The sequence below is a fragment of the Aquila chrysaetos genome, chromosome 17 (genome assembly GCF_900496995.4).
Source record: "Aquila chrysaetos chrysaetos chromosome 17, bAquChr1.4, whole genome shotgun sequence".
NCBI classification, from domain to species: Eukaryota; Metazoa; Chordata; class Aves; order Accipitriformes; family Accipitridae; genus Aquila; species Aquila chrysaetos.
The window spans coordinates 19,325,924-19,444,419 of NC_044020.1; the positions used below are offsets into that span (position 1 = coordinate 19,325,924).

At 41.1% G+C, this 118,496-nt stretch overlaps 2 protein-coding genes and 1 long non-coding RNA gene across 18 annotated transcripts; 2 read left to right on the forward strand and 1 right to left on the reverse strand.

The window, feature by feature from the left end:
* Positions 1–14,699: 14,699 nt before the first annotated feature.
* ABCC9 (ATP binding cassette subfamily C member 9) lies at positions 14,700–91,454 on the forward strand. Of its 13 annotated transcripts, none has more exons than XM_030041108.2 (41): positions 14,700–15,165; positions 23,485–23,650; positions 26,550–26,691; positions 27,053–27,174; positions 28,157–28,323; positions 29,004–29,246; positions 35,423–35,617; positions 38,392–38,556; positions 40,104–40,259; positions 43,035–43,169; positions 45,057–45,219; positions 45,858–45,898; positions 46,823–46,965; positions 49,737–49,845; positions 51,158–51,268; positions 52,224–52,296; positions 53,564–53,669; positions 55,243–55,281; positions 58,717–58,755; positions 60,299–60,400; positions 61,795–61,879; positions 62,372–62,452; positions 63,453–63,590; positions 63,890–64,015; positions 64,589–64,685; positions 66,787–67,031; positions 67,972–68,120; positions 68,911–68,980; positions 69,808–69,965; positions 72,760–72,852; positions 75,545–75,647; positions 78,029–78,130; positions 80,898–81,018; positions 82,004–82,134; positions 82,728–82,806; positions 85,806–85,914; positions 86,150–86,253; positions 86,969–87,102; positions 87,456–87,518; positions 88,700–88,879; positions 89,707–89,820. In XM_030041108.2, exons 2-40 carry the CDS (start codon positions 23,506–23,508, stop codon positions 88,835–88,837), a joined length of 4,722 nt encoding a protein of 1,573 aa, XP_029896968.1. In that variant the 5' UTR covers positions 14,700–15,165; positions 23,485–23,505; the 3' UTR covers positions 88,838–88,879; positions 89,707–89,820. The 13 variants fall into 13 exon arrangements, with proteins under 13 accessions (XP_029896968.1, XP_029896969.1, XP_029896975.1 ...); XM_030041106.2 differs by lacking the exon at positions 88,700–88,879 and adding an exon at positions 21,815–21,889 and having other exon boundaries at positions 14,701–15,165; positions 89,707–91,454; XM_041129669.1 differs by lacking the exons at positions 14,700–15,165; positions 88,700–88,879 and adding exons at positions 16,572–16,589; positions 21,815–21,889 and having other exon boundaries at positions 89,707–91,454.
* Positions 74,649–76,876, reverse strand: LOC115352634. The gene is made up of 2 exons (XR_003927208.2): positions 76,468–76,876; positions 74,649–76,314 (listed from the first exon to the last, which is right to left on the reverse strand). It is a non-coding gene; the product is annotated as an uncharacterized LOC115352634 (long non-coding RNA).
* A 12,158-nt stretch (positions 91,455–103,612) lies between the features above and the next one.
* On the forward strand, positions 103,613–111,406 carry KCNJ8 (potassium inwardly rectifying channel subfamily J member 8). 4 transcript variants are annotated; one of them, XM_030041392.2, is made up of 3 exons: positions 103,613–103,685; positions 104,347–104,793; positions 108,523–111,406. In XM_030041392.2, the coding sequence occupies exons 2-3, from the start codon at positions 104,429–104,431 to the stop codon at positions 109,421–109,423; spliced, it is 1,266 nt and encodes a 421-aa protein (XP_029897252.1). In that variant the 5' UTR covers positions 103,613–103,685; positions 104,347–104,428; the 3' UTR covers positions 109,424–111,406. The 4 variants fall into 4 exon arrangements, with proteins under 4 accessions (XP_029897252.1, XP_029897251.1, XP_029897250.1 ...); XM_030041391.2 differs by lacking the exon at positions 103,613–103,685 and adding an exon at positions 103,708–104,264; XM_030041390.2 differs by lacking the exon at positions 103,613–103,685 and adding an exon at positions 103,708–104,258.
* The last annotated feature ends 7,090 nt before the right edge of the window (positions 111,407–118,496 follow it).

Genomic DNA, 118,496 nt, shown 5'->3' on the forward strand with positions numbered 1-118,496 from the left:
CACCCTCTGAATTGCCCTTTCATCTTCCGAATTGCCCATCTTGAGAGCTGTTCTGCCCTTTCTGACATTCACACTGCTCACAACACTCTTTGTAGGCTTTAAGACAGCAAAAGTATGTAATAGTCATTCTCTGAAGCTCACATTGGAGCTTCATGAGCAGAGCCTTGTGGTGTGTTAGTCAAAGCCAAACACCTTGAAAAACAATGGTAAAACTGCTGTTGACCTAAATGGGGCCAGGATTTAATTTTGTGTGCATGGAGTCTAATTCAGTTTACTTTAGTAGAGCTCCATAAGTGACGGTGCAAATGGGTGCAGTTGCAGGGTCCTGTCTTTTTCTAGCACATACCTAACAATGAATACTACAGAAACAGATAAGAAAGACTTAATGGAAGCATATAGTGGAAACTTCAGAGATACACTACATCTGGGTAAAATGGGAGTTACTCTTTCTAGGCCTCTCTGCAGCAACGGGAAAGTTCAGAGATCCAGATCTCCTTTCCTGGCCCTAAACCATGGATAGCTCCAGTGAAATCCATGGAGTTCTGCCAGACTCAAACCAGCGTAAAGGAAATAAGGAATGGGTCTGGGAAAGTCTAGCAAATTACCTGTTCCTGTTATTGGAAGCTTCATGCAAGTCTTGGGCTAATATAGTCTGTCCATACATGAGAGTTAGGTGAATAAAGGTTAATATATGTTTTTAAAAAAGTCCAAGGAAATGTTCAAGGGTCAGAGATTTCTTAAAAGCAGACAGGAAGGAATATGATTACTTAGAGCTTACACTTGACCTGGTGTATTACTTGGACTTTCTGCAGAAATAAAACGGGGCAAACTACTTTGCTGCAGCATACTGAAATGCAGTGTGTTTAATTCAATGCCTGCTGGATGGATTGTGTTCCCTTTGGCAATCTCATGTACACAGAAGAAATCAGAGAGAACTGAAATATGTATATTTAAGAGTACTTTCAAACTTCTGAAGCGAAGTCTTTATTATTATTACCAAGACTATTACATTATTTGACAAATGGTGTTGACATTACCTGTCTGGCTATAAAATAATTGTTAATTCTTGTAATATTTATATTACAAGATTTATATTTAATTTTTACTGTAAAAGAAATCAAGTCGATGTTGCAGATGTTTACACTTATACATCATTTTTGATACCATGACTTAGATTCATCCTACCTAAATCCAGGCAATAAGCTGGAAGCCTGAATACCTCAGGTTCTTTGTATAGCCAAAGTATATAGTTCAAGTATCCTTCAGAAGGTACCTTTAGAGAAGAGATGAAGGCACCTAAACTTTGGATTGCACTCAGAGAGGGTACATCAGCAGCTTTCCCCAGCTGGAAAATGAGTTTTAGCGGTGCTAGTTATCCCACAATACTCAGCTTTTTCAGATGCCAGGTTAGTGAGTCCTGATTACATTGACAAATTTAAGCTTTTAGCCGGATGTGCAAGCAGAAAGAAATTTTTTCCTGGTTCAGACTTGCAAAGACCTTTGTTACCTTGATTGTTGTTTTTTAAATTTTCTTCTGTAGTGTGATTTAGTTGTGATCCTCCCTAAAATCTTCCTCAAAAGTTCCCTGCTACTCAAGGGACTTAGTACATGAATGATATTTTCTTCCTGTAGTTGATGGCTTTTCACTCTTTTTATTCCAACTTGTATGTCTTGTTACAGTGTCAGGAAATGTCATGGTTTGGCATTTTGCAATTTTTTTTTTACTAATCCTCTGTCACACTCATGACCAGGTGGTTTTTTTCTATCCTGTTGTTCTTACATCTTCCCTCCATCAACTAGCCTCTGGGAGGCTAGCTGAACCCCAAAAATATGAGATAGTTTTTGCCAGCTGGTAAAGCAAGGGACCAAAAATCCTGCCTGATTTTCCTTCTTAGGCTGAAACTGTGAAGAAGTGTTGAGGGAAATTGAGCTCTTTAATCAAAAGGAGAAACTGAGAGAGGACATGATAGTAATCATCACACAAGTAAAAGATTGCTGCAAGAAAAAAAAAAAATCTTTGTCATGTCAGTGTGCTTAGGACAAGAAGTTACAAGCTTGAGTTAATCACAGGATATTCGGGCAGCTATTAGAAATGGTAATCGGAAGGGTGGTTACTCCTGCATTGCTTAGGGAGGATGTGACATCTCCCTCATTGGCAGCTGACACTGACACTATGTTAGGATTTGTTCTAGGTACCATTGGGTGACCTAAAGGATCCCTTTAAGTCCCTTCCATCTCCCTTTCTTTTATTTTATTAAAATTATGATTTGCAAGGAAGACAATCTAATGAAGAAAACAGAGAGAGAAGAACCCCAAACCCACTATCATACACAAGTCTCAGAGAAGATTACAGTAGAGAAGAGGTAAAAGAGGCGAAGGAGTCAAGGGACATGGGAATATAAGTTTAAAGAAAAAAGGAAAATTCATCATAACAAAACCTAGTGCTAGATCTTAGAGAAAGAGACTTTTTTATCTATTTACAAAATCTCTATGTAAGTTGATGTTATGCACTAACATTCCCTCAAATACTTCACTCGCTCACAGTCCCATATCACAGTTACAAGCACCTACATATGTCTCCCTGGCAAGGATCACCTGCGTGCAACATAGGTAGCAAAGGACACTGTCTGTCACGTGTTCAAAATTTCTCTGGAGTTCTTCTTGATCGACATGTTTTTTTGACTTGTTTTTTGACAGATCTTTGATACCCTTTAGGAATCAATGTTTGTTATAGGGCAGTCCTTTGTTTCAGGCTCTTGCTTACTTTAGCCTCCATAAATCTTAGGCAAAGTTGCTGGATTTGCCCATTTTTTCTTGTTTGTTTGAAATGTATGTCTGTTTTTCTAACAGGCCAATGGCAAAAGAAATGCTGTATGTCACATGCTGCAGCCTTGTTGCCATCCTCCTGTTGTGAGGATGCAGCATCTTCTGCTGACAAGTCATCTTGTCCTGTGGTCTCAGAGTGCAGGCCTTGTGGGCTTGACCTAAACATCACATTACTCAATTTTACTGCTGAGAACAATGTTTTGGGAACAGTTTCAAGGGAATGGTGTTCTTCATTATCAGTACAGGCTATTCTTTTACCCCTTGTTCTGCTGTCTCATCTGGTGCTTTCACACACATATGTTTCTGTTCATACTGTGTTCATAACACTCTTAATATTTTTTTGTTACAAATCTCTACAACTTTAGCAGCCAGCTCACTCATTTTATCTGTGCAGTGAGACATTAAGCAGTTTATCTACCTAAGTCCATAAACATCCTCAATCTGCTGCCGCTGCTTGCCCACAGTATGTGTCAAAACTATTTGTGAAATGCATGTTTATTTTACACATTAACAAATTCTTTCACTTGAAGTACAGGAATGTGTATATAGTGCCTCCTTTTCGCCTGACACTGAACATCCCTTACTGCTGCTAATGGTTTTGGTCTGCCAAGTGCAAGGCTTTGCATGTTGCTTCTCAGTAGAAGAGAAATCCACAATTTGAAATTGTGGCCTAATCAGAACAGAGCTTGCTTTATTTGTACCTAGTCTAAAGCAATTTATACCTTCCTCTTTCTAACGCAGTAGATTTAATTATAGATTCATACAGCTCATAGTCTGCTATGTCTTCTGAAACTGCTCCTGTAACATAGCCTGGTATAACCCCGCGTAACTCAGAATTAGCAACCCAAAGCAGTAGTTGCATGCTCTTTTGGCAGCTGGTGGGAGCAGTGCCATCTAGTGCCATTGTTACAGCAGCCTTAACACCATGGGGTACAGAAGCAAGTAATAATCAACTGAGGAAATCATCATCAGAGGTGCAATAAGAACTCTGCTTAAATTACCCTTCTTACTCTAACAATGATGTTGAAATGCGTCCATGGAGAACTCAGTAAAATCACCAGCTATTTTTACTGTAGACAGATTGCCAGACAGTTATCTATGATTATTGCACATGAAATAGCTTCTGCAGATGCCATTATGCTATTACTGCTTGCAATTTCTAATTACTGTATTTTTTGCTTCTTTTATCGTTATGTTGAATTGGAACTCCTATCCTTCACAGAGCAAGACTTACAGGTGTACAACAGATGATAGTTTCCCTTTAAGTGAAATGAATCCCTTGTGCACACATGTTGCTCCTCTTCCTTTCAATGTAAATACCCTCCCTCCGTCTAGGTCTCAAGCTGGATGGGAAAGAAGTACAGTAAAGTGTTGTTGTTTGGATTGGTTCCTATTTCCAATCTCATTGCTGGCTGATGACCCACGGAGCAAGCTCTAGATAGAAAGCACATGCGCAGCCTGAACATAATCTTGTGGGGTCAGATAAATAGTCCTCTTAATAATTTCTCTATGAGCATGTGAATCGCAGAAGACTGTACAAAAGATCAGGCAGAGATCAGGGTGTCCTGATACTACCTTTGTAATTCATGCTATTAGGAAATCTGCTTCCCACTCCTCATTGCTTGCGCAATGGCCAAGAGTCAGAAAGTTCTTGTTGCTCTCGTGCCCTCGTGTTTAGCTCACTGTCTTCTCAGACTCAGAGATATTTTGCGTCACATTTCTGTAGGGTCACTTGCCTCAACGCAGCTGCTGAGAGTATTACAGAGCTCAGGTCTGTGTGTACAATCTTCCTGTTTCACTACAATGGAAATTTTTGGAAGATGGTTCTCACACTCTAACTAATCCGTTAGCAAATGGTCATTTTGGACTACCCGTACAAGCGCATGAGCCACATTTCACTCGTAATTGCTGCTGGGAAGGCAGGTCATTGAATACGTATTTGTAGAGATATACAGCCATAGAACATTTGTGATAAATTTTGATTTTTCATTAAGCCTACCCAAAAGTAGTACTGTGCTGATTGTGGAGTAAAGAATTATTTTATTTTGTTAATGAAGACGTAGAATATTCAAAATATCTGTAATATAAAATGATTTTATAGATTTATTTTTTTTATAAAGAGCTTCAGTCATGCAATTTTAACTTATTTAACCCTGCTTTGTAGTGATTAGCTTCAATCATGCAATTTTGATTGAAGTGCTTCCTGAAGGGAAACAGGTAGCTGAGGTGACCAATATGGCTAAGAGGTGACTAAAGGGACATTAGGTGACTCATGTACCCTAGACTCTTTCCTTGCTATGTCTTGGAAAAGAGCTGGACACAGAAACCTCTGCTTTATAGAGACAGACATTGTCTAGTCATCTTATTGTCTTCCATCTTATGATACCCTTACCCTTGCCTTTGCAAGTTTTTTGTCATTTTTCAATAAAATCTCTGAAAACAGTTCAGGAGCTTTTGGTAATGTGGGACTAAAACCTCAATTTGTCCTACCATGTAACCTCAAATCATATCCCAGACTGCAGCCCAAGCATGGTCCAGAGCTGGTCTTCTAAATGTTCTACACTTCAGTACTACACAGTGGTCTACTTTCAACTATTTGGGCTACAACTTGCATGTATTATATGGTATGTGTTGTATACCATGTCTTAAAACAATTCAGGAGATTCACAATTGTTTGTTCTAAGTGATCTGAAACAAAGATCTCTGTTCAAGTGCAGGAACGAGCTTTCCTGGGAAGTCTAAGGCAAATCAGACATCACTCCTGTGCCTTGTCTCTAAGGAAAGGACTCCTGGAAAACATTAGTAACTATTGACAATACAGCACCTGTCCAGTGAATTGTGCCAATTAGATCTCTTACCTGTTACAGTATTTGAAATGCATTACATCTCCTTCAGCTGTCACTAACTGTGAAAACTACCTAAAAATATATCTTTGACATGGAAATAAGTATTTTTCTTAGGCTAGATTAATTGTGCTCAGGCAGAAAGTGGAGAGAGAGCTGCAAGGGGATACCATTCTGGAGCCAGAGCTCCTCCCGGTGCTGACCACGGCCACACTGACCACAAGCACCCAACTGTTCTGTCAACCATTTTTGTCTTCAGGCTAAATTGCTCACGTAAATATCATTGCAGGCTAATTTTTCTCCTGTCTGTCTTCCCATTTTCCCTAATCAAGTGCTCTGTTAGCTCAAGCCAAGAACTTTTTGTCTTCATTAATGTCTTCCTTAGAGCTCAGAGGGAATGACACCTCTTGGTCCGATAGCAAGCACTGTTGATAAGGAAGAGGAACTTTCCCCACTATCACTCTCCTTTCTTCCACAGGTCCATACATAGATGGAAGATGCCTGAGTACTGGTACACTTTGTTTCGGTACCAGTGTTGAATGCTTCAAACTATGTATGAAAAGGAGGCTGTTTTAAAATTATAGCAGGATCTTCATTAACAGTTACAGGCCAGGAACTTGCAGGAAGGTACAGCAGCAGTAGACAAACTCACCTTCCTTGGGAGACTTCACCAGCTTCTGTCTGTGCAAGATAAAGTTAATAAATTTGAGACTGTTAATGCTTTTGTATTTTATTTATTGAATGAACATAATGTCTTAGCTTCTAAGATTCCAACAACCTCAAAACTTGCTTCAAAAGGACTACAGGAGAATGTTGTTGTGGATATCTACATAATATGATGGATGCTGTATTGAACACTTTTATTGGTGATACCTGATAATGAAGGACAGAATGTTTTGTTAAGGGAACTGTTCTGCCACTGTTACAAGCTTTGTAAATTTTCATGCTGAAAGCTGAAATGCATATTTCCAGGAGAGAAAGCTTTCTGAACAAGAATCTTGTTTTCTACTGTTCAAAATGTGTCCACAAACTGTGGTAAATGTAGTAGGAATATTATCTATTATAAAACAGTATTTCAGGGTTTTTTATTTATCAGGATCCCATTTTATTGGGTTCCCCCAGACATAATAAAATGTGTGAGTACATTAAGTAACTACATCATCCCATACATTCCCCATCTTCTTTTACTTCAATTAATATATCTCTCTCTTTTTAGCTCTGGAAATTTCCTCAGAAAATTTGATTCTCAGGAGTATCAGGAATCTACATCTCGTCCCAGCTTCAGTGGGGATGTACTTAACAGTGTTAGCACTGGTTCTTAAGAAGGTAAGTTAAGATTTTCAAAATATGGGGCCTAAAGTTAGCATTTTGCATTTTGAAAGTGCTGAAACAAATGTCATAGGAATCAGAAAGATAAATTTTTCATACATAAGACTTTTCACAATTTTGTCATCATTTTCATCTCAACAAATATGAGATACTAAGGACTCTCAAAATGCCAGAAAAAAGGTTTTCCAACTTTTCCCTCTGTGTTTTGCTACAAAAAAGAGGGAAGAAATAAAAGAGGGAGAAAAATATAGACATAAGAAAAAAAGGCTGTGTTTTTCATAAGAAAAAGTAAAAACATTACAAAAAATACTTTGAACTTTTTTCTTTTTTTTTTTTTAATGAGTAAGACGAAAGCTTCTCAAAGCAAAATTCCAGCCAATTCTACTAGTCGTGGTTTTTCTATCAGCTGGTATTGAACCAGCTTAATTAAACACTAGTTACCTGGGCTGGGTGGTAAGGATTAGGCAGCATACGAATCTGAGAAACTTCAGAACACGGTGGCTCCACAAGGGACCTGCTCACCTCCATCGTTCCTGAAAGTGACCAGATTCCTCTCTCCTTTTTCCTTGGATCTCACCTTTTGAGTTACTTAGCCAATATCCAGTTCAAATGAAGCCACCTTGTCTTACAAGAGGGTCTGCTCGATGAAGGTAAGAAGGATGTGCAGCTGGATTTTTCCTCAAAGACACAAATGTTCCTGGAGACACCGTCTAAAGCATCTCTCCTTTCTCTTCCCCTCATTTTTTCTCACAGTTTCTTTCTCTGTTCTGTGGAACAACACAAATCAGAATAACATTAGCTACTTTTTCCAACAATATAGTATTGCCATAGCAACAGATAAAGTGAGTTTGGGGGGGTTTTAGTCTGAATAAATACGCATCTGAACATACACATCAGCTGCTCAGGACACAATACAATGTATGAAATGCATATTGGACATATTGCATTCCAGTTTAATGAACTCATATTTCTGTCTAGGATTTTCTGAAGAGGGAAATGGTAGTTTGACGTCCTGAAGATATCATTTCATCTGTTCAGACATAACATGTCATATGTATATGATTCTTATCACTAGTGGCTGTTGTCTTATGTTTCGTATCTAAAACCAATTATATTGGACTGGTCTCAGACATCCCTCAGCCACATCTAGCAGTTAGTTGCTGCAAGTTGGCTCACCGAATCTGTCTCACTGTAGATAAAAAAAACACACTTTAGTTTGAGACATCTGCTGGATGATGATACATCTACAGACCAGATTTGGATCTGAGTTGTACAGATGGAGTTCATTTTTAATTGCAGCTGGAGTGATAAGCAATACATTACTTAACACGTAACTCACACTCATGCACATATACTAGCTTGGTCTTCCTATCCCTGAGATAACTGGGAGGAGGGATAAACTAGTTCATCAGAATAGCTGAATGCAGGATCCTGTGCAGTCAATTTACATACCAATTCACAAACTGAAAATTTGGCTAGAGTGATTCTGGTCGTATTTGTTTGATGATCTCAGATTGCCTCAGCATGTCAGCATTTTATATGCAAAGTTATAAAAGAATCCATTGGTCCACCTGAAATGAGATAGTGCTCCCTATCAAGCCCATGACTGCTACAGGGACAAGATCTATGAACACTGATGAAAGTCATTCTCAGACCATTTGCTTTATTACAGCAAATATGATGTAAATCTCCCTGAAGTCATATCAATAAATCTTTTATTGTCTGCCAAGAGTCTGCCTTGAAGCATTATACACTTCAGGGTGGTGTGTTACTACTACTGTTCTACAGGAACTGCTATTTTCACCCCCAAAACTGTTTTATTTTCTATAATTTTTGTACCATGTGGTATTATCTTGTTGGTGTCTTGGAACTGGACCAAGTTGTGTTGTAACAATTTATCCCACTTTTTCTTTACTTATATGAACCCTTTGACCATGCTATCAGACTGCTGTCACAGGCTCATGATGAAGTATTACAGAAGTACCTTAGATATATCCTACCAAGGAGCTTCAGAAAGTGTTTTGGGAGAGTCTGTGGGGGCACCATTCCTTGTGACATAATATTTCTGCAGTGTGCTGATTGCTGGATAATTTAGGAAGTTTTTATTTGTTTTCATTAATGGGATTTTGTGTCTTCTGCTAAGACATTGCCTTCTGCTGCTGTGCCACTGACATGCCCTACTGTAAAGTAGAGTTATTTTAAATTAATCTTAATCCTTTTGACTAACTTTTATTCTATACTTTAATCCATATAAGCATGGAATTTAGTAAAGTTCTGTGTGCTGTGAGATGGACTTTAGACTTACCTTACCATTTCCTGATTTCCAGCAAGGGTTGCAGACAACATCAGCAAGAAGAGATAAGAAAAGATCAGAGATCCAGTACATCTGTATTTAGTACCCACTAAATACAGGGGTAGCTAATAACACAAAGAACAGGGCAGTGCATATTAAATTACAAGATGACATATTATTAACTGAAATACAACATGAAGCGCAACCACAATGATTTTAAATATATTTGGGGTTTGCCTTTTTTATGAAAGTGAATTTTAATATAAGTTCTTTTTTGTTCCTGGAAACTCGAACAGACTTTGTTAAAAAGCTTCCAGCTTTGAGATATGCAACTTCAGAGACTGGAGTATGAGGATTTAGATAAAAGGCAGATGTAGGAACCTTTACAGTTGAATGTTTTTTTGAAAAGCAAGGGAACTGCACTACATATCTTGCCTGAAAAAGAAGATATGGATCTTCTTTAAGGATTGAACGCATCCTCTTATGGTAGTTGCTTTTTGAAGAATGTATTATATATGGTGCAAATAACAAAAAAAGAAAGCTGTATTTTATATACAGAGGATGTCAGATTTCTGGGTTAGTATAGGCAAATGAATTTCATCTTTTCCTATAAAACAGATTTCTTATAGTTTTGATAATTCATCTTTCCTTATGCTGTACATTTATCCCAGCATAGGACACAGCAGTGCTTAAGTATGACAGCTTCTGGAATTACAATCAGAGACAGTAAGGGCTGTGGGTGAAGGGCTGTGGGGGTTCTACCAGGTCTAGTAAAAATGGTGGGGATGGTTTCTACAAGGTACTTGTCGTGATTATTACCCTTTTATCATATTCTCTTGCTATACATAATAACATAAAGTAGATACATGCAAAAATATCTCAGGCTGAAAATTTATTTCCATACCTTGAAGAAGAAGAAAAGAAAAAGATACAGGGTAAAATTTTCAAAAATGCTCCAGTGATTTAGGTTCATTTCAAAACGTAGCATAGCATGCATAGCAGCAGGAGTCCACTTCCCTAATTCTACCTGTGTGAGAATTACTTAAGCCTATAGCAGTCATATAGACTCTCTCCTTCACCGTGGGGTGAGATAGTCATATCCAAAGGGGAATGAGTTCCCACTATCTTACATACCTGTTTTAGGATGAAAAGAATTATCATCTGAAAATGTATTTTTCTCTCCAAATGCCGTATAGTGAGTCTAGGCAATGGGTGGAGACATAAACAATCAAGTATCTGCCATCTAATCCTGGGTGAGGAGAGTTCTGTGTTTAGTATCTAACTCCCCTTCCAGGCATTCACACTGAAATTAGACACCTAAACATCTTTTTGCTTCTGACTACTATGTATCTAAAAGCCAAAATTTGTAAATGGGACTAAACAATATAGGTGCCTTGTTAAGTTCAATGGAAGAAAATGAACCTGTTCCTAGTTTAGTCCTGTCTTGTTTGCAGAGAGGATGAAATCCGACTGGCTGGCTTAGAGATAAGTGAAGGTTTTCTGGGCAACACACAAGAATAGTCTGAATTGTCCAATGTCAGCCTAGAGGACACAAATTCAATATAGCACAAATAAAAACAAAAAGACAACCCTTTCTTCCAGCTCCACACATACAGACACACAAGCAAAATCCACAATATCATTGTAATTTATAATACAAGTGGGTCTATGGGTTTGGTAGAATTTAAATTATAGTACAAAAAGTCTACTGTATGATACTTAGGATGAAAATCTTCTATGCTTAGAGGATGTAGAAATCTTACATTGTTCTTGACAGCCTTGAAAAGCCCTCCAATATGCAAAGAACAGCTCTCAGTTTTTGTAGGGTTTTTGAAGCAAAAAAAAAAAGAGTGTAATACAAACCATATGTGTTTTTTTTAAAAAAAACAACACCTTTATCAAACACCACAAATAAAACTGGAGATCTGAAAAGTTATACTGTGTGTAGCATCTAAGCTGCAACTTTGCACACAGATTCAGCCAACATTAAGAGCTGCCAAGACAAATCGTAGCATTGCGTTTGGTGCCTCTGTCTCCAGCATTTGCCACTTACACACAGCTGTCCATCAAAGATCAGAAGGTTTGTAAATCCCTGTTCAAGTCCTGTGGCTTTATACACCTTTTATAGTGATGAACTCTGAGGTCTGGGGTTTTCCTCTCGGTCTCTATATAGAGTTCTCCTCTACTTAAGTTGCTCTGTTGAACTTTTGCTGTATATATTTTCCACAACAGTTTTCCCCATAGAAACCAGGAGTAATAACTTTAAAAAAAGCTGTGGAAAATATTTCAAATAATACTAAGCTTCTACTGCCTCCCTCCTCCCAGCTTAATCACAATAAATATTTAAAAGGGACAGAGGAGTTATTCAAAGACCAGGCTGCATTTTCCATTACATTAAAAAAATTAAAATAGAAAATGGAGTCTTTGCTACTTCATTAACATTTTCTTGGTAGATCCAATTTTTTAGAAAAAAAGAGCAATGTTTAATTAAAACCAATACAGCAAACCTTTCTTTTTTTAAATAGGGTTGTAAGCGTAACTAAAACTAATCTCGAAGCTGTGTCAGTCTGATCTTTTTATATGATGGCATGAGTTCTGACACAGCGCTATGGGGATTCTGTCACTGTGACAAATTTAGAAGTAAAATAAAGACTTGATAGACCATAACATATAATTTACTGCAAACATTTGCTATATATTGCTGTATTAGCTTAAAACCCTGGTATAAATGATATATGTAGGTTTAAAATAAGTCAAGGAATTTACCTCCACTTGCTCAGCAAAATATCCATGAGAGGTTTTCTCCAAAACAGCTACTTTAGTGTCAAGAGTTCAAACAACATAGCCTGCACACATGGGTGAAATGATGGTGATTTCAGCTCTTCACCTAAGAAATGGGAGAGACTAGGAGCCTGCATGCAGCTACCTGCGTTTGGCTAATGAGCGGTAGCTTGTTACGGTCCAGTGACTTGGTTGCTAGTGTTGGTGTGCCATAAGGTACACGTAGAGGGAGACCTATGGACCGGTCCGCGATACGGAGGATGGCAGAGAGAGCTGTTGTTAGCTGAAACCAGAATAGTTTGTTATGTGAACACTGCCCGGAGTAGATACCCTTCCTTTCCTGTTTAGTGAGTTAAATAAACCAAGACAATTCAAGTGGAGAGTGCTCAGCTGGGAGCTATGGCAAATGACTGCATACCCGCAGCAGCTGTCGGGTCATTTTCCTCACATTGGTGAGTCCTGATTTATTAAAACCTTTTTCCCACTCCCGCTACTGCTCCACCATTTAGGTTCCTTGGGGTTTAGCCAGTCAAGCTGATGGAAGCCCACCACAGGGTGGAAATCACGGCCAGCTGGGCCCTGGATTCCGCCCGCCTTGGAGCCAAAACTCGGCGGTTTCGTTAAGATCCGCTTAGAATTTTTGGCACCGCCCCCCCACCCTCGCCCCCCGCAAAGCCGTCAGCTTCTGTCTTTACCCTGCCCAGCCCCTGCGGTCACCTACGCCCGCTCCCCCATCCCCGGGGGCAGGCGGGGGCCGGGGCCGGAGCCCGCGGCGGGGAGGCGGCTGCCGCATCCCTCCCTCCCCGCTGCCGGCCGCCGAGCATCGGCTCCGAGCAGCCGTCCCCGGGCGGGGGCCGCCGAGCATCGGCTCCGAGCAGCCGCCCCCGGGCCGGGGCCGGCGGCCGGTTGCTGGCGATGCTGGTACCCGGGGCGGTTCCGTCCGCCCGAGGTAGCTCCGGCTGCGGGAGATGTCGGTACCAGAGCGCTCGTCTGCTGGAGGCTGGCGTGGGAAAATTGGTGACGGGCGGCACGTGGGGATACCTGAGAAGCGGCCTGTGGTGTTTTCCATTCCCTTACAGGTCCAAACATACCCTGAAACATTTCGAATTCCCGTTATTGCCCCCCCCCCTTTTTTTTTTTGTTCCCCTCCTGGCAAATTGAAAAGCTGAGCTATTAAAAAGCACTTCAGATCAGAGCAGAATGTGTGTTCTGACATTTAAAAGCTTTTCGTTTTTCTTAATCCTTTTAAAATGCATTTCAAAACATTTTAGCTTGTCATTTAGAGGCATGAAAGCGCTTCCTTTAGAAACAGCAAAATGACACACGCCAGTTGCTTCTACACTCATTTTACCTTCTTTTTTTCCTTCCTGTTTAAACAATTTTGTAGACATGACAGAGCTGAATGACAATGAACCAAATTTTCATGTTTTGGTAAAGAAAATTGTGACCACAAATGCTACTCACTTCTGTCTGAAATAATATGTATTTTCAGAAATATCACATGACAATGCTATTTTAAATGATGATGAGATGGGTTAAAGATTTTATTTTTTGTCTTCTTTAATGAAACATAGATACATAGCAGAAGTCAGAAGCTTTCAAACCACAATCTTTTTTTCTAAAGCATTGGAGTTTAATACATGAAAGGGAAGGGAAAAAAAGGAGAAAAAAAAAAAAGTAAAAGCAAGTAAAAGTGTTCAAGTGCCGCGGAGGACTGTTGAGCACTGAGTTGCTCAGTGTAATGCTGTATTGATGTTTCAAGTCAATGGAAGATAACAAAAGGTGCTAATTTTCTCTAGATCTGAGGTTTCCGCTTTCTTACGCCTACAATTATAATGTAAGAAACATCAGAGAAAAAGGAGCAAGCTTTGTTTGCCAAGATTTTGATGAGTCCTGCCAGTGTTTGGCCTCAGCCATCCAACTACATTCTCAACTCAGAGCTCACTGTAAACCCTTTCATGGCATGAAACCATCTTTGACCTCAATCCATCGGAAACTGTTTGCTCTCTAGTGATGTAGATGCAACTCCTGGGTTCTGCAAAGTGTAAGCAAATTCTGTCCCAGGGCTCTCCAGCTCTGGTACCTGATGACTGAACAGCTCTGCTCAAAACCACCCTGCGCTACCATGTGTCCTGTGATGCACCACCAAGTCCCGGGTCCTTCCTGTTTGTGGCCTCAAGTTGTAGGGCTCAAGTGAAACTATCATGATGGAAAATCTGAACCTTGGTATATCTTGGTTCAATGGCACTGAAAGAAAATGAACAAACAAGCTGACTGACTGCACGGAGGCTCTCTCGGGACTTTTTCTCTCTAAGTAAACATATACAATGTATTTTGCAGCCAAAAAATATTATCCCTTGAAAATAAGGGCTATTGTATTGAAAATGATATTCCTGGTATAAGCATCAAATTAATTTTGAATTTTAATTCAAGTTCTAAAAAATCTGTTTCAAAAGAAACAGATCTGTGTGATCAGAAAGTAGGATTTGGTCTGCATTTTAAGCAGAAGTGTCTGGAGGTATCTAGAGTAAAGTGAAATATCCGAGTAGACTTCTCTTTTCTCTTCTGCTCAAGATGATGGAAGACATGCAAAATTATGTTGTCAAATTCAAATTATCCAAGATTAATTCAAAAGAAATCAAAAGCTGAATCTCCGCAAGCCTGCCAAAAGTTAGACTACCTTGTCTAAATCAATTACTTCAGAATAACCATCTGCTAAGAGTCCATGCGCTGTAATGCAGCCTCTTGGAATCTTACTACTCCAGTGAGGGAAAAATGAAAATAAAAGCAAGCAGAAGAAATCCCAGGGGACTGTAGCTTCAGGAGGCGAAAAATTGGTGCTTTTTGTTTGCCTGTCTCTTCCCAGTTTCCTGCCCCCTTCAGCGTATGAGAAAGACAAGAAGAGTTTGTGCACTTTGGAAACTCGATAGGAGGCAGCAGCTGATCTTCCCATCACCAGCCTAAAAATAATCCACTCCAGGGCTTGGAGCGGCTTCACTAAGTGGAGGAAAATCCTGCCATCGGGATGATATTGATCACATAGCACAACCGAGTGACAATTTGGGTTGGTATTTTGGTTTTGTGTTTACAAAGGTAAGCTACAGAGTTTGATCTAACATTCAGCAACCAAACGGGGCATGCGATGACCCTCCCCCATTATCTCCCACTAACCACCTCCTCCTCCTTCCCTTTATATCTGTGGGACAGGGCTGCTCCTCGTTCTTTCCTGGGATTACAACTCCAATCTCTTTTTCCTTTTCCTTTTCCATTCGCAGGCGTTCTCAGCCTTTACCGTCCCCTCCTGCTGATGCTTTCTTTGCTGCTGTTCACAGGGTTACGTTTCTTTTTTTAAACTGTCCTGCCTTGGCATGTGAAGTCGAAGGTTTTACAGCAGGCAGTGTAGCATGCTGATGTTGGAAATCGCATTGTGTTAAGAAGCTTACCAAAAAAGAAAAAAGCAATATATTAGATGTGTGAGACCACTGCAGATGTTTGTGTGAAATGCTTTTCAGTGCCAATAGCCTGTTTAGCACCACTGCTGTTGTGATTTTCTCTGTGTTCGGAGCCTGATCCAAAAACCTACCGAAGTCAATGAGATTCCTTGCATTGACTTCAGTAACGTTTGGATCGGGCTGCTGGTGTATGGCAGTTAGCAATGAGAATGCTGACAAGTGTCAGAGGTAATTCATCACCTTAAGGCCCAAGGTAACTGGGACAGTGCTTAGCAAGGAAGCAGGGTCTATCTAGAATAGGTGGTCACAGCTGAAATAGGAGTAAAAAGGAAAATGATATTTTGTACAGGATCATTTTTGATAAAATAGGTTTTAAAGGGGCTGCACTTTTTGCCATTACCTTAGCAGAACTCTTTGCAAATAATGCATAGACTGTAGATCACACAGATTGTGCTAGGTCCAGTGCTTTTAGGAGGGGAAGAAGAGCAAACTGTTAGGTTTATACCTAGAAAGGAAAAAGATGCAGAGCACTAACCTAAAATCTGTGGCAAAACTCAGAGTTAGGCCTTCCATTGTGCTTATCCAAACCTATAAATTCATAATTTGTCCTTAGTTAAAATTTTCTGTGTGAAATTCAAGAAGGAAAGAAAAATTCTTGCTTTTGTAATGACTTAATTATTAAGAAGATAAGAACTAACTGCTTTTGTAAACTCTGAGTACTTTCTCCATCCTGTGTCTGTATGCATACACATATCTATCTATCTATCTATCTATCTACATGTATATATGCATATATGGGCATATAATGCCCATTTTATGTAAGACCAAAAAAAAAAAATCTGAACTGAGACCCAAGTATGCTCTGTAAGCTGACATATTTTAATTAGGAAGTGCAGCTATTAATTTTATTCTTTTTTAAATATAGGCAACAGAACTACTGAAATAAATGTTTTTCAGAACAGTCTTATTTCCCCCAAACAAGGTCTACGTGAGGAGTGTATTTATACTCTTTTCTTTATAGTCATAAGTATCTTGCAGAGCATGCTGAACAGAGTGATAATCCAGGTAAGATGAAACTCTTGAATATGAAGACTTTTAAGCCCACTTTAAAAGACCCTAAGGTAATTAAAATGTCTTTAACTAGAAATCTTACAGTTTTGCATTTGGTGAGGATGTTCTCATAATTTTTATGGAAATTTAAATTATCTACCATTTTCCCGTCGTCGTCCTAACAATTGCTTGTGGAAAATATATCTCAGGAACTGGCTTATTGCCCTGAGAATCCCCATTTATGCTTGTTAAAACGAGATTTGTAAGTGTTTAGGTTCAATGCTACATCATATTCATTTTTGCAACTTTGTCCTATTTTTTTTCTTCCCCAAACCTTTTTCTTCCTCACAGTGAATATTTATTCCTGAATCTCTTTTGTACTGGTTTCTGTTTATTATATTATGACTATGTCTGTACACCTTAGCCCAAAACCAGAAAGTCTCAACTTGCCAGTGATGGGGATTTTAGCATGCAAATTTAAATGCTTAAAGGACATAAGTTTTTTTAGCTATTTCATTGCAGTGTAAACTGCTGTTCAGATAGTTCACATCCTCATTAAAGTAAACCAACAGGGAATCAGATTCCCCAATGGTGTAAAGGAGAGCTGAATCTTGCCTTCCACTGGCATCATCATGGGCCTGTCCTCCTGATTGTTCTTTCCATTCCCCTCCTCTGTTCTGCTCATGGCTTTAGCTTGTAGCTGACTGCTCAGCAAATGCCATTTTCAAAGGGAGAAAGAAAAAACACCTCTGAAAATTTCTGACCGGTTCAAGACTTTGTAAAGACTGAAGTTAAAGTGAGCAATTTGTCAATAACTTTGAAGGACAAAGGCCTTCCAGCCTTTAAGTGTTAAAACAAAAAATTACCTGGTACTTGGAACTCCTATTGGGGTGCTGAATGTAGCTGGTACCTTCAGGTAAACTTTATCACATCACTGCATTTCCCCTGACTGAAATGCTAGGTTAAACCTAGTACGGTTGTCAACGTTATTATGAAGTATAACATTCCTGCTATAATTAGCAGTGAAGTGAATATATTGCAATGTACTCTCTTTGGTGTAATCACCCCAGCATAATTTGGTGGCCTACTATATTCAACAGAAAGGGAAATTATCTCTGGGAAAGCCATTTTGTGTAGCAAGTATGAATAACGTTGTCTTCTTAAATGAGGATCTCATCAGTTATTCTGAAAGGCTGCTACTACCTGATGAGAAATAGTGGTCAGTAACTTCAGCTGACCAATAAATTTCAAAACAACTTGCTACCCTTTTGTCTGTTCTCTCCCAAATATTTGTGTTTGGGTTATGCATTTTATTGTTTTAATGTGGCAGTCGGACTGCTCCCATTTTTTGCAGACATTGCTGTTTGCTAGACAAAGCCCTCTGCCTGTAAAGAAGCCTTCAGCTCCAAAGATTACGACCTGAACATGAGCTTAGAGAAAAGGTCTTGGCAATCCATATGAGAAGAAGAGTCCTTTGCTTTCCAGTGACTATCCCTGCCTTTGGGACCCGTAGATAAAGATTTGCTAAGAAACTAGCAGATATTTCTCTGCTGTTATGCCCTATGGCTCGTGGGTGCTTGAGATAGCCCTGCATGAGCCAACTTTGGAACTGAAGTATGGCAACTGCAACAACGAAGCACCGATGTCAAGCTTGCCGTGAGCAGGGCTTCTTATCTTGGGAACAGCACCATGGTGATTAAGACCATTAATTCTGAGGCTGAACTAGTATTTGCATGGCTCTCTACTAGTCTGTGTAGCCTACAGCAAAGCAGGTAGCTGCCTACAGCAGCAGAGAGTGATAAAACTGCTGAGAGTGATAAAACCATCTGGCTTTGCTGCTTAATTCACCGATGTACAGTTCCGGGAAGCCCAGCTTTGGGCTGCTGCCAGTGTTACCAAGCAAGGGGTCTTAGCAGCTGTAGGAGGGCAATTGCTGCCATGGAAAGTGATAACCTCTCTTGAATTGCAGCAATAACTGCTTTTCCATCCCTTCACAACAGAAGTCTCTTCAACTACTTTCTCCTCGTGTGGCTCTGCAGCCCAGTTTTTTCCTCTTTGATCTCTCCCTGCATACTTACTGCAGCCTAAAAAGTCTCTCTCCTCATCTTTGGTAGGGAGAAAATCACCTTTGGCTACACTGTGGGAAACCTTGAGTCAGTTCTGTGTTCTGACTTGCTTAGTGTTAATTCAAAGATCTTCAGCATGGCTATTTGTTACAGGGTTAGACTGTTGTTCAGTGTGGTCAGCATTCTGTCTTTGGCAATGATCAACAACTGGTGCTCAGGAAAAATAGAAAAAGTATTCAGTGTATTTAATTATGTACTTGCACAATGCTCAGCACTGACTGAAACAAACAGCATTTCCTTGCATAGGCAAGATACCTCTATTCACCTCTCTACAGATCTAGTTCTGACTGAAGCCCATCATTGGCTTACTAGAATAGTTAAAGCCAATGGAAGAATGGTTTCATTATTATTAAGGGAACAAAATTTGGTCAGTGATCAGTCATAAAAGTGTTCCATCTTCCTTTCTAACTCCAGCTGCAGTTTTTGATGAGTTACAACAGTAAGCATAACTGCAATTCTTCATGATTTTTCTGAATTTGTTCTTCCATTTCGCATTTTCATTTCATGAAGTGAAATCTTATGGTTTTACACAAGAGGAGGGAATAGTGCCTTTTCACTCTGCCTTTCATTGGTTATCTGCAGTCAAGATCTTCCAAACTGTTGTCATTTCCAGGCTTGTTTTTTTGAGTGAAAAGTCAGTATAGCTGAGGCCTTTTAAAACTCTAAAATTTTTAGAATTATTAAGGATCTCTTTAGCCTTAACTCCCAATACTGAAATACTGTTTGAAAATGCAGCTTAGACTCTCAAATTGGTCTGAAGCTTTTGAACATGCTACTTGCACTGTTTGCAGCCCTAAGAATGTGTTCATCTGTAGCTACGCGGAGCTTTGCAAGCATGGGATCTGAGTGTTGGCAAGAAAAATTTTGCCATTATATTATCAAATTTTCCTTTGAAGAAGACTGAAGGTTACACTGTTTCCTTGGATGAGCAATTGCATTGTGAAACCTGTCATGGTCCAACTCCTGTTAACTTTTAGTGGAGCTGCACAAGCACTGTTGTAAATTGCCCCATGCTGTCTAGAGAAGTCAAGGACTTGTTCTTCTGCCTTAGGGGCTTTTCTTTCTGTCCTTCTTTGGAAATGAACACAGCTTGTTAAACCTTGAGGCCAATGAAAATGAGCTTCTGGAGGCATGCCCTGATGCAGCGGAAAGTAATGGCTAATTTCAGCTTCGAACAAAATGGGAGTCTCGCTCGCATTGACTGTAAACGCAAAGCATCCTCCCTTACATGTCAGAAAAATTTCATCCAATATATTTCCCCTATCTGTGAAACTTGTGCAAAGAAATAGAAATTACATTACATGCTTTATGCTTGGGGTGATGAGCCTGTGCATCAGTGCATCTCCAGAGCCCCATATGTATGTAAGTTTTCCAAAAAACAGAGCAAGGTCCAGTGGTTTGAGTCACGTGGGCAAAACTTTGGAGGGTATATCGGATCTGCCTTCTGCACCAGAAATGGATAGGAAGGGAATGATGGGGTGGTTACTTGCTCCCTGTGAGGCACACCGGAGATAAAATTATTTCTTAGAGCTCTAATGTACTGCAGTCTTTTCATACGCTGCTCTTGAAGATACAGAGAACTACTAGCTGCCTGTCTGTGTAAACACCAGAAAGTGTCTATGAAAGGTGGCGTACACCAACAGATGCAGAACGTGAGTCCTCCGCTTCCAGTCAGAGTTCATTCCTAGCACAGTGTTGATGGACAGATGGATGGAAGAAAGGAAGGAAGGGGGCAAGGAAGGATCACTGGGCTATTAATGCTTCTACAGTTCTTACCTCTTCTATTCCCTATCAGTACCATACTGTACTAGATGTGTGTCTTGAAGTGGGTGCTGCTAAAAAGGGAAGTTGTAGCTGGTGAGTGTTTTATGAGGCCAAATCATAAGTTGCATTGGGTCAACACAGCATCATGAGACTGATCAGAATGTTTTGATAGATTTTAAGTGTGTGGAGGTTTAATGAACATGGTCACTGGATGTGCTGATTAATGAAGTGTATTCTGATTTAAAAACTTGGGAATTTATTGTCAATTACCCTATCTCATTTCATTGGCAATGCAACCTTTTTGATTTTCTGTTGGTTTTTTTTACAAACTGACCAACGTAGGCTCTTTGATTTTCTCTCTCATTTTAAGAGAAGACAATTAAATTCTACCTCTTATTTGAAATGAACCTGTAACAAAAGTATTGTGAATAGACTGCTTATACCTACTCTTGAGAATTATCATCAGTATGATGGGCACTGTCTCTATACATCAGTATTAACAATAGGGCGAGATTCTTTCCTCAGCCCTGCCAACGTGCAAAGGACGGTTGGTTTTAAGAGTGTGTTATTGGACATACTCCATCACAAAACTAGGCACAGCACAGATTCTTGTGAAGATTCAAATGTGACTCTTGAAAGATGCATCTTTCTTGAGAGCTTTTAGGGACCATTGTTCGAGGTGTAATATGAAACCTCTACAACCTGATGGTAGGTCCTAGCTAGCAGATAGCACTCTCCGTGCGGTTAATAGTCCTTTCTTCCCCAGGAACATCTACTACCTATATTCCATTTCCCTTCCATAAAAAATGGAAGAAAAACAACACTTCCCTTAGCTTCTCTTGGAGATGGCTTTAATCCTTTCTCCCAGATCTATTTTTGACTAAAAGCCAAAAGCTACACTGGAAGTCAATGATTCAATGCTCATTTGAACCCAGAATCCTCCTGCCTTTCGGTACCAATCCAACCACTAGACCACAATAGCATCTTACACTGTCTCAGAAAAGAGTCTTCTTTGTGGGAAAGGGAGGAAAATTCCCAGCAGAACTCCCTTGGACTTCTGACCTTCGATAAAAATGAGGAAACGACTCTCCTGATTTTCAAGAGATTATCATTACCATTATGTTTCTCTTAAAGGAGACATGTGAGCTTTTACAAATTAAAAACAAACAATCTCTGTGTAGTTTTTTTAAAAATTCTCTATTTGTTTTGGTAATAACTCCTCAGTCTATTCAGACGGAATTCATATGAACATAATGTTTCTTTTGTGTTACTAATCATATGCATTTATGAATATATTTTTATATAAAAATGAAATGATAGGATGATAGTGGTCATATCACTCCATTATAGAGAATGGGCCAAACTCTCCACCTAATTGTGTTCTACTGAAGATTGAGTGGGTTGCCCATCAGCTTTTGCACCACAGTAAGTACATGCATGCATTTTTGCAGGATGTGGTCCACCATATGACTCTGAGTTACGCTTAACTTCTGGCAAATCTCAGACCATAAACTGCTGATATGTTTGGAAAAGGGACTGCATTTATCACATTCTTTTCAATGAAACGCCTTTACAAATTTCACTGATGTATTTCAATATGGATTATGCTTTTCAGATCCAGCAAAAAGTTAGTTAAAAGCAAAAAGGGGGTTTAGCAGAGGTTCAAAGTGTGTCTTTGAACTCTGTATTCTTTTGAAGATCTGTATGTTTCTGCTCTCTCTAAGGGAGTACTTGAGTAGTTTATGCTTACCTTGTTATGCTTACCTTGTTTAAACAACTAGGCTCATAGAACTAACCTGAACTATTTCAGGAAACAAGGAAAGCCTTTTTATCCCGATTCAACTAACTTTTTTTTCAACTGTGTTCATGCATTTTTTGCATGTCTATATTGTTCTGATTCTGCAAAATTCATTAATGCCAATGTTGTTGCAGAAAGATGCATTCACCAAAGTATACATATACTTTGCTGAATTAAAGATATTCTTTCCATTTTAGTATGTAAAATTTGGAAAAAAAGATGTGAGCAAATGAGTTTACACAACCTATTCTATAGCACTATGTTGCTGTGTATAAGTCTCAGGCAAAGAAATCAGCAAGGAAACATTCTGGTTGCAATCTTGTTTCATCTTCTTATAAAGAAGAATGAAAAAATAAACGATGCATAAGTTGATAAAAGCCAGAAGCTGGCCATAACTCTGGGTCATACTATGGCCCACACTCTGCAAGCACGAACGCATGAGCTTATCTTGGTGTACAAAAATAATCTCATAAGAAATCATGGAAGTCAGAGAACTGCTTAGATGAGGCTAAGCACATGCATAAGGATTTGCAAGATCAACCATAAATGCTGATTTACTGTCTATGCAATCTTCAATATAACCTTCTTTGATCAAGAGTTTGGCAGTTATCTGTAATGACTAGTGTATGTGACCATTGTTCTAAGGGACAATGAAGAAATACAAAATATCAGTGAATGCAAAGCTGCCAAATCACAAATACCAAAGGTTCAGAGCTTGCACTGAGAACGTAGTGCAACAAATTGTATGAACAGAGATGTTGCACAGAGAATATTAGCTCATCAAGGAAGCACTAACACACAGGAGTCAGCTTATGTGCATTTGAGTTTTCTTATGAGAAATAGAAATAATTTTTCTTCAAAACTTTCTTGTTCTTTCTCTATATGCTCATAGAGCATTTGCAGCATAACATCTGTGCATATAATGAACACTAGAAGACATAGCATAGTGTATTTAATAAATAGTACTTATAATAAATCATAAATATAAATACATATAAATATTATTAACTAAATATAAATAATATTATTTTAACATAAACACAGCCTTCATTCTAATGTGCTTATACTTGATGGAGCCCAAAAGAATTTTCAAAATAGAACTGAATTATTCTCTGTGTGTTGTTCGCGCGCTCCTTCTGTATCTCTTTATTGTATTTATTTTGTGTTTAGCTAAAGGGAATGCTAGCAGTCTTAGTAGTCAATTATTCTCTCTTTTTTGTAGTAGTCAGACCTTCTGGAAGCAATGAGGCTCGCATTTTGCGGTAACGACAATGCTTCAGCCTATAACATCAGTGCTGGTGTCCTAAGAAATGTCTGCTTTGTGGATGCCCTCAACTTGGTTCCCCATGTCTTCTTGCTATTTATCACCTTCCCAATTTTGTTCATTGGTGAGTTATTCAATGGAGCTGTGCAATCCTACAAACACTTGAGCATGTATTTATACTCACTCATGTTTATATGTGCTTGGAGGCCTGTGGTGCAAACCATTGGATGCTTTGTATTTATCAGTTCTAAAAAAGAAGAGAGAAAATGGCTTGATACAGAGGATGTGATGCCAACCGCTTAAAATGCTGGGAATTTTAGATATAAATCTGAACTAAGAAGCATGAAAAGATGGATGAGAACCAGAGAAATCAGATCCAAATGCTTCGAAACTTCTCTCTGGAGAAGTTTTCTTCAGATTTGAAATTGGCAACTTGCAACCTTTGCTATTATTAGATATTAGAAGACTTAGGGCAGTGGGTCTGAATTCCCTTCAAGTGATGTGAATTTCAGAGAATATCCAAAATGTGCAACTTGGATCTAAGGCTAGGAGAAGTGTAGGAAACTTTTAACACAGAGTAATTACTTCTTTTGCCAACATTTGTAAACAGAAGTAGAACAAAAGAGATAATCTTTTTCCACAGGAATGAAAATAAGAAATTATAAATCTCTCTTGAAGATTTTAGGACAGTGGAGTGGCTCTAACTCACATGTTCTTGTAAAAAGCCCCATCTAAACTAGTACTCTAATGATACTTTTTCTCTATATTGTGTCTTTATCCTAGTTATTTGCAGTGATGAAATAAATACAATTTAATACTTTTTCAGAGCTGTCAAACAGATTCTAACTGATCATAGGAGATGAAGAGACTTGAATGACTGTCAAAAGGCAATAAGTATTAATAAAAATAAATATTCTCCTGACAACTGCATGAGAAATGGCATGTCAGTTCTTCCATGTTACCTTCCTGGTGTCACATACATCCATAGCAATACATTCCTTCCATGAGGAAGATTTGAATTTGAGACTATATTCAAACTAGAGATTTAAGGATTTCCATTATGCAAAAAGACTCTGAAGTGATTGAATAATAGGGCCACAGGAACCTGTGGGCTAAGACGCTCAGTACCCAGCAATCAAAGGTGTAACAAGATCCAGTGACTGAAAACTAATTAAGTAATTAGGCAAGGGAATAAGAAACAAGTTCTAACAAAAGAATAACTAAAGACTGGAAAAAACCCAAAGGGTTATGGAGAACTCTCTCTAACAGTGCTGGATCTTTATGTCAGTGCTGGCTTTTTCTTTGAGATGAGATGCAAGTCATCCTTGAATTACAGGGCTTTCTGCAGAAGTGTTTGATGGAAACGTCTGAGGGCAAAGATAATCTTTTACAACATTCTGTGTTATGCATCAAGTGATAGCAGACGGCTTTAATTTTTTTACAGGTATTAGCCATTTAATTTTGAAATAGTGTTGCAGCCACTGAAAATTCCCTCTATTTTCTAACAATGTTAGAAAAAAAAAACCCAAACTTAAATTCTATGGTATGTATGTATGTATGTAATTCTTTGTTTTCTATTTTGTACCTTGGTTATCAGGACAAATAGCTGTTGAACAGAACATTAAAAGCCAACTGGCGTCCACAGTATTGACTGACTCCAAAACCGAAAATTGATGATGAACCGTGTTTGTGCAGATGTATGGGCAAAGAGGAAATAGAAATGAAAAGCAGCTTGGGAGAGACAAAGATAGAAGCAAGGTCAAAGAAAGCCACATTAGATTAGGAAAATCTCAGGAAACTATAGAAAGTGCTTGAGACAGATGTGGAGAAGAGAGAATATTTTGTTCCTGCAGTACTTTGCATATTAAACAAGGATGAAATGGTGAAATCTGGACAGTTTCCAAGAATGAATAAACCCAGGCTCTGGTTTATGTGTTTCTGAGTCACCTGATGAGCCTCTAGGCACTATGAGATGCTGCATCCTTGTGTATCAAAAGCATATCCTGGATTTTAAACTCAGTTGTTTGTGTTTTCTTTTGATTTGTTTCTTTACTTCCCCCAAATGTGCTGTTCTTGGGATTCTCTATGGGCTTCAGGAAGTCTGTCAGGGAATTCCAGGAGTTGCCTTACAGTAAGAGGGACACGTACAGCCATTTGGGCTGACTTAGGACAGCCCTGTACCAGGTGGGACGGGACCGAGGCCAAAGCGACACTCAGGAGAGACTCGCCATGGTGAGGCTAACCTCTGATCAGTCCTCAGCTCCCCGAGCGCTGTCACATCCATCAGGTCCCTGGTGTCCCACTTCTTGCCAGGTTGCTGGGCTCAGAGAGGATCTTGCCTGAAAAGGATAGGTGCCATCTGAGGTGATGACATGGAAATAGGCTTCAAGATTAATTTGTTGATTAAAGCAGCTGAGTCCTGGTGCTGTGCTGAGAGCTTTAATGTGCCAGGGCAAGGAGGCTGGGCTGTGCCGGAGGAGTGGAGATTGGGAAATTGCCGTTCAGCATCCCCTGAGACAGTGCTACCAACCAGGCCTGAAACAAGGATAATACATTTTATTTGTTTGAAGTAAATACATCTCTTTGAGGCCTCTTTGGAGGATGCAATATTTTTATCAGTTGGAAACTTTTCCCACTCTTGTCTATGACTCAGAAAGACATGATGATGCCATCACTTAAGAACTGTCAGTCCCTGTTGTGTGAGGGTGAGACTCTGAGACGTTTCTTCTGGTTTTCTCGTCTTTGTTCTTGCCTGGGGACCTCTTTTCTTTGATTGCGATTGTGGGAAGTTTGTTGTCCCATTGTCTACAGAGTTAGATCAAAATTATGGGGGGGCTACATGGCAACTCAGACACTCCTGGGTCATCTTATTAGTAACAACAGCCCCCGTATTCTTGTAGGGGTTTTGTATTAATTGTGTACTATTAAGTGTGACCTATGGATTAGAATAGGGAATTGATAACCAGATCACTCACTGGCTGGCTGTGTGATAACCTTCCTCTTTCATTACTATTATTTCCCAGGCTGGGGAAGCCAAAGCTCCAAAGTCCAGATTCACCACAATACCTGGCTGCACTTCCCTGGACACAACCTGCGGTGGATCCTGACATTCACCCTCCTGTTTGTACATGTCTGTGAAATAGCAGAGGGCATAGTTTCCGATACGTAAGTGATGGCGTTTGGTGGATAGCCAAGCTAATTACATTCGTTAATGTAAAGTGTTATTGAGTGATGAGCTGGCTAAAAAGGCGTAAGGAGTTTTTCCCCCCAAAAGATGGGGCGTCATTTCATGAACTGTCCCGATTTTAATGGGATGAAGGTGAAACGATTGTTCTTAGCACTTTGTTATTCTCTTATTGTCAATATTTACAATATTGACAAAAGTTAAAGCATTCACATGGAAAAAATCTTTTTGTCTCTAGGAAAGTCATATTTGTCCTCTTAAATAGATTAGCAGAACCCTAGGAATGTAACAGTGGTGAAAAAAGACAGCAAATTCACTAATTTATACCTTATTTATTTTCAGACAAATGAAATCTCGCCATCTGCATCTCTTTCTACCAGCTATAATGGGATTTGTGGCTGCCACTGTATCCATAGTCTATTACCATAATATTGAAACATCTAACTTTCCAAAGTTACTGTTGGGTAAGTCTAAGATTTAGATACTCTTACAAAACCCAGTGAGTTACCCGCAGTCAGCTTGCGTAGATTGAAGAGGATGGTGAAATGTGTGAGAATACTAAAAAAGAGAGAGGAATAATTCTCTGCTCTTTGAACTAGTATTATTGTAGGAGTTATTGCACCTTTTATAAGGTACACCCTGAAAACTTTTTGGAAGTGATCACAAAAGGAAAAGCATTGTATGCCTATTGTATTTCTAGCATGAGCTTTTAGGTATTTTTTAACACTGCTCATTATTTTGAGGCAAAAACTTGTCTTCATTCAAAAGGGCTATTTTAAAAGGCCACTTTTAAAAGTAATCTGATCACAAATCATCCTGTGCAGATGGCTGTTGTTTCACAGCATTCTTTGCAGTTGATTCTGAGGTTACCCAATCTACTGTCTAAGTCAGGAGATGGTCAGAAGAATGTGACTAGTCATTGCAGGATAATGTTTGGTACAGGCATACTGTCCAAATTACATATAACTCAACAACCTGAATGAGCCATTGACAGATACAAGCCAGGATGCAGGATATAATTAAACTATATGAACTCTTTTTCAAAATGAGCATGTTTCCATATGCACCATGCTTTTTCAAATAGGCAATATGATATTTGTCATGTTAAGTGACTTTTGCTTCATTTTAATAACAAAGTTCCCCTGCAGATTACCTTCAGTGGACTTTTCTAATTGTGTGAAGGCCCACCATTGTGGATCTCTTTGAAGGGTGATGGCTCAGGAAAGAAAACAGTGACTTGGGAAAACGAAGTGCAAAGCAAATCTCCAGAACCTGAGTTCCTGGCTTTGGCTGACATCACACATCGCCAGCCTGCAGGCTGGTGATAAAGAGGATCACCGTGCCTGCATTGCACTAAGCCATGGAATAGTTCTGTTTGGGAGAGCTAAAACTTCTGCAGTGCTGGTGTACTTAATTTTTCTTTTTTTAATTATGCATGTTTTACAGCTCTCTTTCTTTACTGGATAATGGCCTTTGTCACCAAAACGATCAAGCTTGTCAGATACTGCCAGGATGGTGTGCCATTTTCTCAGCTGCGTTTCTGCATCACTGGAATTATGGTCATTCTCTATGGGCTGCTGATGGCTGTGGAGATCAATGTCATTCGAGTTAGGGTATGTGGTTTCTTTATCAGGATCTGAAAATTTCAGTAGTATCTTGGGGATGAAGATGGGTCTTTAGTCCCAGTAACTCTGGCTTGTGTCAAGTTTAGGCCCAAGTTTAGCTTAGCCATAAATATCTGGTTAATTCTATAGAAATCAGTGGGACCTGGCACCTCTTTAAAATGTATGTCCTTGATGTGTCCCCTGGACTTGGTATGTATGTGTGCCCGTGTATATGTATACATACAGAGAGTGCATATGTATTTGTATAGATATTCGTGCATATTTGTGCATGTAAGGGTATATGTGTATGTAATCTATACAATATATGCTATGTTAATGCAGATAAACTATATATGTAGTGAATGTATAAGTTAGCATACATTCTTACTGACAATAATTTAAAATATAATTATAACTCAAGAATTCTTTTTTGTTGTTGTTCAGATAGAGATATGTGGTACTGGCAGGCTACAGAGCTGTGTCCACATACCATATTGCTCAATTCCTTGCCAGTTATGCTTTCAAAATGGAAATTATCCTATTTACATGCAAATTTATATTTAAATTCAATGTATAATTACCTTTAAATGCAAATATGACACTGTAGTCGTATTATACATAATTTTTACTAAAAATTACTGTTAATAAGGTAATTCCTGAGCACATGCTGTCTATTTTCTCCTCTCCAGAGGTATGTGTTTTTCATGAACCCTCAGAAAGTAAAGCCACCAGAGGATCTACAGGACCTGGGGGTGAGGTTTCTGCAGCCATTTGTCAATTTGCTGTCAAAGGCAACTTACTGGTGGATGAATACTCTTATTATATCTGCTCACAAGAAACCTGTGGACCTGAAGGCTATCGGAAAGCTTCCAATTGCAATGAGAGCACTGACGAATTACGTTTGTCTCAAAGAAGCATATGAGGAACAAAAGGTAACCGGAGATGTTTGTGTCACTCTTTGGCCTTAGAAACTATAGTGTCACTTTGAATTTTTTCTGCTTCTATGAAATCCTTATTTTAGGAATTTTTAACTTAGGACTGTTTATTCCAAGGTGAAACTTGGCTTAGAATGTTCCAATCCGATGGTTACTCTTTGGTTTTAAGTGATTTTACAGCAGGGGAGGGTTGCCAGATTGAGAGCAACTGGAAACTAAAACCGTAACAGACTGATCACTTGCTAGATTTCATTTTAAAAGTGAAAGCTTTGTTTAAACCTTAGCTACTTGTGACAGCATCTTAAATTAGAAGACATTCTGTCCATAGTTTCAGCTGGAAACACTCACCTTCACTCTTTTCTCCAGTCACGAATCCAAAACACAGCACGATATGGGCTGCAATGACGAAAATTAACTCCATCCCGGCCAGACCCAGCACAAAACCAAGGTTGGGTGAACTCACTGGGTAGGGCAGGAGTTTCCAGAGAGACTTCTGGATACATTTAGGGAACACTGTGGTGTTTCATTTGTGCTTGAAGCTGGTGATTTCTGCCAAAAAAGAAGTATTTTGTTTTGCAGAAAGGAGGGAGAATTTGAGAGCCTGTCTCCCTGATTTGTACATACATATCAATTCTCAAGTGTAAACAGAGAGAATTCAGGCATTAAGAGGCCACTTTGGAAAATGTATCATGTAGGACAAAAGCATATAAATCCCGTTCCTGCTGCACACACCAGATAAATGTGTTTCCAAGCAGTGCACAGTTTAGAACTGCAACGCAAGGGGAAGCCGGGAGGAGCAGCTCTCTGCTCCCAGCAAATGATGGAGCTGCAGGCTCCTTTCTGTGCCCTCTGAAATGAAACCACAATCAGTGCAATTGTTTCTATTTTAATAAATTTAGGTTGCTTCTCTACAAAATAGTCAATGCTTACAGTACTAGAGACCGAGACCCTTCTGCTTTAAGCAGAAAACTAGTGAGTCATTGGAACTGAGCTTTTCACAGCAAAGGAGAAGTGCATCCCTTAGACCATGCTCCTTAAAGAAGCATTTGGTGCCTAAATCTTGCTTAAAGAGACCAAAAAGTCTTAGGCACCTACATGCCCCCGAGGATCTGAGTCTCTGTGCCATTCTTAATGACAGGCATGATGTCTAGGTGCAAGCATTTTTCTGTAGCTCATTTACATCTGCAGATACTGTGTGTGCCTGCACAAATCCGGGGTTCAGATGCCAAAAGGCAAGTTAAATGTGCTATTGCTCATGTGCATGAATGCAAACATTCAGTGTGTAGCTTCCCTTGGCATGTGTCATGCACAAATGAAGACTTGCATAAATGTACCCATACAGTTACATGCGCCTACATTTATAAAGCTGGCTTACATCAGATTTTTTTGGTTTCCGTAATTGTTTAAAGTCTCAAGATTACCACAGCTTCTAACACATTTGTGCTAATATTCAAAAACAGGCTGTAACCCTAAAGTAAACTGATACTTCACAGATAAAGTTAAAGTAAACCAAAGGGCTAAAACCAATCCAAAGAGCCAGGCAGTGGGAACTCGCTGCAGTTCACTCCCACGGAGGAATGTGTTAGTTTGTGCATGGCTGGGTCAGAAAGCAGCCTCAGAATTAGGAAAATTCTTCAGGTTGAAGCATGGTCTGGAATCTGGAAGAGATGATATGTCACTGTCTCTGCTGCCAGGGTGTATTTTGCACTAATCTTCTGCAGCTGGCGAGGGGAGCCCCCCAGCATCCTCTGGATTAAGTGGGGTTACCCCTGCCTGAGCCTGGAGATAGCTGATCTCAGCTGTGCTCCATGGCCCTGCAGAAAGAAGGCTTCTGTTCCTTTCCAAACCTTTCTTATCATGCCTTGATGAACGATGCTGAACATGACCATGAATATTCTGTATTGTAAAATGCCTCTGAGATAGCTCACGTGATGTTGTCTTGCTATCCCTTCTGCATGCTATGAAAATTGAGAGCAGCTGAGGTTCTCTAACAAGTAATAAATAGCATGAGGGAAATGAGTCAGGTTAAATTTTGATGACTGGTTTCTCAAAATCACTGTTTTCCAAACCTGTGTCCCAAGCATATACGAGTGTAAACTAGTTGGTCTGAGATTAACTTTTTATGGCTGCTATCTTCTGATTAAATAGCATATTGCCACTTGCGTAACCATGAAGTCTGTGAACATTGGGTTCAACCTTTTCTTGTTTTCTTTGATGTCAGTGGGTAACTCCTGAAATCTGTATTCAATTATTTTGACAGAATTCTTCTGGGTCCTACCATATGAACGTTTGCCTACTGAAACAAGACCTAAGCTAACACTTCTCAGTAACAAATCTGAATTCACTATTCTGTTCTATATTTTCTTACATCTTCAAATTTTCATCAAGCAGTTCTTAGCATTATGAATACATTCACTACTCAAAATTCTTTTGTTATAAGTAATTTTTTCAAAACATCAAGTAATTTAATTTTAATATCACTTTCATGCTACATGGTGTTTTATAGAACTTTAAAGCCAGTTATAAGTAATTTTATTATAATATTAAGCAATATAAAACAACACAATACAAGGCTAAATAACTGGTGATCAACATTTTAATTGGCTGTTAGTCTGGTAGTCGCTACTGCAAAAGGCATTCCAACTCTTACAGTAAGATATAGGTCATTTGTTACTGGTTTTATAGATAGTTTGTGTTTGGCAACATAGCATAACACAGCATATCATAAGAAAACAACATAGCATATGTTCTTTCAAATTAGAAGATACTATAAAACTAGCTCTTTTGATAATTGAGCTTACTTAAATATGCTGTTTGAGTTTTTTTCCTAAACAAAGTACTGCCAAAAAAATTGCAATTGGCTTTCTTTATCTCATTATTTCCTGCTGTCAGTAAATATTCTAAAAGATGGACATGCTTTATTTTCTTGCTTTTCTGGACAGTCTCCTACAGAAACAGAAATACCTCATCTTACAGTATTTTTATCATACCTTTCTAAGAATCCTGGAGAAATTCTAAATGTGGATAGGAAGGTTGCTTCTGCAGAATAAGCAGTGATGCACATCATACACATAGGGTTAGACCCATGACCTTGAATTCCTATATTCTCTTTAATACACGTTCACAGTTCCTACTATATTAATGGACATTTTGGCTGAAGATAAAGAATTTTTTAATAAGATTGAGAAGAAAAATAAGTCCTTAATAATATGCAATGAAACTCTCACAGCCAAATTTTTGGACCAATGTACTATATGTGGGTAGTACTTATCACATAATCCCCCTCCCAAAAAATTTTATCCTGTTTCTGTTGTTGCTTGGCTTTTGTTTTGGTTTCTGTACAAGTGGTGTGGATGTTTCAAACCACATACTAGTGCATCATACATCACATATCCCAAACGAGATTTAACACATTGATATTACATTTGGTTTACCCCATCAACCAAAATCCTGTGTAATTTGCTCTGACAGTCAATAGAAAGTTTTACTTTTGGGATGGTGTAATAGAAAATGCAATTTTTAAAGTCAAGGACCATCAGAATTTCCTATACTTGCTGTTCATGTGCCACTGTGGATCTTACCTGTTATGGCAAAAACAGGAGGAAAGAAAGTGTGTTAGATAGCTAGAAATCGCAGGGACGGAGCATCGCCCTTCAGCATCAGACTGACACTGTCAGCTCCAGCAGTAAGGGAGCAGTCAGATTTCCGTATTTACTGAGGCGTACCTTACAGGTGGCATGATTTACCAGCAAGTGCTCTCTCACTGTCCTTATTTCAACTGTTGAGTGCCCAAGGTAGGGAAAATTACAGTCATTTAAAAGGGAGGTGACAAGAAAACCTAAGCAAGTGCCACAGGTGAGAACAGCAGTCCAGCCTACTAATTCACACAACAAACGCTACCAACCATACCAACAAAAATAATCCTGGCAAATTTAAACAAACACCGGGATGCATAGTTGTGTGAACTGATTAAGTTCACATTTGTGTTGCTGCAACTCTTCCCTGTCTTTAGTACCGCTCCCCTCCTTTTCTGTAACTGGATCATTTTTAACATTATGTTCTAAGATACTTTTTCTCACCTTCCAAAAGGAAAGTATGTCCTTCCAGCCTCCTGTGCCCAGGAGGAGAAGCTCTTGGCTTCAGGTGGCTTCCCAAGCCACAGCAGTTTAAAGGGACTGGGAAACTGCAGAAAATAATCGTCATGGTAATAAGGTTTTTTCATGCAGAAGGCCCAGACAGAGCTTTTTATTTGTGTGTTAAGACATTGGCCAAACTTTCAACTGTGGATTTACTGAAACATGTCAGTGGTTGTCAGACAGCTATAATGAGTGGTGACTGACAGATCATCCTTCAGCACCTAAATAAAGGATAGGGTTGGCATGTACAACATACTATACTGCAAGCCCATAACACTGGGCCTCAAGAACCATTCTGGAAAAGAGCTTAAGATTAGAAGAAGAATCCACTCTTCTTTCTCTCCCCTGCCCATTAGATACTTCAGTGAATTTGAAATGCTGATTAAAAAGAAGAAACAACAGTGTTTAGCAATAGAGATTATTAGATAATTTAATTTAAATTAATTAATATTTTTTCCAATGAAAAGTAAGTAGATTTCAGGTAGCAATGACAGTTATGTGAATTGTAGTAGTAGTGAAAACAGCTATTGAAATAGCAAAATCTTATTAAAGAAATAAGGATTTACCAATGCCATTTACCAAATTTACCATTAATTGAATCTCCATAATAGGATGTGCAATTTTTTCCAAAAGACAGCAGATGTGTTTTCCTAATAAGTTAGCTTAGCTCATATCAAGCTGTTAAAGTGCAGATCATTTATTTGAGGAGGATGCCAGTAGCTCCTGTAGTGCCGTCTAGCTCAAAACCCATTAGGCAACAGATTCAGAGCCTTTTGTCTGGGAAATTTGCATGAGGCCCTTGTGCGCTTTCCCTCATCTGAAGAAGCAGTTTCATTCTTACCACCTTCGGAAATGTTACCTCCAATTTGTCCCCGTACTGCTTATTTCTCTGTACTAAGCCTCTTGGCATTGGGTATGACCAGCCTGGCCTAATCTCTAGAAGCCAGTAAGCAGCTATCTGGCCCTCCTGTACCCTTGTACATTTTTGGCACCATGCACATATTCTATCTCACTGTTGAAGTGGCATGAAAGGAAAAACAGAGAAAAGAGGAAAAAAGACAAAGGCAGCCAGGCAGGGTACAGGCATGCTTGCTTTTCTTTGGTTAATTTGCCGGGGCAGGGTGTTGTTATTACTGGGCTATACTTAAAATGTCTCTGTGAACACTCAGGAGGGCTTGGCTTGGGTTACAACTTGCAGTCATCCGTGCTACTTGAAAAATGACAGATGTTTTTTTAAAGTGTCAAAAGCTGCTGCCTGAAGCGCAAGGAAGCACTCTGCAGACCATAGATCTGTTAAGTAAAACTCTTTCTTCTTTAGATTGAAAGGACCTCAGAAATGCCAGAACTCCTCTGACTAGATACAGAGATATTTGCTGGTTGGTGTTTTAGGGCAGGAGTTGTCATACTGCATAGATTCACAGAACGGAAAGCTAGAAAGCACCCTTGGTTGATTTAATCTTACCTCCCAACATAGCCTGTTACTTTCATCGTGTTGAGCACAGTAACTGCTGATCGGCTGAAGTGTGTCTTCCTGGAAGGCGTCCAAGAGATGGAAAAAAATCCAGATAAATTAAAGTATATTCTTGCAGGTGTCTGTCCATGTTTTCTCCTTCAATCCCTTTCTCACATCAGAGGCCTTTACTGGATCAAGTGGTTTCACAGCTGCTGTGAAAGCCAAGATCACCCATACGAGCAAGGGCTTGAAAGGTCAGACCTTTTCCTGAGCACACACGTGACAAGGAGCAATGGCTACATGCCAGTATGATTAATCTGTGTTTGCATTCCTGTGTTCACAGGTTCAGAAAAGTGGTAGGATTTAGAGATGAGAAACTACAGTCACCAAGAGGAGGCAGAATTTCAATTTGCTGTGAAGAATGTCTGAAATCTGTTGATATCTACATGTTTGCTACCTCACCCACTCCAAAACACCCTTCAGGAACCATTTGGGCATCCAGACAGGAGCGAGATGGAAGTTGCCGTAATAAAGCCAGGGAGCCCTCTTCTTGGTGCATTGATACCTGTTTCTCTGTTTTCCAGAAAAAGGTAGCAGACCAGCCCAATCGGAGTCCCTCCATATGGTTAGCCATGTATAGTGCTTTTGGACGACCAATTCTCCTCAGCAGCACGTTCCGTTACTTGGCTGACTTGCTGGGTTTTGCTGGGCCATTATGCATTTCTGGCATTGTCCAGGGCTTCCAGAATACAACTAATAATACAAATACAACAGAAAAGGTAACGTGACAATACAGATTGAAAGACTTTGTTTGGTAGTAGTTCTAGAGTCATATCAGGTATTTAATACTTCTGGCTGCATGCTTTTATATGTCTGTGATCATCGTTGTATTATTTCATTGTTTCTTTCAAGCAAATTGAGTAACTTTTTGTGAGAGACAGTCAAGTTATAAACCTCAGTAGTGGAAGTCTTTGGTATGAATGCAACACAGGTAGTGCAGGATTCTCCCAGTTGCCCAGCTGTCTGCCTCTTGGTGGAGTCATCCCTGCAGTTCTGGGGAGAAGGAACAGCTTTTCTGCTCCTCTAACTACGCCTCCTCGTCTCAGGCAGGACACCCGCTGGTGGTGCCTCAGGGAGGCATCCAGCAGGCATGAGTCTGGGAATTCTGCTTAATTTCTATCCATCTGTCCATTGGTAGTTCATTGACTGGTTTGAGCTCTCTGAAATCTGTTTTCCACTGGGAAGCAGAGAGTAGTCACTCCCTGTTTGTGACTGATTGTGCTCTTGTTGCTGTGGTGAAATGCATTGGTGCGTGTGAGAAGAAGGTGATAAGCATCCACTTTATTCAATGGCATTCCTGATACTAGAGATGCACAAAAGATGTTAGTTCACAGCTCATTTGAAGTTTCACGGAGACTGACATTTCAGAGGCCACCTCTAAGCACTGAGCAAGCCTCTGATACAGAACCTTTTCTATCATAGGAAAAAGAATTTATTAGTAACTAGTGAAAAGATACAGGTAAAATTATTTTACTAGCTGCCAGCAGAGAAGACATGATGAAGAAATTTTCCTATGTCTGTCTTCTGAGACAGAAACATCTCCATACACTTTATGCGGAGTGTTTTATATTTGAAGGAGCAGATAGGTATGTAATGGAATAACATTTTCCCCTCCAGATAAAGCATTTGACTATCATCACTGTCCAAACTTCTTCTCCTTGGCTGCTTGCTCTTGACATTCATTTTCTTGATGGTCTGAATTTGGCTTTAGACTCTCATTCAGCCATTGCACTGAAGAATGAGACTTTAATTGTGCAGCTTATCAAATAATGGTCTTTATCATCCTTGAACCTCCACGTGTTGGATTTGAGCCACAGAGTTAAAAGGCAAAGTGCATATTTTGCCTCAAAAATGGGGCTTTTTTGCATGTTGAACAAACAAGGTATTTTAGCTTGAAAATTATCATATCTGGATCTCAGATTTAGGAATCTGTACCTTGTACACTTCCTTCATCTTTTGTACTCTTCAGTGTAGTGGTTTTAGTTGTGGGGTTTTTTTAAGTTTTAATCAACACTGGCTAAAGGGAAGATTAAAATCATTGGAGAACTTGAAACCACTCCAAGAGCCTAGCTTGGTGACAGTCACTATTTCTTTTGGATACATTTCAGAATACATTTGCTTTTAATTTATGGATTTTGATAAACTTTCTCTTGGTTGTTCTTGCTATTATGTGTTTCTCCTTTAAATTTGGTCTAGTTCCAATTAATGTGAATTAATTGAATTTTATGCTTATTCCCCCTTAATACCTGAGAACTCTATGTACATTAATAAAGGTATCTACAAATGTTATGTTATTATTGATATGCCCACTATGTAAACATGGGGAAGTTAGATGCAGCAGCACATTAAGAGAAGAGTTTTCAAATGTATTTATCTGGCCAATCATGAACTTAAACAACCCACATTTCAAGGAGTCTTGGGTTGGTTGAGCCACTTAGCCTATTATTTCAGTGGGATTTAGGTGTCTTACAGACATTGGACCTTTTGAAAACACCGTTGGGTGCATATACACACCTTTTGGGCGTCAGCTGCCCATGGCAGAGGGAGGAGTGTGTGGTGTGGCGAGGCTGGGGTCACTGCAGTGAGGTGAGCCTGGAGGCTTCCAAGCACCTCTCTCCTGCCTGCAGTCTCATGGCAGATGACACTTATCCAGAGTGATGAAAGAATCTCCAAGAGGGTAGCTACGTGGTTTACTTTCCACTATTCCCCAGTCCTTTCATCTCAGAATCAGGCTGGGTAGTTCAGTAGAACAGGCTTTTTATTCTTTTTTTTTTTTTTTTTTTTTTTTTAAGAATTCCAGTACATCCTGCTTCCAGCTGGATCGGAAATACCAAAAGAACAGCCTTCCTTGCAGTATTTTGGTACATTTGTTTCTTTTTCTGCCTGAAACAGAGCAGAACAGTGAACATAAAAACTAGAAAATGAAAACAAATAAAGTGATTTGAACGAGACTTTTTTTTCCCCTGTTTAAAGTTCATTTTGTGGGGAATACTGGCGTATATGTTCTTATTTTATTCAGAATTCACAGGTATCATAGACTATATTTCTGGAAGGAATTGTTTCCATAATATACAAATGCAACATGAGTAACTAATCCCATATAATAAAAAATATTTTCTTGCAGCTTCTTTGTGGTCCAGGTGGAATGAGCTTGATTTTCTACAGAGTAGCATTTCTATCCTACAAGTCATCAGAATTCGATGAAGAAACTAAAGATAAGGCAGCCATGGTGATCTAATTGTCCATTTCCTGCTAAAAACAATTCATTTTAGAACGGCTAAAAGTTAAGTCTTTGGAACATGAGGGGAGTATTTAATTGTATCCAAATGATTTTGCTACGTAGGTACAGTGAGAAATCTGATTTCCATAACTGTCCCATAATACCATCAATATTTTTTATTGTAATGTAATGACTGAATTCCCTTGTTTCCAGTATCTCAAGAACATACAATCCCTCCTATGCCACTTTCATCACTTTTTCCTTTCTTTTCAGGTGAAGGATCCATCAAATTCGTATCTTTCCTCGGAGGAATTCCTCAGGAATGTTTATGTTTTGGCAGTTCTTCTTTTCCTGGCCCTTATCTTGCAGAGGACATTCCTGCAGGCATCCTACTATGTGACTACAGAAACTGGCATCAACCTACGAGGTGCTTTACTGGTGAGCAAAGATGTTTGCATGATCTGCCAAGAAATTCACTAATACTAGCTCCAGCTTTGTACTTTCATTTGTCTTGTTCTTTATCTGAAGACTCAGTTAACAGTTGTTTGAGAGAAGAGATGCACTGTATTTTTATACAGAAAACTGGAGAAGTGCTATCAGTGACACAGCCAAACTGATGGCAGCAATTGCTTTTGCTAAAAACAAAAACCATCATACTAACATACAGAAGTTTAGCACTCACACTGTGCATGTAAGAACATATTTTTGCAGAAGTCGTTAAGTATATGAAGATAAGCAGTGTTGTTCTGACTCTGCCCCTGCTTTGTTCATTTGCCTATGAGGTTAATTCTGCTGACTGTGAGCAGTTATCTGCAGAGTATCTTTGGCCAAGCTATGTTTTATGGGAACATTGTCCGTGTATCGTGTGTGTGATTCTGAATATTTATGCCCTTTTGCACAGAGCCCTGTGGGATGGGACAGGAGTAATTCATCTCCAAAACTGTGTCTCTAAAACTGGCATCCATTAACCCTCTGTGAAAGCCATGTTTATGAACTGGAGCCAGCAGCTCCAGCTCAGAACGTGGGTGAGTTGTAGCAGGGATCTCCGCAGACCACGCTCCATGGACAGCAGTAGCACTGTGTGCAGAACAGAAGCTGGAACTGATGTTTTGCCAGGTGTAACTAACCACAGGAATATCATCTCAGCATGGAAGCTTCTGGGTTTTCTGCACACTATGATTGATGTAGATATTTCAAACATTTTCTGCCTTCTCCCAGGATAGATGGTACAGACATGGTGGAAAAAGCATACCTGATTATTTCCTTGTGCTTTTGCGACTCCCACTTGCCAAAATGGGGACTTTTAGGACCATATGCAGCTGATGTAATTCACCATGTAGGCATTTCTGCTTAATTCTACAGGATTCATGGACAAAACAGGGCAAAGGGCACAAATTGTTTTTAAAAATTTCTCAAAGTTGCAGTGTTTGATATTTGGTCATAGCTGCAAACTGGGCTCACAATATTTGTCTTTAAAATTCTGGTAGATATAAGCCCGGATTAATTTTAAACTCTCTTAAGCTCCTACAAATTTTATGGAAATAGATGGCCAGGTAAAGGAGAGAAACTCAAAGGAATACATAGCCACCCTGATCAAAACTTCATAGCATGAGTTTAACTATCTTATCAGAAACAAGGATCTCTTTGACAGACAGTGTCACAGAAAAGCAGGCTCACCAAATGTTTGTTCAAAGGAGATCTTTGCCCAGTCTCCTAAATGTCGATGTTTTGCTGTCATTTTGTTCTATTTTAGGTCTGTGTTAAGCAACAAACCTTTTAAAAGGATTTGGAGTTTTTTAAAGTCAGTTCTCTCTCTTGTGCTTTCTCTCACTCTGTCTCCATCTCTCTCTCTGTGTCTCAGGTGAGAGACTTGGAGAAGGGCTGTCTTAGGTAAAGACTGATACCGCAGTTTGAAACGTCCTTCTCCTACTGTTGCTTTATAATTATATCATTTTCATATCTTCCATTTTACTCCTTTCCTACAGGCAATGATATATAATAAGATCCTGAGGCTTTCAACGTCCAACTTGTCCATGGGAGAGATGACGCTGGGACAAATCAATAACTTGGTTGCCATAGAAACAAATCAATTAATGTGGTTCTTGTTCCTGTGCCCCAATCTGTGGGCAATGCCTGTTCAGGTAGAGCATCAAAGTAAGGGCCTGATTTCAGAGATCCTCCAACCTGGTTGAAAAGAGTATATGTCTGTGAGACTACTACAAAATCCAGAGGGGAACTTGGACTTTACACTCATTTGCCAGGAAGACTAACAAGCAGAAATGTGGCCCATCATCTCCTCCAAGGGCTGGGAGGCTGTCTCTGCAGTAAAGAGAGGAATTTTTTGAGCAGGATTTCCATGTCATGGATGTGGTCTGTGACTTTAAGAATCACGACCTGTCATCCTTTCCCTGCTCATATTTCTTCCACTACTGACACAAGTCATTGCTTTTATTTCTGCCACATGGCAGCATCACAGGCATCTGACCAGTGCTAAGTGTTGCATTTGCAGCGTCCACTTTTTAACTGCGTTTTGTGGCAGGAGCAAAAAGCAGTTGAATCCTGCTCAGTGACTGACAGCAGCACCAACAGTGTGCTGCACAGAATGCCCAGAGTAGCTCTCATATAAACAAGCTTAGTTACTGTAAACATCTGGTTCTTAACAAGGCTGGGAAAGATCTGTAGGTGGATCTGTAGGAAGGAAAAGTAAAAATTATTAGCCTGAAAGAAATATTCAAAAGTGCTAAATGACTTAATGACCTAAGCCACGCTGATTTTCCATGAAACTTGGACTCCTGTAGCACCTTCAGAATTTTAGCTTGGGGTGGAATTGACATGGCCCTAACCTGTAGATAACCCCACCAACATTAAATAAGTTTAAAAAAGGATAAAAGCCACTCTTATAGTAGATCTGTTTTGCTGAAATTACTTGGACTGCGTCAGTAGTCTATTATAATAGTCAGCAATATTACTACTACTAATGGAAAAAAATACTGGGTTTATGTGTCTATTTTAGAATAGGGTAGGGTTTAGAGAGTCATCAAATAATTATGGAGAAAAGGACAAAAAAAGCTTGCACAGTAACAGAAATTAGAAATAATACAGAGCATTTAATTTTAAGTCACTGTTTCACACCCAGGTTTATTTGGAAGAGTTGCTGTTAATACTTTGAATGTTATTAAATGAACAGGTGGTCTGATTCCTGTGAAGAATTCTATGTAGCCTAAATTCACCACTCATTTGTCTCTTTAATAAAGTCTCTGTCTCAGCCACTGTAGAAATGTAATGGCCTTCCTTACCACTACTGTAAAAGGCTGGTTTGAGGAAACTTCTGATGATTTTGCTGGTTCCTGTAGTTGACCTTCAGGCAATCAGGAGAGAGGGAACACAGGGGAGCTTGACCATAGCTTTGTGCAGGAATGAGCGTAGCATCGCCCATGAATTTACCCTTGCTGAAGAACTTGGTGAGTGAGTACCTGTGGCCTAGGCTACAAAGGGCTCCTTCTGCTCTTTAGCTCTATCAGTCATAGTGATTACCTTACACATCTGCTCCAACAATAAAATTAAAAGGAGAATACTTACTATTTCCTTCTCAAAGTATTATGCAGCTGATATCAATGACACTGGTGTTATGGTACTAAGTCTTTCTGCCTGATTAGCTCAATTGGCTGCTTTTTGCAAAAAAGAAGGAAGAAACTAACCCTTCGTAACTATGAGCTGGATTATAACTATACCACTCTGGAAAAGGTGTTGGGACTATTCTGTCTTGCCTTATGCAAAAGAGTTGAGCTTCAAGGGATGTTTCAAGAAACAGCAATTGTCAGGGCTGCCCCCTCCTCAAGCAGAAAAGCTTGTAGCAAATACTGAACTTATATCCTTCCAGTGTGAGCCAATATAGCCATAGCCTGCTGAAGATTGGGATGAATCTTACAAAATACATTGTGTATCAACAAATTATGGCCTGTTATCAACCACAAAAACTCATTGCAGGATCGGGCCCCTAGTAAGGGCTTCAGTTTACCCCAAGTACAAATTGCTACCTGTAACCTTGTATTATTCTGCTAAGAAAATGGCATTTAGGTTTGTTAATTTACATTACAGAAGCCTGAAGAGCTAAATAATGCTTTCCAAATGTTGAACTCCACTGATTCTTATTTCTGATACTGTATAATAAGAATGCAGATTTAAAGACAGAACTGACTCATTGAAGAGAGAGCAAAAATACAAAGTAAGCAACTAGTTAGTTCTGTATATCCTGTACCATACAGTGGAGCTTTTTATCAAAATACTTATGTAGTAAAGCTTGTATTAACACAGGAAGCAGAATCACGGTAGTTGCATCAGAGACATTCCCAGGTAAACCATTGTGGGAAGTGTTCCCAAACTTTTTGTAGGGCTGAGGTAGCATCTTGGTACTTTCCTACAGACCTACATGGTATTGATGCACAAGGTAAGGTTTGTGTCACTCCCAGCACATATGCTTCAGTGCCTGTCTTAGATGTGCCTCTGTTTGCAGTTGCAAGAGGACCTCTATGACAGAATGCAAATGTGATTCATGACAGTCCTAAGACCTTTGAATACTTCCAGTGATATAAGGAGTTCTAGTGTAAATAAGACTTAAGGCCAGTGATTCTGTAAAATGCCTTGGGGCAAGCACCATCATTTTAGTGCTCCTTTAGTTCTGTGGAAACCTCGTCTGGAATTAGGACTACCAGGCAGTAACACAAACTATGCAGTTAATGTCAAAAATAAGGCTTCTGGGTTCATTTCCCACACTTTCCAAACATGACCTTCTGAAGTAAGGGCTCACTTGATTCCTATGAGCCATTTGTTTATTAGAAGGAAAAATATTTTTTTCTTGCTATCCTTCTGGCATATTGAAATCTCCTTCTTTTTCTATATTGCTTTTTTCTTCATAGATAATAATGGGTGTGATCCTACTCTACAATTTACTTGGAATGAGTGCGTTGGTCGGTGCTGCTGTCATTGTACTGTTAGCTCCAATACAGTACTTCATAGCTACGAAGCTGGCTGAGGCTCAGAAGAGCACTCTCGTAAGTAAATTATTTCAGTGACATTTGTGATCCAGTGTAGTGGTTTAACCCCAGCCGGCAACTAAGCACCACACAGCTGCTCACTTTCTCCCCCGGTGGGACGGGGGAGAGAATTGGAAGAGTAAAAGTGAGAAAACTCGTGGGTTGAGATAAAGACAGTTTAACAGGTAAAGCAAAAGCCAAGCATGCAAGCAAAGCAAAACAAGGAATTCGTTCACCACTTCCCATGGCAGGCAGGTGTTCAGCCATCTCCAGGAAAGCAGGGCTCCATCATGCCTAATGGTGACTTGGGCAGACAAATGCCATCACTCCGAATGTCCCCCCCTTCCTTCTTGTTCCCCCAGCTTTACATGCTAGGCATGACATCGTATGGTCTGGAATATCCCTTGGGACAGTTGGGGTCAGCTGTCCCGGCTGTGTCCCCCCCCCAACTTCTTGTGCCCCCCCAGCCGCCTCGCTGGTGGGGTGGGGTGAGAGCAAGAAAAGCCCTTGGCTCTGTGTGAGCACTGCCCAGCAGTAACGAAAACATCCCTGTGTTATCAACACTGTTTTCAGCACAAATCCAAAACATAGCCCCATACTAGCTACTATGAAAAAAATGAACTCTACCCTAGCCAAAACCAGTACATCCAGAAATGAGAACGAGTAAGCAGGGGTTGTTGTTGTTAGTGAACATTCACTGCAGAGGTTTGGGCAAGCTGTGTCTTAATTCCATCGTCCCTCCCTTTCTGTTTTTCTGTGGCTCAGTATCTCTTCCTTCCTAACATTTGTCAGACAAGAATCTGAAAAAAGTATGTGGGCCTTGACCTGTCTTCTCTGCAGAGAGTATTTTTCACCCAACTAGCATGGTTTCATCTGAATTCAGTTCCATGAAAGGGTGTTATTCCTACATACAGATGTTGTATTTCATGGGATGTTAGCAAACAGTACAAAAGACTGATAAATTACAGGAGGACAGTTTTAAAGAATGTGTACAACCACCCTCTGAAATGGCTAGAGACTTTATGCTCTCACCCCAAGCTTTGGTGTTCTCTAAAAATCAGCTGGCATTGCTGGATTAATATCTATTGTACATTCTTCAGTGCTGTAAGTTTATTTTGCTGTCTAATATAGTTCACCAATTAGAAATGTTTTCTGATACTTTATCTAATTTTTAACTTTATTCTTGTGATCCTTGAACTTTTTTAATCAACCTTTGGTGCTTGAGTTGTCAAATATTTAAAGATCCTTGTTATCTTAATATTCAGTAAGCAAATTATACATACATTAATTTAATCTTCAGCACACTTCAATCCTGTACAATTGTGCCAATTTATACCAACAGAGGATTTATCTTTACATAATTTCAGAAATAGTCTGAATCTTTCTTTTTGCTCTTTTCTGAGTTTGTCTGACTCATAACATCTTTTGGATTATGGTTTTACCAAAACTTAGAATTACTGTTTTCTGGTGAAAGGCAATTAGCTAAATATATGAATAAACATCTTGTTTATTTTGCTGGCCAGTCTGTATGAATCCCAGAATGAATCTTGTATCAGCAATCACACACATGAAGTCTTCTGTTTATTGTTATGGACACAACTGACCTACTAATCCACCTCCCTGAGTTTCACCCTCTATTTGAAGGATTCAGATGTTTTGGGTTATATTTCTTCTCAGAACAGGTCACTTAATTTCCCCTCATGATTGTAAGCATTTTAATATCTCTAAAGAACATGGAATTTTATATTGTTTTACTCAGTATGGCAACTGAAAGCCTGTACAAAAAACCAAACAAAATTATAAATCTTTAATGAATTTTACAACAGAAGTGAAGGGAAAAGAGTATTCTCATTAAAACTACAAACGATTATCAATTTCTTGTCCTTGTTTTCTTTTGAAATGAAGGACTATTCTACTGAAAGATTGAAGAAAACCAATGAGATACTAAAAGGCATTAAGTTATTAAAGCTGTATGCCTGGGAGCACATATTTTGTACTAGCGTGGAAGAAACAAGAATGAAGGAACTCACCAGTCTCAAAACCTTTGCACTTCATACATCTCTTTCCAGTAAGTAACTATGTTTTTAATGCTCAGAAATGGATCCTGTTCTCCATGTCAGCATTCCTCCTGGCTTCAACTAAAGCCAAATACAGCTGTGCCTATGACACTTTTTTATGTGTGTGTGAAATGTGATTCAAATAAAAAGGCATGACAAATATATAACACAGAAACTTGAAAATACAGAGCGTGCTTTGCTGATCTTTTTTTTGTAGGAAGTTTTCTGTCACCTTCATAATGACATTAGAGTTATGAATTGTTTTATAGTAAGGAGGTTCCAGATAACATTAGCGGCTCTGATTACAGGAGAGATAAATTAGTGTCTGAATGAAATTGTATTTTCTGTAATGTAGAAGAGCTGAGAGGGTAATGTTTTTGTTGTGTTGCATAATAATTGTGCACATAAAACTTTTTATCCCAGTTCACTAAAGTATACAAATGAGATAATTACTTGGCTTATTTGTTTGTGTGTTTAAGATGTCTCTCTGTCATGGAAGGAAATTTCTTCCTGCAGAGGAATTTTCCTTTGGGAGTTTTAATTACTTAAATTGAAAATAACTGGATGCTGCTAGTGCCATACAACTAATGGTAAAACTGTTTTTTCTTATTTCATATAATCTGATGCCTATTTTATTTCTCTTTCACAGTTTTTATGAATGCGGCCATACCAATAGCTGCTGTTCTTGCAGTAAGATAATGTTTTTTTCACTTTTCCTTATAAAAGGCAGAGAAAATGAGAGGGGGAGAAAGAAAGAAAAGACACCATTGTTTTTGTAGGACATATTCCTCATAAAACTGGCAGATGAGTTAATGTGCCCCTGCTAACTGTAGAATAGCATGACACTGGAAGTGCCCGTTCCAAGAGCTGGTATTTCACCACCTGTGGCTTGGATTGGTAAAAACAAAAAGAAATATAATTTTTTCCTATAAGAAAGAAAGAAATCATTGCAACTTGAAAGAAGACCCATTTTGAGAAGGTCTCATTTTGAAGGGGTTTTGGGTGGCTTTGCTCTTCTATTGTCTAGCAGTGAAGATCACTCCTGTTTCAAAGTGCATTATAAGCCACCATTTTAGTTTTCAAGAAAGTTTAAGGAGAAATAAATTTTGCTTGTCCTCTGGCCAGGTTTAAATCTCAGCCTAATGCACCGGAGGAACTATGGCATGCCGGCTAGTAAGGAGTCTTCATAGACCAAATGCTGAGGGCATTACTCAGAGTATGCTAACAGGTTGTACCAGAATTGGATGAGATATGACCATAGTTCTGCATCTGTGAAAAAACCCATAAGATTTATTAGGTTCTTACTGATTTTTCTGGCTTGCTTGTTTCCTCTAAACCCTGAAGTCAGTTACAAAACTTTACAAAACTAAATGCTTTGACTTTACAAAGAAAAGTTTTTCATTCTTAAATGTGTAAATCTCTTGAAATCACTGGCAAGTTTTTAAAATCTTTTGCAATTTAATAGAAGACACCTTTCTCTTCAGTTTACTGTGATTCCCAATAAATTGAGCTATGTAGTTACTGGCCCTAGTTGAGCAACATATTTTGCTTGCTGTCCTTGTCCATCTTTTTCAAGAGTCCTTATCCTGACATGCTCTTTTCCTGATGTGACAGACCTTTGTGACTTACGCGTATACCAATGTCAAGCCGCTGCAGCCCGCCCAGGCCTTTGCATCACTCTCATTGTTTCACATCCTGGTCACACCGCTGTTCCTGCTCTCCACCGTGGTTCGTTTTGCAGTCAAGGCTATCGTAAGGTAGGTGGCCCTTCTTGTTTCTCCAACTCTTGAACACCTACATTCAGTAATACAGCAGGGAAGGTGCTGGAGAAAAAGGTGGTTTCTACCTGCTCACATGGAAGAGGATTAAGAGGTGGGACTCAGATGTTCAATAATGTGAGAGAAATCAGAGTGACCATTTCTTTTTACTGCAAGATACAGAGACAAAGAAATGTTCCATTCTTCTGATAATTTCGCCAAGTTTGGCAGGTCAGATTCAGAGCTGGACTGTCCTTCCTTGGGATATGCTCCTCTTCTCACAGTGTGGCCACCCACCGTCGCCCTTACCTTACGCAGAGGGAGATGTGAGGGACTGGCGTGAAGCTATCTAGCAGGACTGGCCCTGCTGATGCAAGGGAGAGCAACTGGCTTAAGTCTACCTCCACAAACGGTGCATTGGGCTTTACGTGAGAATTTGGTACTGACCGGTCTCCCATTGTCTAGCACTAGCATGGACTTTCTTAGGAAAGAGAGTGGATGGAGGAACACTGGACACTGAAGGACTAGTTACCCAAGGGAAACTGAGCCCTACAGCACTTCTCTTATAGAGGAAATGCTGTTCCCCTGAATGGCAGTAAAGAGATGCGGGAGAGGAGGCATGGCAAGGCAGACGTTTGGGAATTTCGTCTGTGAGGGTTAGGGATCTACATGGCAGGACAGTGAGGAAGTTGGCACAAAGTGGAAAAGATTTAAAAAAAAAAGGAAAAGGAACTCATAAAATGTGTTGCTTCATCAGAAACTTATATGTTCCAGGCATTTATTGCTGCAAGTAGCCCAACAAAACAACTTCCTTCGTGCTGGGCTATAGAGCACTTAATCTCAAGGGAGCTGGTTGGTAGTAAGTCAAATTTCAGACTTTTGGCTGTTGCGTCAGTTGTCTGTATGGAAAGAGTCATGGTCATGGGGCAGTTATGTAGACATACACACTGACAAGATGTCCCAAGAGGTGCAAACTGACACCTGACTGGCAGTAATGTGTCAGATGCCAAGCATGAGCAGGATGTAAAGACCGAACTAACCTTCACACCCAGAAACGTAATTCCTTCTTGCCAAGACTGAGGCACATTGGCAAGGTATTGCATTGCTGCTGCCACTGCCTCTTTTTGGTGGGTAACAGTAATAACAAATAGCAGTCAAGGGGACTTCAGGCTCCACAGCTGTCATCTGCCAGCACCACACTCACTTTAAAAAAAAATTAAATAGGGTTTATTTTTGTCAAAGCAGCAGCAGGGCCACATGAGACATTTTCCCTAGGTTGAAAATTATTTCTGACTAGTGGAAAATCTCAAGGCTCCTTTATAAATCATCCCAGCCTCTACATCTCTGCACTATGTTTAGCATAGCCCTAATATCAAAATGGTGTGTACATTTTCCTTAACACTGCTGGCCACCCCTCAGGACACTATTTAGAGACCATATTTGCCAAAACAAACTTTACCCTTTGGCAAACTTACTTCTTAACATCTTTCTCCCATGAACATCATGTCCCCCAAGTGAAGAATGAAGAATGCGCGCTTGGCCACTCCACAGCTCTACCATCAATCAAATACATGTATATGAGTATGCGCTCATTTGTGTTATGATTAAGTGCTCATACTTTGGTCAGATTCTCCATTTTATGTTAAAGAGTACTTCTAGTACCATGAAAACTTTTGAGGGTACCTGTCCTCGTTCAAATGCAAAGTAATGGTTGATGTCTTCTTAGGCAGATGATCAGAACGAGGTCTCTTATCTTCTACAAGAAGATAAATTCTTGTTTGATGCACTTATGTAAGACTTAAACTCTGATATGGGAGTTAGACACATAAATTTTCCTTTCAAAAGAGGAGATAGGAACAGATATACTGGCAGGAGGAAATAATGACAATAGCAGTTCTTTCTTGCTAACCAGTATCTCTGTGGCTTGAACATGTATTGATAATTTCATATGAAATGCTGAGACAGGCCTTGAAACAGGACTACTTTCTCATTTGCAGATTAACATTCAAATCACTGATCTGAAGTCATATGTCCTTCTGCTTTCTCAGTCTCTGGCTCAATGCACCTTGATTTTAGTTTTTGCAAAGTAACATAGCTTCACCATGACCGGTGGGTGCTTTTGTTCATCCCTTCCCCAGAACGATAAAGAGCTAGGTGCTTACAGCACTCTGAAAGGAAGTGGGGCGGAAAGGGGATCAGATCCTTCTGTGATGAAGAATGAATTGAACCTGTGTGCTTTATTTCCCAGTGGACACTTTTAAGAAGTAGGCAAAGAGAGCTCTTGCTGTAATTCTCCAAGGCTGGCCGTGGCTGTCCTGGGTTGTGTAGTCTTCAGTCCCGTTTGCATGCAGTGTATGCAAAAGCTGTGTTCAGGATGCACCTGGTGCATTGGCATTTTCGGAGGATGTAGGTGGGTGAATGACTCATTTATGCATCCTGACTGTGTGTAGGCATAAGAAAAGCACAGAAGAGGTAAGCCTGCCAAGATGGAAACCATTCCCACGGAGCTCTAGTGGCACTCACATGAATAGGTCTCCTCTTCATTCCCAGCTACCAGTACGATGTTTAATTATTTTCATCTGTCCTTCTTCCACGTAAATAAATTTTCACTTGCCATCAGGGTGGCAGACAGTCCAATAGGAAACCAGAAGTATCCCATGAACTTCTTTTGGAACAATTCTGATATATCCTGCTGGCTGGGCTGCATAAAAATGGAAATGTGGTCATGGAAACCTGGGTTTATTTAACTCACTGTCCTGTTTTCTTTCAAGTGTACAGAAGCTGAATGAGTTTCTCCTGAGTGATGAGATTGGAGATGACAGCTGGAGAGGTGGGGACAGCTCTGTAGCTTATGAATCCTGTAAGAAGCACACAGGACTTGTAAGTTCTGTTTTATGACACTGAATTTCAAAGCAGAGAGGCCATATAGACCCATACAAGGCTAGTGGCCTAAATGATAGGGCTCAGGAGTTTTGGCTTCCAGCCTGACTCTAACATTGACCAGTTTTGCCTCTTCTATGTCGGGATCTCTGTGTTTCTACAACATGAAGGGTCCCCAAACACATTTAAGTGTTGCTGAAGGGCCAGTAGTAATAAAACCCCCATAACACACCAACACATTTACACATGGTACAAATTCATCCTTCTCAGTTTTTATAAAAGGCCCAGGTGCATTTCTTGTGGTTATGGGGTTTGTACTGTATATTGCCAGTACAATCCATTATATGTTGGGCATCTTTAGGTAGGACTGATTCCTGCTCTGGGAGATTCAGAATTGGAGGTGGGACAAACACCACCAAACTTTGTGAAATAAGCTACATATTTCAACTGTTTCAAACTGATTATGTCATTTGAAATGTGACTGAAAGTTGAAGACAGCAACAGACAGGAGGAAAAGATCAGCAAAAAATAAGTTTTATTTTGAGCTGAATTAAATTAGTTTGCCAACCCAAAACAACATGTTTCTTGTTTTTCTGGCTTAACAATTATACTAAAGGAAACAAAAATGAAATTGTTTCAGCATTTGTTTTGTTTCTCTTGTCCACCTTTTGCCCAGCCCTACAGAGAGAGACAGACAAAGTCTAGATGATGGGGAGAGGGAAAAATAAAGGTAATATCTGTAAAGGTTAAATCATTCACTGTAGACAGCCCAGCTGTAAGGAATCACTAAGATTATCCTGATTTAGCTCAATACAGTGGTGCTTACAAATACCACAGGTGGCTCTGAATGAGCTAGCTCCACAATCACTCTTAAGCATAAGTGAGGTATTCTGCACAAGCTAATTTGATATGCTTCTTGCTCCTGCAGCTATTCTGCTTCTGAGAACCAAACTGGTAACTCTCCATATCCTTACACTTTTACTGACACAGCTTTGTTTGGAGCTACCTCAGGTAGGGCAGACTTACCTAGTGGTTTGAGGGGGATGACAGAGCTGAAATCTGGGGTTGTTATGAGTAGGAAACCAAAATCAGAAAGATATGCCTCATGCTTCAGTTAAGGGCGTTTGAAACATTACAGTATGTGCATCACAGTAGTGGGTCTTTATTATCACACATACTGAAAAGCACTGGTTTCTTCCCGTGACCTAGAATGATGGTAAGAAAGGGAATGGATTGCTTGTTTTATAAGGAACCAAATATTGTCCCCTCTTGAGAATTCAAACTTTTCTCCTTTCTTCATTTCACTATGTAGCACACCAAGGCCATCAACAGGAGGCAGCCTTTGAGGTATCAGCTTGAAAGCTATGAACAGCCAACAAGGAAGCAAACACGTCCTGTGGAGATAGATGATATCGCAATCAAGGTGGTTTGAAAACCTTTTCTCATTCTTTATGAGGAGCAGGTCCTCCTGCAGCAGTACGGGATAGTGCCCAATTGCTGCTGTTCTTCCAAAGGCAGATTGTCCAACGCAAGAACAAGCCCTTAAATAAATTAGCACCTCAGCCAAAAATAAAGTGAGAAGAATTTGTTACACACCAGCTCTTCATAGTGATTCTCTGTCTTCCCAGGAAACAGAGGCATCATGAGTCTAAAGGAACAAAAACTAGATAATCTGATATGCAGAAATTAATACAGATTTTTTAGACTTTCCCTTCATGCACTTCTCTTTCACTCTTAGAACCAAGATCAAAACTTTTGAATCCCGTTTTGACATTTATTATGACATGACATTTATTATGACATTATTTTAAGTCATGTTGGCCAAATTTTCCCCACATATGTCCTTGCACTCTGTGCAAGGAATGTTTCATGGCCCTGTCAACTCCAAAGGAAGTACAAAAAGGCTAGCGTACACTGGGGAACATTTTTCTTATGTTCAGCACAAACCTTGTGAATATTCAACTTGTACTTTGGGAATCCATTCACAAGGGGCCATGTATCGCAATATACAGGATGATTCATTCCTTGATAAGCTATGCTATTTAGATTGTCACCTGTGAGATCTTGTGGCCGTTATTCTTAGTCTTTAATCTTATACTTGACAGAATTAAAGTGTTTGGTAGAGTTCAACTCAAGATCATCCCTTTATTGCATTTCAATCAGTATATATGTTTGTGTATATAACTTTCCATTTTTACAAACTTTTCTGAGTTTGGCAATCTTTACAAACCTAACTTGCTTTTTTTTTGTGTATGAGCATACCTCTCCATGTCCATTAATCGCAGATTTATTTCAGTAACATTTTAAATCCAAACTAGACATTCTATGTTTTTTCCCTCATGTGTTTATATATCTGACATGCGGTAACTGTTTTGTAGGTGACCAATGGATACTTTTCATGGGGAAGTGGTTTAGCTACGTTGTCCAACATAAACATCAGAATCCCAACAGGTAGGGTAAATGCACACTTTAAACATTAAATATGTAATATCAAATTGCTACTAATTCAATTTCTTGATGTTGTGAAAATCACAAAAACACGAAGGTTAAAAATGTATACAAGGTCATGAACTGCATTGGTCATATAGCTATATCATTAACCAGAAGTACTATAAATAATCAAAAAATTACATGATTTTATATACCTGTACAGTTTATATAGTGTTTATAACAGCAGGAACAAAGTCGAGAGTAAGAATAAATATGAAAAAGATAGTTGCAAAAAAATTCATTATTATTTTTAATAATCCCAAAGTACTATAGGTAATCCCAAAGTCTGTATCATTTGTTTCACTGTAGCATTAGGTGTCTTACACATGGATGAACACTTCTTTGTGCTGGCCCAGTGCCACATACAACACTAGGAGAAGGTCTTTACTCCAAGGAGTTTACAATCTACGGCCATGGGTTTACAAGCTGGGTGAACCAGTCTGACAGTTTACCTCCTTTGGAAGGAATAAGACCATTAACTCCCCAGCTGGCGAGAAGCTTACCTGGCAAATGCACTGGCTAGCACAGTTAGTGAGTTCAGTTAGTTTACGGGAAGATCTGAGAAGCACCATTGCCACTACGGAGTAGGACTAAAGGTAGGAAAGTGGTGGTGGGAGGAGTACAGCAAAGCAGAAAAGAGTAATGAATCTTCTTTCAGTTGCAGTCACTAATTAGATTGGCCCAAATTTTAATGGAATCCCAGACTGAATAATCACTTCCCTCTTCATAGCATTTGACCCTAAATAACTTCCATAAAGTAACAAAGTCCCATACAGTGCATGATAGCATATGTCAAAGCAATAGCCTCATTCCTTTGGAGATTGGTGTTTACTTGTACTGTCCATTAATGTATATTTCCATAGATGAATACTTGCAATATGTATGATGAATACATGCATAATAATTTGCCCAGAGAGGCTGTGGATGCCCCCTCCCTGGAAGTGTTGAAGGCCATGTTGGCTGGGGCTTTGGGCAACCTGATTTAGTAGAAGTTGTCCCTGCCCGTGGTAGGGGATTGGCACTAGATGATCTTTAAGGTCCCTTCCAACCCAAACCATTCTGTGATTCTATGATTCTATGCGTATTGCCCATTTATGCAGTGGATGCTAACAAATGTAACCAACTAGTTCAAGTGCTCTAGAACTGGATCCAGCTGCGCCTTGCGGACTTGAGTAGAACTTTTTTTTTTTCTTTTTTGAAAATGTATTTGTTATTATTATTATCATAGGTCAGATGACAATGATTGTGGGTCAGGTTGGCTGTGGCAAGTCTTCACTTCTCCTTGCTATATTGGGAGAGATGCAGACGCTGGAGGGAAAAGTCCACTGGAGCAAGTATGTTTCATATAGCTATTAATTGCTGTATTCATTTAAGAAGGAGGTAGCTGGGATTTGCTGTGAGGAACGTAAACTTCCTGTCTCAGAACTGCATGTTGAATGATTATCATCACCCAGATCCTCTCTGGAAGGCATCACCTGCAAACTTATGAAGGGTTTTCGTTGATGTTCTGTCATGGTTCAGAGCAGAGTGCCTCAGGGAGGGAAAGAGGCTAGTCTGGTTATTAATAGCTAATATATTAGCCCAAGCAAATGACCTGAATAGAAAGCATATACTATTCCTGTTATCATTAGGCTTCAGTATTCACTATAATTTAAGTCAGCATTGTTATACTGCTACTGTACACACCAGTAAAAGCATGACAGGCTGGAGCTTCTTCAGTCGAGTGGTATGTGTGGGGTACCAGCATAGAGGAAGGGCTGTATTTCCCACCCAGTCATGCCGCTGCTAGCAGAAAAAAAGGTGATATAATAACACCTGAGTAATGCTTTTCCCTTTCCCTGGTATCTGCCCAAGCCTTGCCTAAGGAAGTCAGTGTTACTCTTCACTGTAATACATTCAGAACACAGCCTGAGGACATGGAATACCTAAAGAGTAAAGGCGGTGAAGAAGCTGTTGCTGAAGAGGGAACTGCCAGTGAGGTCTGGCCTCGGGATCCACGTGGATTCAGACCCAGTGAACGAGAACTTCCTACAGAAACTGCGTGGGGCAGCAGCCACTCCTCCCGCCTAGGCAGGGCAGAGGCTGTGGAAGGGATGTGCTGCAGCCCCAAGACTTGTTCTTTGATTTTAAAGATCAGTTCTGTTTCCTTAAAACTACTAAGGCAAACTCTTCTTAATTAGCTTTTTGAGGCGAAAGGGTGAATTTTGTCACAGAGACCAATATTTTGGTGCCCCATCCCTTGACTAGTAACCTCCTTTGTCATCTTTTTCTTACAGCAATGTTGCAAGCTGGATATTTTTCTTTTCCTGTGCTAGTACGCGTGGCATTTTTTGTTCTCTAGCCATATTTCACTGTCTGCTATTCTAAATGTATGATCTCACTGGAGTAGCAGGTACAGTTGGAGCCAAGGCAAGACTAACTTTAGTTTAATTATATATGCGTTTTAAGCTTTGAAGGAAGAAGAATATGTGACTTACCACAGTTAATACCTTTGAGAAATATAATGAAGCTTTTGACATCACAATCAGGCATTTTTTTTCTCAGTAGTTTAAGAAAATACAAGTAGAGTGTACCTTGAAATTATTCTCACATTTGTTTTCAAAGATATATTTGAGAAAGACTCAGATTTGTCCTAAAGAAAGATGTGGAATCTTGGGAAGATTAGAGAAAACAAGAAATCTTAGAAAGATACTAGAGAAAGTTTATGAAATACCATTTAAGATTCACATTGTTCAAGTGAGATTAAGATCATATTGTCAGCTGATTAGCAGTTTGTACATCACCAGGCAACTCAGGTTTTAGCAAGTAACTCAGGCCCTACTGAGTGACTTTTTTTCATTGCAAACTATAATTTGGTACTGTGGTATAGCTGATGTAAACATGGTTATATTTTGCTGATAATTTCAGACTGCCTGACAGACAGATGAATACAGAAGGATGCTTCAGGTATTGAACTAAGTGGATCCTATATTTTACAAAACCATAATAAAGGTCCTATTTACTCCCTTAAATCCCTTTCCATGTGATTTCACATGCATGACTAACGCAGCTACTGATCCAGGGATGAAATGCAGGCGAGGTGAATTCCCCACCAAAGTATAACACCACAGTAACAGTAACGATGGGTAAGATTTCAGCCCCAGTTATATTGGGGTAATCCTGCAACGCATCATTGTGAAAGCCCATCTTGCTTGGGCTGTTGTGGTTGACTGCAGTGAGAGCTGTACGTCCTGCTGCCAGGGTTGTCACTGGTTTGGGATCTTAGGGAAAGCAAGCATGTTAGTGTATCTTTCTGCAAAAGATCTTGGCCAGAGCAAATCTTATGGGCCAGTTCTCAGTTCTTCCCACTTACATGAGGCATGCCTCAGATACATTACAAACTTTAGACGAGGGGACAGCTTTTTGTTTTCCCAGTGAGCAATCAGCTAGAGAGACTTCTTAAACACTGAAGCATGAGGCTATCCTGATGCAGTGATGTAGCTGAGCCTGTTTCAGACCTGAGTTATTAAGTCCATACAGGGACAGATGTGGGGAATATGCAGAGACATGTATTCCCCTCATGCACACCAACCATCTTCTCAGACCGCCAAGCAAAGAAGAGTGGCTAAGTGGAAGCCCTTCACTTGGTATATATTTTCTGTATATTGAACTGGTTTCTGTGCAAACAGGTTGTTGCGTACTAAGTGAAAAGCATGGGAAACACAAAAATTATGAAGTAGATCCTCCCAAATGGCCTGTTCTGCCCTCAAGCTATGGAAGACTTCAAGAAAAATTAGGAAAAGTCAGTGCTCCCCTCAGAAGGATTGCCAAGTGCAACTGCTTACCAAGAGGTTGCAACCTCAGTAGCTCACAGAAAACACTGAAGGGCGTTATGGGCACTGAAGGGAAAACTGATAGGCCAGATAAATGTCAGTAGCCAAAGGCAGCATACCTACATACTAGCGCTGCTGTGCTGCTATGGCTGGTTGCAGGGATAGGAATAAATTCCTCCAAACTGCTGGACAGAATTTTTGTAGATGCTCGGTCCTTGTCTTGCCTCAAATTTCTTGCCTATATTAGCAGAGGAAATGGTTCATTCTGCCGTTACAGTGGTATCCTAGAGATTTTGTATGCCTTTATTCTCCTCCCTTTTCATTTTGTAGGCTGAGGGAATCTGGGCCTGGTTAGAGATGCATTAATCTATTTTAAAACGTCCAGAGTTAGCATAAAAGTTTTCCAAACTTCAACAAGGTCTCTTTTTGAGTTCTCTTTAAAACCTTGATTCAAATTCATTTCTCTATTATTTCAGCTTATATATTCAAAAATCTTATAACAACAACAACGAATCAATCTAATCAGTTTGGTCTTTCTTACCATTTCAGACTTGAACTTATCACACCCCATTTTGGGGAATATATATATTTTACAGTACAGATTAAAAAATCAGTGTAAATAGCCACATTTAAATAAATAAAGAAATTAGAGCAAAGATTACTAACCTCAGCAGGCAAATAAAATACTGGTTTTAGGAGCTTCAGTTTCAGCCCACTCCCATGCCCTCCAATCACATCACTCTTTCAGATTCAGTAGGGTAATAAAGTACAAGACCAAATACTTAATCCCCTTATTTGTGAAGGCCCCAGCTCTGTAAAGGTTTTATATGTGTTTATTCATGAGATTATCAATGAACGTGGGTTGTCACAGAAATCTCACTCATAATTTGGGAGAATTAAAGTGTATTTGTCAAGCTAAGCATGGAATGAAATTTCTAACCAAGGAAGAAGAGTTTAAGAAACTGAGATCCTAAAATTAGTCCTTGCTCATTCAGATAATCTATTTGTTTATAATGGCAAGCATATTGAATCTGGTATGGAATGCAAGGCGTCTTGCAAGGCTTGTGCCCGGTTTTTGTTATATTGTACTTCAGAGGGCACTCCCAAATATATACATGAAAGATTTTTCCCTTTCTCTACTATTGCAATGCTCTGCTGATAAAAGCTTGGTTTTTTTTAATAGAGGAAATTTAGGTTTTCTTCTTTTTTGTTTGGCTTGACCTAATTTCTGACCTCTTTTTAATCTCTCATTAGACTCAATCTTTTGCTTTCTTGTAACTTTTTTCCATTGTAGAGAAGACTGGAAACTTCTGCTGAATAAAGGACCGACTCTGGTGAAGCAATGTCTGTTATGAGCCTCAATTTATGGCTCTCTGACCCTTCTGAGATAACTGACAGGGCTTATTCACCTCCGATGTAATATCTTCTCTGGCGATTGGTGCATGAAGGAAACACACTGATTGTGCACTTTAGGCATGAATTATCAAAATTCTTGAGAGCTGATGTGCAGCACAGAAAGCAACATGTCTCAGTTCTGACTTTTTGGGAAGATGCTTAATACATGAGTCTGGCATTACAAGGGCTCTGCTATTAGAATTTTTATGCCCTTTGCCAGACTTGGATCCTCTGCTTATGAGTGCAGCTGCAATTACTGGTATCCCAGCAGGCAAGCAGACATTTCTGTCTCAGCAGTAAAATATTTCATCTGGAGGATTCATAGGCTTGGGAAGGGAGGATTTGTTTGTTTGGGTTTTTTTTAAGTCAGGCAAATAATACATTAGCATCAGTTTTCTAGTCCCTTCTAATGCCTGTTTCTATTTACCTGGCATAAACTTACTCTTTTAGGTTTTGCACTTTGCAGTGATGTGTCGCTATGCCTGGACAGGAGCACCATCACTGGTCCAGAACTGCTTTGACTGGCATCCCATGCCCTCAACACCGTTAATAAGTCAATTAACAAACAGAGGGAGCTGCAAAATCATTCATGTCATTACTGCCATTGCATGCTCTTCAAAATGTATTTCATGGATATGATCCTGAAGAAGTGGAGGTTGACAAGAAAAACCTAGGTGTTGTGGTGCCGTGCATGGCTTGATGCAGCCTTACTGCTATAAACAGGTTCAAAATCTGTTCTGATTCAAAAGTGTATCTACAAAGCTTATCTTGGATCCAAGGGAAATTTGACATTAGTTACCAACTTTTGCAGGTCATTGGCAGAACTGTGCAGAGAAGCTAACTCATTGCTTGTCAACCTTTTATATGCCTAGGCAATATTAATAATTTAATTTTTAATAGGTTTTACAATACAATTGTCACTTTTAATACATTTTCTAACAACATAACTTGCCTGTCTAGCCACTTTGCACTATAGATATGAAACTGTTGTATTTAGAAAAGTTACGTGCTTTTACTTAGACCTTGTTTATTTTCCCTTTAAGAAAAAAAAACCAAACCAATGTAGAGTTCTTAAAATATGTACTTAACCTCAGTTTCCCTGTATGTAAAACTAGCACAAAATGTTATTCTCTGTATTTCCTGCTTACTAAATATAATTTACCATAACTTACAGTGTAAATGAAACTGAACCTTCTTTTGAAGCATCCAGAAGGTATTATTTCTGTTTTTAGTGTATCATAATACACATTAATCTCTTCAGAATTTCCTCAAACCTTCATCTTTGTACCCTTCAGCCATCTCTGTGTTTTCTTACCACGTCGATAATCATTTACCGTAGGATTAACTGACAGATTGTGTTAAAACCAGTGGATCCCAATCTTCTCCAGCCATTGTACCACTACCTCAGTCTTGTCCAAAAGATGTTCAGTGCTCCCAGCTCCCATCTGACATCACTGGGAGTTTAGCATTCCAATATCTTGCAAGACGGGGCCTCTAGATATAAAACATCGTTACGTGTACCCTCCCGTGTGTTTGCATGTTTTCTGATCAGCACTGGGTTTCGTGTTGCTTGTAACCCAGCTTGACGGCCGTGTGATGGAGCAGGGCACACAGCGCTCGAAGGGAGCTGGCAGTGCTCCAGCTGAAGTCAAGCAGTGACTCCACCCCTGGCTTCAGGGAAAGGACCTGCAGGTTTAAAAGAAGGACAAGCTAAACTAAAAACACGTCATAAATGACAGAGAAGTAGTGGCACACATAGCTGTGGTTGGGAGCCACACCATGATTTGCTACCTAATAATCCTGAGGACGTATTTCATCCTAGTGCAAACTGAACTGCTAAAACTCCTAAAATTTTGGGGATACTACTAACCAGCTATTTCTCATACCCTAGCACCCTCTCTCAATAGCAAATCCTAGATGCTTACATACAAAGCTATATCAAATGTTTGGTTTGAAGCAATACCATCAAAGAGACTGAGAAGGAAGATAGGTGTTCAGATCCACAAGCTGGTACCAGTTCATCCCTCCTTCCTCACACATCTCGGGCATCTCAGAAAAATGTCTGAGATTACATGACCTTTTTTGCCACTGTAAGTAGGCAAAACAACCAGAAGTAAAGAACATTCATACCCCTATTGTACATGTCATTAGGTATTTAGACATGTTTAAAGTATGTCTAGTAAATACTTGGGGGACTGTAGTGATTCCTTCCCAATCTGTATTAAACCGCCCTCTTTTCCAATATCATGTCAGTCCTCTGAGGATCTAATAGACTTAAAGGAAAAAAGCATTCACTGAGAAAAAAGTATTTCATGTGTATGGCCATGTATAATAATCTAAAACTTCAGAAGGAAGCAAGTCAAGTGTACTGATGCCATTTGAACAGCGCCTTTTCACTACCTGTTTTGACGTAAAGTAACTATTCTTGTGAGAATTTAGTAATTTTGATTATTTATAAATTGCCTTCGGGTTGCAACTGCAGTTACTAGATTGAGGTAGGTACCAGCCATTTATAGTAGCATAGAGTACAACCTAGAGTGTAGATTTTGCAATCAGGGGAGAGAGTGGGTGCTGTTCTAACAAAAGCATCTAATTAAAAATTCTTCCGTTCACTTTTGTAACAGTTGCTTTGCCTATGTGTTTCCCTGTACTTTTATGAATGCACATTCATAAATTTAATTTTAAAACCCCTGATTCTCAGACATTTCATAATGTGGATGCTTTGCTTTTTACTAATGCTCTTTATCTGTCTACAGTAGAAACAGATACTCAGTGGCTTATGCAGCTCAGAAGCCGTGGCTGCTGAATGCAACCGTGGAGGAGAACATTATCTTTGGGAGCCCATTTAATAAACAGAGGTAAATATCAAACCCCTTGCAAAAACATGTGGCAGCTTCTCCTTCTGGAGGAAGTTTGTAGATTCTGAAAAATATCAATGCACATTAACCCTGGGGTGGATTTAGCTAACCTGTCTTTAGCCATGTCAAAGGAAGGTTTCTGTTTTAAATTAGTCTTTCAAGGCTCCCGCTCTAACCAGAGTGCATGTCTAAGATGTTTGTAAGAAATCACACAGCGGCAGTGGCTCTCCATGGAACACAGTGGAAGCCACGTGTATTTTTCAAGCAGCTAAAGTTAGGTGAGATGAATCTCATCTTTGGAGACTACTGACATATTTTTGTTTTGTTTAGTGGAGCCTGAGGTTGCCAGAGGACTCTGAAAATAGGGATTCTAGGCATGTTTCCACTGAGTTTAAGTGCTAATCCTGCTGTCATCAGGTTACTGGAGCAGCCACTTCACAAAAACACTGCATGTACGAAAATGGGGTGCTTCAAGGAAATAACCTTAATTCTTCCTTTAGAAATACCGGAGAAGGCAGTGTGAAAGCTGAGGTGCACAGCTGCTGTTATGTCTATGCAGCACTTGCTTCTTGTGTCCTTCTAAAAGGTCAGCTGACAAATGCAGTGGAAAAAGTGACTTAAGGAAAACAAATTACTGATGTTTTCAAAGGCAACACTCTCTTTGTTTTAAGTTATTAAAAATATATCCCATTCCACTTAGTGTGTGCTTTGTTAAGATGTATGACTCCATTCCCACTTAATAAAACTTAGCAATGACCAAATATCTCAAAATCCAGACAAGCACCTAAAATTTCAGGGACCAGATTCTTCAGCTACTGCATCCATCAGCCTAACTTCACTCATACCAAAGGAGCAAGGCTGTATTACACCGCTCAAGTAGTCTGATCCCAGCTGCTTATTAGCAGATTATCTGCAATACCCCACAGACCTAGAAATCTCACAGGAAATTTCAAGTTTTTGCAAGAAGTTTCCTGGTTCTGGCAAGATCAGAAGTACTGTAAGGATCCTTTGTCCTGTAATATCACACTGAAGTAAATGAAGAGGCACTTGAAGGGGGAAGAATAATAACTTATTGGAAAATGGCTTCAAATACTCCAGAGTCCAGCAAAACAGCTCCTTGATAGGGAGGAAGGTACTCAATAATTTACGTAATTGAATCTTTAAAAAGTAGGCTTGCCAATAAAGATTTCTAATAAATATGTCATTTTTTACAATGCTTAGTTTACAGTGCTCCATGATTAGTTGCTGAATAATCATTTTGCCCTACTTTTTCTTGCAATTATCCAGCTATCACAGAGCCATAATAACTTAGCAGAGAATTTGAGCTGGAGGTTTTTGTGTTAGCAAAGTAAGCGGCTGGTTAAATAATTGCAATGACCATATTGTTTGTACAGGTACAAAGCTGTTACAGATGCGTGCTCTCTGCAGCCTGACATTGACTTACTACCATTTGGTGATCAGACGGAAATTGGAGAAAGGGTAAATAATATGAATGCTTTTCTGTCTGCTTAGCCTATGTATTAAGAAGGTGCTCTCTGACATCACTCAGACGGATCTAGTCTGTATTGGGCTGCCAGCCTGGTAAATAATTGTAATTCACCAGGATTACTGCAAAAAAAGTTGAAAACTTTTTTCCTTCTTCAGCTGTTTCTCGAATGGGATTTTTTGATCAGTCTTCGATATTTTGCTTGCAGAATTTGATGCTAGTATTGCTTGCATTTTTCAATCTAAGAAGACTACTGTGCTTAGAGAAGCTCTTCATAATTTACACTTACCCATGATTAGTTGCTGAATAATAATTTTTCTTCTTATATTGTATGAGGATTATGCTTGTTTATCAATAAGATTAGCATTTTAATGAAGCTTTTTATTTTTATTTGGACTCTGTATAAATGTAAAAAATCACATTTCCAAAGTCCTATCATAATGTTTATTCAAAGATGCATATTTCTGATCCATTATACTCATTAGGGGATTAATTTAAGTGGCGGCCAACGACAGAGAATCTGTGTAGCTCGAGCACTCTATCAGAACACCAACATTGTCTTCTTGGTAAGATTTTTCTTTTTCGCATGCAGTATGGAAAGTTAGTAATAAAACTGTCATTCCTTCCATTTAGCTTTAGAAAAATTTATGTTAGATTTAGATAATTATAGGACTTGTATTCAACTCCAAATCCAAATTATAGAGCTAGGAAATAAACATCCACCAGAGGCAGCATCAAAACATACTGGGAGACTGATGAAGGTGGGATTTCTTACCAAGATTAACACTGGAAGAATATAACAGATTGTCTAAATTCTGCTTGCTCTCAGTGATGACCTACTATCAACATAGTTCCACTGAAATCAGCAGGACTTCTGATAAGGAAAAGCACCATAATGCAATTACTTGTGAGCAATGAACAGACTGAGGGTTCAGCACTCTCCTGCAGAGTGCTGTGGATTTGGACAAACTTTCCCTTCCCTGTTACTAATTTCAAGGCATGTGAGGAATTTCAGGAGGCTACTGCTCATGAAGGGGCTGTTTGAGCCTCTTCAAAATTAACCAGGGACTTCTGTTCTTAGAGAAAAAGTGTTTTCTTATTAATATTCTTACCTGAATGTTGTCTTGTTGCTAGTCACACTCACTCAAAGTGAAGACCAAGCACACCTGCAGTTTAGTTTGGAGGAAATTAGAACAGTTCCTAACTCAACTGTCTTGTGCCGGTTTCCCATCAAAATTAGGCCCAAGCTTGGCTCTGGATCCTGACATTTTCAAATTTGGATGGGAAATTTCAGTTCTTGTGTTCCTGATCAGAATTACTCCACACTGTCAGTGTGGCACCAGCACTGTACACATCTAGACACAAAAAAATTAACTGAGTCTATTACTATGAACTGAAGAGCAATGGATTCTAGCTCACTGTTTCGTAGTGCACCCCTCTGACTAGGTCTTAGAGAGGGTTGAAACGTTAGTAATGGCAGATGCTTCCTGTTTTTAAAAAAACTCTTGAGAGAAATAAAAATTTTTGTATCCTGTACTAATATTTTTTAATTTTATTTGATTGCAGGATGACCCATTCTCTGCGCTGGACATTCACTTAAGTGATCATTTAATGCAGGAAGGGATTTTGAAGTTTCTGCAAGAAGACAAAAGGACTCTTGTTCTGGTGACACATAAATTACAATACCTACCACATGCTGACTGGGTAAGAGAAGAGATAGCATGATGCAGATTTGCTAATGATGAACATAGACTTGAAGTCAGCACCATAATGCTTAAGGACATCACTGCTTTTCTCTGTAATAGAGTCCCTCCTTCTTAATTCCATATGTCATGTGGCTAACTGCCAACTTAAGAATTCATTAATAAAATATTGAAAAAAATGAACACAGAAATTTGCTTGATGGTAATCTCACCAATACTGAGACAAATTTTGTAGGATCCAGGTCAGTGATTATGGTATCTGTATCTATAGTCAGGCCTATTGGATGCTTTCTCCCCTAGATCATAGCAATGAAGGATGGAATGGTGCTTAGAGAAGGGACACTAAAGGATATCCAAACCAAGGATATTGAGCTATATGAACACTGGAAAACTTTGATGAATCGCCAAGATCAAGAATTGGAAAAGGTAAATAGGAGCATTTTGGGCAAGGATGACCTTTCAGAAAAGAAATATTTTTCAGTTAATTTCTAAAAAACCCAAACCATGTCAGAAAGCAAATTTTAAACTAGGCATTAGGGAAAAAACACATGAAATGTAAGGAACTTTAAGGACTGGAGTAGATTGTCCAGGAAGCGTGTGGTATATCCGTCATGGGTGGTTTGTAAGGACACGAGGCAAACATCCTTTTGAAATGCGGTGTACAACTAATCCTTTGCTAGGGCAAGGGATGGACTAAGAGACTTCCTAAAGCACCTCTTAGCCTTTTATTCTGTTATTGCCATGAGTATTTAGGATTCTCTAAAGACTATTTTTGAAGTTTTTATCATTCCAGAAGAGAGGGAATGAAAGAATGGAAGAAAGAGAGAGGGAAGGAAGTGGACGAAGCAGGATTTTCTGAAAGATAAATCCTAAAATACTGTGCTTTTGCATTCTGTGAGCTAAATGACCCAAATAAAGTCTCTTTGAGGTTACTGTTGGGGCTACCACGGTGGCAGACAGCTAAGCTCTCAAATTAATAAGCAAGTTTCCTTATTACAGGATATGGAAGCTGACCAGACTACTCTTGAGAGAAAAACCCTTAGAAGGGCCATGTACCCCAGAGAATCCAAATCACAACTGGAAGATGAAGATGAAGGTATGTTTTATCATTTCACTTTATTTACTCTATTACCATGTTTCATTGCCTTTCCACTTGAATAGCTGGCAGCTCTTAGCAACGAAGTATGAAGATGTTGATGACACTTGGTAATAACAGTAGAAAGTCCAATACTTCGACCTGTTTACAAAATGACTTGTTTAAGGGATTCTCCATAGATTTCTCTAAACATTGTGCAGGGATAAGGGTGTACCAAAACAAGTTAATTTCTTTGCTAACTCATACTGTCTGGAGGTATTGAGGGGTGAGATAGAAGTAAAACAACAGTAAGAATTGTAATTAGAGCAAATTGAGGTAGCTCTGCCTAGTCATTGGCACAATAATGTTAGATCAGCTGTAGCCCTGTCCCTCATGACATATCTGTGAATGGTCTGTTCTGGGCTTTTGAAGTATCACCATGGGATCAATCTTGTAGTTATTTTCAATTCCTTTTTGGATATGGAGTTAACCTGCTATTTTTCTAGCTTGGACTATTTATGGGAGAAGCTTTAGGCTTTGTTCTCAAGCTTAGCTTCTTGTTCCCCCCAGGTCTTGATGCTTTTAGAGGTGCAGATTCAGATTCACATCACTTTTAAAGTGGGGCGGGGGGCAGAATGGTTGGATATTGGCAGCTGGCAACAAGACCCGTGAGGAACATCCTTGGGATGCTAGACCAGGCCTACAGGGAGTAGTCAGCCCTGGCAAGCAGTAAGTTTGTGCCAGGGAAGAGAAGAGGTGAACTGCAGGCTTCACCTTAACTCAACAGGAGCACTAATGGCAGGGATTATCATGGCAGATACTGGCTGGAGTGATCACAAAATGCACGCTGGCTATTAAAAGGCTCTTTATTGCTGCCTTATGTTTCATCTGGCAATGCTCATGACAGATTGTCATCTTAAGTCACATGTCTGTAAGTCCTGGATTGCTCCATTTTGAAGAAGTTCCCAATCACTGTACGATAGGCAGAGCTGGACCCCAGAGCCCTTGAGATAGAAATATTATGTTGGCTTCATACTTCTTTGGCAGAGCCGAGCAGAATACCTCTTAATATGTGCAGTCATCAGTGTACTTTATCAGTTAAATTCTTGGAGGAGTTTAAATAGAGGTCATTCCCAAGCTCCTCCTTTTGGTCTGTGCAAGAAAGCCTTGCCAAAAACCTGTATCTTTTTTGTGGGGTAAAATAGAAAACATGGGGAAAAAAGACATGTCTATATAGTCCACAGAATGCCTGCAAAAAGCAGACATCATTCAGATCAAAAAACACGTATCAGTAACTTCAGGACAGAAATATAACCTGACATTGCATTCTAGGTCATCCACACTTATTACGTGGCCTAGGAAATGTACACAAAGTCTCTGTGTGTAGAGAAGTGTAGAATTTCAACTTTCAGGAAATCACTTACTAATTCATTTTTAATGTTCAAAATCAGAAATGAGTAGAAGTGTAGTTAGTACAGGCTGTCAAGAGCAGGTTAACATTTCTCTTCCCCAAGTGTGCCTGCAAGGCTATGATATTTATATTCTTATTATCTGGAAAAAAATAATTTTTAGATGTCATGTTTATGCACCTATGAAATATATATTTCCATAGCAGAAGTCTTCTACCAATTGTATTTCAGTATAATTTGAACAATTGTGATTTTATTAGAGACAAAACTTTAGTACTCTTGAATGAAGGGAAAACTGAACTCTTTCATGCAACAGATGCCAGAGCACCTGGATGGAAAGCTTTGGAGTGCTTTCTAGAATCTTCCATGTGACCCAAAGTGCTCTGTTGACTGTATAATAAAAGCAGCTGAACAGGTTGGGAAAGGCCTAGCCTCTACTATAAATAGTCATTACTGAAGACCTAATTTACAAAAATATTGCATTAACAACACTGTAACAAGTCAAAGACTGACAGTCTATAGAGTTGCTCAAAGAGCACAGGGGAAGTCTTACGAAAATATATCTGAAGTTTTTGCTGTTCTTAAATGACAAATTGAATTTTGCCATTAAAATTAAAATTCAAAACAAAATAAAAGTCAACCAAATCCAATAAAACCAGGTATAATTCTTAGTACTGAATCCAAGCTAACTTGATCAAATGTCTGAGTCACAGAGGAAGAAGAGGAAGAGGATGAAGATGATAATATGTCAACTGTCTTGAGGCTCAGGACAAAGATGCCGTGGAAAACCTGCTGGAGATATCTAACCTCTGGAGGATTTTTCTTGCTCTTTCTGATGATTTTCTCAAAGTTGTTGAAGCACTCAGTTATAGTGGCCATAGATTACTGGCTTGCTACATGGACATCCATGGACAATGCAAATGAAGTCAGGAACTTTGATGATAAGAGCACAAATAAGGTGGGCCATATCTTGGAGCTTGACAGGGAAAAAATAAAAGAAAAAAATGTTCTAAAGTAATTATTTGCCGTTCGTCTAAAAGCCAGCTAGATTGGAAAGACACATATATATAGTAAGTTTGATTATTATATAGGATGGATGAATTGTTCATGCTGAAACATAAGACAATTCAAATTTTATCAATCTTTTCAAACATGCAAAACTGAAACAGAGGCATGTTTAGGGTTAGAAAAATGATTGACCTTTCAAAGGAAGGAATGTCATAGTAAACTTTTCCATCTGGATTTTTTAACACCTAAGTCAATGACCCCATTTTCCTAAGTACTGGCTGTCCAGTCATGTCCTGCCAGAAAAAAAAAAAAAAACTCTTCAAATGTACTACTTAAATACAATCTGCTTAAAGCTGTAAATTTGACTCATATACAAATATCTCACTGGAATCTACTTAGTAAACTTTCAGAAGACTTCAATGTGTTATAGTCCTGGCAGATTAGGATTTGCTCTGGGAATTTTAGTGGTGCTTGAACTTAATAAGGTGGAATTTTCCAACAACTCTCAAATGCCTTAATTCTTGAGAAGTTCTACTTTGGTTGTCTGAGTTTCTTGGCTAACAATTTGCATACTTTTGCATTTGTCCAGTTAGTCTATCTTCACAGTTCTAAGTACTATCGCCTCAAGGTCTTGAAGGGTACTTATCAGTAGGTTGAGGGATCTTAGAACTGCCAGATCTTCTGAAACAAATTACATGTTCTAATGTGAAGTTAATGAACTGCAGTTCCTCCATAGTTCTTCTATTTCCCAAAGATTATATTAATACAATTCAGGTAATATATGTGATACGACATACTAGCCGATTGGTACCAGGTACACTGGGAACTTTCCAGCAGAAAAGAGAAATGGGTGTTTATTTCTAGGATTGACGTATTTGTCATTTTATTAGACTTATCATGTAGCTGTCTTCAGCACCCTCTCTGGAGCAGGGATTGTCCTTTGCCTCATCACATCTCTGACTGTGGAGTGGATGGGCCTCACAGCAGCCAAGAACCTACACCATAATCTCCTCAACAAGATCATCCTTGGACCAATCAGGTACAGCAAAAATAACATTCCTCCTGAACAACTACACGGTCAAAACCTGTCCTCTTTGTAACTGGGAGGGTACTCCTGTGAAAAGCTCTTGTATTTGCCCTCAAGGCCTCAAAAAGTGAAAATAGGAGACGTAATCAGGGAAAAAAGTTCCATGTCAGAACATGTGAAATTCTGACCCCTTTTTTATCTGGCTGAAACGTGTCAGATAGCTAGCACCCCCTTCCAGGCTGGCATGTCAGGGACGGCTTTGAGTGCAGTTCTAGCTCCAGGGCACTCAGCTCCAACTCTGAGCAATGGGCATGCTGTCAAACAAGGTGGACACCAGGCTTCTTCCGAGGGCCGGGGACAGGCTCTGTGCACGATAACCACAGTCTCTCACATGCCGCAGGTTGGCCAAAAGGGTGCCCGCATAACAAATGCAGTTATCACAGTGCTTTCATGAAACAAGTGAGTCCTGGTGCCCAGTACCACGCAGGAGGTTGAGCAGCAGCCAGGGACAGGCTGTGATCTTTGCAAGGGATCTTAAATCTCTAGGGAGCACGGATGAAAAAGCAGCAGGCAAGACGGTAGGTTTTTGGAAGAGGAGACTTAAAAGTTTTTTCAGGAGGAAATGCCAAGAGGTGCATTTAGATAGTCAGAATGCAGGCATTATGATCTGTTAGGTTATTCAAATTTACTGCTTGGTTTTAGAAAATGGCTGGACACAGCTCTGTGTTCTGTCTGACTGGGCTTTCTACCCAAAACTGGAATTTCTTTTCAGGTAACTTTTTGGTTTTAATTTGTTCAACAGGTTCTTCGATATGACTCCATTGGGGCTAATTCTAAATCGCTTCTCTGCTGATACAAATATCATTGATCAGGTAGACATATCAATATATTCTGTTTTATTACATCTTGGCTTTAATTTTCACTTAGCTACTGGATAAGATGATGTACTAAAATATTCAGTAGGGAAAGGCATAGCAAAAACAGGCTCTGGGAATGATGATAGACAAACTCAAAATAGAAGCTACACGCATTTGTAGTAATGAGGGCAGGTAACCATTAGAATAAACATGGTGGGAGATGGTGGCTCTTCATTTCTTCATATGCAGACTGGTTGCTTCTGTTGGAAGATCTGGATTAGCACAACACCAGATTTGGGGCTCAAAACAGGAAATAGGGTAGAATATAATAACTTTAACTATATGGGAGAACACATGACAAATAGATGTTCCATCCTGGCTGTAGCACATGTGAATTTAGAGCATTCGGGGAGAGGAAGGGATGCTTTCACTATGGCTGTGAATTAAAATGTTTAGATAAGCAATAATCCTGAATGTAAGGGTGATGGGAAGATGGAAGGAAAATTAAGAGGCTCTGAGAAAGAGCATGCGGTTTCTCTAAATATTTGGGATATCAAGAACAATTTTCTTTCTTGCCTGTTATATAAATGAGGTGGAAATGGCTCCTATTTCCCCATGATCTTTGAAACACTGACTTTCAAAAAAATCTACTGACTCATTTTTTAACCTCTGCAAATTTGAGTAGTAGACCTGCAGAAACATAAAGGCTCCAGATACAAGGAGAATATCAATGAGTGTACAGTGGTATCATTCCACTTTCCCTATGGTCCTCTATAGGAAAAGGCATATAGTGGTACTACCAGTGATTTTTGCCTTATGTATATTTTTTTGTTTTGCCCTAGCACATTCCTCCTACGCTGGAGTCTCTTACTCGGTCCACCTTACTCTGCCTGTCAGCCATTGGAATGATCTCCTATGCCACTCCATGGTTCCTTGTCGCCCTCGTGCCTCTTGGGATAGCATTTTATTTCATCCAGAAATACTTCAGAGTTGCTTCCAAGTACGTATTAAAAAACTGTCCTGAAAATGTCTTCTAAAAAAATTGTACATAAGAATTATGATGGAATGTGAGGTTATAGGAGCTAGTATAAGGAGGAAATGGCCATGGCATCCTGCTTTTGATCCCGAGGTATGAGTTTGAGACATACATTGGAGGATGTTTCCAGCTGACTGACTACAGATGGGGTATTTGAGGAAGTAACACTAGTTGCAGCACTTCTGTACACTGTTGGCTATAGAGTCAGATGAGCATGAAGTTTGTTAATCAACTGAGCCGGCTCGCATCTGGTCAAAGCTCCTCTTTGACCTTTTGAGGGTTAGTAGAGAATGGAAAATAACTTCCTGGATTAACGTCAGTCATAGCTTTTTCTTCATATTTCTTCATAGCAATTTCTTTCATATTGGGAAAAAAACCTCCACAGTCATTTCCACTCTACTGCAACGTTTCATATTCAGAATGGTTTGGCTGGTTATAAAGAGTACATTCTTTCAGCAAATAGAGTGTCATGATTTCTTAGAGTCATGCTTCTAGTGCTAAATTCATTATATAATTTAGTAAAACATCTTAAGCAAGCCATTTGATGTTTTTTTCTTAAATTCGATCAGTCATGCTTCTTTTTTTAATCAGCCAGATTTCTGGCTGGATTTACTCCACTTTCTGATACTTAAAAATACCCATTAAGGTGCCTGCTGACCTGCAGGGAGGCCAAAACAACCTACCATCATTAGCAACTATCACTTCTGGCCCTGTCTTTGCAGTAGGCACATGGTAAAGCATTAGTTGCTGGTTTGTAGCATCCGGTTAAATGATTTTCAGTGATTTTCAGCTAAGCGTACCAGTACAGTTGGCCTCACAAATGATACTCTTATTTAGGTGGCCTGAGAAATAATTGTGTTAGTTATTCCCCTTAAATCAATGGAGCAGGAGGTGCACAGAGCACCATATCAATAATTTAGCTTCACTTCACCCTACTTCTCATCAGCTTTCCTCAGAATTTCCAAGGAGATTTATTCATAAGAAAACTCTATAATCAGAATGCACAAACCAAAAATGTTTCATTCTGAAATAACTTGCTTAAATTCCCTGAGATTTTTCAGAAACCTTGTTCTTTCCCCACCAGGTTTCCAAACTAAAGCTGTACGTGGCAGTACACCAGGTCTCAAGGTGAATGAGGCATCAGGAGACCTGGTTTTCATTCTTAAGTCCATTGTGGTCTTCTGAGTGTCACCCTGTCTTGCTACACATAGCAGTGCACATTGTGTAAACTTCTTACTTAAAATACACAAGAGTAGGCAAAGCTGATGTATTAGACCCCCCCCCCAGGGAAATACTGCAGTTTCTCTCTGTATTTTATATATGAAAGTGAAGTCCCCATCCATCTCCAAATCTGGTTTTCCCACATGCTGTACCCATAGCCATACCATGCAAGCTAGCGAGAGATTGATCACACCTGTAAGTCAGCGCACACACACTTGCACCCGTTGGCTCTGCAAGTTCGTAACTTTAAATTAAACTCTTTTAATTGTGAGGCATTCAGGGCTGACTTGTGTTCTTTCAATCCACAACAGAAATTAATAAATTTAATTTATTTCTAGAAAAAATAGTCTTGGGATATGTAGGATGAAGGAATAGTTTCAGCCAGTATTATAACTTACTTGCATGCAGTACTTTCCAGGCTTCACTAATTTTTAGAAATGCAAATATTTGCAGTATTTCTTGCAGCACTTTTACTCTCTGTTGTATTTTCCATTACATGTCTCAAAAACCCCTGTGTATTTTCCATCATAAATTTGAAAGAGAGCATATTTATCATCAAAACATAAGCAGCAAATTCAGTCCTGTATACTGTAACATTCAGCATCATGGAGCACTTATTTCTCCTGGTCTATCTAATACACTGTGCAAACATAGTAGGATTTTAATAAAGAGTTTAAATATCTAATGATCTGGCCTCTCTTCTGTTTATACAACTGGCTGCTGTGCCAATGGCCGAGTGTTACAGAAAGATGTATTTGTGTCTGTGGTTTGGAAAATGTTCCTGTTTCAGGAGACTGGAATTTTTAGACTTAAATATCATCGCTCCATGCAGGTGTTGAAAATACCATTGCTGAATAATTGAGGAAATTTCTCATTCATATTATTTCTCTGTCAGTGCTGTCTCTATTTCAACCAGTGTGATAATGTTAACACCACAAATAGAAGGTCTGCTATATTTTACATTCAGCACGTTGCAGTACTTAAAGATACTCCAAACAAGGCAAGGTTTATACGGAAAGGCACCCTTTTTGTTAGGCCAGCTGATAGAGTTGCAATAAAATAGATAAACTTGCAGATACACTAACTCTATTTTATACCTGATGTAAAAGCCACAAATAACATGCTATAAATTTTAAAATCAACTGTTCTGAATTTAAGTTGATTATATTAATTATATTAATAAATTAGAACGTTTGAGAATAAAAGGTAATTAGCATCTGGCTAAAATGGACAGCAGGTTTTTATCTGGGAGAGATGTGATAATGTCGTTATCTCTGTGGGACAAAGAGAAGCTTAGCTGTGACCAAAAGCTAGATTGTGGAGGTGGCTGGGAGGTGATTCAAAGGCTCCTATGGCAACAGAGAAATATGATATTCCCATGTCAGTGTCTTTCTGTACTATAAAAACCACTATTTCATGTGATCCTGAAAAGAATATGTGCAACGCATAAAATGTCTATTCTTGTCTGTTATGCAGTGAAATTTCTACAGAGATGTTTACATTGTAATGGCTATCTGCTGGTTTTTTGTACTCCCAGGGACCTCCAGGAACTTGATGACAGCACCCAGCTACCTTTACTCTGTCACTTCTCTGAGACAGCTGAAGGCCTTACCACCATTAGAGCATTCAGGTCAGTAAAACAAATGATTAAAGGGAGGCTTGGGTTTTGGTCTGGCCCATGCAGCTTGCTTGGAGCATGTCTGAGGGCAAATTGTTGGATATGGTGGACTTTAATTAAGCCATCTCAAAAAAGGGAAGAGATTTTCTTTTCCTGTTGTTTTGCCATGCCTCTAAACACTTGTGCATATTTTCAGTAACACACTAATTTATCTGTACTGGTTTTCCGCTGAATTAAAGATGATACTTTTTTAGGATATGATATTTAAACTTTTAAGATGTTTAGTTTAACCATGCCTTACTTGGACGGCAGGGAGCTCTCCTTTGCTGGGCAGGCACAGGCACCACTCCTTCAGACCCCCCTGTTATATCCTACAAGCTGTGCTATCCAAGTGCCCCGGAATCATTTCTGTATTTGACCCACTCCTCAGGCAGGGAAACATCATTATAGCACTCTCCAACCAAAAGTCAGTATGCAGCTTGAGAGACTTTCCAAGAAAACTACAGCAGAACAGAACTTAATATTGTAAAACCTAGCCTTGTCAATCAAAACTGAAAAATAAATTCCAGAAGATTCAGAGAATCTTTCCAACTTTCCATGCATAAATTTTTTTCTCTACTTGCTACATGAAATATAGCCCAAATTCTCCTCATATATTCACTACATTATAGCTAGCATGACTCTGTCAAAAGTGCCAGCTTGATGGTGCTCCCCAGCAAGCGTAACTTGCATTCATTCTGTACAATGCAGAATTTCAAACCAGTGCAGATCTCACTGCAATGCTATCTGCACACCTATTTTAACAGCTTAAGACTGTTGCATCACTTCAAGCTAGCTTTAGGACCCAGGCTATTAGTACAGAGTGCTGCGGTAAGGACTGTGGCAGGACAAGCAAAAAGGTTGCTGTGTTGAAGAGATGTGAGCCAGCGGTCAACAAATGTTTTAACAAGTTTTGTCAACCAGAATGATGTATTGAAACAATAAGTTATAATTAAGGCCTGATGCTGAGTGCTTCTTGAGAGATTCAGAGTGGCCTTTCATCACGCTATCTATCTCCTCAGAAAGACAAAGGAGCTTAGCACTTCTTGGGAGTTGTTCAACTCTTCTTTACCTTACAAAAAGGCAATGTGGGCTTGGACGACAGAGAGCAAAAGGCAGCCCTACGGAAGGACTAGGCATCATAACCGTCACTTGAGCTTTCCAGGATCTCTGGTGCTAATCAAAGCCATTTCATTTCCCTCTCTATGCTCCACTGTCAACCAAACCTGAAGTCTCCAGTGTTTTTTGCCAGCAAGCTCACATTTGCTAATAGTCCTGTTAGTCATTCTCTGCAGTTTGAGTTCAGTATGTTCCAGGATAAAATAGAGCAGCTCCTCACATAACTTACCACAAAGTAGTACAGTAGGATCAGAAAGCAATTTCAGTGACCTTTGCTGTTTGTCATCTGACAGGATAAAAGTCTAAAACTGCCCAGAAGATGAGCTGGACATGGATGAAAAGATACAGATTGAGCATGTCAGATTTTCCATTAGGAAAACAGGAGTTTTGCTGCCAGAAAGGCAGACGAGCAGAATAGTCAGTGCATCTTTGCTCCTCCCCACGTCATTACTGTTGCCAGTTGTTGTTTTGCAGAGGTTGCTTGCCATGTTTACAAGCTGTGCAGAAGGAAATAAAGTATCAGTGGGAAAAGGAAAAAAAAAAAAGAAAGAAGTTTCTGGCAGAACGGGGTTACAGGTGCTTCACAGCAGGGCCCTGAGACTTTAAAATGGAAGAGCTTGCCATGATAAAACAGACGATAAGCTGCTGAATGAAGTTCAGCTAGTTTATTCAAGTGAGGGTATTTAACAGACAGTAGAATATGAAACAATGAAATGGTTTCCATCTGACTGCAGGTCCTACCTAAAGTACTGCAGGGCACCATGAATTTAATACACTTACGCCACCAGAGCTTTCCCCCTCCCCTCCCAAAGTGTACCTCAGCTGTTAGGCACTCCGACATCCTTGCACTGGTTTTCAAATGTGACGGGCATTACGTGGGGGAGAGAGAAACACGGGCCAGTGGAGGTAACACCGCTCTTTTTGGTAATTCAGAAACGATCTATAGCTCTCCCTCACTGTAGTTTTCCAAGCTGCTTAGGCAACGTGTGACTGGCTGAGAAAACAGCTGAGCTCAGTAGCTGAAAAGTATTGAGCTACTGATCAATCTACAGTCTGTTAGTTGAAACCTTAGAGGTGTCACTCCTGTTGACACTCCTGCAGCTGGCCAGGTAACTTCCGAAATCAGATTTTGAGCTGCCAGGTGAGCCCTCTGCTCTTGCTAGTGGCTTGTGAGGAAGAAACGAGGGGCCACAGCAGCACTCGCCTGTGAGAGGACTGGAGGGCAGCAGCGGGAAGGAAAACCTGTCCCTAGCACCCTGGCATTGCAGTCTCTTTGGGGGGACAGGCTCTGATCCAAAATCTAGTCTGATATAATCGCTTGTTGAACAAATTCCTCCCCATTGTACATGTAGCTCTGCCTGGTTAAGGAGAGCCCTGGCAGCAGGTACGGGTCCTTAGGGAAGAGTTTTTAACCCAAAGTTTGGCAAAAGCAGAAGCGCAAAAACTTTTGGTTTGGGGGGAGGGGAGGGAGAGAAGAGTTTAATGCTTCATCCTTTTGTGTATGAGTGTATAATGTGTTGTAATATAACAACTTTGCTCTTGGCAGGCACGAAGCCAGATTTAAACAACGTATGCTGGAACTAACGGACACGAACAACATTGCCTACTTATTTCTATCGGCTGCCAACAGATGGCTGGAGGTCAGGACGGTACGTTCAGTTTCATCCCAGCCATGGTTTTGAAACCTTGGAAGCAAACAGAGACTTTGCCCGATGCAGAGAAGATAATAACGAGAATTAATCTCGCGATGAGATTATACACACTGTTCCTTAAAATAGATTGGGATTGTTTATGTTAAACCCATAGGGTTTTTTCAGCTTTCTTGGCCAGGGGTAAGAAAATACAAGTCTCCCTCATCTTTTGCTGTTGTGATGTCTAGCGTCTGAAGAGAGTGCAAGAACAAACATTTACATAACTTGAAATAAGGCTTTCTCTACTACTGTGCAGCATCTGCAGACCTGCCGCAGCAGGAACTGCTTTCAAAGCAGAGCATGGATTTTAGTAGTTTTGTGGACTGTGCCATCATTCTGCCAGGGCTGGTTTAGGCACCACTGAGCTTCCAGGTCCTGAGGTATCTCTCCAGCAACAGGTTTAATCCCACAGCTGTAATTTAAACCCCTCCTTTGCAGTGCCTTTACTACAGCTGTGAGGCCATATTATTTGTGATTTTACCGCTCAGTATCACGAAAGATGGCAGAACTAGACTCCAACTGCAAGACAAATGACAGTAGGGCACGACACAGCCACTGCCAGTGAGACAGGCTCCTGGCTTTTATGAGGCCTCTTCAGGGACAGCCCATGAGAAACTTTCCTGATCTGCAAGGCAAGAAGAGGCAAGCAAAGTCACCGTGATTTTCTTATTCATCTGACACTAAAAGAGCAATGAATAAACAGAGCAGTGACCTGATTCTGCTAGACACAAATAGTAACAGGCATGATTTATCCTCACATCAAAGGCTGTATCCTCACCTTCATCTCCTGGTACGCTGGTGGAGCAGCAAAGTTGTGCTCCATTTCTTATGATGGCAAAGCTTTCCCTTGTGCATGAAGCCTTCAGCTTCGTACAGCATCCAAGATCAAGCTGAACTTGCTTCCAAATCAAAGACAGATAAATAACAGAGCAACAGCCAATCCTGGAATAAGCTGTGGCAATGCCTGTTAATGTCTCACAGCCTTAGACTTGCTTACATGAGGAATGAATTTGATCCAAGAATATGCGTCACTTCATCATAGCATTAGAAATAATGTGGTCTTGCCAAGGAATAGTTCATCTAGCTCTGCCTAATGGCACAGTGGTACTAAGTTCACTCAAACGTTTGTAGGATTTAATAGCAACCGTGAAGTCCTGTCCCAACTGCTGGTGGAGACTCGAGACCATTGTGCTTCTGCTTCCCTGTAGATGTGTTAAGTTCGAGTCTGTCATCTGCTCATCAACACTTTTTACTGACAGATGAACTAGGCAGCCCTCGTTTCAAATCTCAGAAGGAAAGATTCCAGGCAGGATATTATCAGACAGGAGGAAAAAAATGGATGGAAAATGCTAACCCTGTAATCCAAAGTAAATATAATGCAGGGAGCAGTGGGAGAGTGGGAATACCAGCAGTCTCATGAATCAGGCACCTTGACAACTACATGAGATCACATGTGGCATTCACTTCAAAACTGAGGTACACATCAAGAAGATGGTTTCAAGCTCCTGCAAAGCTTGTGAGAAGTCAGATCTTTCTAACACAGCAATTTCTGTAAAGCGAGTCATCACCGTGCAACAGAGCTGAGATCCTTCAGGTATCTACCACAGAATCACTCTGAAACTCAAAGTGCTGTGGCAGGAGCAAGGCTTAGTAGCCCATTTGCAGCACCACAACTACACAGCTATACTGCTTTCAGAGGCCACACTGCCAACACCCACGTGGTGTTTCACTGCAGGCTGTGAGGGTATAGCAGGCTTAGGGATGCCTTCACCATGCACAGTGTCCCATTGCATGATGTAGACACTGTATGTCAGTCTGCCCACTTGTGCCAATAAAACATGTGCATGACCTGTATAAATTCTGCCAAAATTCTTCATGGACTTTGTGCAGTCACTGATACTTCTCTTTTTTGGGAAGGCAAACCCACGTTTGAGAAGACCTGAAGGACAGCAGAGAGAGTGGAATTGATTTGTTTTAGTGGCAGGAATTAAGGGGGTCATTGTTACGTCATTCTTATGATTATTTTTTTTTTATGTGCTCATTAGATTTTTTGATACCTGCTTTTTTTGGGGTGGCCACAACAAGATACCCTAGCCCAAACGGATTTGCAGAAAATACTGGCCTGTTTCACTTGTGTTCAGCAAGTTCCTTTAGAGTGTTTCAGGTTGGGCACCACAACCCCTGACCTTTTCCAGGAAAACCAACCCAGAATTAAGGACTAGGTGTCATTAAAGAAATAATCCTCACTGAAGTGAACCTACTCTGCAACTGAAGAAATTTTCTTGTTGCTGCATTTTAATGTTGCATAGAAACTTTCTCTCCCCTCTCTCTCATTCCAGGATTACCTCGGTGCTTGTATAGTTCTGACTGCAGCTGTCACTTCCATCACTGAAGGGCCTCACTCGGGGTTTGTGGGGCTAGGTCTCCTGTACGCTCTGACGGTATGTACCAAGGCAAAGCATAAGAACTTTCAGACCAATGTATTAATTTTATAATACTTTTAAAAATACATATACAGGGTTATCTTCCAGCTTGCTTAATCTTGAAAAAACCAATCTTGCAAATAATGGATTCGAGCCAAAGTTGAGAGAGTTCAGGGCAACTTGGACTTGCTTCAGGTTTTATGAGCCAATTAAAAAAACACAACCATTCCCAGGCCCTGCGTGCTCCCAAGCAGAGCAGGAAAATTAAGAATGCGTAAGAGGACCTGCTGTGCACTCTGTTTTGCACAACACAGTGTTGGTTCCGCCTGTATATGGCAAAACCTGCCAGAAAATACTATTCCACAGATTGTCATAACCTGGGTAATCTTTAACAAAAGACCAAATAAAATAATTGCTGAAGAACCAGAAATACCAGTTCTGCCTTTGGAGGGAAACTACTCAGATACCCAATATTGTCCATGCAATTCTGAATGGATTTGGGGCTTGGGACCTTTGGGGCTGGTGGGCATGGTTCGTCATGACAGGCAGCAGTAGGAAAGCAGAGGAGATGGGGTTAGGAATGAGGAGATTTTGGTAGCACGCTAGCCAATTCATTTTGACATCATCATTCTCACTGAGCTATTTGAGCTGAGTCATGGAGAAGGAACAGTGGTTTCATGTAGTAGGCTATAAGAGAGGCTGAGAGTGCATCATGAGCACAGAATGAGTACAATCACCACAGTAGAAATATCACCGAATCAACCACGAGAGTGGGGACAAAAGCAGAATGAGGATAGTGGCAGGAAGAATTTTTTAAATCATGGCTGGCACGGCAAAACTCTCGCTGCTTTACGGCACTGGTTTGAGGGAGGGATATGGGTATGGGTCTAACACTGAGATCTGGCCTTGCATGTAAGTGCTGGCAAGCCCATGGTTACGACAGAAACTTCTCAGCAGCTGCCTTAGGGTAGCCTTAGATCCCCTTTGTGCCGCTGTTGCAGCAGTGTGAGAATCTGCCAGCAACTGAGAATCAGTCCCAGTGCTTCAACTTCACTCTGAAAACATTCCCGGTAATCCTGCTTCATTAGCAGAGATCTGGACGCGCCAGGATGTCTGCATCATCTTTGGCTTCTTTGTACTTAGTCTGTGTTTGCAAACGGATCATTAGTGTAAATTAGCCATGTGCTGAAATCTGGCAGAGCAGAGGAAAAAATGCTGTAGTCACCAAGTGATTACCTGTCTCTCTCCTGCCCCACAATAACACTGATGAAATTCTGAATGCAGTTGGATCATTACCCGTGTCCCCTGACACAGGTTTTGTATAATTTCTCTTTGGAGCTAAGAGAGGGCTGATGTTTGGACCTGGATGAGAGCAATCTGTTTGTACCAACATTGTGTTTACAGTAGACATCCATAAACTTATTCTCTGCCCTTGTATAAACACTGCCAACTCCCTTGCACAACTGCGATGAAGGTTGAAATAATGGGTAGAGCCATTCGGATGCCAGGCTCTGTTATCAAATCTGCCAGATCTATGATTGCAGCCGACTACTCTGCAAGCAGCAGTTCTGCAGAGTGTTTAGCTTATCTGCAAACGTACCCTTTTCCATAACTTTCTGACTCAAAAGCTAGACACCGATTGAGTGGGTTTCTGAACAACAAAGAAAATAATACCCCCTCGAGTAACTCTGTCTTAAGGATAGATCTTATTTAGTGCATGCCTAGTGCATTAGGTTATTGGAAAAGAAGTGGGGCTGGATGATTTATTCATAATAAAGTTCTTATTTGGCAGATTCAGCAATCTCCTACAAATAAATGGCAAAACCTTTCTCTGAATATATTTGTGTACAGGATGTTTTCACTGTGTTAAGTTTCTAAACCTTTATTCAGGTATGTAAAGTATCTCAATTTTTAAAGGTGCTTGGCAATCAACTGTTCCTAATAAGATCAGTGTTTCTTTCTTATATGAGCACCTAAATACAGACTTAAGAATGTTCAGGAAATGTTTAGGAATTTGCTTTATAATTTTTAGCCTTAAATAGTCAGTCCTGACTAGAGATCAGTTTCACTAAGCTACAGGGTATTGTTAGACAACTAATTATCAACTATTATCTACTACAAGTAATACCTTTACTATTGATCAAATCCTTTTCATTACAAATGGGGGAAAAAATCAAGAAGGTAGTACCACTGAGCTCATAATACATTTTTTCTGATATATTTCTATGCTAAAAACACTCATATATTCCACAGAAAAATGAATTATCTGAATATGCACAGACAGAAACAGAAATGAAATGCCCATCAGATCTTTTCAATATATTTGTAAATAGTGAGCTTTCTTAATCCTTAGTTGCAGTCTTTGAAAGATTAGAAAATGTAATATTTCCAAACAGTGCTTCCAATTTTTATTTTTTCCTGTGTTTGTGTGCTTAAAGAAGATGCCTTTCAGTGCTGATTACTAGATGCTGAGAACAAGAGATTCCCTTAATAAGTCACATCTTCAGACTGTAGGTACAACCTTTCCATAGTTCTCCTTCAAAAAACAAGGATGAGAATACCAAGCACTAAATTACTATGTCAGGGTTGTTTGTGATGGAGTACAACTGGCTTATTACATATTTGATGCTGTTGCACTGTCTTGAACTGTTATAACATCAGTAAGAGACCCACTGTGCTGAGTCAGGCCAAAGACTTTTACAAATTTATCCAACGTTTATTTGCAAACAGGTAGATGAACAGACAGAAGGCTGATCCCTGTCCTTGCTTTCATTTTGTGATGCAGATAACCAACTATTTGAACTGGGTGGTGAGGAATCTGGCTGATCTGGAGGTGCAGATGGGTGCAGTAAAAAAAGTACACAGCTTCCTGAACATGGAGTCGGAGAACTATGATGGCTACTTGGGTATTGCACGCTAATCTTTTTGGTTTTTAATGTGGTAATGTGAAAGCACAGTAGACTTGGTCACGTAAAATGTATACAACTCTTGGGCCAAAACCTGTTGTCATTGACATGTAGGAACTCCCACTCATCTGAGTGACAAGGATAGCCAAAAGCAGCTATGAGATATGTAGCTCATGATAGTCAACATAAAAAAAAAAAACCCTACCAAGTGCCAGGGAGACAGAACATGGCTCTGGAGTACAATCAGAAAGTACCAGGGCACAGTTATAAATGGGATGAACAAAACATCCGTGTAGCTATTTAGAAAACAAAAATACGGATAAAAATTAGAAATGCACCATCAGTCACATGCTTCAGAATCTCTGATCTTTGCAGCAAATGGGGACTACAGGACAGGGTCACGTTGGCAATCAGACCCTAGCAACTTCTCCCTGAACTGCACATTGGTGTTCATACTCCACATATTTCAAATTGGCTTTGACTGGTATTTTAGAAGTGCTTGAAGCGCAAGACCAAAAAGGCTCGCAGGTCAGCAAGCTTCCCTGGAAAGCCAAGCCCCTCAGTCTGGAGACAAAACCTGCCTGTGTGTTTGCAAATCAGGATGAAATATGAGCTGTGATAATGTCAACAGCTCATGTTGTAGGGCAGTAACAACATCCTTCCTTGCACTGCCCTTCCTGTGCCGGTTACTGACCGAAGAACATGTTAACACTGTGCTGACACTACATTCTTCTCTGCTCGTTTGGCTTCTCCCCGTTTCATTGCCAAGAACCACTTTAGCATCTGCCCTCTCTTCTTATGTGTCAAGATCTGGAAGCTAAGCGCTAACATGCCCAGCAGGCAGTTCCCAGCTCGCCCTTGGCAGGGAACTGGGACTCCATTTCTCGAGCGACTTCAGGAAGGGAGAGAGGAGGGGAAGGGGAATGTCATAAAGGGTGACCCTCAATAACATTCATTTTGGTTTGGTTTTCTGTAACTATTTCAGATCCCTCTCAAGTCCCCAAAGACTGGCCCCAGGAGGGGGAAATCAAGATTGAAAATTTGTGCGTTCGATATGAAAACAACCTGAAGCCCGTTCTTAAGCACGTTAAGGCGTATATCAAACCAGGACAAAAGGTACCGTGTCAAGCAACTCCCTATCATCCTCATTCTGGAGCAGATCCTTCCTTATTGTGTTTTCTTTTCTAAGGTGGCAGAAGAGCAAGAATAACAGCAACTTGCAGTGACAGCTATATGCATTGATGGTCCTCTCTGAGGTCCCTGGGCATGGGTCAAGAAACTTACACTGATGACATCTTATTCTTGGCTGGGATCAGTTTTCTTTCTGAGAGTCCCCCTTCTTTCCAAGTCCATCTCCCTTGCATAGAGTGAGCCTAGGTGGCCAGACGAGATTAGATGAACACCAGACTGGAACTGAGTAAAAATGCAAGAATATCTCACATTTCAGCATATAGCATCATTGGAGTCCAGGTCAAAATGCTGAAGTTTCAAAAATGGTCCGGGGTCAAGTCCTCACGATGCTGAGAGGCAGAAAAGAGGAGTGTGCTTGCTATGCTGTTTTGGTTTTTTCCCTGGTGTCTGCCACTGGCCATGGGGAAGGACCTTTCTACCCACCAGTAGGGCAATCCAGTCCAGCTTTCCCAAAAGGACTGCAAGTCTGATTTACAGCTTTGCTCTATAAGTAAGTAACATCTTGCTTTCTTTTGCAGGTTGGGATCTGTGGTCGTACTGGCAGCGGCAAGTCATCCCTGTCTTTGGCGTTCTTCAGAATGGTGGACATATTTGATGGTTAGTTTTCACTGGAGTGTGTTGTCACTCCTGACCTGCTCCCCCCTTATTTCTTCAGGAGAAGCAAGGAGACTTTTTGATAGTTTATATCCTGGCTCTCTGGCTCAGAAGATACTTGATTAGAATGGGGCTTGTCATGCCTGATCCTTCAAAGTACAAAGTGTCCCATTGTGAGTAGCGCTTGGTTCTTCCAGGAAATGTTACGCACAGATGATACTTCTAATTTTTTTAAATTTTTTTTGCGTATGCTCTGACAAAACAATATGCCATTTTTGAGATAGGAGGAAAAAATATGCAACTCTCTGGGGCCTCTAAATTTCTCCCTAAAGAATAACTGCATTAACTTATGATAGCTGTCAAAATATTAGCAGAACAGAAACTACAACTCAACAAGTCCATTCCCTTGATATTTATTTTTTATTTTATTGTGATTTCCCACAACTATTGCAGAAACTGACTGAAGGTTTTGGAAACATTTTGCTATGTTTTCACTCCTGCAGCATTTCACTCTCCCAGCTAATTGGCATGAACTGGTACGCAGCAATATGCACCCTGGCATTTATAATACATATATATGTGTGCTATTGAGGGGAATATGGCAACCTACTGGAAAGTCATCCTTTTGTTTCAAAGATTTCCATGTTTCTAATTTAGCCATTATGCATGGAACATTTACCAGGGAAACCCCAGTAGGCTCTAGGAGGGTAAGTAAATCTGTTGCAGCAAAAGCAAAACTTGCTTTTGTTGTGGTTCTGTGCCTATATGTATCTATGGTAATAGGTTTATGATTCATGACCAGGGTTCCTGGATATTTAAATAGTGCAAACAAATAATAATAATGTTTATGGCCAACTTTAAGTTTCCTTCTACTTTAATCTTCTTTCTGTATCTTTTCTTTGTTTGTTCCTTCTGTATCCCTGATTTTTCTCAATGAGAATGCCTAAGTCTTTTCTAATCAAGCTCTTTTTATCCTTTGTGCACATCGCTCTCTCTCTCTCAGCTAGACCCATATTTGGCCTCTATGCTGGTCCCATTCTGGGTGGAGTCCTGGCTCTAATAAAAGTTACATAACAAGATTTCGAGTAACTTTACTGGAGCCAAAATTTCATTCATGTTGTCCATCTTGGTTCCTTATGTCTCTGTTATTTCTTTAAATTTGTATGCGTCCATTTTATTCCCGTACTCTCGCTTCTTTCTTTGTTCTTTAGTGTCTCCCTTTTCTTGCCCTCTGTTCAAACTACCTCTCATTTCTCTTCTGTCTTGCTTGGCCGCCTCTCATTACTTTCCCGTTTTCCCAACTCCTCATTAATTTACTTTTTCCCATAGGTCCCTTCATCTGCTCTTTTCCTTGAGCACCCTGGCTTCTATCAAAAATGCATTCTCTTATTCCCAAGGCATGCCATATTAATTTTTCTCTCATTAGTCCACCTCATCTTCTCCTAACCCTCTCTCGTGTCTTCATTTGTGAAGAAAAGGAATTGCTTAAGTTTATGCAACCGCCGATGTCTCATGCTGAAGTCTTATGACGCGATTCAGACTTTCTGAAAGTCTGAAAACAATTGGACTTTGCACCCTACAGATGAAATCTTAGTTCCTCTGACCATCTAACAAAAGCATAAGACTATTGGTAGTCCAGCTAAGTGGGGATTAAGTCTTTCATTGGAATAGGGCCACACAGAGTAACCTACAAAATGCAGTGTCATGACAATTGGGAATGACAGAAGAGGCATACGTGCACAGCTTTGAATATCCATGTATTTGCCAGTTCACAGTTAGGTTCTCGCTGTTGGGAGAGAGAACTGATGAACTTAATGTTGGGTACTTCCCAGGGAGGAGTGCAGCTGCCCAGTGAAGTAATCCACAAGGAAACTGCAGAAGTGAGCCTGATGAAAATACCCCTTACCATACCCTCATTCAGTTTGCCCTGGCCCATCCCTTCCCCATAACCCAGAGGATGTTCCTGTGTCCAGGGAAAGTCAGTGGGGTCAGTGGTTCCTGGCTTTTGTTTGAGGATTCAAGGGAAGAAATTCATTCTGCCCTTCTCACTCTCTTCTACTTACAGAGCAGCCAACCAGTTTCTCTTGTACTTTTCCCCCATCTCCCTCCCTTGAATATCAGCAGTTGCCACACCCAGCACATCATAAATCAGATTTTCAGATGAGATCCATATGCTCATTGAGCTGAAGTAGTGACTAGAAAAGGAAGTGACTAGAAGGAAAAATCCTCTGACTTTACCAAGTATCCCAGCTGTTGCAACAGCTTCTTATCGGGAATGAACTACTGGGTTGAGCGATTAATGAGACTGCTTCCAGTAATCTTATGCTAGCAGAACAGTATGTGGCTAATTCACAACCAAATACTCAAATGAAACTGAGCTGTAGGAACCAGCATGAATGGTATTAAAATGCCTTGGAGTAGGACATCCTTTTTGTTTTTCTGATCTTGTTAAAAAGTTAATGCTACCCCATTCCTTCTAGAGTTTGAAGGATAGTTTTGACTCCTGGTGTATTGATTGCAGATACATACATATATTATGCAAAAGAGATTGTGCACAATATCAAGTTAAATATCTTCTGCAACTGTTAAAGTCAAGGGGAACAGAGAAAGGCACAGGACGTGGCTAATTACATAAGTTGCTCTTGTTCTCACTCTGTTCGGCTGTAAAGCTCAGGTTGCCCCCAAATAAATTATCCTTCTGGTGCTATCATTAATCACATAGCATGGAAGCCACGTGTTTCCTTTAAGGGAGGGTGGGAGGAAAACAGAGAAAGAGAGCAAGGCAACAGTGTCACTAATAAGCTGCGTTCCCTCTGGCTTGCGTTACTACATAGATTCACTTTCCCCATGTTTACATGACAGTGCTGAGAGATGGGAGAGGCACGCTGCCTCTTCGTCTGCAGTCCAGCCCAAACTAGCTGTTTTATCTTTCTGTCTGCTACCTGCAGATCACATGCTTTGTGCAATTCCCTCACATATCTTCTGCATGTTGTTTTAAACAGGGAGGATAGTGATTGACGGAATAGACATCAGCAAATTGCCTCTTCATACTCTCCGTTCCCGACTCTCCATTATTCTCCAGGATCCAATATTGTTCAGTGGCTCCATCCGGTAGGTGTATGCCATCAGGGGGTGACAAGCAGCATTGCATGGCGTGTTTGTGACGGGCGCTGTGGAACAGGAACGGATGGAAAAGGGAAGGACCCTTCCCAGCTCAGTCCAATCTATCTACACAGTCTGTCCGAGGGAAGTCTAGTGACATACACAATGCCAAAATGTTCCTTAGCAGAAGACCGAATGAACTGTAATTGCAGTAACAAGACCCCTGTTATGGTTTTCTTTGCAGCTTTAATTTGGATCCAGAATGCAAATGCACCGATGATAGACTCTGGGAAGCTTTGGAGATTGCTCAGTTGAAGAACATGGTCAAGTCATTGCCAGGAGGCCTTGGTATGTCTGAACCAAGTCTCTGGGAACATAGGCCAATAATGAAACTGTGCATGCATGAGCATGCACGCATATAAACAGATACATGGGATCTTACACTCTGAACCATCATGTGGGAGTTGACAGGCATCTAATGAATATTCTGTCTGTATGCTAGAGAGAATATTCTTACTAAAAAGCTGAAGAGTAGTCTGGTTTTCCACTCATTGCAGAAAAATCCTGCAGCACCTCAACATCATAGTGGGGTGACTAGTCAGAAAAGACTTAAAAAAGAGCAGGTTTACCTCCACTCCTTCAGCAGAATCTGGCTCTGCCGGTAGAGCTGTAGCTCTTGTCTAGAACACTGACACAGCATTTTCCTTACCATTTCAGATCTGGTTCATGAAGCAAACGCACATATTTCCTTCCATATTAAGTGTATTTCATGTTATTAAGATAATATCCTGCAGCTACCAGATTTGCTAACTATTTGTGCCAACTTTTTGCTTAATGATATATTGCTCCTTTCCCAAAAAGCTGTGCTCACTTTTCTTGGTATCACTCCATTCCAGTGTTCAGTCAAGATTATGCTTATTGGCTTTTACAGGGATTTTTCTTGACCTTGGAGTAATGCACAAGCAGAGCTTTCATGATGGCCACTCAAAATCACTGGGTCCTGATTGTATGAATGTACAGCAGTTCAGTGGTGCGACATTCAAAGTAACTGATTTTATTACAGATGCAATGGTCACAGAAGGAGGAGAGAACTTCAGTGTAGGGCAAAGGCAGCTCTTCTGTCTGGCCCGAGCCTTTGTCCGCAAAAGTAGCATTCTCATCATGGATGAAGCCACAGCTTCTATTGACATGGCCACAGTAAGTATAGCAACTAGCACCACTGATGCACGGATCTACTAGAAGAAGAGGCATCTTCCCCAATGTCAGCCATGAGTTCTCTTTAGCAGGAAAAACTGACAGCTTTTTTGTTTTTCTTCTGTGTTTGGTTTCAGCCATTGCTGTTGATGTGTTTTGGGGAGTGAGGGGAAAAAAGACAAAATGAAATGTTTTAGAAAATCCCTGCTTTCACAGGTGTGGCATTTCATTACTGAGAAACTGGTGTGCAGATCAGAGGTAGTATGGAAAATGATCCTCTCTCTTATGTGCTTGAAGACACATGAATTAAAATGTAAAAGGATGAAGTAACTGAAGTAAGCCTTTTCCTTTGACAGGAAAACATTTTGCAGAAGGTTGTGATGACTGCCTTTGCAGACCGCACAGTTGTAACAATAGCGGTAAGTACTGATGCCAGCAAATGCTCTTTCCTCATTCCTCAGGCAGTTAATCTTGCCTCTCACCAGTTAAACATCACTAAATAAAACTAAAAACATCACAAAATAAAACTACAAAAAAACCCACAAGAATATTACCAGATACTAGAACAAGTCAAGACACATACGATCAACCTGAAATTTTGCAGTAAATGCTATCTTGCTATCAAGAGGGCCAAACTAAAACACTTAGATCTGAAGGACTTTACAGGGAATGGCAGCATCTACACTGTCTCCAAGAAAACTTGAAGTCATTCTCTCTAAAAAATTTAAACCGAACGCATAGGCTAAAACATTATTGAAAGTTGTGTCAAAATCTAGATTTGATGTTTGCCTCTGAAGTCTATGCATTTATAGTGCCTACAGTCATGGCACTGATTTATAAAAGGAGATGAGATTTCAAAATCTGTTCGGTGTGGTTTCTCAAGTTGGGTTATCTTTTCTCTCTTCAAGAATAAAAAGTTGTGTTTATGATAAAGGTTTTAAAAATTGGAATCAATGGGAATTGCTCAAAAATTAGTATCTGTTCAAATAAGGGTTTATATTTTTTCCTGTTTTCCTGCCATCTCTAGTGCCCAAAAGTTCCATATATCTGTGCAAGTATGCACATGTACATGCATACATATACATGCATACACATGCACACACATACAGCGATTACTGTTAAGAATAGTTCCACCTTGTGACAGCGGGCTTGCTCAACAAACAGATGTTTTACCCACGAGATAAATACGTGTTTCAACAGCTGTTTCATTTGCTTTGCCTGGAATCCAATCCTGTGGTTAGAGATTAGAGTTATGCCTCCTGGACCCTGGTTTCAAGTCTGTCAGTGACTAGTTTGTGTCAGGCAAACCACTTAACCTAGCTCATTTACAATAGGCTCTAAGGTTCTTGGATGTGTAAATGCTGATGATGCTAGTGGCAAGCATATTCTCCTTCAGTTACATTCTGCTCAAATTTTCAGTATTGTCCTTCTGACTACAATCTCACTTTTCTTTTGCTTTGCCTTTCCAAAGCCAGTGTCTCAAGCAAAATAGCACACGTTAATATTTAGCTTTCTTCACAGAGTTGGCTTGATTTCCTTCCTCTCTTCCTTCATGGCTGTTCCTTCCTTCACCCACCTGTTTTTCTCTTCTCTTTTCCAGCATCGCGTATCTCACATCTTGGACGCCAATATTGTCCTAGTGCTTTCTGAGGGCTTTCTAGTTGAATGTGACACTGCCTCAAACTTACTCCTCAAAGAGGACGGCCTGTTCACCACTTTGGTGAAGACTCACAAGTAGACTCTCTCAGTCCACACTGTTCACGAGACTTCTGGCTCTTTGGTAGTTATTTTTACCTCTTTAGTTTCCTTTCACTCTGCTTCCTTTCTACTGCACAGCTTCTGAGACGACAGTGCAAGAATGTGTTTATTGTGTTGTTCCTAAGTTTGTTTAATTTCGTGACTATGCTAATCATCTCTAACTGAAGCTTAGACATGCAGCTAACATTGAATCTATCATCTCAAAGAAATCTACCCCACAGAGTAATCCCTGACCTTCAGCCTATATAGTGAAATACCACACTTTTAGAGTTCATTCTGTCTATACCTGACTGGCTGTATTCATATGGCATTGAAACCAAACTCAGCCTGCTTTCATTCCTGTTCCCTGTGGGGCTAAACTATCGCCCGTAGCACACTCCGATTTAATCTCAGAGGGAGCTAATTCATTTACAGAAGGAGACAGCCCAGGAATGCCCTAAGGCAGACGCAGAGTAGGCAGTCGGGGTACAGAGACCAAGGAGCGGAGCAGGATGCTAAGCCACATGACAGTGCAGGCATAGCCGGGATGTTTCTCGCCCATATTTCCTAAAGGGGAAGATGTATTTCAGCGACGCCGTAGGATTTATTCCAACAGCTGGGCTGTCCATAATGGCAATTAGCGGAATGAAAGTGAAGTGCGTGCTTAAGTATTTTCAGGCTTCGTGGCAGAGGCTGTAAAGTAGTTGGAGATCTCCTCAGATTAAAGATATAGTACAAGGACCTACTCCAAATACCACTGTAAACAAGGACAGCCTTTCACCGACTTGGTATGCCTTGTATTAGGCCCATTAATGAACTGCAGTGAGAATTATCATAACAAAAACGTCTCTATGCTTTTCTTTATGGCAGCATCGGGTTCACACCATCCTAACTGCAGACCTGGTCATCGTCATGAAGCGAGGGAACATTTTAGAATATGATACGCCTGAGAACCTACTTTCTCAAGAAGACGGCATCTTTGCTTCATTTGTCCGGGCTGACATGTGAAGAATCACATGATGCATTTTAATAGCTTATTTTTAAACAAATGAAATGCAAATATTTTCTATTCAATGTAACATCACTTTTACCTTTTTTTTAGAGCTTCTTTCTTCACACTTCCGTCTTCCAAAATAATAAAACCTATTGCAATACATGTATGCCTCAAAGCAATAAAAATGTCACTTCATTCAAAAGCTATTAAATTTCACACACACACACACACACGCACACACAGAGGCAGAATTTTTTATTTCCTGGGAATTTGGCATTTTCCCTAGACTTTTTAGTGACTTTATTTTCTTTTATAGAGAGCAAAAGAATGCACTGTTCTTATAAACTGCATATGTTATGCTGGAACCGGCAATCAAATCGTGCAGTTTGTCAAGGAAATGAGAGATCCCCAGAAGCATTCTGTCCCTGGAGGGGAAAAATTAAAAAGAAAAAACAAATCTAAACCCATAACACTTGGGGCAATCTGCTGCATTCCAAAGGCATAAACTTTGCTCTTCAAGTTGTAGTGGAGGAGCAGTGAATGAGGGAAAGGAATTTCATCAGAAATAAGGAAATTCTTCCTGTCCTTCACTTTAGTTAGCACACTATAGTTGTCACAGGACTATATTTCAGTGCAATGGTGGCTTATCCCTACAGTCAGTTCCTAAATCCATATTTGTTCTGCAGATTTTCTTCAATCAGAGATGCAAATCATCCTATAATTATGCACGCTTTGATAGGCTTATAGAGGAATTTTGTACAGTATCTTAAGACTTTGCATTAAAATTCATCTGAATTTATAAACTTGATATTAGCCAATCTTTTAAAGATGCCCACTAAAATATTCTACTTAAAATGGCACGTAATTAGCCATGTAATTGTTTTGTATGTCTTTAGTCCTTCACGTTATTTTTTATCCTGGCACAACCTTTCTTTTCTTTTACACATTTCTGGCATATCTCTAAATCGGATCTAGTCCAAGAAGGTATGATTTTCAAATTATTACTATGTCTTCAAGAATTTAGGTGAATTTAAATACATATTTACACCACACTGCTTTGAAAAGGTTGCCTGCACTTGACTAACGCATATGGCTAGATTCTGAACTGTGACAACTGCACATTGCACAGTAAACCTCCAGAAGGAGTTTCACTCACATACTTCCAAAGGCACAGCTTGAAACATCAGCTACGCTAGTAGTATTCAATGTGATTTTTATTCATCTATTGTTATAACATTTAGGAAGAACACTAGGTGCACTTAAGCCTATTTCTAGTGTAATTAAAAGAACATAAGGCACAGTACTTGTAAAAAAAAATTGCTATGAATTTTCAAGAAGTTGTAGGACTTAAAATTGGGATTATATTTAGTCTGGTAGTATAAAAATGATACAGTGGTTTATCTTTTTTGGGGTGGAGGGAGGGTCCATCTTAACTGTTGGAAATAAAAGCTGTGTGACACTACTAAACAAAAAAACTCAGTCTTAAACATTTTATGAGGGGAAGTACTTCTCTGATTTCCCTGCCTACTGCTGTGAAAAGTTTTTGCTCTTTTCTGGATTAATTCCCTGTGTTGACCTTTGTCATACAAAGAAAATAAAAAAAATAAAGCAGATGTTTACAGCGGAAGTGCATGTTGTTACACAGATTTCAGATCCAAAAGGCCAAAATCATTCTTGATTTAATTTCATTGTCTTCTGTGAAAAGCTAATTGGATTCATTGCTGTCAGACTCAGTCAGTATGAAGATGAAGTACAAATAACTTTGTTTATCTGTGTATCTTTGATGACGATGCAATCCTGATTTATTTTAAGTGGTGCCAACTAGTTCAGTGAGATCCAAGTTCCCACTACGCTAAATGCCTCCGTGGGCCTGGGATTGTGTCAGGTATCTTGTAGCACTTAAGAGGGCCCAATAATTAGTACCTCTTTCCTCTGACATTTGTTCCAAAGCCATTACAGGTGTAAGAAGCACCTTCCTTGCTCATCCATCTTTCCAGAGCTATAGAACTTAACACTGCTGTTTAAACATGTAGAAAAGAAAATATATTATGGGATGAGAAAAACCTACCAGCACGCTTCATTCATTTTGATGGAGGTGTGCAGGAATATTGGCCCTAGTATTACGTTAACCCTGGTCAAAGCATTTGATGATCATTGCAGCGTATCCCACAGCTGCCTAGGAAGTTTAAAAGCACAATTCGCTTCCTGAAGCAATTAATCCTATTCAACATACACAAATCCCAAGAGAGAGAGCAAACATAAACCGACTGCTATAGACATACCAGATCTCCTCGCGTTATAGCCACCGTGCATATGACGCTATTTACTCACCAAGGCCTTAGGCTTAACTTTGCTTTTTTGTGTTTTCCTGTAATGGAGGAGAGTGTTCCCAACAGTCGCAAGGCTGTTTTGTTACTAAGAAGGGTGCAGGAGGGATGAAGTCTTTGAAACAAATTTCTTTTGATTTCATGTAAAGGTTTCTAATGCCTCCCCTTCAGGAGCAGTTTCCTTAGGCTGTGGCGCATACATGGTAAAGGGAACATCAGCCTGGAGATTTTGCTTCTTTGACTCTAGTCACACTGCTGCTTCTGCCGGTCAGCCCTTATTCTCTTGCCGCAGCCTCCTTGCTTTTTTATTGCCACCATCTCCTTATATCATACCCTCTTTGAGGCTCCTGCTTGTATCCCTGAATGTGCCTTATTCTGCCTGTGGCCTCCCACTCCTTCCCGATTTAGCTCCATACCCTCTGCTCCATTTCTTCTCTGACACAGCTCTGCGCTCACTCTCCTTTCCCCCGGCTTTCTCTAGCTTTCTATCATAACACCCCTCCTCTTCAGGGGGACACTTGCTCTAGTGTCATCATGTTTTGGGGTTGGTTGGTTGTTTTTTTCCCCAAGCATTAAACTAAGCAAGCTTTCATTATTGTGATATTATGCTCTAGAACTATTAAGTTCTTTTACAAAGGAGCTTTGAATGCAAACACCAGCCACGTGTACATTTCTTTTGACAGAGGAAAATCACCTCTGTGAGAGATCCTAAATTATGCTTCTCATCCCATCTGCATTTCTTTTTCTGTTAAGTGTTTCTGTGGCGGAAGAAGCAAAATAGAAGGAGTAAGATCCCTTGTTGCCAATCATAGAATCGTAGACTCATAGAATGGTTTGCGTTGGAAGGGACCTTAAGGATCATCTAGTTCCAGCCCCCTGCCATGGGCAGGGACACGTTCCACAAGATCAGGTTGCTCAAAGCCCCAGCCAACCTGGCCTTGAACATTTCCAGGGAGTTGATGTCCCATCCACAACTTCTCTGGGCAACGTGTTCTGGTACACAGCAAAGAATTTCTTCCTAACATGTAATCTGTATCTACCCTCTTTCAGTTTAAAACCATTACCCCTCGCCCTGTCACTACACTCCCTGATAAAGAGTCCCTCCCCATGAAGTACTGAAACTGCTTGTGCAACTGCTTGTGGAGCCACGACAGTGTTTCTTAACCTTTGACTTGCGACCAGTGGGTTATCTTTCCCGGTCCTTGAGCCGGGTCTAATGGCTGGCACAGATGAGTCTGCTCCCTTCCTCTGTGTTGCCCTTCATCAGCCTCCTAACACCTAGCTGCTCGTTATTGCTTCTTCTAAATTAGAAATATCCCATACAACCTTTGTGTTTATTACTGAGCCAAAACTTAATTGTGCTGGGAAACACACTGTAGCAGTTTTAAGCGGTTCTTGAAGCAGGTCCACAAGCCTCTGCTATAAAGCAACGCTGTTGACAGGTAGCAAGGAGAAGCTTTTCCCTCCTCAAGATCCAGTGCTTAAAAAAGATCTCTCCATCTATTCACTGTGCCAGGGATCTACATCAGCACAGTGGATGCTGAGATTCATCTAAGGTGAATAATTTTGATGATGTTTTCCAGGCAATCACAGTTTGAAAGATGATGAGAATCTCCTTAAGAATAGCTTTGCCTGAACCACTTTTGTTCTGCTAATTGTTATTTACGCTTCAGGGATTTTGGAAGCATGACAATTATTTGGACTTGACATTTCAAACAATACAGTTACCAAATAGGAAAGTTGTGCTGCTTTTTTTTTTTTTTTTAAGGAAATAAATCGTCAGTGGCTGTGAGGATTCCTAATTCTGAGCTGAGTTTGTTGCTGATTTTTTGTAACTTCAGACTTGGTTTAGATTAATACTATATGTTATTTCAAAGAGTCCCTTATAACTAACTGTTCATATTCCTTTTGCTTTGTTATGAAGACCTCTTAAAACCACCTGGATAAGTTTTCTATTTGATAGACAGTGTGTTGTCTGCATGTGTGTGTGCTTACAAACAAAACCACACATGCTACCTTTTATTCTAAAGAAGCATATGGTACAAGCAACTCAAGGTTCATTTCCTTTCTGTTCAGAAGAAAGGTTTCTAAGAACAGAAGTATGCTTTTTTCAATGCCAGGCAAAGATCCACGTCACATCAGTCAATGGGATGATTTGCCCACTGGAGGTGCCTGTCTCACCCACGTCTGCAGAAGGAGTCCAGGCAATGACCTTGAACTAGATGTTTGCCTTTTTGATCACTAAATTTATAGCCTCAGGGAGCCTCTGAGAGGTAGAGAAAGACAATCAGTGGGATTTTTAGCCATGTATAATCCGAAGAGGATGCACTGATCCACCGGCGTTTCCTGCAAGGCAGGAAACTTCCCTATAGAAGTTTGGGATAGCTCTGACAAGCCAGGGGCATACGCAAGGCAAAGTCTGCAGGGAGACATCATTGCTTTGTGAGGCAAATTGATATGCAAAAGAGGTATCTCAAGTGTTTGTAAGCTCCAGTTTCATTGCAGACCTGAAAAATATCTTTCTCTGCAAGAGCGTGCCTGCCTTTCCCAACTGTATCATTCAGCTGAAAGAATATATTATCAAAAGCTTCTCAAGGACTTGGATGAGCCCCTTTTAGGTCAGTGTAAACTAACAGAACACCTCTGCTATAAATTAATACACCTCTACTGAATTCAATTAGTACCAACATGAATATGGCCCAAAGGATTTGGCATCTCATTATATGTAAAACTTCTAGCAGCAAAAAGTAATTGTATTGAATTTTGGTTTTTTAAAATACAGATGACATCAATTTTAATTGTGGTCAGGTAGGTCTCTTAAAAATTCTTATTCAATAAACTGTTTGATTTAATTAATTGTGTTCTTTTTGCTCTTAAAGCAATGGGCTCTATTGCTTTGTTGTGAAAAGGTGCCAATACATTCACATACTGTTCTGCTAACGTGTCATGAGAAGCTGAAGGAAACATCACACATACATTTTACACAAGCTATGTAGGCATTTATCACAAATGGAGATATAATGTATTTGAGGCAAACAGCTACCTTTATAAAAAAAGCTGTGGACAAGGGCCATGTTTTCATTATCATGTTTCCATTATCTAGTGGCAAAAGTTGGAGTATGTTTCCCTTGCAAGCACCATGGCCCAGCATCCCCAGTGTGACACTGCCAATAAAAATCAGTTCTAAAATATCTAGTGAAACCACAGCGCTACTTGTTAAAATCTCTCTGGTGCCATGATTCTCCCATAAAAAAAAAAAAAAAAGCAAAAATTAATTCAGCACATTTACTATTTTATATCCCTACATAGTATCTTTTGAAAGAATAATTTAAAATTAAAAATATGTTATGTAAATTCTCTGACAGGAATTAAATGATGGCATGTGAAGAGCTCTTAAGTTTCTTTGGAAATAGATCCATTCAAAGGCAAAACTAAGAGAATACTAAAAAAAAGTCTGAAAACAAAACTGTAAAACAAATTCTTCATTGCCATGCAAACATCCCAATCATTTCCACATTGGTTTTTTACTGCTCTGGTTTTTCTCCACCAGCACTGACCTCTGTGTGGAATTGTGGGGAAAGATTATCAGGTTTTCAAATTGTCAAAAAATTGTTGTGAGACAGAAGATCTCTGACTCTTACAAATCAGCAATGTGCTGATGCTGTTTTGGCAGGACAGTTTAAAGTATTGGCTTGTACGAAGCTGTGGAGTTCAGAGAAGCTTCCAAATGTAATCCTTCAAGAGAAGAGAGATTTTTAGAAAAGTCTTAATCTATTTACTACATAGTTATTATTAATTATTCACTATTGATAGCATCTGCTGCTAGATGCTACCCATGCAAACATAACAGACATTCCTGGCAGGAGCTGTTTATTTCTCTAATACAATAAGCCACATTCTGAAGAGACTATAGACAAGCAGTCATTTAAATATATATATATATTAAAAAATAATTAGTTTCTATTTGGTGTAATTGACATTCATCATGTACAAGATACCTTCTTTCATTTTCACTGAACACAGAGATTTTCATCCCATGAACTACTATATAATAATGCAGCATTGAGCTCACATGTTACCATGTTGCACATTTCACTGCCCAGTGCATTCATTCCCCCCATGTATGTATATTATTACATGGTTACACATCCTTTGGATAAAAGGTATAAATAAGTACTGAACAGTGCCAGCTAGCACTGCCCATAAGAGTGTCTCATAGCTATTCCCATGACATTTCTTAACTCTCCCTTTAATTTACTTCAGGGTTTTCTGGCTGTACCAGCTTACATCCATAAATATCACTTAAATGTCCAGTAAAATATTTAACCATGTAACTAAGGAACTAATGCAGCTTAGTGTAAATGACATGGTCCAGAACCACCACCCTTCAGTATCACAGTTACAGATGCCCCAAAGCAGCATATTCTTTGCAAAGCAGAAAGTTAGAGATTCATATTTAATGGTTATATGTGTTTTTATCATACTAGCTAGATTAAGCCCTCACTTTTTCAGCAATACTAGCTATGACCATTAGACCTCTCCATCAGAGGCAGGAACGTGAGGTTCTAAGAGGCTCTGAGTACTGCAGATATTCGTGGCTGAAACATTTGGGTTTGGGGCCACCTGCTTCTCCAGGTCTCACCACACCACCCGAGATCAGAGGGCTTGGAGTTGTCAGTTATTCTGTGCTATGATCTTAAGATGAAAGAGGACATCTATCTTCCATCAATGGCATAATCTTAATTTAACCCTCACTCTGCAGCCAGCAGAGATATCAATCACTGGTGGACAGGGGACCTGGAAGCACAAAGATGGAGATGGAAAAAAATTCCATTCACACATCAGAAGACAAATCTCCTTCAGCTGGTGGTACAGCCCTCTGAGCCAGCTCCAGGCTTCTCAGAAGAGGAGACAAAAGTCTGTTACACTACTCTGAGGCTGAAGCCAGCCAGAAGCTTTCTGGCTCCTGCTACACAAGAGGAATAAGCAGTTTGGACAAGGATGGAATGAAAGGCCCTTGATACCCTCAATACCTGGCTTTGCTGCTCCAGATAACACCAGAAGAAAAGGAGGAGAGAAATGGCAGCTATCGTTTGTCCCAGCAGTAGGAGTACATAACCTCTCTTAGTTTCTGGGGTTTCGCTCCTCCAGCACTTTGCCACCAGAGGCAGCTTCACCTGTTCCTAGAGCCAACTCTTAGGCTCTACCTACACTGCTAAATAAAATGGGAAAAGTGGCACAGCCGACTTGTGAGAACATCCATGTGTCTAAAACCACAGCTGTCCCAAAATAAGGTTGCCTTGTCCATCCTGTGCATTTAGACCAGTCTCTGGACCACGCTTGGGGCATCCCACATCCAAGCTGTGCCTGGTTACTGGGTGGGAGGGTGCCACCCGACACAAGCCAAAACCCTGCCATAGAAGAATTGGAGAAACAACATTGCAGTGGAAGATGTTTTAAAACATTCAGGTATTAGACACTTTGAGATAACACTTAGTGAGGAAATCCCTGCCCAACAAGACTTAAAATCCAAATGTTGTATGGAAATCCAAGATGAGACTGAGCAGAGGGAAGATGGCAATGATACCAAGGAAAGTTCAGAGCTGTGCCTGGTTGCTGAGGAGTAGGTTAGTAGACCTTGCTTTGAGACTCTCTTGAGTTTGGGAACAGCTCAGATGTTCAGAGAGCTCTGCTGTTCTAAGTGTAGTCTGCTATGGGTAGACCTATGGGGAAAAAATGGAGGAATGCAAGAGGAAGGTGCTAAGGAGTCCAAACCCCCATTTACCTTTTCCCCAATGCCCTGGTGATATGAAGTACAGCATTAAAGCTTCCCACCAGCAATTTCATCCTAGCTGCAGGAAGCCACCTTGGCACTGTGCTGCAGATTAGGAGCTTGTAGGAAGTCCTCCGACACTGTGGTTTCACCCGTCAGTGAACTGAAACCATTTGATGCCTCCATCGGATGACTGATCATAAGAGTTTGGCAAAGAGTGGGAAGAGGACTCTCCACATCACCACCAGTTACAGGAGGCAAAGAGTTCACATCTCTACTCAGCCTATTCTGAGGTTGGTCTGGCCCACGAACTCAGAAATGAGAATCATCATAGAGAGATGAATTAGCAGCCAGTTCTTTCACAGGAAAAAAAGTCATCAGGGAAAAAGCCAGCGAGCCAGAGGGGACAAGCACCTAAGGGAAAGAACACTCCAGCGAATTAGCAACACAGCTAGAGGCTTATTATAACCATGTTCAACCTACCTAGAAACTGATTTACAGCCTTTCCATAAATTATGGCATGGAGAGGCAAAGAAACAATCCCAAACTTGTCTCTTCTCAGAGCCTTAGAAGAAACTCCTGCTCCAGGAAGGGGCACTTAACGTGACAGACGTACTTCAGAGCATCAGGTATCAGAAAAAGGCTGTACCGCTTTGACTACTGCCATCTCACATTGTAGCAGCGACTGACTTGGGTAAGTCCCAGATGTGACAGTACAGTATTTCTGTACTTTGAGCTAAGGCTTAAACTGAAGTATGTGGGAGCTATTATCTGCCCTGAACTGAAAAACAAAAGGGTTACCTAGCTTTGCTGGTCAGGGATACCATGACCTAGAAGGTGGACTGGGTAAAAGCGGTGCCAGTGTTCCTGATACGGAGGCATCGTGACAGGCTGAGTCTCTGTAGCACTGAGGCTCAGCAAAGTGCAGCCTTTGGTTTTCAGCCTGCACTATAAGCGAGACATCTGGGAAGAAACAAACACACAGCTAAAATTAAAGACAAAGGTAGGGAGATTGATAAGTAGTGTGGGGCTGCGAGAACTCTTGCTGGGTTTTGCGCAAGGATTTAATATGATGTGGTCATCTCTAGAGGGAAATGAGGCTAGGGCTTATGGCAGAGAGCGAATATAAGGTATACCCTGGAGCACAAGGCATTTCTTTCAACTACCCCTTTCTTGGCTCACGCATGTCCCTGGAGCAGAGGTGGAGTTAGGGAAACAGAGGCTAAAAGACGTTGGATTTCATAAATCAGATGACTGTAGGAACCATGTAATTTGGGTGCGATAATCTGTCCTTTCTTCTCCCCCCTCCTCCCCCCACACTGCTGACCGTGCAGGAGGCCAGTGGCTGCAGCCCCAGCCCAAAATGGTTCCCTGCCTGCTCTCTCACGCGACGGGGCTGCATGCATTTCTCCAGCACCGTGCCCTCTCTCACGGGTGCATGCTGGCGGCCCATGTGCTGACCCTCTGCACTACCAGGGGAGCCCACAAAGGACAGCAGCGCTTCCTAGGATTGCCCCCAGGAGCCATCGAGGAGCAGGTGTTGCATCGCAAGCAGCAGCAGGGGCCCAGCTCTGGACGGGTTTGGCTGCAGTATCGCTGCCCACCAAGCCCACGGAGCCAGCTGCGAGCAGAGCTAGTCTGAAGTCAGCCTAATGCTGTTCAAACTATAGCAAGCTCAGACCTGCCTGGAGAGCTAAGGACATGCTCTAGGGGATACAGCCAGTTAAGACAGTTCACCCGAGATGGTGTGGGTCTCCTCCCCTGTGCTACGCGGGGAGCAGATACAAAGGTAAGGGATACCTTTGATGCGGCCAGCAGAGCCCATCAGCAAACTGAACTGCAGAAGCTAAACCACAACGTATCACCCCATCTGCTACCTGGTGACTACATGCAGGGGGATAGAAAATACTGAACTCCTGGTGACAAATGCACCAGAGCCCATTTGTCAGCACTGGAAGTACCATAACAGAGATTTACAGAACTACCAACATATTGCTAGCTTTGCAGGCGGTCGATAGCCTGCACGCCATAGCCTGACACACACGGAGAACTCAGAGTACCTGATTTCATCAAACAAGGCTGATGCATCATTTCCAAACCAGATAGTTTTAATGGGAAACAACCTCTCTGCCAGCAAACCCACAGAACATTTACGAACTTCAGTATGTAACTTAGTAATATTGGATGAGGGGCACTAGTTACATGTATTTTGATGATAAAGGCTATTTTTGTTCTGCTGCTCTTGCATGAAACAGAAAAAAAAAAGCTGGTTCAGGGTAACAGACGCCCTTAGTTTGCAGTTTCTGCTCTTTCATGTTTGATGGATCTACTGCCAGTTCAGCTGGGGAAGAGTTCATCCATGCTATCCGAATATGGCTTATCAGCTTTGTGTCTTTGTGGAAGCCTCGTGCTGAGTGCATGACATCTCTGGACGCCTGCAAAGTCATCCTATCTCTAAGCTAAGATTAGAATTTCAAACAAAACTTGTTACGAAGCAGGATTTTCTGAAAGGGGCTGGACACAGCTATAATGTGGAAATTTCAGATTCATGTCTAAGCACATTACTTAATCCTTTTTTAGATAGGCATAATTGTAAAGTGATATTTACCATAATATCAGTAACTCTTGTGGGTGGAGGGGAAATGAAACAGCAAGAAGGGAGATGCATGATGGGCCGTAACAAAACTGGACCCAAACCTGCCATCAATTCTGATCATTTTTTGCCCAAAAAGGCTGTGTTCACAGCACTCAGACACTATGTTCCTTACAAAATGGGTTAGGAGACATTTTGGGAGATTTTCCCAGCTATTACTTAAATCTCAGGCTTAAATGTGCATGTGGCAACCAAGCAAGTATTTAAAAGGGCAAAGGGGAACATTTTTAGTAGCTGTCACTTTCCAGAGCATATTCCTACAGTGTAACTTGGGGAAGTGGATGCTGTGCTCAAAATCATGTCTCATAATGTTTCACCAGGACAAGGGAATAGTTCTGGTGCTCCTAATTTTCACATCCCAGTGGTCATGGCCCAGCAGGCTTCCTCAAAGCAAGTGTCAAGCATAAGAGAGGAGGAAGGCGTCCCCTCCTGTGGGGGTAAGTTCCTTCAGTATTGAACAGGTGGAGATGGAAAGACGGGATTTTATGAGCACTTTTCTTCCAATGTATGATGACGGGTAGAATGATCAATAACTTTTGTTTAGTCACACTGGGGTTGTGCCAAGACTATTTGTATGTGCTTGGTGCGACCCCTTCCTATCTCAGCTGCAAAAAATCCGGGCTCTGCACGGTGCCCAATTAAGGAGGAGGAAACCTCCAGCAGGTTAGTGGGCAACAAGCGGGGCTGAGAGGTTGTCGGGGTCTCTGACAGGACCAGCGCTGGCAGCGGTTTCTGTTCCACCTGACCAGCTTGAGGAAGGTCCCTCCTTACTCCCACCTGCCCTCAAAGATGATTTTGATGCATTTTGCCAGACTAGCTGCTAATCCACACGCTAACTTTGTGTCGCCCAGTCCCAGTCACTGCCAGCAGAGATGGGGTGAGGAGCACACGGGCAGCTGAGGGGCCTTGGCGGAGTGAGAAGGGGCTGACGCTCAATACAGCCGCAGTGCTGGGTTATGCTCTAAGGTGGCAAGGAAATAAAAGTGACATTTCTTGGTGTTTCTGTGTCCCTGTTTATAAAGCTGTGGATTTCAATAACTTCAGAGGAAACTTGTGCAATTGGGCATCTGACATGAGTAAATTTGTGTCAGAAGCAAAATAATACAATTCAATGATCTTATGAAAAAGGGGAGGGGGGGGGGGGGGGGTGTTCCATGCAGTTCCCAGGCAGTTCTTTATTTTTTGAGATGCAGCTAGCAGCCGTACTGGGGAACATCAGTCTTGTTTCTAGCCCTAGCATGGAACAAATACTTCATAGGAGCTAAAAGGGAGAAAGGACGAGGAAAAGGATAAGGAAAAGGAAAAAAGGACAAGGGAATGGAATTTTTTTTTCCCGTGTATTAAATCAGTTATTTCCAGTAGTTACACCCAAGTGAGATGCACTTTTGGAGGCTACATCAAACAAATGAGTCAGCCCCTCAAGACCAGTCTCTGCCACCCCATTTGTAGCAGGGTAACGTCCTGAGTTCTCCAAGCCCAGCCCATGAAGTGCGATAGCTAGCACCAACGACGCTGATCCTGCAGGTACCCACCTGAGTGACTTTATTATGTATGTGTACTCAGAGTCTGGTTAGAATCTAAAGGCAATTGGTTTAGATCCTGATTTTTCAGACTGGAGCTGGTCATCTGCCTAAAGTTAATTTCATACACAAATGTTTAGCTAATTGCCTAATATGACTGAGGCTTTGAGTCTGGCTCTTTTCTGACTACTGGATATCTGGTATTAGAAAAGGATAGTGCTAGAAAAGTTTCCAGGAATCACTCGTCTATTTAAAGTTGAGCACGTGCATGTGTTCAACAGGGTGGATATCTTCAAGCTGAGGATTATACTGCCTGTCAAATGCGCCTTCTCAATTTTTCCAAGCCTGAATACAGTTAAAACCTTCCTGATCACAGCAGGCCTGTCAAGCGTTTCTTTCTTTCTTTCTCTAGTTTACAGAAAGAAGGAAGGTATTTTGTTCTGTATAAATTTTATACCGTATAGGTCATTTGCTTGAGTGATATGCAGGAAAGTTTAGAAACCTCCCTTCTGTACGCACACGCATTCCTTGGACATGGGGGAGTTAATGTGACACAATGCAATCTCTGCACTTTGCTTCATTAAAATCTAAATTTAGATCTTTCATAACGTTGATGTACTGTTTATTCTTCCTACTACAAACCCTAAGACTTCGGAAAAAAAGCTCCAATTTCCAAGAATGCAAGTTTCCATTAAGCACAAGAGCCAAAACTGTAAACCTCGACCTGTGGGAAAAAGAATGAACTTCTGCGATTTCACTGTTTGTTTTTTGCCATTGTGCGTAATTTCTCCTATACCCATCCCGTACACGAATACCCATCTGCCAACGCCCGTTACACCATATACACACATTATAACGGGCCTGACCCTGTGCCCAGCGAGAGCTGTGAACCATAAAAAGGAACGTCTTTTTTCTTTTCTTGCAGAACCAGGTAATTAAGTTTGTCAAAAGCAGCAAAGGCCACGAGATTCCAGCTTTGGTCCTCCAAACACTTACGCACGTGCGTCGCTTTCTGCCTGCAAGCTGCCTCGGCGAGATTCGAGGTAAAACAAAGTTAAGGCGGCACAACTCCCGCCTTACCGGAGGAAAACAAGCCAGCCTGCCGCTGCCCCGCCGCAGCCGGGGCCGGGCGTTGCGCACCCAGCCAGAGCCAGCTCCCTCGGGAAAAGGCACGAGCGAACAGCGTGAGCACCGCGCTCCTCTCCCCAGTTTGCCGGCCCCGGCCCGCGGTGCCCCACCGCCCGCCCGGCCGCGGGTACCGCTGCGCCCACGGGAGCGCCTGCGGGCGTCTGTCTCTCTGCTCTGCCCCGCACCGCCCCGCACCGCCCCGGCCTGCCCTGCCCTGCCCTGCCCGCCGCTCCCCGCGGCCCCGGCCCGCCCCGGCCCGCCGCTGCGGAGCCCAACCGGCCGCCCCGCCGCCCCGCTCCGCCCCGCTCCGCTCCGCCCGGCCGCGCCGCGGTAAGTGGCGGCGGGGCGGGGGCCGGTGGAGCCCCGTGCCGGGCGGGGTCCCTGCGAAGCGGCGGGGGGTCAGGCAGCACCTGCCCTCCCCCGGTGGGACGGGCCAGCCGGCGGGGAGCCGGAGGTTTGTGCTGTCACCCGTTTGGGGACAAAGTTTGGGAATAAAGGGAGGGTTTCCCCCGCCTGATCGCGGAAAGGAAGGAGAGCTGCGAAGGGGAAATCGCGACCGCCTGCTCCGGGGAGCGCCGCTGCCTGCCTCCCGCACCTCCAGCTCCGCTCCGTCTTGTGATGCTTTGGCGGGGCTGGGCAGGGGCTTTCGGCAGGGTCCTGGCTGCGCGGCGGGGCTGCAGCCCTAGGAGATGAGTCTCCGCGGTCCCTCCGCACACTAGCCTTGGCTCAAACCGGACGGTCTGGTGCTTCACGTCCCGAAGGATGCGAATAACTTAGTGCTCCGTGTTGCGGTACCCACCCGGGCGCTGCTGTCTCCTGGAGAAACAGCCTGAGGAACCGACCTGTCGTACGTCACGTTACTTTACGCCAAGTTTGCAAGACTGTTCTGCAGCCTCCATTCCTGCAAGGAGTGTCAAAACAGCATCTTTCCTTTCTGTTACGAGCCGATACCAATTGCTCAGAAAAAAAGGACAGTCTGAAAGAGGGAGGGCACTGTAGAATAAGTAGTCACACGGTGACATTTAATGTAACGGTTGTTGGTGGGGGCTACCTAGTCGGGGCTTCTTGCTGTGGCGCACAGGCGACAGATCTGACGAGGTTCTCTTTTTTTGCAGGGTAGGGTGAGCCCTGCAGAGACGCGCTAGAGGGACCACCCCCCATTTCGCATCTCGCCGAGTGGACTATGGTGGCAGGAAGATGTTGGCTCGGAAGAGTATCATCCCTGAAGAGTACGTGTTGGCACGGATCGCTGCCGAGAACCTGCGCAAGCCGCGCATCCGAGACCGGCCACGCAAAGCCCGCTTCATCGCCAAGAACGGGGCATGCAACCTGGCACACAAGAACATCCGCGAGCAGGGGCGATTCCTGCAAGACATTTTCACCACCTTGGTGGACCTGAAGTGGCGTCACACGCTGGTCATCTTTACTATGTCCTTCCTGTGCAGCTGGCTGCTCTTTGCCATGATGTGGTGGCTGGTGGCTTTTGCCCACGGCGACATGGACCCTAGCACAGAGAGCACTACAAACAGCACGAAGTGGACACCGTGCGTGACGTGCGTCAGGTAAAGTACGGTCGGTGGGATGAAGAAAGGGGGGGATCGGAGCTGCCTGCTGTCCTGCCGATGCCTAAAATGCAGCTTTTGTTTTACATGAACCGTTGCGTTTGGTTGAGACAGTTGAAAAGTGCAGTGTTTTCCTCTAGATTACGTAAATTCAGCAAGCCTTCTGGGCTTGGAAAATACTGTACTGTAGATTTCTTTGATTCCTTACAGGATCTGAAAGAGAGGGAGACCTGCTGCTTTTCATGTGTCTCCACACTCTGTGGGTAACATACCTTGCCTGTCGAGATAAGAGCCTGCTGCAAGAGTGGGTATGTGTTATATGTATTGTAACGTTGTCTACGGCAGCGGGAGCATCCCCAGCGTGGTGCGAGCCACTCACCGTGCCAGGGCAAGGTCGCCACCCCACGAGCGGTGCCTGAGAGCAACGTACCAGCCATGGGTGTCAGGCAGGGCTAGCAAGAGGAAAGCCGCTTAGGGCAAGACAAGATGTCTTTCCAGATGACTCGCATAAGACAGCTAAATATGGGGGGGCTTCGAAATACCTCGATGAATCCATAGGCCAGCGGTTTGACGGAAGAACAGTTTCCGCAGTGTGCATGGTGTGTCAGACAGTGAAAGCTTAAGGGGCTACTAGATTAAATGTCACCTGTTAAAGTATTTTACTCTCCATCCCCAAAGCCACGACAATTTTCAAGGCACTGATAAACTGACACATACATACACGGAATAGAAGCGTGTTTGTTAATTGGAGGTGGGGTAAGCAGTAAGACCGCTTCATCATCAGTAAAATCTCTTTTTATAGCACTAGGTTTTTAAGCAGAAAAATCCTGATTCAGTACCACCAGACTGCCCCAGCTCAGCTGCCTTTACACATTGCAGTCCTGTGAAGGACTGGGGGGGCCTGCAGGCTCCACTGAGACATCAGAGTATCCGCTTCCCTTTTCTCCTTTCTCCTGCACGTAGTTTTGAGGCACCTCACCAGGTTTGAAGGGACCTTGTATCTGGCTTACGAGGGAGCGGAGATTTCATTCTCCCTTTGCTTTGACACTTTTTGCTAAATGGGGATTTTCCAAGCTAAAGGAAATGGGGATTTTTCCAAGCTAACCTTCACTAGGTTGGGGAGTTGGGGCGGGGTGGTGGTGGTGTGCTGTCTTATTTCTTTTCCAATAACTGGCCACAAGCAGTCGCCTCTGAAATGAGACGTCATGACCCAGCTTGCACCCGCTGGGGTGTCACCCCCGGCGTTTCTGGGATTTGTGGCATTTGTCCAACCTGAATTAGCAAGCAGCTACACCCCGCTGGGGGTCAGCCGGGCGGGATATCTCTCCGCTTCGTTGGCCCACCCCACGGGGCTCCCCGTGGGGCTCCTGGGCCACCCCGCAGAGCCTGAGCCAGCCGCCGAGGGCTTCGGGCTACTGGGACGAGGCGGACCCACGGCCGCGGCTCTGTCCCTCGCTCCCTCCCCATAGCCCCGGCTGCGGCAGCCCCACGCCGGCGGCTCTCCCAGGATGGCTGCTAACCTCCGCTGCGAGGACAGCCTGCAAGGGTGTGAAAAAGCAGAGCAAACGAATTGGTGTAGCTTTCTGGTTTAGCCCGTCACAAAGAACACGACGCTCGATGCTCGAGCGTCCATGTCCAAGCCATGGAAAATCTTTTCCCTTCATAGGGAAATACTTAGTCTTGTTAAATCTGGCTACCACGTTGGACAAACTCATGATAATAGCGATATGATTGCTGACATTTTTAAGAATGGTGAGTTGTTGGATGTAAAATATATTTAATATCGCAGTGCTATGTATGCCAAAATAATGGCAAATATTTTTTAACCTACTTTGCTGAGATTTAGGCCCACACATATTTCAGGAGAGCTTTCTTTTTGGGTAGGTGCCGTTACAGATTTCTGGGAAACCTGGTTTTGGAAATTTTAACCAGTGCCTAGAACTTGCACGGCACTTCAATTTTTCAAAGTACTGCAGAAAGTTCTAAGTCTCACAGCTCTTTGCCACAGAAAGCAAACATTATCCAAAGAGGAAAACTGTAACACAGCTCTAAGGGGAAGGACCTGGGAATAGTGTGATTTGGAGCTTCTGACCCCCTCTTCACATGGTCAAAATGCTATACAGACTTGCTGCTTCAGTTACTTCCACTGTAAAAAGGTGGATTCTCTTTTCTTATTTTTTTTTAAGAAGGAGTACTGTTAAGGGAAATCAGTATATTTACTCCACAGAGCTTTAAATTGAATTAAGCTGAATTAAGTTTAAACCAGAAGCTTCATTTTGGGTGTAACTAAATACTCATTAGCATAAGAAAACATTCCATGGATTCTACTTATTAACTCCTTTGTCCCCGATTTCTTCAGAGTGAAATGCAAAAATAAACCCCTCAATACAAGGGAATCTGCCAAAGATTAAAAAAATAGAAAAGGCAAAAAAAGACAAAGTTCTTTCAAAAGATATCTCTGCAGAGACTGGCTGGTTTTCTGAAAGATGAACTTTCTCATTCTACAGAAAATTACCCCAGATATTGCCCATGCTATTTGAATGTCTCCTCATGACCCCAGGTTCACTGAAAATATGGCTAGGAAAAAAAAGAACAATTTATTTAAAAGCAGATTAATTGAAAAGCAAACCAAACCCAATGAATGGTTTAGAATCATCCTTGTGGGCAAGACATATTTTCCACAGGTAAAGCCATGTCGAGCAGGGCAATGCTCCAAATGTTGGTGGATTGCACTGTGTTGAAAGGGTGACTACGATATTAGTTCATATGAGACTCCATGCGCTGCAAGTCTACCAGATAAACCCCAAGGTACTGATTTTAGACATAAAAGACTTTGGGGAAGGATGTGTCTGGTTATAAAAGGAAATTAAAGACCCTGGTATATACAGGGGGCATGACATTGTGGACTACTATAAATAACGTATTTTGGAATGTTTGTGGACAGCATCCTCTGATGTTCAGCACTATAGCATATTAGGGACATTTAACTTAATCCGCACTTCTACAGTGCACTTCTGTGTTGAAATTTTCCAGCTAGTCTCGCCACGGCAGTGACCTAAACCCAAACCTTGGGTCACAGCGTTGTCCTCCTGCCAGGATGTGCAGAGGGGACCGTGGAGGCCACTGGCCTCTCTGCAGCCTGATCGTGCGGGCTCAGTCGCAAGGCGAGCAAGGGTTTGGGAGGTGTCACCGATCTGGGAGTGTCCCCTTTCCCTCCAGGAAATCCTGCTAAAGGGGGCCACGACTCAGGTAGTATGAGTGATGTGCTGCAGTTTTCCCCGTTTCCTTTCCCTGCACAGGCTGGTGGAAGAATCTCGGTGTGCCAGCTGGTTGCTCGCTGTTGCCAAACCACCGCTCTCCACCAAGGGCTTCATGCGATTGAGAAGGTGAAAAGCCCAGGTGTTACAGCACTGGCGACTAACACAGTGGGCAGCATGTGTTCTCAAACAGAGGATCTAGCGAGCTTCTCGGGGTCATCTAGTGTTACAGATGGTCTTTTAGGAGCTCAGGCTCTGAGGTCTTCCCTGTCACCATCAGATACTGCACCGATCATACAGAAAGAGAGTCACCAAGCATGCAGTGCTTTTGCTGGTGTTAATAGAAGGCTTAAGTGTACCAGGACTTTACAAATAGGTCCTTAAGTTTGTTTCTAGAAAGTATATGTTAATAGCTTTTCAGTTTGTGTTCAGTGTCCTTACAGTTAACTTTGTGCTATATCTTCTTCTCCAGGTCTTTCACCTCCGCTTTCCTCTTCTCCATTGAAGTTCAGGTGACCATTGGTTTTGGGGGCAGGATGATGACAGAGGAATGTCCTTTGGCCATCACGGTCTTGATTCTGCAGAACATTGTGGGACTGATCATCAACGCTGTCATGCTGGGCTGCATATTCATGAAAACCGCACAAGCTCACAGGCGGGCCGAGACCTTAATTTTCAGCCGGCAGGCGGTCATTGCAGTTCGAAATGGCAAACTTTGCTTCATGTTTCGAGTAGGAGACCTGAGGAAGAGCATGATCATTAGTGCCTCGGTGAGAATTCAGGTTGTGAGGAAGACTACAACCCCTGAAGGAGAAGTTATACCCATTCACCAAGTAGATATCCCTGTGGATAACCCCATTGAAAGTAACAATATTTTCCTCGTGGCTCCCTTAATCATTTGTCACGTCATAGACAAGCGGAGTCCTCTTTACGATATCTCTGCTGCTGACCTGGCGCTCCAGGACCTGGAGCTCATCGTGATACTTGAAGGAGTCGTAGAAACAACTGGCATCACGACACAGGCGAGAACCTCCTACATAGCAGAGGAGATCCTGTGGGGTCACCGCTTTGTGCCCATCGTCACCGAAGAGGAAGGCGTGTACGCAGTCGACTACTCCAAGTTTGGCAACACCGTCAAAGTGGCGGCACCACGTTGCAGTGCTCGAGAGCTCGACGAGAAGCCATCCATTCTCATCCAGACCCTGCAGAAGAGCGAGCTGTCCCACCAAAACTCCCTGCGGAAACGCAACTCCATGAGGAGAAACAACTCCATTCGGAGGAGCAACTCCATGCGGAGAACCAATCCCTCCCTCATCGTGCCCAAAGTGCAGTTTATCACGCCCGAGGGGAGCCAGAGTGCCTCAGAAACGTGATACACAGCTTTGTGCAAGGTCGGTGGGCTTCAGAAGGAGGAGGCACCCGTGGTGTTTTGTTCAAATTTTCTTTTACTTAAGGAAATGAGAACGTGATGCAGAAAAGAACTGTGCAAGAACTATTTATTCTATTACTTACTGAAAGCACCACCTAATGGCATTAGGAAACACTTTAGCACTTAGTGTATAAATTAATAAAAAATGGCACGTACACTAAAGAAAACACAGTTCACTCATGTAATATAATGTGTATTTATACTTGTTTTAATGGCATGCTAATTTTTTTAACCGTATTTTTCCCATCAAGGGTCTCTTTCTTATCTTCTTCTGCTGGCTGTCACAAACTGTGGTTTTTTCCTATGTAAGTGGGTTGCCCGCCTGCAGGCAGAAGTGAGTGCTTTTTCAAAACTGCTGCATACAACAGCTCCCATAGATTTTGTGGGGGATATTTGGATATCGATCTTTTTGGGGTGAATTCCTTGTTCTCTTGAAAGGAGTAGCTAAATTCCTCAATGATTTCACTGGAGAAGAGCCAGTATTTTACCTTCAGTTTTCCAAGTCTTTTCTTTCCATTGGTTTATGGCAAAGGCATTTGGAGAGCAAATTCGGGTCAGCTGAAGTGACCCGACAATCCCACAGGAAAACTGGTGCTGCTCCAGGCAGCACTGGCAGAAAAACCAGCGAAATGGCATGGCCTCTTGCAGAGCACTGCTCTTCTCCTCAGGGTGAGATACTCCACTGCAGGACAGCCTGCATCTGTAATGTAGCTGTAGCCCAAGCTGAGAAACTCAAGTCCTCCTGGCTGCCACCTGAACATCCATTTCACTGAAATTAGTCAAGTTGAAAAAAGCACACGCCTCTTTCTTTATCATCCTCTTCATATCGGTGGAAGACCAAATCCTGTTTTGTTTTCTCTTATAGATCACACACTGAAGGCAACAAGTGTACTTCCTTCACTTACAGTATTTTTCGTAGGATTAAGATTGCTTCAGCAGAAGGTTACTTTTTGCCAGTGGGAATTCGTGAGTGGGAATGAGACGGAACCATGCCAATAATATTAAAGATAGTATTTTCAAAACTGTCTGAATAATTTTCAGGGGGATTTGGGTACTGCTGCTGAATTGCTATTTTTCAGCAGTGTCTCACCTGTGTTTTTATATGATATGGCATTGAGAACTGGTGGTAAGCAGCTTTTCTCTTCAAATTAAAATGGGAATTTGTTATTTAGAGCCTTCCCAAAAATGTCATCACAAGTTTTTCTACAAGAATAAATAAATGTATGACAACTAATTGTATCACATTTGGTAATGCTAAATTGATGCATGCTTTTTTCTTCTGTGAATAAGAAGTATAACTATGGACAAATTCCTGTTCAAATTTCTTACAAAAATTGTCTTATCATGTCTGTGGCTCAAGAGAAGTGCTGTCCCGGTACTGACTCTTCGAGCCATGCAATCACCTAAATACTTTTGTAATTTTAAATATTTGCTTATTCCTATCAGGTAAAATAGTCAAAAGCAATGCTGGATTCTCATTCTCCTTGGAAGTCAGTTCATCACCACTCGTATGGACGGTTTGCAGGCTTCGTGCAGTGTTCGTTGGTGGCACGGAGGGGCATTGCTCTGTAGTGTAGGGTCCCTGCATTTGGAGCAGGTGCCTTCCCGAACATGAACGCTGACAAAATACTTCATCCGAAGCAGTAGCGGAAACTGTGGTTTCTGCTAAAAGCATTCATTCCTTGGCCTGTCCATTAATGTTCTGGAAGGATGGATGGTGAACATGTGGAGATATTAATCTGTCCATTGTGTGTCCAAACAATGAACATCTGTAGCTTCCAAGAAGAGTCAGAGCAAAGCATATACAATTTGTCTCTGGCCTCCATTTCCAGGGCTGTGAATTTCTTTGAGGCTGTCTGTTTGATATATGGTTAAGTCAGATGCTGTACAAAAGCAAATTTTCTACAAAATAAAAAAGTGACAATAATGATTTCTTACATCTCTGATTTTTCCCTATTTCTTTCCCTTTTTTCCTTTGTATTCTGCATTCATTCTTCTATACTCTTAGTCCTTCTTGTATCCCAGCCTTTTCCACAGTCCTTTGAGTAATAATTTTATATCATCTCAATACTCTTTCAGTATTTCAGCTGAGATTTTTTTTTACCCACAACCATTTTCTCATTTTCTCCTTAAGTACATTCTTCCTTCCCATTTTTATTTTGCCTTCATCTCTCTCTCTGCTTCACACCTACTGTAGTCTCTTTCCCGTGAGGCTATTATAGGGATATTGGTATTTTGGGATAACACTAAGACACCTCAGTCATATGCAAGGATGCTGAACAGATACACAAGGCAGACCCTTGTGTCATGAATGCCATGTTCACGTATGCTGTGCTCGTGCTCCTTGCAGAAAACCCCTTAGTGCAAAGCCCCTTTCCTGAGCAAGTTTTGCAGTCCTGGAAGAGGCCGGCGGCAGAAGCAGTTGGGGTAAGCCGCCCGGCCGGCTGTGGAGAGCAGTGGGGAGGCTTTGGGGCTGGGAGCTGTGTTCCTCACTGAAGGACAGGTTTCAGACCTGGCCAGTTCAATGTGTTTAATTATTTATTCTCCCTGGAAACTTTATCAGATGAATGAGGCTTTATATTAAATTTGAAGTTTTCTGTGTTTAAACACTGCCAAGTTAAGAACGACAGTTGAGATTTCTACCAAATACTGCTGATAGTTCATGCTGGCATTTAACCATCTCTCTCTCTTGTTGATAATGATTTGGAAAATTAGAAGCAATAATGTATAAGCATCGGCTGACTGCTGTTCCCTCACACTTATTTGTGTCCCTACCATTCCCATCCCCCTGTGACATGGTGTAACTGGAACCGTGTTATTCGACATCGCTTATTCCATGCCTTTAATATACTTTGGCTCTTTGAACAGCCCACCAGGCAGATGTTGCTGGGGAGCAAAACTATTTCCTGAGTAGAAAAGTGATTATAAAGTCCTTCCAGGACAGGCATTTTATCTGGGACTGCACTTTATTTTTTCTTTCTAGCCTTAACTGAAAGAACTTCCCTATTTTAAACAGAAAAGTGAGACCCTTTGTCCTCTCTTTGGACACCCAGAAGATTCAGCGTTACCGTGGTGGGGACGTAGGGAGCAAACAAACACAGACAGTGCTTACAGGGGCTATAAAGCTCCGGGGCCGAAGCCAACCTCTGAGTAATAGGATTCGGAGGAAAGTTTCCCCGTTGGCAGGTTATTGTGCGGCTGTCGCCTTCAGGATTTCTTGCGCTCTCTTTTGAAACTTCTGGTGCGAGCCAGGGACAGAGGCAGGACCCTGGCCCGGGCGCGCCCTGCGCAGGGCAGGTAGGTCAGGTCTGTGCGGGAGGGCCGGCAGACCGCCAGCACAAGGGCTCTTCCTTCGCTCCCCGCCCAGAGCGATGCCATCAAACCCCGCAGTGAAGCCGGCCGCCGGAGACCCCCAGCCGCAGCCAAGCCTGGCCAGGGTGTGCAACGTACGGTCATCGACATCAGCCCCAAAAGCCCGGCTCCGGGGAGGAGCCCTCGGTGCCCGTGGCACGGAGGAGAGCGCTGCCGAGTCAGACAGGGCTCGAGGTGGGGTTTGGGGCTGCCTGCTGGAGGGGGGTGACCTGCCTGAGCTGGGCTGCCAGGGTGGTCTGCGCCGCAGGCAAGGCAGCGGCGTTGCCCTTCAAGCCTAGGCTGAACCAGGGCTGCTGAAGACACAAGCAGGATAGGCACCTAAGCACTAAAAGCTAATGGAAGTGGGATCGTGACTCAACGAGAAAAAACTGGGTATATTTCGGGTGCCCTGGGGCAGCCTTTCTGGCTCCCACAGCTGCTCGGGTGGCCACTGGTCTCCCATCAGGGCCATGACACCCCTGCCCGCTCCAAGCACCCCTCTTGGGCACCCTCCAGTGCACCCAGCTGCATCCTGCTCTGCGTACCAAGCCCCCCTAAAGCCTGCTGCAAGCCACACTTTAAACCTCTCCGTAACACTTGGCATCACCGTGGCCTTGTAAAACGACCCCGTTCCTGAGTATTGCTTCATGGGCACGTGTTGCACCACAGCAGTTTGCCCTTGTGAATACAACTGCTTGGTTCCATCCACAGAAGGGTTAACCCAAGCTTTCTGGGATACTCAAGACGTCGTACAGCAAGAGAGCCAGAAGTATGTTCAGGTTTATTTAATACTTCATGTATGCAATAGGCCTTTACCCTAACACCCTGTCTTACCGTAGTCCACCAGGTCATTTCAGAGGCACAGGACTCGACTTACCTTACAGCCGTCTTGAATGTATTTCACAAAAGCACGCGCCTTTATCTATATTGCATAAAGTTCAGGCAAGGAATCATGCTTTTGCTTTTCCATCTGGAAAGCAGTACACACACACCATTCTTGCCGACTGAAAAAAACATGGTTAATTCTCCATATCTTTTCTTCCCTCACAAACTAAAATTGAGGACATTTTGTGAAACCAGTTTCCAAGCTCTCCAGTGATTATTATTAGCAAATGCTTGTTGCTGCAAGCTGAAAAAGTAGTTAGTCCAAGACCAGAAAGGAACTTTGACTGGAGAAAAAAACATTAGATATTATATGATGAAAGGAACAAAGCTTTCATTACTTTTGACAAATTATATTCTCTGCGGAGCCTGATGTTTTCAAAACACTGGTGGGGGTTTGGAAGGCACCATCAAGCAATAAATCATGTCCTGCTAGACTCCGATTTTGTGCTGTGCTACTATTAGCAACAGGGTTTTGTAGCCCCAGCACGGCATCCTACAACGTCAGCCTAGTCTCCTGATGCTTGCAGTGACCGAACATGATGCTGGGGATTCGCGGTGAGCTGGGTGGTGGCTGATTCCAGGAGCTGTGGTCACCAGACTCTATGGCGAGGGATGCTGGGGCTCGTGGATGCGGGGTTGGGGCTGGAGGCAGCGAGGGCCCTGGTGTCAGTGCCCTGGGTTGGTGAGTTGTCTCCAGGAGCAGACTGGGAAGCGGTGTGGCTCCCCAGGTGCTTTGGACAGTGTCCTTCACGGGAAGGTATCGTTCTTCATGTCAAGCTGATGGGGGACACTCTTGCTGTGTGTGATGGGTGGCAGTGAAATACGAAATGACGGAGTAAATTCCCACTTCTCTAAACCAAATTTCTTGCCTGGGTTACTTGCATAGCCAGGTGAGAGTTAACTTTTTCTCCCCCAAATGCTTATGTTATAATACATTTTCCATATATGTGTGTTTACATCACATCCAGACTAATCTAAGCTGATAGGCAAGAATTTCTAATACCCCTAGCATATTAATAATGCTTCTCGGCACTATCTCTCTGAATTATGTTTCCTACTTCCCCTTAAGAATTCTTTGAACTTGAAAAAAAAAAAGATTTCTCATGTGATAACTGGACAGTAAAGATAAAATATGTTCCCACATTCCCTTATTGGACAGTGTAGAGAGATTTAGCCCGCAGAGACAAGATCAGTGCTGTCCAAGAGAAACAGCCACTGAGACTGAGGCACTCACAGTCAGGACACATTACCAAGGGGCTTGGATTAAAAGAAATATTTAAAAATACTGAGTATTCAGTAGGTTTCTGGCTGAGGACTCTCCTTTCAGACCACCGATGAGTTGTCGGTTAACATTGAAGGGAATATGCTAGGACCACCAAGACATAGTACAACATAAGAAAGACAAAAACCATGCATTCAAGGAAAACATTGTCCATACTTTAGTTATTGCTACCAAAAATTTTAACATTTAGGTTGTTAAAAATTCAGAGGCAAACAAAAAAGTGATGGATTCTCTCTTCTCCTTTAACAAAGGTTTAACACATTTTCTTTTTTTTCTTCTACTCTAAAAAAGTGCTGATCCAACTAAAGACATTACTTCTACCCACAAACATGCTGCAGTTTTCTGGAGGATGTGTGTTAGTCTCAACATACTTTTCTGGGCTCAGTGCAGGAGTAGCTATGATGTCATGGCCTGTGCTGCTCAGGAGGTCAGACGGGATGATCTAATGGTCCCTTCTGCACTCCAAATTTATGAATAGGGAGGGTTAATGAGTTTTGGTCAAGAGAAAGGCTTCCTCTGATTCAAAAGTCTTAAATTAAGCTCCCACTGAGGAAACAAACAAACATGGGAAAAAAAAAATGTTGATTTATTTTGACAAATGCATTTCAGAGCTAATTACAGATCCTTCAGACAGTACTGACAAAAGTCCCTGGGGATAATTTGTAAAAATTAGGGTATCTTATCATTACAGGAGTTTACTTTGCATCCTACTGTTGTCAAATTTTGGCTTCGTAGCAAGGATGAGAAAGCCAGCTTCTGTGTGGGCCAAAGTGAAATTATGTTTCTTGGTTTTATGGTCTGAGGTCTACTGCAAAGATCATTAAATTGAGGAATGGCACTGGAGTGACTGCAAAGGGCTGTCGCGGTTTGGGGCTCACTGTCTTCCTCACCCAGGGAACATCACTGCTCTCCTCAAGCGCTATTTTTGTAACCACAATAGCCACGAAAATTAATTGCATCCTTCCATGGCCCAGCCTCGTTATCCTTCAGGGTGTATGCTTTGATGTTAGGTCTTTGATGCTGGGTGATCTGGGTTGGTCTATCAAAAAGGGGTTGCTTCTGCTGACTGTCACAGTTTTCAGATTCAGTCGAGGCCGGGACATAAAGCAAAACTGAAGAGTTGCAACACCCAGTAAATGAAACTCTGCTGAGTTTGAGCGAGAGCAAGTGATAATTGTTAGCCCCTTGGGTGGTCAGATTTGCATCTCGCAGCATTTCCAAAATATATCAAATAATAAAAGATGTTCTATGCTCAGCCTTAGCTAGTGTTTTAAATTGTGTTATAAACAGATACTATTCCTGGCTGATCAGATTAAATTGTTTGTGATGTGCTGTTTTTTCCATATACAAAATCTCACCATATTCTCTAAATCTGTTGTGTTAAATTGAGTAATAATATTTCTGAACTGAAGCTCTCCTTATAGTCAGCCCCTTTGTACTGTCTATACATCAACATGAAAAATGGAATACAAGTCTGAATGTGCTTCTTGAAATATTTAATTTAACCTAATTTTAAAGACATGAGTATCCTTCAGTTTATATTGGCATTAAGCATGTCATTATCAGTAATTATTTTCCTTCAGGGAAAATAATCTGTTCAAATATCAATTCAGATATTCTGGTTAAAGATAAAAAGTAGCAGGCAATGAGCAAAGAGTAAGTTTACATTTTGATCAACTGCTCCAATACAACAAAATTGCTTGTGATATTGCATCATGTTTCTGTGAAGGTTTGTAGTAAACTGTGTGACTGAGGCTGAGTTTTTCAGTGTGTCCTTTTTCAGGGATTAAAAAAAAACCTTTCACAATCCATTTTATTATGGTATGTCTTGAGGAATGATTCCAAGAAAACATATGGCTGGACATGACTACATTTACTACTGAGGTCCAGCTCAGTACTACACTTCAACTTGTGCTCGATTTTGAAGGACAGCTGTCCCATCACTGAGCACATAGGGCTATGTCTAATACTAAAACTGTGTTTATTTTTTGCTTGAATAACAAAGTTTCACCAGTTTCACTGAGGCCAGACAATCCCTGCAAAAGCATTAACATGGAGTAAGAGGTTTCCGTCTTCCCCTTAGGGGCACGGGCGTGATAACATTGACCCAACTGCAGGTGGTATATCTGCACCCTTGCTGTCTGTACGCCAGAGTTAACTCGCACAGGACTTCAAGTTAACGCTCGAGTGCTTTGTTCAGTCACAGCCGAAGTTATGAACACCAGGATGACAGAGGAAACCTACATGTCACCCATGAGACATTCACGGAATTAAACTAGGAGTAGTAGGATGACCACATAAGGCCACAAAGCAGCTGCCACCAGTGGAGCCACATGACCCTTACTTGTGCCCCTTCGGTCACTGAAGGCTGCAGCCACAATGAGCCATCTTCTGGGTTTTTTTTCCCTTGCTTCAGTCCTAACAAATGTTTCTCCCCTGTTTAATTAAACTTGGAAACAGTGCAACCCAAATCATACACAAACCCCTGAAACATTTCATCACAATAGTTTAAAACCTCTCACGTTTATAAGTAATGGAAAATCCTACGTTTAAAATACAAAGGGCTATGCTGTACATTGCTTTCAGGGGGAGTTAGAGAAGGTCCAGGACTAATGTACTTCAGTCACATCAATTACTAGAGTAAAGGCACAAAACCAGAGAAATGAGAAGTTAAATGACTAAAATAAAGATTTCCTGACCATGCACTGAATGGTCAGTGGAACGGTCTTCAAAGCAGAGGTGACAGAAACTTTACTGACAGTGATGTTTAAAGTGAGACCCTACGCAGACATGTGCAAGCATAATAATTCAGCATAGAAACATGTAGCCTAAGTCAACCGTATTTTTCTCATTTTAAATGTCAGCATCTGAATACTCACTCACTGAGAGGCTGCTAGCAATGTTCACAAAACAGAAAGATCATCTTAAGTAGGTAGCCACACCTTGCACAGTGCTTGCAATTCACTGCTGATCACACAGCTAGCAACTAGTGATAACTCCTTATGTCTTTCCAACATAATACATAATATACATCTGTGTATATTAATACATTCTTTCCTATTCCACTTCAAGGACAGAACTATTAATTCATCGGTAAATTCCTTAAACTTAAATTCTCCTTGTGTACATTATCAAATCAAAGGAGAAAAGCTTGTTTAACTTGGTATTTGTATAAATAGGTATATATATACACGTATAAATTTATATAAAGAGGTGTTTGCACTGCCAGATTTGGTGGTAGGGATTCTACAGGTTATTGTTATGTTGATTTTCCAGCCAAAGGATTCCATTTAAAGCTTAGTCCCTGGCCACACACACAAATTATATATATATATATGTATATATACGTATGTATGTCACAAATCCTCCTGTCTGAGAGACCCCCTCATGTGCTTTAGAGAGGAAAAGACCATCACTGTGATGCACTTCTCTCCCATCCAGGGTCTCAACTAACTGCATTGACCTTTGAGCAAAGCTACCAGCTCCATCTGTTCTGGCA

Bases quoted from the DNA above. Each gene is read 5' to 3' on its own strand.
- ABCC9 (XM_030041108.2), top strand. From the start codon at position 23,506: ATGAGGCTCGCATTTTGCGGTAACGACAATGCTTCAGCCTATAACATC. The intron at 67,032-67,971 runs GTGGGCCATATC...TCATTTTATTAG, and splicing joins ATGATAAGAGCACAAATAAG to ACTTATCATGTAGCTGTCTT. The intron at 78,131-80,897 runs GTATGTACCAAG...TTTGTGATGCAG, and splicing joins GTCTCCTGTACGCTCTGACG to ATAACCAACTATTTGAACTG.
- KCNJ8 (XM_030041392.2), top strand. From the start codon at position 104,429: ATGTTGGCTCGGAAGAGTATCATCCCTGAAGAGTACGTGTTGGCACGG. The intron at 104,794-108,522 runs GTAAAGTACGGT...CTTCTTCTCCAG, and splicing joins CCGTGCGTGACGTGCGTCAG to GTCTTTCACCTCCGCTTTCC.